General features: G+C 35.6%; 4 protein-coding genes across 6 annotated transcripts; 2 read left to right on the top strand and 2 right to left on the bottom strand.

Annotated features, from left to right (window-relative positions):
• The first annotated feature begins 19968 nt into the window (after positions 1-19968).
• On the top strand, positions 19969-65876 carry LOC128999712 (histone-lysine N-methyltransferase SETD2-like). Its single transcript, XM_054426354.1, has 18 exons — positions 19969-20078; positions 26312-28446; positions 29068-29187; positions 32676-32804; positions 34016-34217; positions 36182-36279; positions 40285-40462; positions 41789-42013; positions 42670-42791; positions 43444-43694; positions 53584-53638; positions 55692-55805; positions 56455-56557; positions 57228-57327; positions 59867-60705; positions 62259-62426; positions 64411-64716; positions 65199-65876. The coding sequence occupies exons 2-18, from the start codon at positions 26354-26356 to the stop codon at positions 65349-65351; spliced, it is 5256 nt and encodes a 1751-aa protein (XP_054282329.1). The 5' UTR covers positions 19969-20078; positions 26312-26353; the 3' UTR covers positions 65352-65876.
• Positions 44392-47656, bottom strand: LOC128999713 (uncharacterized). The gene is made up of 2 exons (XM_054426355.1): positions 47563-47656; positions 44392-45295 (listed from the first exon to the last, which is right to left on the bottom strand). Exons 1-2 carry the CDS (start codon positions 47602-47604, stop codon positions 44861-44863), a joined length of 477 nt encoding a protein of 158 aa, XP_054282330.1. The 5' UTR covers positions 47605-47656; the 3' UTR covers positions 44392-44860.
• A 1913-nt stretch (positions 65877-67789) lies between the features above and the next one.
• On the bottom strand, positions 67790-74630 carry LOC129000569 (outer dynein arm-docking complex subunit 4-like). The gene is made up of 5 exons (XM_054427531.1): positions 74058-74630; positions 72752-72884; positions 72432-72584; positions 70103-70342; positions 67790-68201 (listed from the first exon to the last, which is right to left on the bottom strand). The coding sequence occupies exons 1-5, from the start codon at positions 74628-74630 to the stop codon at positions 68020-68022; spliced, it is 1281 nt and encodes a 426-aa protein (XP_054283506.1). The 3' UTR covers positions 67790-68019.
• A 17490-nt stretch (positions 74631-92120) lies between these two features.
• On the top strand, positions 92121-109616 carry LOC129001603 (NADH dehydrogenase [ubiquinone] 1 alpha subcomplex assembly factor 3-like). Of its 3 annotated transcripts, none has more exons than XM_054428957.1 (3): positions 92121-92271; positions 103524-103680; positions 108772-109616. In XM_054428957.1, exon 3 carries the CDS (start codon positions 108859-108861, stop codon positions 109483-109485), a length of 627 nt encoding a protein of 208 aa, XP_054284932.1. In that variant the 5' UTR covers positions 92121-92271; positions 103524-103680; positions 108772-108858; the 3' UTR covers positions 109486-109616. The 3 variants fall into 3 exon arrangements, with proteins under 3 accessions (XP_054284932.1, XP_054284933.1, XP_054284934.1); XM_054428958.1 differs by lacking the exon at positions 92121-92271 and adding an exon at positions 98914-99007; XM_054428959.1 differs by lacking the exon at positions 92121-92271 and adding an exon at positions 99013-99124.
• The last annotated feature ends 3877 nt before the right edge of the window (positions 109617-113493 follow it).

Here is a 113493-nt window from a genome sequence, read left to right on the forward strand (position 1 = left end):
ATATTGGGGTATTTCTTTTGCATAGCTGGCTTTAAGTAACTATTTTTTGGAGTGTCTATGATAAAGACTTTAAGTAAGTTTACTTGTTACATTTAAGTTTATTTTGGTGCAACAACCTTATTTAAATGTACTTTTTATGGTTACATGTTAAAATAAAGTATTTTTTTTACCAAAAATAATTAATTTCAATCGTTTACATCACTTAACTCCTTCTTCCACAACGAAACAATTTTGTTTAAGTGGATAAGGAGGTAAGTAATAGAAAAGTAAAAATTTTAATAGTAAGGAACATTTAAATTTTTATTAAGTATTGCGCTACAAATTTTACTTCTCTGCCCCCAATAGCGTTTTAAGAATGAAAAATAAAAATAAAAAGTTATAACCTGCAAATTTTAGGTCCATTTATTTCAAAAGTAACAAAATGTTACTTACCCCCTTCATCCACTCACCCCTTCAATTAATAACTTCTCAAATAAATATGGAAAAGGTGTAGACGCCCCTAACTTATAGCATTTTTAGCAGCGCCAGCAAACATCATCAGTGGCACTCTATTTCAAAGGTTTTTAAAAGAAGGGATAAAGCAAGTTATACAAGTCAAATCATTTATTAAAATTCAATAACCATGTATACATTTATGAAAAATTATCCACACTTTTGATAACTGTTTAGGAGCCAAAGATAAATCATTTGAAGCTGCTCTAAGTAAGCCCATTGTGATTATAATTGAAAAAATAACAAAAGCCTAAAGTAAAACCTGTAGCACTAACTCAACAGTCTGTCTGTAGTAAACAGTGTGCAAAAAATTTGTTCAGAAAATTTAGTTATAATTGTTAAATATTCAATTTTTTTCAGATTGTTTAATCAATATGTAGAAATAATCATGTAAGTATTACATGAGTATTGCTTACTATATAAACACTATACTGTACAGTGTTTATACAGTCAATAGCATTACATTTATATGAAAAAAAATTTCTGTTATGTATTTTATTAACTTAAAGTAAACCCCATTACAAATTTAAATGTTCTAGATAACTCATCAACCTCTTGGTCACAAATTGTCAGTTGGTGAAAGTGAGGTTTTACCGTGTATAACATGTGGTTATCTATATCTTCTATACTAATACAATAGTTGTTCCAAAAATAAGTTACATTCTTTTAAATAGGTTTTAAAAAGGAAGAGGAGCGCGGAGGGCGGAGAGTTATGAACATGGTATTCCACTCCGCTTCTAGGAACATAGTAACATTAAATTACCTAAGACAAGGGGAGTCTGCTCTCCGCGTTCCTGCCCCGTTTCCATCAAACATTTTCTGCTCAAAACATTGTTGTCAGCTAAACTCACAACAAAGTTGGAGTAAAATGTTGAATGGAAACACTAGCATAATGTTTTGAGCAGTGTTGGCCAACAAAAAGTGTTGGCAGCCGTTGCAGCTGACAACATTGTTGTGAGCTGTGCTCAAAAGGTAATGGAAACGGTGTCCAGCTGCCAACATTGCTGTGAGCAGAACTCGCGCATGCGCACTTGCTCTGTGAGTAGTTCCAGCACATCCACCGCAGCACCATCGCACCTCTATAGCTATAGCCTAGCAGACGGGTTAAACACCAACAACATACGTGTTTTTGTTTATGGTGTAAACATTCTTGTGTAGTGTCGGTTAACTTGTTGTGTTGGGCTTTTGGACTAAATAGTGAGGCCATGGCGATGTCAAGTCAATATTGGGGAAAAGACGAAGTGTTAAAGTTGATATCTTTGTATATGTAACATTAACTAATCAAACAGGTTTTTAATTTTAATTTTGAGATTCGTGTATCAGGATTCGATCTTTGAAGCCAACTGTTGTTAATATGATCAAAATAAAACAGCGAAATCTGTTTACTTAGTTGAGATTACAAAATAAATAAATAAAGATAGGCTACTAAATAATGAAATGTTTACAGTTAATTAAAAACAGAAATAAGAAAATCAGTCGTTCAATTTCTAGAATCGGCCAGGGGGTAAAATTCCGGGGGGTAAAATTCCGGGGGTAAAAATCCGGCCCGTACATCTTCAGTTGTCTAAACGCTAGTTATATGGACAGGGGGTACAATTCCGGTTTTCATCGCTAATCTAATTAATTACGCTCTGACTATTTTCATTAGACTTCGAAATCCGCGGGGGTAAAATTCCGGCCGAGAACAAACTTTTGGCCACTCAGGTTACTTCGTCATAGTGACGTCAGCTTTGCCCAGGGGGTAAAATTCTAGAGGGATAAAATTCCGGCGACCCGTGGATGGTAGTGAAATGTGCTCGCAGTAGGAGTAGGGGTTGGCGGGAAATGTTGGCGCGTACTGCTGGAATGGAAACAGCCCGCCAACATTGTTGGGAGCTGTGCTCAAATCAACTTGAACTTAGCTCCCAACATTGTTGGTACAAAATGTTTGATGGAAACGGGGCTTCACTCAGCGCTCCGCTTCCATGCCTAGGAAAGCCCAGCTTTAGAGGTACAGGTTCTGTTCCCAAGATTCTAAATTTTTGTGATTATGAGAACAGTGAATAGTTTGATTAAAATATTTATGAAAATATACTTATTTTCATGGAAACAGAAGGATCATTACAATGTATGAATTTGTTGGAATAATTTTGATATATGGTAACTTTTTGTTTACAAATTTGAACTTATAAACAAATGATTGGATTAGGATTAATAGGTTTTAAATTATATCTAAGAGATACTGGTACAATTCTAAAAATTTAACTCACTCAATGTTTACACTTTTATTAGTGTTTAAATTCAATTTACAAATTAAATTTCAACTGTACCTACTTTTATTCTATCCGTAGCTACTGCTTATATTTTATCATCTATTTCACATTCACTTTTTTTAACATTTACAGAAATCTCCTTAGTAGTTCTGTTTTTACAACACTGCTTTAATTTGACTACCTATGTAAAATATCACAAAACTAAGCTGCACACAATTCACCTTTGTTTCTAAAATCAATTAAATATCTGTAACATAGCCTAACAATGTTTTAAATATTGATATAAATTAATGCAAATACATACGTTTTGAACTATGGAATGATTTAAAATAGGCAGAGGATACACGTCCGGTAACCAGACGTGGATTAGGCGTCCAGCAATTACTGTCATACATAACCTAACCAACCAAACTTGCTGATAATGAAAAAGTCGGATGAAGTTTAAATTCTGTTCATAAAATAAAATAATAAATGCTTCAAATTCTATTAAAGATGTACAGTTAAGAGGAAATTGCATTCTAAGCAAAATCTTTGACAAAAAGGTAGTGACACCGATGGAATTCACTCTAAGTACCTCTAGAACATCAGCCGAGTAGCCTACTCTATCCAATACACCATGAACATCGACGGCATTCCACTGTATCATTGTGTTAATGGTGTTCCGGGCCCCCACAACCCGGTGACGTCACTGCCGGACGCCTAATCCACGTTCGGTTACCGGACGTGTATCCTTTGCGTTTAAAATAATAACTGTTATGTATTATCATTGACTATATATACCTACAGTATATAGGTATATACAGGGTGTTTTTTTTTTAAACTTGCATCTTTATTTATGTAAAAACCGCAATAGATAGAAATATGCAGTTGGCGGGAATCATCTATTGACGTATGGGGGCACAATTTTTTTGAATTCAACGTTACATTCACATTCCCCCCCTTTCCCACCTGCCACCAACTTAATTTTTTTAAATAGCAAGGTACCCCTTGTGACATATCAAATAAAAGAGCATGAAAAAAGAAAATGTTCGATGAAAAAAATTGAAAATCGGTTCATAAATTTGTGAGACATTCCCACCCTCCCCCCGGAACTTAATTTTTTTTTAAAGCAAGGTACCCCTTGTGACATATCAAATGAAAGAGCATGAAAAAAGAACAGGCTGCACTTTACTTTAGTTCCTACACTCATTCGAACGAAAATATCGAACGATGTATCGATTGTTCGATATATTGTTTTGGTTAGTTAGGTAAGGTTAACTTAACTTAACTAACCAAACGATATAGCGAATGAAACAATCGAATAGTCGATATTTTCATTCGGTTGTTTGTGTAGGACCTAAAGTAAAGTGCAGCCGTACAACAGCTAGTGGTTTATAAAAAAACCAAGAGGTTTTATTGTTAAAACATTTAGGTCTATCTCTCAAGTTATGACAACTTTGCTTTCTGTAACAGGGTACCGGTACCTATAGTTTTTATTTAGGCCTACACAAAAGTAGGTCTAGCCTGTAGATTTCCTTAAATGGTAAAACCAAGCAAAACTACTTTCATACTTGCTAGTTATACTCTAATTTAGTTTACCTACTCTTCTCTTTTTCATGTGATTTTCGGAGTGCTTCTGGAATTGGAATTTGGTATAAAACTGTTTAGGACAGTCAGTACACTTGAACGGAAGTTCTGTAGCATGGACATAAGAGTGTACTTTTAGATGTGGTTTTGTTAAAAACCTTTTGTCACATATATCACATTTATAACGGCGCTCTCCACTATGCTTTCTTATGTGAGTCCGCATCGATGTAAGAGATTTAAAACTATTTCCACACAAATCACAGCGATAGAGTTTTTCATTACTATGAACACTCTTGTGTTTATGGAGGCTAGTTTTATGTCTAAAAGTCTTATCACAAATTTGGCACTGATATGGCCTTTCATCAGTGTGTATTAGGTAATGATGTTTCAGATTTCTGTGTTTGGCAAAAATCTTTCCACAAATACTGCACACTTTGGACTTGTCCTCGGACCTTGGTCTCTTTATTCTGTGCTTGACATCAGGATAGACAAGCTTCTTCTGATGTACCAGTATGGTAGGTTTTGTCTGTCCAGTTTGCATGATACCTAGGTTCACATTTGCATCTACATTAGACCCTTCTTTAGGTGTGTCAGGCATATGTGTAAGCTCATGTCTTTTAAGGGATGTCAGCGATTTCACTGACACGTTACATATAGCACAGTATAAATATTGTTTGGCATGTTTTTCAAAAAAATGCTTTTCTAAGGATTTGATTTTGTGAGGACCATAGTTGTTCCCACAGACACAACACTTGCAGCATCTGTCTGAGCATAAGAAGTTCATAATTATTTATTATTATAAGGTCTGATTAATTCACAATAGGTCTAAATGATTGATCAATAAGTCATTGGATTTCTTGGGTATGGGTAAATAAAGGCCTAATCGTTATCTTAACTTAACCTGTGTAGGCTAAGTTAATTACTTTCACTTTTATCAACTCAGCCTACTACTTATTAATTTAAATTAATTCATTCCAGGGGTCAAGACAGTCACTATCCAGGACTTCACAAAATATTTTGTAGCTAAACAATTTAAAATATATAAAAGGTTAAATTAAACTACAGTACAATGGTCAACTCAAAACAAAAATAAAAATTCACATAGGTTAGGTAAAGTCACTCACACCATCAATAACAAAACAACATAACCAAACAAAACAAACATGCTGACGCTGAACACGCAGCCATAACTCTTTTTGTCGTATTCTCGCTGATGCAGTGGTCTGGGTATTTTTGTCCATGAGACCACAGTGTTCTCAGAGTGTTTGCTATGCAGTTTCGTTGTTTATATGACTATGTTTGGCAGCTGATTACAAGATTCTGTGATGTTCAATAGCATTAAAAAGTTAATAAGTGTACCAACAGGGCGCAGCACTATTATTTTTTTAAATCTATATGACAACAGCAAATTTGCAACTAAAAGGTGAGGGGATCCCTTCAAGTAGGTAACCTTTCAAACTGGTGAAGGGACCTACCTGCCCGATATTGAAATCGGTCAGGTTGGTTACTTTTCAATTTGGTGAGGTAATGAACGCCCTCTTGCTCTTGTGGTGGGGGCATCGACTGCTCTCATTGGCTGCAAGGTTTCTGGGGGAGGGAGTAGTTGTTATGGGGTGAACAGTGCTGCCAACCCAAAAGTCTGGAGCAATAAACATTCCCATACAAGGGTAATGTGGGTAATTCCGATATTTACGGCTACAAAGTAGGCAGTATAAATGCCGAAGGAAATTATATGTATAAAATATCTAGTTAGAACTTTTCATAGGTGAAATACTGTAAATAACAAAATACGATATTAAGTCCATCATCTTGCGAACCTGTTTCTCTCCATGCCCCTGGGTCACTGCTAGGCTACTTTCTCTTGTAACTAAATCTACAGTATTAACGGGTCAGATTTTATTAATTAACTATCTGTTGCCGTTGGCATCGCCCGACATACTTTTTCGTCTTTTATTCTTTACTATAGCTTGCTGAAGTTGTCACTGACTTCGCTACGGAACGGAACTACCCTCTCTGGAACAACTGAATGATGTTTTTACCAAAAATACTAAAGTATTCATATCTCCTTTCATTCATAATCATACTCCAAGCCAAATTTTCCAATGGTACAGTTAGTTTTCTCTAACTTTATTGAAAAGTATTTCAGATAGTCTAAAGTAGGATTAAAAGTAACACAAAAACATTATTTTATTTAGTGATATACTGTATATATGATGTTCCCCGTTACTGTCTCGGCATGCTCTTGATTTGATATTATTCTTGAATTTTGTTGTCCCTTCTGTACATTTAATAATTACTAGAGGGCCCATGCTACTATACAACGTTGAAATGAAAATCATATTCGAGCAATAATCAAATTTATAAATTTTTATTGAGTATCTTGATCTTAACTGATTCAAACGATAAATAGCTCAAATTAAAACCTTTAATTAACTTACTATTTTGCGTCAAAAACATGAAAAAAACATAAACAATAGTGGACCTATTGATTTTTAATCATAGAAAACCCTTATAAAAAAAAATATTTATATGTTGGTTGTTCACATTGCAATTGCTTGTAGTCCGTCCGATTTGGATAACTAATTAATAGCTTAAATGAAAGCCGGCATTTCACTGAAGGTTCTTAGACCAAAATATCCCAGACAGCACACTTTATCCCAGGGACATCCCATAGTAGTCCCATATGTCCTGAGAATGTCTCGGGATATGTGCGCTATCCTCAGGATATCCCGCAAAATCCCGGGACGAGTACGAAATCCACAGGATATCCTACAATTACCGTAATGTCCCGGGATTTGTAAGTTAACCTCAGGATATCCTGTAAAGTCCCGGGATATGTACGAATGCCATAGGATATCCCAGAATGTCCCATGACATCCCGGGACATGTACAAAATCCACTGGATATCCTGTAATGTCCCGTAATGTCCCGGTAACAAACTGAAGAAAAAAAATACTACCACTGATGAAATGTACAGTATATCTAAATTTAAATGTTCAACAAGGCCAATATATAATAATTTGTTTTTTTCACTAGTGCTTTCAGAAACTTGGTTTCCATCTTCAGGCTGTGTTTACACTAGTACAAAAAGTAAATATTTACTTAATAAATTAATTTTAAACAAAGTTAAAACAGATGATTTAAAGGATATTGGAAAAATAAAAAATAATATTAGAAAAATTAATCTTTTGAATTTTGGATATGTTACAGTGTTGTTCTTGATGTAATTATTTTCAGTAATTCCGAATTTATAATTGGGCCATCTTCATTATTTAACAAATAATTTTGGTCTGTTTTTTTTTTCTAAAAATAAGATTCCCACGCATTAAGATGTTGAGGTTTTATAATTTATTTTAAAAGTTTAAGGTTTCCCAGATTGAAAATATGTCTTGTTAATACTATGGCATGGCTAGCAAGGGTTGACTTTACTTTACTGACATATTACTACCACTGAGTTCAGGAAAACTAGAGTTCTATCATAGTTGTGTGAAATGTGAATTTAATTCTAACTTTAAATTAATAAAACAACAAAAAACTAATTTTAATCATATAACAATCAATTATTACAGTGCTAATCTAATGGTGATTAAATAATCTATATTCAAATACCAGTATCCTCTCCAACTACCAGAAAAACAATTCAACTACTTGAGGTCTAAACAGATTAACAGAATCATATATAGCCTATACTGTAGTATCAAAAATATTTTAAGTATTGCGACCATTGCAACTGTCGGCTACTCTTTAACCACTTGAAAACACCCATAGTCAACAAGCGCAGATAGCTCCAGAGGTAAGGTAAGAGGCTCACAAGGCGAAGGTACCAGGTTCGAAACCCGTCTGGGCCAAAAACTTTTTTCTCGTTTTATTCTTCAAAATTTGTGTTTATTAACTATTTAATCAATTTACTAAACTTATAATTAAGCTTTTCATACTAAATCTATATTATTTTGTGTTTTTTATGTTCAGGCCCAGACCACACTTTATCCCAGGGACATCCCATAGTAGTCCCATATGTCCTGAGAATGTCCTGAGGACTACCCTGGGATGACCTCGGATGTCCCACGGATATGCGTGTGAGCTTATCCGTAGGACATCCCCGGGCGGGGACATTAGGCATTCCTGTGGATATCCTGTGATATCCCAAGTTGACCATAGGACCACTATGGGATATCTTGCATATCCTGTCGCAATATCCGTGGGATGTCCTGAGGAGAAAGTGTGCTGTCTGGGATGTAGGATTGAATAATTATAACTGGTGAAATGCATCTTAAATTGAAGTAAGAATTCGAAAAAGTGAAATATATGTTTTTTGGACGAGTAATACAGTAGATCAATATATATGCCGATGCTTAGAGTGAAATCTGTGCACACCTTCAATTTGAGACCTCAATCATGAAAATCGGTTACCTAAATTTATTTTTAAATATAAGAAGATTGACTCTATTATTAACGTTTAACGAAAACTATCACCGTTTTACAACAAATTGTGTAGCAGTTCCGGTTAATGACAACAACCTATACTGAATCGAAGCTTTAGAATAGAAGATTTCAAATGTTTACGGGAGCAAGCTCCTAAAATGTAATAATGTCGGTAGCTATACTTGCGATATTACACTTGATAGGTTTTTAACAGCTTTTATTGATTTATGCATTATTATTATATAATAAATAATGCTATTTAATAAAATAAAAGATTGGTAATCATATGATTAAACGTACGGACACTGACTAGTTTTTAGGTGGCGGAACAAGCAAATTTTCACAGTTTTGAATGTAAACCTATTTTACTCGAAATAAGTTTGAGATAGAAAAACACTCTTGAAATACAAAAGTTGTGGATAATTTAATTCTACACTACCGATCTTCCATAAGATTTAAGATCCAAGCATTGTAACTTATAAGTTACAGACCAAAATATAATATCTTGCATACTCGAATTTCTTCTGAAATAGATTTAATCCCCTAAACCACCCTTGAATTTAGAACTTTGCAAAACCCCCAACTTTGTACATCTACACCATATACATGGATTGTCGTCCCAATGCAAAATTTTATTATTCTAGGTCTTATATATGTTTTGAGATACCTTATAGTGATCATTTGTCAGTGATATGCCAATCAATATAAAGGTAGGTCAATGGAAAGCATTTATCTACGTGGTGATCGGATGCATAGCAGCTTCAAAACGGATACGTCACAAAATTCGTGTTTGCCTATTGAATATATTGGGTATCTATATTTAATATATATAGATACCCAATAATGCCTATAAACATTCAAACTTATGGGTCAATTTGCTGCACACAAAATCCAACAAAGTCTTTTAATAATATAGATACTTATAAGGTTAAGAAAACTCCAGAACCACTTAGGTGGAACCCAAAAGTCAGATCAGGATAAAAACTACTTAGTTTTCCTATTTAATGCCTGAAGAATCAGTACACCAAATTTCAACGTTCTAGCTAGTCTGGAAGTTGGATTAGTAATGAATCATTGAGTGAGGGCTTTTACTTTTATATGTTAAGATTATTAGCTAAATATAACACGAAAGGTACAAAATAAAATCCATAAGTTAAATACAGTAGTAGAATATATAAAAACGGAGCTCCAGACAAAGCTGTCTTTAACATTTGAAATAGGCGTTGCTGCAGACTTTTAATTTTATTCAGCGAGATTACGCCCCTGAATTTAGTGTTACTCCCTCAATATGACAACACTGTTGGATAAATCTAGCTCAGTGGGATAAATGCAGGGATGCAGCAGGCACTTGAAGAGCGAAATTTCCCACAATTTCCATGTAACCGTTTGACTGGTTTTCAGGTTATGTGACAAAATCCAAAACACAATTGAACATAGGATGCACAATAAATCGGATGTGTTTACTTTTGGGCTATTGACTTAATTATTACATCAAACAATTAAATGTATTCTGAACTTGTGTACCCGTTGCGAAATAGAGCGTACTATAGCTAGCCGCCATACCCGTGCTTCGCTAAAGGAGCGCTAAAGAGAATAATTTATTGTTTTATGTTCCATAGATCTGTTGTATGAAAAATTAAATAACTCATAAAATAAATGCCTAACATTTGCACTTAAAGCATCAATCAAATTATTTTCAAAAACGTGTTTTATATCAACTAGACAGCTAGCTGTTATATCCACGGGCTTCACCCCGTTCCGTGTTCCGTTTGACTTCATAAGTATTAACGAGTCTTGTTAACACTATTGATTGGATAAGTTAAGTTAACTGATAATCATTTAGCGTTGAACTTACTAAACAACATCACAGATGCAATTTACGGACTTGAGAGGCCATCAATTCTGGACCTGCCCTTCAGATTTTTGTAAAGAGTTTTATCGAAAAATTTGTTGTTAACAGCTATTTTTAATGTTCAAAAGTTACTTTGTTGTATTGCATTGCATATTTATCATGAAAACATCAAAAGAAATTTACAGATATTTTTAGTTGTACATATTCTTTAAAGACATCAAGAGAGTTATCAAGATCCCTTAGTTCGCTGACGATATAAATCTGTTTGAGGAAAGTTGCTTCCCTCTATGATTATGAGTCATTTTGCCTTAGGCTTAATACTTTAATTTGAAATGGCAACCATACAAAGCAGGTATTTTAAGCCAAGTACCAGTATGCATGGAGATGAGTGTAGGATGGACGAGTGGCACGATTTTGTATCCTTGTTAGTGACTAAGGCCGACATATTCCTTAGACACAGCTATCAATTAATAGCCCATACTTTGGGCTAATGGATAACTATAGGGACCTACAGTTTATAGTAGAATCCGAACCACATTTTTCCTTGGTATAAAAAAATTGGTCTAATTATCAGGATAGTATTATGCGGATAGTCGTAGTAAGGGCGTTAATTCAAACCACGAAGTATCACATCCACAGTACATGCCTATAAATATCCGCAACTCCTGACCTCCTAGTAGCTGAATTACAGGATGACACCACCGTCTCAGTCTCTTAATGATGTCTTAGCTAAGACTTGACCAAAGATAATGGTTGATCCCACCAAGAATAAGATAAAAATTGTTGGCATTAACAAAATTCTCTGGATATTGACTATTTCCCAGATTCTTATTGACTCACCATGTGGGTTTGGGCTTTGGGCCAGACATTCAGCACATCTGTGCCAAGACCTCATCTGGCATTCTCAAAATGATCTGCTGTGCAAGACACTGTTTGAGCATCCATGATTTTTGTCTCCATACCTGCTATATATCCAGTATAATTTTTATGTGCGGCAACAACTAGGGTCTTCGGTCTTAGTGTGTATTCTGGTCGCTTTTACCAGCACAGACTTTTTCAATGTCTTAGGCCCCCAATACGGGAAGAATGAGCATACGCATACGGCATACGCCTAGTATAAATTGTCCTTAAAGTAGTTCTCGTATGTCAAGAAGTTTACAACATAGATTTACATTGTAAGAAAGGGGATTAACCCTGTACCCACGGTGCTCATCTAAGCAGATACTCTGTTTACATTACACTTATAGTCCTCGCCACCCTAAGTTGAGGCAGCCCAAGGCCGCACGGCGTATATCTAGTGCGGCCTTTGGCTGCCTCAACTTAGGGTGGCGAGGACTATAGTCGACCAGTTGGTGTGAAGAGAGTTGAACAGTAGCATGAGTATCGATTTACAAATTCCTTTCCCAGCTGACGTGAGCTAGGCGATGACCGGTAGGGCTGACTTCCAAGAAACATCGTCAACCTATAAGTCAAACACCCAATCAGCCAATGAGAAGGGCTAATGAAGAAAATGGAGGGGTGAGGAGTCTCGGAGCTGGAGGACCTGAAGAAACAAATCGAGGAGTTCACCACGGGCCACTGGACCAAGATCGAGAGTTTCGGAGTGGGTGTATCGGTGCGTGTGCTTCTGGGACAATAAACAGTATGTAAAAAGAATAAAATATATAACTTAAGTTTTGTAAAACAAACAAGTCATATAGTTTGTCAGTAACTCATCCTTTTAAATTTTTAATTGATTTTCTTTTCTTGTAAATTATAACGTTGTAAATTTATTTATCTTATTATTGTTGATCTTTGCCTTTTCAAAGTTTTCTTTTGCTTTACTTTTGTTGTTTTTCTTAATTTAATTTTGTTCATTACACGTTGAGCAACACCCTTAAGCAGTCTTATGTCTCATTAACCTAACACCTCTAGACTATGAAGTTCAAACATTTATTCAGAGGAAAATTCTTGAGTGATTTTATTGGGTTGGCTAAATAGAGTTTTTGTTTCAACTTTTGAATTACTTATTTCATTTTTACAGTAAACTCATTAGTCATTAAACACCAACATTATTTTATTTTACTAGCTATATATTAACTTTGCTTCTTTAGATTGGCACTCGCATATATAATATAAATATAAATATCATTTTATCTTTATGTATAGTTATCTGAGACCTGTACGAAAAAGAGCAATAAAAAAATATATCTAAAAAAAGAATATTTTATCTATAAAACTGTCAAAATAGTTAGAAGATCAAAATAAAATATATAATCATTTTTACATGTTTTCTTTACAAATTACAGAGAAGTTTACTGGTAAGAATTTTAACAAAATTAACTGCTTAGATTAAATATAAGGTTTATTGGTAAAGTATAAAAACAGTACATAACAATTAAAGGCAACATATAATAATAACTATAGCTGCCCTGTACAGCGGCCAACCTTCTCCATAGTATTTTTGTCCAGAGCTGGGGCTACATCTTTCTTCCTGAAACAAACATTTTAATCTTGGTAAAGAAAGTCACAATTTTAAAATACTCAGGGGTACCAAATTATGCGGGTTGGTGTAGTTGGTAGTTTCAAATAAAAAGGTCTTATTTTACAATAAATTACCATAGGTACCCTTAACTAAAAGTTTTTAACTGGTTTATTCCGCCTACAAACGTGCGACACAAACTCGATCTTTGAGGGGCTTTCATTGCTTGTTAAAGACACATGTTAACCTCTTGCCACATTACCAAGAGTTATTCTTCTTGCTAGAAGAATAACTCTTGTTAATGTGGAAAGAAATAGATATCTTACTGAGGAGGATCTAATTGGGAAGCTACAGGCTTTTATCGGACACCTGAACTTGTAACTTCAAGAAAACAACTGTATGGGGTGCGCAATAATTTTATTTTTGGACGAAGTGCTTTATGGTCTTGGCCTGCCCCTGTTAACAGTTTTAACAGGATCAAAAACAGGTAAATTAAACCTTTTATATTTTGTCTAGGCCTATATTTCCCTGATCAAGTTAGTGGAAAGAAGTTTTTGTTGAATAATAGTTGTAAAGGCTTTAATTTCCTGAATTGAAATAAGTACCTGGGGAACGAGCCATGGCGTAGTTTATTTTGATTGTAAAAGCAATATACAGGAATGGATGCTTTAGAAGAATTTGAAATTTATAAAACAATCAAAATTCAAGCTAACACATTATTAAACGACAAAATCAGTTTACAGTCTAACGCTCTGTGTGATACTCTAATAAAAAAACAAGAACAGCTGATGAACAAGGAGCCGAGCTGTACACAGTCCACTGCCCAACCATCTTCCGCATCACAGTCATGACCCTCATCTGCAACTGTGCGCACGAGGTTGGGGTTGGACATTGTAAGTTTTTGTTAGTAAGCCTACTCGTTTTGTTCATAAAACGTCTATGACTGTAAATAGTATATGTCCGTGTTTCGCATTTAAACTCTTGATGACCCTTTTGAAGTTACAGTGTTAAATGTTCTTGTACAAGATCTCATGATGAGGACTTAAGTCCTTAAAACCCGTAATCTATAAGGACTAAACAGGATCAATCTGGCAGTACTGAGGTAATTTTATACCTTTTATAGTCGGTTCAATCAGGGCCGGATTTCCCAATAGGCCCGGGCCTATGGGCGCAAGGTCCCAGAGGGCGCACGGCCAAGAGTATTTTTTTTTTATACCTAGGCTATCTAAAAATTAAAAATAAATAGTCATAGTTAAAAAAAAAAACTCCAAAGCATTGTGATACTGAGGTTTATAAGAAGAAATAATTGTTAGGAAATTTAAACTATTTTTCAGAATTATGCATCAATTTCATTACAAAATTGGTAACGAACACCGGTTATACGGGAGTAGGCTGTAGGGATGTTGACGTTGACGAGCGCCCAAGGGGTACGCATCGTATTGCCACTATGCTGGCTTGGGCTCGGCACTACTGATCAGAGTGTTTAGGGGCGCATGCGTGCTGGACACTGTTACCACCCTCACCTCACAAAACAAAAGCTATCAACTAATATTTTGATTAGTTTACAACAATCTGCAAGATCAAGTTAAAATATATGATAAAATGTGTTGAATATTAAAACAATGATGGATTTACCTTTAAAATTAACGAAAAAATATTAATCTCAGTTTGCATTAGATTTAAGAAAAATTCAATACCCTCCAAAGCACCATTAATGCTGTCATTTTCTCCTCAGACCTAAGGATTGGTACGGTTGGCCGGAATATTGCTATGTTTTGCTTTGGAAATATAACCTAGATGCAGTAAGACCATAACTCAAGTCGACTTCTTATGACATTGTTAATTTAAACTTTTTCATGTCAAGTTCTTGTTGGTGACACTGGACGTTGGTTTTGACGTAATTTTGTTTTTATTATTTTAGGGTTAGTTCTATGATTTGTGTTTTAATTTCTTATAATATAAATAGGAGACGACCTATTGTTGATGATTAGATCGTTTTATTTTGGATAAACTAGGTTTAAACATGGATAAAACATGCTCCATAAATAACAAGAATTGTATTCAGCTAATCCAAAATGATGACAAATCTACTGAAGGAGTAGGTTTAATCTATGGTATCAGTACTGTATGGAGTTCATGTTTTTGGGCTTGGAATTGGAATCAATTGCCATGTTTTTTTTGTTTTCATTAATGCTCAGTGGGTTGAGTTGTTTCAGTCCCACGGCCACAAACGTGAGCATTATTTATTAAAAGCATACAATTGCTAATAAGTGTTTAAGACTGCATTTAGTTAAGGCTAAACAAGTTGATTCTAAAAAAAATTCAATGATTCTAACGAGGAGTGGTATTCAAGCAATTAATTTAGGCCTATAGGCATGATATAGTTTTTAATAAAGGTTTAAAGGAAAGTAACTGAGACCAGACTAGGGGGCGAAAAATTATTTGGGCCTAGGGGCGTAAAAACTCTAAATCCGGCCCTGGGTTCAATGTTTCATAGTTGGTTGAAAATGAATATTATGTTATTGATTTATTTAACGTAAACAGTAGGGCAATTACAATGTTGGTCATAATTGTTTTTATACAGTAGGCCAACATTTGGTGGCTTTTGTTCATTAATTCGGACTACTTAACAACTGTTTGGATTAGGCGGTATAGTTCATCTTCCCGTTGCGAAGCACGGGCACAGAAGCTAGTAAATTATTAAGTGATTTAATAAATAACTCTATATATAATATTTACAATAAACTATACCTTCAAAAACCTGGCTGTTTAACGGATGATATGGCAGACATACACTTATCTCACTAGGTGCTCTTCCTTAAGTTCTTTTACGGAGTAGGCCTACAGCGGCCTGTAATTAGTAGCCTATTCCTTTCAGCGCCTTCTGAAGGAGGGTGCATCCATCTCCTGCAAATGAGTAGGCAGTTATGAGTTGTAGTTAATAGTAGAACGAGGATAGCTATTCTAGGTCCGTTTGAGACAACAGCAGGAAAAGTCTATATTTTGTGCTCTTCTGGTATAGTACTCCTGCACCCCAGTGGCGGATCCAGAGGGGGGGGGGGGGCAGTCGCAGTTTGGAAATACATGTCATATATTTTTGACTGCATGTAATACAGTAGTGCATACAAATTGTGTAAAATAATTTGTCACACTAACTTAGGACAAAGAAATGGTATAAAACTGCCATTTTTGAAGACTTAGTTTAAACAAATTTTTGGGGAGGGAGGGGGTACGCCCGAACCTCTCAGACACCCTGGTCCCCCCCCCCCTTGTGACTGTTCTAGATCCACCACTGACTGCACGTCATCTTTTCTAGGGCCAGGATATCAAGCACTACGCCGTGAGTACCCTTAAGCTACATTTCCATTCCTACAAGTCGCAGGCACAAGTCGAGGCACATGTCGAGACTATGACGAGGCACATGTCGCACGTAGTTTGTTATGCCGTTTCCATTCCAGGCACAAGTCCCGCGACTACAACTGGCAGACAAGGCAGTGTTCTCTTTTATTGTGATGTGGTGAGGTTCGGTGGCTGATTTTGATTATATTGTGTTCTACAAATCACCATGGATGACATAACAGCCTCTGCTTTTTTATTTATGGCTGGTGCATACAATGAACTTAGAAGAACTACCTAGATAGTGGATAAGAAGTTTTTTGGCTAAAAGAGCATTGGAAGGTGCATTTAATCAATTGATGAGAGATTGGAGCAGACACGTTGGATGAGACACGGCTCGGGCACATGTTTTGTCGCGCAGTCGGCGGGCACAAATTTGTGTTGCGACTTGAGCCAGGATGTTTCCATTCCTACAAATTTGGAGATTTGTGCCGGCACAAATTTGCAGGAATGGAAACGTAGCTTAAGATCCTTTAAGATTGGCCAGCAATGATCCAAATGCCACACAACTGTAATAATCCTAAAGGTTCTGGACAGCATCGTTGTATCATCTGCAAATAATAATGTTTTCCCATTCAGATTAAGGCAGGATTTTGTATAGGTTAGGCCTAACTTATACCCTTAACCTCATTGACGGGTAGGGCAGTCAAAATCGAAGCAAAAATTAAAAGCCGAGTAGGCTAAGTTTATGGGAAGTTTTCATTAGCTTAGTGTAGCCTAATGTTTTTAATATCATAAAATAAAAATGTCTTAAAATATTATTAGACTAGCCTAGGCTATTCATGGGGTAACAGCTCTTTTGCTTGATGCATTGAAATGGATTTGATGAAGTAGAACTACATATTACAACATGTACTATTACCCCTGATCTATTTAACTGCACAACTATACTTATTATTTATTTTAACGTCTGTGATAGAGCCTATATATTTGATAGGCTATGCATAAAAAATGCGACTGTGATAATAGGCCTATATCACTATTGATCAAGTAGCCTATATACCGTGAGTTAATGTGTCTCAGACGAAGTCTATAGTAATCAGTGATTATTCAACGACCAATAAAATGGGCCTACTTAATTACTTGATGTCTTTAAGATGGCTAAGTTATTTTGTTAGTAGTATCAACTAAGTTTAGACTAACCTACAAGGTTTATTATCACACATAAAAATGTTTTGATGGCCGTTGCCCTGGCGGTAGGTTAGTTGCGCATTTGCTACCTACAAAATCCGGGCCCTGTAGGGTGGGTTATAATGCGGTAGAATGGTGATAAACTTAGGTTAGTTGCCCATTGACGCCTTGAACAATAGATCTCTTGAAAATGTAAAGAGAAATGAAGCGTAGGCCTACGAAAAAGCCAGTATACCGAAATAGGCAAATCATTATGAATTTAATGTGTACCATGTAACCTTGTAAGCTATAGCCATCCACCTCCACCTGTCACGTAAAGCCACAATAATCAAAGAAAAAATCACACTACTCCAGCTGCTGAGAGTATCAAATACGTATAGGCTATGCTAAAAACTCAAATGGTAAACTAAAACTGTCATACAAAAAACTTTATACTTTGTCAGCATCTTATAAAAAATAAAAATATAAAAAAAACTAGAGCACTTGTTGCTCGAAATCGATCAATAGTCTAGTACCGGAAGTTATATTAAAACTAATAGTCATAATTTTCTATGAGTATAAAAATCCAACTAAAAGCGCAGTATGCAACTAATGGATAGACTAGGCCTTTTGATGTATTGATTCATTCGGTTAGCTAAGTTAGGTTAGGTTAACTTTACTAACCAAACTTGATATATTGAATGAAATAATCGATTTATCGATCAATATGTTTATTCGAATTATAGTGTAGGACGTAAGGCATAAAGTGCAGTTTAATTTTAAAATAGATATATTTTAAATATCGCTTATTAATCAATATTTTCAATTTGATAGTTTCAATCGATATTAGCGAAGCCCAGGAAACTGTACCCCCAATTTATTTTATAGGCTAGGCCTACCAGAAACTAATTTGAATTTGCTTGAAACGTTAACATTCTAATGACCATGTCCATGTCAATAAGTTACACCTTTCAATTTTGTGATGACAAAAATGGTTCTTTAAACTGTAGTAGTTGTTGTAACTTAGGCCTAAATTGAAAATACACACCTAAAATACAAATTTGTATGACAATTTGACAATTATTGAAATTGACAAACAATAAATTCTCCAAAATCCAATCCAACCTCAAACTTAGACTAGAGCTAGAGCAGCAGCAGATCTAGAAGAGAAGAAGAAGAAGAAACGCGGAACAGAACAAGAAACGAGACGAAGGAAGGCTGAAATTTGGGTGGAGTAGGTAATTCAAAGAAGTCGCGGGAATTTTCAGAAGTGTAGAGGGTAAGCGACCGCATCGCGAAACACGTGACCACGGCGAAGCCACGCCCTTCCCCCAGAAGGGAGGGGCCGGGACCTAGCTGACCGATTTGAGTTGTCGGTACCAACTTGATATGTGATTTAAGTGAAATGGTACCTAGATGAAAGGTTGCCTAAAAGAAGGCCTCCCAAAGGTGAGTGAGCATAAGCCCCCCACAACCCACACACTACCAGACCAGACCACCAACCAGACCGTCTGGCTGCAACCAGACCGTTTTGGACGGCTCTACCACGGCCGCCTTTAACTACAGGCCGCGGCCTGTAGTTAAAGGCGGCCGTGGCTCTACACACTCCCAGACCAGACATTCCAACTTTCGAAATTGAAACACTGTGGTGAGAACTCCAACTAATGGATAATGACTGTCATGACGGTCTGCCGTCTGACAGACAGCGCCACACACTCACAGACCAGACAAAAATAGTGGTGGGGGAACCCAGGGCTAGAGATATACATGTATATATATGTATGTATATACATGTATGTATATCTCTAGCCCTGGGGGGAACCTCAGACCGTCTGTGGTCTGAGGGTTCAACCATCAGATCAGACACGCAGACAGTCTGGTCCGAGAAAATTGGTCTGCAGACAGCCCCACTCACGATAAGACAAGTGCCAGACGCCAGACCAGACGGTCTGGTCTGGTAGTGTGTGGGGGCTTTTAGCGAACGAACTTCAACCTGGAGGCGAGTTAGCGTAGGGAACGAGCTAACTGAAGGCAAGTGAGCGCAGCGAACGAGCTCCAACCCAAAGGTGAGTGAGCGTAGCGAACGAACTTCAACCAGGACGTAATTGAGCCATGCAAACGAGCTCATCTTGAAAATAAACGAGCATTGACAATATTGACATAAAACCACATTAGGACAGGACGACGTCTGTCGGGCCAGCTAGTACTGTATACAAATGGTGTTTGGGACATCAAAATTAAAAAGTAAATCGGTCCCGAGTCTTGTATAATTGTATGCCATTTTTCAGCACTATTTGTTTGAGCCTTTGACCAGCTTTGACCCTCTCTTCATCTTCATCTTCCTCCAATCCAATCCCTTCAATCTTCGTCTCCAATCCAATCCAATTCTTTACTTCAAATCAAACGATTAATGAAAACATGGCTGCTTCTACCAGAATTACACTGCACTTGATTCTACCTAAAAATGAAGAGAGAATGAACCAAACTTTATAATTTAATCGTTATTTTAGTTGTAATGAATTACAAGGTAAGCGAATACAATATTTATTTCACCTAAATTAATGAAGTTAGCCTAATAATAATGTTTTGTCAATGCATTCTTTGAGGTTGTTGAAAATGTTTTCTTTACTAGCACAAAAAGGGTTTTCATTCTATTCTTAGTAATAAGCATTCCATTGTTGAAAATATTTGTCTCCTTTCCACAAATATTGTTATTGTACAATAGTTAGTCCCCATAAAAGCTACCCTTTCCCTGTAACCTGGATGTGTGGAAGAAAGTTTTTCATGCAATAAGGAAATTAATGGTTTTCCAGCAAGTTCAAGGTGGTGAATAAGACTAAATTTCAATCTCTACTTAGGCTAGTTATTAGGTATTTTAGCTTATTTATTAGCTCTTGTAGGTCTACGTTAACAGGTGTAAATATGCCTTACAGCTTATGTGGTAGGCAGCCTCAATTAAGTTAGGTGTGTTTAAGTTGATTTAGGTCAAGATAGGCCTACTCTGAATCAGGGTTGCACACGTCCCAGTTCTGATGGGACAGTCCTGATTTTGGTTCTTTACGCCCGTATTTAAGCCTATGTTAACCCAGGAGCGAGGGGGCCAATGTCCCGATTTTTCCCTGACCTAAGGTGGCAAGCCCTGCCCTGAATAACTTAGTGATTCCACATGAAAAAAAAATCCAACTTACCGGGTCAAGAAAATCCAGTTTCATCCCACTTTTGAAATATGAAAAATCCCGTTTCACCTATCCCGTAAGATTTTTAAGTTCAATCTCGGTTGTTTATTTCATGTAAACATCATGTTTTTATAGGCCTGGTTTTCTAAATATTGCTTATCTTATTATTTGCAACAGCAATTTAATCGATTGGGGTTAGTTTTTCTCTTAAATTAAGTACAGTAGAATCTCTTGGCAAATATTTACTGTATTTACATTGGGATACGATGTTATTTTTATATGTCTACTTACAGTATTTTTAACGTTGAATCCAAAAATGCAATCAGTTTTTGTCGGAGAGATTCCTAAGTTGCCGTAGTGGCCGTAAAACGAAGGTTAGGATTACGAATCTAAGGATAATTGAGGAGCCGTATTGAAGGTAATGGTAATATGGCGTGGTCTGGACTGGACCGTACTGAGTGAGGAGTGAGGAGGACTGAGTGAGAAGAGCAAACAACTGTTTATACTTGGTCTTTAAGGGTGCGTTCACAAAGAAAGCTGGTTACAAGTAACTTAACTTACTTTCAGCGCTTGTTCCATGCTGTTGTGTGTTCACAACAAACGCTTGCATTTCAAGCTCAGTGTAGTCTCAGCTCAGCTCTGGTTGAGACAATATCTTCCTCAAGTGATGAAGAGTTATTTTTTATTGAAAATGTAGAATTAAAAGGGTGTAGAATTAGGAAGGTGTTCATGCAATTAACCGCGGAAGATAATCACGTTTAATTACATCCTCAAGAAAATTGAAAGTGTTTTAGTGAAGTTTTGGGGGGATTGGCATAAGCAACCTATCCATGCACCAGAACGAATTTTGGACCAATAATAAAACCTAAAAAATACTTGAAGGAAGTTTTAAACACCCTATGTAGCTGATTAATTATGATGCAAATAATATTGTGAGAAATGTTCAAATGTTTTGATTTTCTAGGTAGGCTAAATAAAGTAAAAGTATACAAGTTTCATCTATAAAAAATCCAACACAACGCTTAATTAATATTGAATGAAATGTGTTTGTCTATCATCTTAATACATATATGTTATATTTGTCCTATTGGTTACGTTATTGAACATTCTAGGGAAAAACCACAATATGTGGGTAATATATTTTTTTGGAAATTGAAAGCTCTAACTACTTGAGCTATCAACTCATCGACATCCACACTGCACTGTAGTTTGTAACTGACTGGTTCGCTCAATAAGCGCCGGAAAACAAGTACGAAACGTTCTTGCGTGCTTGTCAGAGCTTGTAACAAGCGCTTGCTTGCCGGCACAAGCTTTGTCTGTGAACACACACGCTTGATACTATGTTAACTTTTCTCACGCCGGTTCGAGCTTGTAAGCGCTTGCCAACAAGCGCTTGTAACCAGCTTTCTTTGTGAACGCACCCTAATGCGGAATGAAATCAAATCAATTCGTTTTGATTTTTGAAACGAAGTAATCAGTTCTTATTTAGGCATGTGAGGAAGGTAGGTCGGGGTTTATGCGGATTCAAGACTGTATTAAGTGTTTTGAAGTGAGGTTAAATTAGAAAGGTAAAGGTTAGGTTATAATGAACCGACTCATTAATTTATGCAACTTCCAGACTGTTTTTGCACAATTAAATAGCGCAAGCATTTTTGATATCGTTATTTCATTGTGTTTCACCCACTATTCCAATTGTGCAAAAACAGTCTGGAAGGTGCATAAATTAATGAGTCGGTTCATTATAACCCAACCTTTAACTTACCTAATCTAACCTCACTTCAAAGGACTTAATACAGTCATAAATCCGCATAAAGTCCGACCTATCTTCCTCACATGCCTTTTCTGACATAAACTGCGATTTAAACATTAATATTAAGGTTGGGTTGGGTTAAGTTAGATTAGATTAGATTATATTATGTAACATCATTTATTAGTTGCTGATACATTAAATTATGCACTGTGGCACGTTTTCACTTTTAGACACAATGGGATTATGTAGGTACTATGGGATTATGCACTATGGCACGTTCATTAACAGACGTTGAGGCATTAGCCAATGGTTGAAGATTGGAATAAGGACGATGATCATGTCGGCAGTGGCCTAGCTTCTATTACTGATATTTTACGTGAATAAATTCTATTTTGTTTTATATTTTATGTTCATGTGATAAATAGTTTATGTATCGTAGTTGATTTATTGTATTTTCTAAACAGCACCAAAGTCCATTTTCTTTGAAAAATCTAGTTATTGCATATTGTAACTCTGATTTTGCTCTCATGGCGTCGTGTGTGGTTTTGTCTGTTTAGTATTGAATGTAAAGAACTGACAGCTGTTTCCACTCCACAAACCTTCCACCCCTTTTAGTGTTAGTCGCCACTAGAACTTGGACTCGTCCATACCACAAATATGTTAATAAATCTACAAAACTGAAGCTTAATATTAATGATTTAACTATACGGCCACTTAGGAATCTCTCCGACCAAAACTAATTGCATTTTTGGATTCAGCGTTAAAAATACTGTAAGTAGACATATAAAAATTACATCATATCCCAATGTAAATACGGTTAGGCCTAATAATTACCAACCTCTTTAATCTGAACCTTGTTAATACCAACGTCCACTTATCCAAACGCTGTAAGCTCAGTTCAGAGTGTAGGTATCAGTTGTTCTTTATATTACTGTTTTTATTGATATACGCACGGTAATTGTTCCTTTCCCGTAACAATTACTATCCATCTTAGATACGTTCTAGCATTATGTAAAAACAAAATATGTTCTGTAATCTGGGGCCCTATTTTTGAAATGGTTGGCTGTTGAGTTGAGTGTTGAGTCACTCAATTTCCAATCGATTCGTATTTTTCAAACGGTTGACAGTTGACTTATCTAACCAAAACTACTCACCACGTATCAAGTTGTTGAGTGGACGGTTGACTGTTGTTTCTTCTTCCTCATTCGGCAAAAATTTCTCTTTTTGAGTTGACGCTATTTTGTAATTGTTTTGTTTACTACTTACTAATTGCAATTAGAGGTTAGGTATTTGTTGACATTGACATAGTAGAGCACCCAATACTTAATTACTACTAAATAACGGGTTGTATCCTTGTTGGGATGTATGCAATACTTTGAAATAGACTAGGACTAGGCTTACTAATTGAACTTATTATAAGACAATTTTTATTAAATGATTTAAAGATTTGTGGTGAAAAGAAACAATATCATAGTTAGGCCTAGATTGTTTCAATACCATAATTTGCCTAAGGGATCAAATCAATTTAAGTTACGGTATGCGTTTAGTGCAATGGCAAATATCCATTTAAGCTTTAACCTAAATAGGCCTACAAACACAATTAAAAATAACATGAAACAAAAACGATGAAGGGAATTAAAATAATAATATGTGTTCTGAAATAGAGACAAAAAAGGCAAACAATTTATTTCGGGTATACCTATAATGAGCTACAGCCTAAAACAAGCATCCATATCCATAGTAAATTTTATCCATAGTACTTTTGCAATCACCAAGAATAAGCAAGACATAACCTCAATCTCTCACGAACGGAGTTGACAGTTCACCTCAGTGTCTCGAAATATGGTAGATTGAGATTAGCTCATTATCCTGATTTTAGAGTAAGAGGTTAGATCGAAGATCGCAGGAACTCTGCATTGTGATTGGTTCAAAATGGCGTCATCTGAATTCCGTGCGGTCGTACGCCTACATTTCCCAAACGAGGCACTCAAAAAACTAGTGATTCCCAACTCACTTCCAAACTGTTGGATTTCAAAAATACCAAATCCTGTTGTTGGTTGAGTTGAGTGTTGACGATTGACTCAACTGTCAACCATTTCAAAAATAGGGCCCCTGAACTATTCAATAGCCCGAACTAACCCCGGTCCCAATTAGTTCGGATTGAGAGGTTCTACTGTAAAAAAAAAAAAAACAAACAGATACCAGAGCTGAAAATTCCGTTTAATCCTGCATCCCGTTTCTAACCACTCATAGTCTTAAAATCCCGTTTTCGGGATAAAAATCCCGCGTATGGAAACACTGGGATTATCGGGTGAGCATGGACAACTGCATAAGTTATTTCTATTGATTGCAAGTTGTCAATGTTTTTAGATGTGGTTTAAATCCCACATGCTGTATTTAACCATAGTATTAGGCTAGTTACATTTTATAATTAATTTGTTTTGCTTCAATGTTATTTTATTTTATGTCACTTTGTATCAATTCAATATGTCCTGTACGGTAATTTACAGTATTTTGTCCAAGAGATATGGGTTTGAATTACCGGACAGAATTCTGCTTAGCTTTTAAAAAATAAACTTGGACCTCTATAGTTCAAACTTTATTAATTCTGACCTCTATAATTCCAAACTTCCCACGGTTGGAAATACATTGTCTTTACTCTGAACTTCGAATTAGCGAGGTTCTACTGTATTAGTAATGTAGGCCTATATTGATGATTGATACCGATGTTACCATCTATCGTAAACATTGATGATTAATCTATTGATGCTCATCGCTTTTAGGATCAACTTAGGCCTACTTACTTACTCACTCCCTAGACGTCATTAACCAGCTCTTGCTGGATAGACTGAGCCAAAAAAAAAAAATAAAATAACTAGGCTATAGATTTATATAGAACTACATATTTACAAGTTTTGGCGGCAGGTTGGACACAAATTTTATAACAATTGCCTAGGGAGTGCAAGGGCCTTGCCAGTAGCCAATCTCTCAGTTTGTTTTCTAAATCTGAAGCCTCAAGTATTTAAAATACAGGGTCAGACGATTGTATATCTGAATTGCCAAAATAGCTTATTCCTAAAAAAAGTATACCCTACAGCCTGCTATGGTCCCAAACCTCCAACCCATAGCTAAGATGGGGGGGGGGGGGCTGCGGAACAAATCAAAATAAACAGTAAGTAAAAACTGCACTGTCAGCATAGGTTTGAGCCTCCTGAGGACTGAGGAGATGCAATGCCCTCGCTCATTTTCATTGTATGATTTTCCCAGGTGAGTTTGGGGTCGATTATGAGGCCTAAAACTTTACTTCAGGCAGGTTATTGAGAATTGAATTCGGTGCCAGACTGCAGGTTGTGTTGTGTTTTGCTTTAATTTAGGCAAAGCTTATTTGCTTTGGACCACGTCTTAGTTTTCTCGAAGGATTGTTCAGCCTTGACCCTGGTTTCCTCTGGAACTTGTGTTTGCATCCGCAAAGATAGTCGTATCGTCTGCAAAAAGCAAGACGTTTCCTAACTGCCCGAGGTTGCTCACCATTACACAAGAATAGCGCAGGGCCCAACACAGATCCCTGGGGAACGCCTTGTTTAACTGGCAATGGTTGCGAATTTGCCCCTTTTACTGCCATTATCTGTTTTCGGTATAGGAGGTAAGATTTAAAGGCATGCAGTGCTGGCCCCCCAACGCATTCTTTTTTAATAAAAAAAAATTTCTGAGCTGTTTCATAGATGGGATGTCTACTTCAGTATCCAATACCGGTAGTCATTGGTATAATATTACACATAATTGTATCTATGTAGCGTGTTGTAGGCCTAGCCTAACTAACATATTTTGTTCTAGGTATCAGATTGACAGAAAAACAAAACCACTAAACAAGGAGCAATGGCACGGAGGCGGAAAAGTACGGGAAATGCAAAACCGAAAACGGAATCCAGGAATTCCCCAGTTGAAGTTAATAATATAGAAGACGGGGAGAAAAATGCAATTAATAGCAATGTATCTCCTTGTTCTTCTAAGCTTAAACAAGAAAGTCATAATCAAATCTTATCTGATAAAAATAATGAAAACAGCACCAATAAAGATCAGAGCAAAAATAATTTAATGCCGTTAGATATTCAACAAATGATTTTAGGAGATCTTCAAAATGTGGGACGTGGGGATGAAATTATTGTAAGTAGAGAAGAAGCTGGTGACCTTTCCGAGGATACAGGTGAATTTGTTTGCGAAATGGAAGCAGAAGTGGAAACTACTAGGTTAGAAGAATATGAAATTCACACAGAAGAAGATGAAGAAGAAGAATTGGTTTTGATGAATGATGACGATGACGGTGAAGAAAATCAGTATGTAATTGTGATCAATAATACCGATGATGAAGGGTTTGAGGTGACCGACGAAACAAGCCAGGAAATCGTAAGCATCCACAATTTAGCCGATTTACAAGAAGGATCTTGTGAAATAATTACTGTTGTGAGAGAAAGTGATTACGACAGTAGTCAGGAGTCTGTAGACGGAGCCGAGGAGAGTTGTGGTGAACATAATATCAACGCAGTTATAGGTACTGTGGATGGAATACACTGTGTAAACTTTTCACAGTACCAGTCTGACGACGAGAACTCTAACCATGAAGAAAATTTAGAAAATCAAGATATTCAAATCATAGAACATGAATCAGAAGTTATTCATTTGAATAATGGAAGTGGCTTTGCTGAAGATCAAGAAATTAAAGTTATAGAAATATCTCGGCCAGATGTTGAATTGGCTTGTGTTCACGATAAAGAGCATACCAGTAAAAGCCCTGATGAAAGATCTAGCAATTTTCAAAAGTATGAAATTGATGAAGACAATTCAATTGCTGAATCTAAAATGCAAGTTGATGAAACATCTCACAAAATCGAAATAGATGATGTTAATTGTAATGAAGGTGTTCAATTAGAATTATCAAGTGAATGCAAAGATGAAAGTTTATCAAATAGTTTATCCCCAATAGTAAATAGGACTAAATTAGAATCCTTATCCGACAGTGAAAAAGATAAGTTCCTTAATAGTATCAACACCCCTTCAATTTCCGAGGTAAAAAATGAACAAATTGTTACTGTTGATAAGGAAAAAAAATCTAAAAGTAAGGACATCCAACCACCAGATAGTAGTAGGTCTAAGAGAATTAGAGAAACAAGAAGAGGAAGGGGTAAAGCAAAATCAAGTACAAATCAAAATTCTAATTCTATAAGATTAGATTCAGAAAATGAAATGTCATCCGTAAAAGTGGAATCTAGCGCCAACAGCAAAAGGTTTATTGGCAACATTCAAGAACACAAAGTTACTAGCAATTGCCTGACTTCTGAAATTGTATCTTGTGCAAATTCACCTGTGGACAATTTAGATTCTACAATTCCTAAAAAAGAAAATGTCTCCAGTTCTTCCAGTGAGTTTTTTGTAAGTCAAACACTTAACGATAGATCAGATTCAAAGCAAGATTCAATCAAAGAAGAACCTGTGTCAAGGGAAGAAGATGATAAACAAAATTCGTTCCGCAGTCGAAGTGGAAGCACAGACACAACAGGTTCGGAAAGTGGTTCTAACTCCAGTTCGAGTCGGAGGAGAAGTGGCCGAATTCGTTCAATCGGTATTTCAAAACATGAGCATTTAAAGCCTGCTGGTGTATCTTCAGTGCCTGTCGTAACGAGCACTACCACTCCTCCAGTCCCTGGGTATGAGCCAGATAAACCTGTGAAGGTGAAGTCACGCTGGAGGAGATCTAGTGAGTTGGAGATGGGCTCAAGCAACCGACGCCAACAGGAACCTGAGGTGATAAACTCCGTTTTCCGTCTAGCAGACATACCGGAGAATATCGCTACACCTCCTCATAGACCTTCTCAGCCCACAACTCCTCCCGATACTCCACCACCTGACAAAGATGTGGAAGATATCCTTGCTCAATTCCAACAATTGGATAGCAACGAATACCTCACTGAAAGGTAAGATTCATGTTATAAGTTTACACTTTTAGAAATATTATAAGTTATTTTTATTTCATACTCAATCAAGTAATTTGTTGGCCTGTCGTTTTATGCACTTACTGATAGCTTTAGGTACTGTTTTTAGCCTTGATTATAGCCGTGGTCATCAGCGTATAGTAAGAGGTTTGATGATGAGTTTTTTGGTACCGGTATGTCATTCATATCAACCAAGAATCAGAGTGGGCTTAAACTCGATCCTTGCGGGACCCCACAGTTTAATTTTTGCCATTCAGATTTAAATGTTATTGTCTTTCATTATAATTGTCCTCTGGTACCTGTTTTCTATGAATTTACAAGACAAGACCAAATCAAAAAATTGTTAATATTTTAGTTTTCTTATTAAAATTTGGTAATCAACACAATCAAAGGCCTTAGACACATCACAGAACAAACACTTATAGCTTGAACATTATGCCAATAACTAATAAGTTTTGTATCTCGTACACTCCTGTTGAATTTTGTTATGGATTTGACAATGAATGTATTAGCCATTAATACCACCGGTATAACTAAGTTAGACCACTTCTGTGTCTAATGACAACAGATTCTTATTCTCAAAAGTTTGTACTATGTTTTTAGGTTAAAGAGCAAAGAAGCCAAGAGGATGGTATGTGATTGCACGTTGACCAAAGAGGAAATAGCAAGAGGAGACATGGGATGTGGCGAAGACTGCCTCAACCGACTGCTAATGATCGAGTGGTGAGAGAAATTGCATGTATTGGTAATTAATAACATAGGCTTCTTTAGTAAATCTATAAAAATGAATGGAGCATACAAGTGGCCAATTTAATATTACAATTTAATATCTGTAAATTAAGGTTTCCGCCAAGCTTCCATAGTAGCCAAGTGAATTAGTTCAGATCTGACACGTTTTCCTCAATTCATCCACTAATATTCTAGCCAGTTTTTATCCCAATGGCACGAGTAGTCTCGTAATAGCATTCAAAAACGGGAATTTAGTGGCTTAGGAAGTTTGTAGAAGCCATTGTATATTTGGACAATAAGCTGGTAGCGGGTGTTCATCAGTTTCTATCGTAGCAGTCATTGAATTTGAGGTATTTTTGCTTGCTGATTGGCGTGTTAGGACTCACCGTAGTCCTTTAATAGTCTTACAAATACTCACCTATTAGTTCATTTATCTTCCTTGTTCAGTCACACCACGATCTGTATGTGGAATTCCTTTACTTTAATCACTACTACAAATAAGACTGCGAAACAACAGCTGGCTTGTTGCACCATGGAAAATATCATGCAAATGTTTAACACCACCTTCGATAACCCTCCACTTGTGCACATTTTCTACCTTCAAACACTTAACTCCGTTCTTGCACATTCAATAATCCTGTATTGAGTTTTTTTACTCTGATTAAGAGTTTACACACGTTAGGCAGAGTTTGAGGATATACACCTGAGGGCCGGTGCGCACCATGGTGGAAGTAAATAAGGTGTGCTACTGCGCATCGTAGCCGGCTGCAGGCGGGGGGGGGGAGGGGTATCGTGACGTCACCTTGGGGACAAACATGCATTGCGACCATATCGAGCAGTGACGCCGCTCTAATAAACTTGTAATTTTTAATAGTAAGAACCGATAAAAATTCCTGAAACTTTGCATAGTCTTGGACTATTAACATAGAATGCTTATGGTTTAAATTTTATTAATTTATTTGAATTAAAAACCATTCAACCACCGATCAAACTTCAAACTTTTTCATACTAACACAAAAAAGTTAGTCGGCTACCAAATCACGTATTATTTGGTCAGGTTTATGAGACCTGCGGGAAAGTTTTAGGGAAAGGTTCTAATTTAACTGTAGTATCGGTTGGATTTCGATAAAAGAATTACTTTTTTAGCTACGAAGAATTATATCAAGCGGCAACGGAGCGCGCGCTCAGCCGATGCCACCGTTTATTAGATAATAAGGCCACGCATTTATTATCCAAAACACTGTAGCTACATGTTATAATGATATACTTTGTATTCTACATTTTAAATTAAATATGTAATATTAACATGTGACGGATATAATAAGTTTTACATTAAAATACGTTGCAACATCTTCGTTTTTATACAAATTAACTCTCTTTGATAACAGTTGCCATAAAATTTGTAGCATCGGAAATGAATAACATTTCCTTTACCAAAAACATAGTTTATTACATTTTGCATTCTTATAAAAATATTTACGACCTGAAAGTAAACATCTAAAAAATTAAACATTTCATTACCTCTGGATTTTTCTAAACTTTTTTAAGTTTCTTTAGAAAATTTTTTTTTTTGCCACTAGCAAAATTGCATTGTCTTAGCCTCCTGTTGATTTGTTGAGGAAAACTAAAATATCGCACGTTTGGTTGCGTTTTCTTATTTTTCGAACTATTACAACAACCGTACACTGCATAATGGGGCATTTTTGTAGAAAGATGTGTGCCCTATGGAAAACTGACATCTACTGCAACTCGCGGTGAACACAGAAACGAAAACAAAACAAACAACACGTGATCATCCCCCGCACACACCCCCGCACCCAAGCCAAAGTTGCGACATAGATAACAACCCCAGTGAAATAGGATCCTAGCTGTCGAATTAAACTGGAATATCACATTTTATTATCATGGTATTGCAAGAGTGAAACAATTTTATATTTTAACCTGATTATAAATACAATGTTTAATCACCAACTTATTTTTTAACAGAGTACATTTTATTTTATATACTACGTTAAATACATTCCTTTGAGTTAAAGATCATTTATTATTTAAACCACTATTTGCAAACTTTGGTTTTAACTAATCAACAACGATTTGCAATACTTTAAATGCAATTTGGCAACGTTAACCCTATTCACCGAGGAGACAATATTATATATTCTCTGTGAACTATTACGAAATAACCCATATTCAAACGGGGAAAAACACACTGAAGTCAACAGAACAACAATTTTTCACATAAAAATATAAATACAGGAATAAAAATATCAATGATACTATATTCATGATACAACATTATTTGTTGAATGGCAATGTGTGTGATTAATACTTGGCAACTGACTCGACTCGCAGCACGCGCTCTGATCACGCGCTCATATAACTTAGCATATCTCAGGAAATAACGCCCCTATCGGTATATAGTTTGAAGGAAAGTTAAATTTGGATCTTTATCTAAAACTTTCCCGCTGGTCAAATGCTTCTAACCAAATAGTACGTGATTTGGTAGCAATTGATGTCCATGTCAAGTTTCATAATTTTCCCTCAATTCTAACAGTTCAAAATGTTGATGCTAATAGAGCAGTGTCACGATGAGCTATATACGCGCGCGAAGCGGTTTGCCCCCAAGGTGACGTCACGTCGCGATGCGCAGAACGGTCTCAAACTCGTCCGGCTGAGTAGCACACCTTATTTACTTCCACCATGGGTGCGCACTATCCCGACCATGACCAAGACCACGACTCCGGCTGGTCGGACACGGCCAGTTTTATAAGAGGCGTAAATGGAACAGCACCCACCGGTCAACTGGTCGGACCCTGGTCGCTCGACCAAAGTCATTGCAGTTTGTTCGGGCCCGACTCGCTGGCTGTAGCAGCCAAAAATAGCACACAATGCAATGGGACGACGCGCACTACCCCCGACTTGTCTCCGACCCGACCAGTACACCACTCAAGCCCAATATTCCTAAATCAATCAAACGATGAAAACTTGTTTTTTGTGTGGCTGTGTAATTAAAACCCTGCTTTCATATTGACGTAGCTCTTCATAAAATGTTGCAAACTGCCTTATTGTAGATCTGACAGTTAACATTGGATGTACCCAGTATCTCTGCTTCTTCCGCTTAACGTACCTACGATGCAATTACACCACAGCAGCTACTTCTTCAACATCCATCTTGACACTGAAGTTGGTAAAACATTCGTTGCCTTGGTCAGGTCATGCTCTGGTAGCATGGTGAACGACAACGACCGGTCGGGCGTTTTTGGTCGTGGTCAGGATAATGCGCGTCGGCCCTGAGGTTGGATATTCAAAGAAATTCACCTCATATCTTGTAATAAATAGCCTTTACTGTTTTAGGAATATTTTTAACCGCTGCAATGGCTTTTATCGGTGGTCTTTTTTCGGCTCACTGACATTACTGTCATCATTTCTGTATTATTTCTACTATACACTACTACTATACTATATTTTTTTTTATGTTTCAGTGGTGCTAGATGCATGCTTGGAGAACGTTGTGCCAACAAGAGGTTCCAAAATTTGGAATATGCTAAGTGTGAAGTGTTCAAAACAGAGCTTAAAGGATTTGGACTGAAAGCTCTAGAGGATATTCCTATGTAGGTGCTTTGGATATTTTATTAGAATGTGTGTTTGGTTGATTGTTATGTACAGGGTGTTTATAAAAGAATGCCAGGATTTTAAATGGTAATTGCTTGGATACTATTCAAGGTTACTAAACGTTTTATACGTCAAATTGAAGCTAAAACAACTAAGTTTTGTTTCCCGTGTAGCAAGGGAGGAAACCTTGGCATGCATAAAAAAGGTGCGGGGTTGTAGGCCGCTATTGCGTCTCACAAGCCTGACGTCAGTTGCTAGTACCATGTTTACGGCGCAACAGAATGTACAGAGTGTAATCTGTGGTTCACAGAGTTTATATAAGTTGAATTAAACTAAATTTAAAACTACTTTATGATAAAGGAATTTTGACGCTGGTTTAATGAGTTTTGTGGCACCATAGTGTTTTGAAAAGACATTCACCTTGCCGGCTAAAAACAAGCGATGACATAGTCGAAGAAATCCTACAATTCTGCATCAGAAGCCCCCCCTAAAAAATCGATTGAACCCCAGAAGTCTTGAGTTCAAGTTACCTAAATCAATACTGAACTTACTTAAATCAACACTTCATGATGTTATCTGTAAAAGATAGAATCTTTGTGCCTAAAAAGATTCAGTTAAGACATCACATAAACCTGCCGATTGCCCTAAGCTTACAGACTTAGCCAGTTTTACGTTCATATAAGATTGATGAAAATCTGAATTTTATTAATCAAAGTATGAAAATAACCTTTGTTCTTTTCCCTTCAATTTGAGTTTAAATCATTTATTCATCTTGTAGTCCCCGAACCGTTTAAAATCCCGGCATTCTTTTATTAACACCCTATATAGCTTACAAGTTGTGTCAAATGATACTACAAACACATTACTCAAACACGTTACTAGATTGTAGCGTCTCAAACAGATAATACTGTAAATAAAGCAAAAAGATGGTATTCTTTCAATTTAAGCTCAGAAGTGGAGACATCTAGAATATTTCATTATCAGTTGTCACTAAGTAGCACTGGTTTCTTGGTTAAATTACCAAGTTATAGAGGAAGTATTTTACTTTTCTTGTAATGTTTTTGTTTTGTATTTCTTGTGTCAGTTCTTTGTCCCATCCAGAAACAAAAATCTTTCCCTGGTATTCCAACAAAAATCCTTAAAAATCTAGACTCCTGTACCCTGTGTTCCATCATTATTCCAGTTTAGTAACCATTGCTTTTTATTCCAGAGATACTTTTTTGTTGGAATATGTTGGGGAAGTACTGGATCCTAAGGAGTTTCGGAGAAGGGCCAAAGACTACGCTAAAGACAAAAATCAACATTTCTACTTTATGGCTTTAAAATCGGACTCCATAATTGATGCTACTCAGAAGGGGAACATATCACGGTTCATCAACCACAGCTGTGATCCAAATGCGGAAACCCAGAAGGTTAGAATAAATTAGGTTTAAAATTACGCTTCAAGGCAGGCATTCCTTACAAATATGGGTTTTCACCAAAGTCGGCTGCCGAATACATCTGCATGTTTGGGCAATGACAAGTGTCAGGTATAGCTCTTTTCTGAATAGTGTGTTTAAGGCTACCTGTAGGCTACAGGGAGTAGGGGCCATCCCCCACGCCTCGTGGATCAAACTGGTTTCAAGCGACCCCATTTTCTACCTGGCAGATTTCTGGATCAGTTTGGTTGTTAAAGAACTACCTTCTGACCGCGGATCAGATCGACACACGTTGTGTGCGTGCGTTCATGACGCGTCAAACGGTTCCAATCGTGAATATCCAAAATCCGCTGACATGGCGACTTTAGAGGTTTGAGGAATTGCAGTGCACTGACGTTCTTCCAAACGACGAGCAGCAATACGTTGACACTCCACTCAAGATGATCGGCCTGTTGTTAATTATTTTGCACGGCCATAAGATCCTAAATTATTTATATCGTTTTTTTCTTTGATGCGAGACTTGGCCTAGGTTTCGAGACATTTCGTGAGATGTATAAGCTGGTTGGAACTGGCTCGGTTGTAGACAAGGAGGTGAATTTTGTTTCCTGAGGATTGATTGTAGCTTTTCTCCTTTTTGGATTTATATTTTCGGAGGTCTTCCGTGTTTCATTGTTATTCTTGTAAATTAACCTTGAAAACATTTAAAAGTAAAATGTAAACAGGGGGTATTTAACTATCTACCGCCTCTATCTAGGCAGGGAATAAGTTAGCCGCCCCGTCCCCCCACCATCGTCAGTGCGCTCACCGACCACAATAACATTACCCCAATACCATCAGCCCATGCCCGCGATCCACGACGTGTCCGCCAGACCGATAGGGCAGCACGGAAAAGACGGCAAAGCCATATAATAAATTATCAACTTTGACTTTAATGTGTTTATCACCTCCTTTTTGATAATTTATTTTTCAAAATTTTGCTGCCCCTAAAATTTGCCGCCCTAGGCGCGCGCCTAGTCCGCCTATTCGGAAATATGTCCCTGTATGTAAACCAAAAGTTAATATAACTATTCTATAATATGTTTAGTAAAAACTAACCAATAGTTATTTTTGTTTACACGTAAATCAAAATGATGACAGTAAAAATAATCTGCTTCAGCTGTTTTTTTACAAAAAGGAATTCACGATAACATGGGATGGGCACTTTCAAGGGCTGTAGGACGGAAACTAGATTTTTCCCAGCCTTTTGACCAACTCCAATCGATTTCTCGTGGACAATCACCCCGTATTAAAGAAAACAAAATCAAAAATCCTCGGACAGAAAAAAAGTTTGCCTCTGAATGCGCTTGTTTTAGATTATTGGATTTGTGTATTTTAATCTTTTTTTTCAATGTTAGCTGCCGTTAAACTTATTCATTACATAATTACTGTACTTTAGTTTAGTAACTGATATGAAGAGATATATTTGATATCATATAATCCTGCTGTTTCTTGCCTTTTAGTTATTTGTGTGTGGATTTTTATGATATTTTCCTTAAAGGGCCTAAACATTGTCTCCAAAATAAATTATCGAGAACAAATCATTCATGTATGTATATTTTCCTATTTATTGATACTGTCCTAATTTGATTAAATTATTTATTATTTATTATTATTTACAGGCCTAATTTGATTAAAATATTGTCCAACTTTTGTGAAAATAAAAGTTTTTTCTTTGTAGTATCAAATGAAAGTAGGCCTAGGCCTAAGTCAATTTTGTATAGGCCTACTGGTTTTTGATCCAAGTTAAAATTTATTCAACTTACCACGAATCCTTTTGAAACAATTCTCTAAATGAATCAGAAAAGCTGCTTAGCCTAAAAAATGTTAAACTTGTTATCCCTTTACTATGAGATTTGATTCAATAAGTGTGCTTATTATTTCCGACTTTTAAAAGAGTTGATTGTAGTGCTTTGTTGCAGTGGACCGTTAATGGGGAACTGAGAGTTGGATTTTTTAGTAAAAGGCAAATCTCTGCCGGTGAAGAAATCACGTTTGACTATCAGTTGCAGCGCTATGGGTAAGTTTTTTTTTTACTTTGTAATAAAAGCAAACCACTGTACCTCGGGGAGTATAATTTTGAGCTTAAAATCATTTTATGACGTTTTTCCCAAATGATATAATTGATGATATATGGGGCTCAATCTGTATATGCCTCGACCATTTTTAAGATGCAAAAGAAGTTTATAAGAATTGTATTACTGTATTAAAAGAAATCATGTAAACTGCTTTATGAAACGTGAAGTTTTACTTTCTATTTACTCATACACAATTCTGCTATTTTGTGTAGCATAAAGATTAATCAGGAATTATAAAAATAACATTTATAAATCAATCCCCAACTTGTCAAAAATATTATTTGCAGTCTTCAAGACATTGACCATGCCTTTATGAAAAGTCACTGTATAAGGCTTTAAGTTCCAACTGTTAACCTTCTTATTTTAAAAAGATTAATGATACTGCCAAGTTTAACAAGCAATAAAATACTAAATGTGTTCACCTAAATAAGTGAGGTTTCAAATTTTTAAATTTTAATTTTAAGAATTGACAATTTTCGGTTTCAACAGCTATGCTAGAAAAATGTGAAATGTATTATGAAAATAAGCTATAGGCTATCATCATATACTAATGGACAGCTACTGAGACTTGGGACAAATTATAGCAAATTGTTATCAGAAAAGATTGTAGTTAAATGAGTCTCTCACAGAGTATGCTGCAATCTAAAACCTGATTTTATCCCTTATAGTACGGCGCAATTAGACCTAGACCGGGACATAAAAAAAAAGTTTCAAACCAACGCAAAATTGTTGAATACACTTCCCTCAATATGTAAAAAAAAGTTACACTGATTTGAGTGTCGGGTTTGGGGGGGAGGGGGTGAAAATGGGGTGAAAATATGACTTTTTTTACTTTTTCGCAAATACCTCAAAAACGGTGCAAGTAATTCTTTTGGTGGCGTTTTTCTTTAAATACAATGAATTACAAAAAAATCTACATTAAATTTCAAACAAAATGATACCATACAATACCTATCTACTATAAACGGTTCAGGAGATATTGGGGGGTAAATGTGATTTTTCTTAAAATTCTAAAAAAAATTGTTTTTTAAATGGAGAAAACCCATGGACACACATGGAAAAAGTTTCTAATGAGTGCCAAATTGTTCAATAGATCTCCCTTAATATGTGTAAAAAAGTTACACTGATTTGAGTGTCGGATTTGGGAAATAGGTTTTAAAGAAAATTGGGTGAAAATAGGACTTTTTTACTTTTTCGCAAATACCTCAAAAACGGTGCGTTTTTCTTAAAATACAATGAATTACAAAAATAATCTACATTAAATTTTGAACAAATTGATACCTTACAATAGCCTACCTATCTAATATGAACGGTTCAGGAGATATTGAGGGGGGGGGCCACTTCGCCCACTACTTACACAAATATAATTTGATCTAACCTGATATTGTTGATTCATTCAAACTTACACGTACTCCTTTTAATTTTATGAAAAATGTCATGAACACTTTTATTTCGGTTTTAAAATTCCCTATCAAACGCACCAAGCTCAAAAAGATCGAATAAAAATAACTAAATTATAACGATTTTTAGTTGTAAAATTATTATCATCAAGGCTACGCTATTCAGGTTTGCCTCATTTTACAACTAAAAATCGTGATATTTAATTTATTTCTTTATTATTTTCATTATTTTAAAAGCTAAATAAAATTTTTATTGACATTTTTTCATAAAATTAGCCATTTTTTGCAATTTCAATTAAAAAAATTGAAATGGCCATCATTTTGAAATTTTTAATTGGATTAAGATAATTCTTTTTCTAGTCTATTTGACCTCAACATACATACCAAGTTACATAATGATCGGTTAAAAAATTCAAAGATAAAATAATGTTTATGTGTAAAAAAACAAAATAGCAAATATCTGGTTAACGAAGCGATTTTGGGAAATAATTTATTCTTGATTTTCTTTTTATTTTGACCCATAGAACCATTTCCTGGAGTTTGGCTGTTCGTACGGGACACCCTGTAGGATCTCACGTAAAGTGAACCTATAGCTAATTTTTTTAATTATGAGTTATAGAGTTGACTTCTTATGGAGCACTCCCCTTTACTTTTTAGATGTTTTTTGGGATGATTTCCAATTTTAAAAATATGTTTGCCATTTTCCAATATGGCCGACAACTTTGTTATTTCTTATGGAACACCATGGGTTTATGATTGTTTTAGAATTCAAATGCAATTTAAAAACATTTTAATTTTAACATTTTCTCTTAAAAACTACTCGTTTAGGAGTTACAACGTGTTACACTTATGGAAAAAAGGCTTGCTGTGTACATTCCACATCCTGTAGCTCATAATTCAATAAGTTTATAGAGAAAATCCAAAGAACAAAAAAATGTTAAATGGCATTTATATCTTAAACAGACCATGTTTACAGAATGTTCCAATATTAAAGTTAGCTGCCATTTTGGAAAATGGTGGCCAATTTTTTACAAGGAAATCAATATTTTTATCGTATTTTATTATTTTATTAGAATGTAGTTGAAATTTTTACAACCGTTCATAGTATAGGTATTGTATAGTAAGATTGTGTTTGAAATTCAATAAAGATTTTTTTTGTAATTCATTATATAAAAAAAAAACGCACCCTTTACGAGCCTCCCTTTTTGAAAAACCCTCCTACCAAATCAGAGACTCAAATCAGTGTAACTTTATTACACATATTAAGGGAGGTCTATTGAATAATTTAGCACTCAATAGGAACTTTTTTATGGGTATCCATAGTTTTCCTGCATTTAAAAAAACAACTTTTAGAATTAAAAGAAAAAAATCACATTTACCCCTCAATATCTCTTTACCCGTTAATGGTAGATAGGCTCGGTATTGAATGGTATCATCTTGTTTTAAGTTTAATGTAGATTATTTTTGTAGTTCGTTATATTTTAAGAAAAACGCACCGTTTTCGAGATATTTGTAAAATAGTAAAAAACGCCCCATTCCCCTCACTTTTCTCATAAACCCTCCTTCCCAAATCCGACACTCAAATCAGTGTAACTTTTTTGCACATATTAAGGGAGGATTATTGAACAATTTGGCACTCATTAGAAACTTTTTCTATGGGTGTCCATGATTTTTCTCCATTAAAAAACATTTTTTTTTTTAGAATTTTAAGAAAAAATCACATTTAGTAGATAGGTATTGTATGGTATCATTTTGTTCGAAATCTAATGTAGATTATTTTTGTAATTCATTGTATTTAAGAAAAACGCACCGTTTTTGAGGTATTTGCGAAAAAGTAAAAAAAAGTCATATTTTCACCCCATTTTCACCCCCTCCCCCCCAAACCCGACACTAAAATCAGTGTAACTTTTTTTTTCATATTGAGGGAAGTGTATTCAACAATTTTGCGCTGGTTTGAAACTTTTTTTTTGGATGTCCCGGTTTGCTTTTTTTTTAAGCTAATTGCACTGTACTATTAGTATACTTTTTAGTTTTATCCCTTAGGCCTACTGTGACAGTTTACGTGAAAAATAAGATACTAAAATTAACATTAAGTTGTCACATTTTGTTGTGGTGAAAAAGTTTATATGTATTCCATAGAAATCAGTTATTTAAATTAGCACACTCTTGTCAGTGGCTCAACTCCACTCCTCTCCACTCAGTTTTATTTAAAAACTGGTCACAACTTTATATGGGAATGGAATGTCCAGTTCTATTCTGTCCAAAGTCTTGCAATATAGTGAGAATTTTCTTTGATCAAGAAACATACTGTTTTTGTTTTCATATTTGTTTTCAGATGTGATTGGAAATTAACTAAATTCCAAGCAACACCTTGTGTGCTAGATATCAAATTTAAAAATGCTTGTTTTCTTCATTGGTCCACCCTTGTACTTCAATACAATCAGTCTTTTCATCATACTGTTGATCTTAGATCAATCTTTGATTTGTCAAATTTATAGAACACCTAATATATTTTATTTGTTTGAAATTACAAAATTTGTTTTACAGTAAAGAAGCGCAACGTTGCCACTGCCAGACAGCTCAGTGTCGAGGCTGGATTGGTGAAGACCCGGAGAAAGAAAACAAGTGGTCTGATATCACCGGGAAAAGCAAAGAACGGAAAGAAAAGGAGAGGAAGAAGAAAGAGGATAGGAGAAAAGAAAAAGACATGTTAAATGATATTGATGTAAGTTAGGCCTACTAAAATTTTAGTAAAAAAAAAATCCAGTAAGGGTTCTCCCTGATATGCAAAAGTTGGGCAAGGCAGTTTTGTTTAACCGTTCATAACGGCTTCAGTTCGCCCAAAATTCAACAAAATAATTTATTTTGTTGCATTTGAGTATTTAACATAAAATAAACATGTCTGTCACAGTTAATCAAATAGCAAAAAAAAAATCATAACCAGATCAACAAACAAACATGCCTATGCACTTTCCATTGTTGGAGTCTTCATCAGGTCATAAGGTGTCAATTTTAGATAATTTAGTAGAACACGTCTGTTTTTTTTAATAAAATAATAACACAAAAATACATAAAAGAACATGGAAAACACAGAAAAGCTGCCGAAAAAATATGTAGAGACGTATATGGCGCAACAGACTGGTCTAGACTAGCGTTTGTTACCACTTATAACATACCTTGTCCCCACACACTTCCTCACCTGTGAAAAGTTCTAGTTTCTTCCTAGAATCAAACTCTAGTATCTGAGGAGTCTTAACACCTTCGCTGCGGGCCATCAAATGGCAGGCGTAGCCCCAGTGCGGCGCAGCCTGCAGCGTCGAACAAACCCGATTGCTGGGTGATTGGCTCTCATATTTTGGTATTACGAATAGCAAATAACGAGCGGTGATGTCCTGCTTTATAACGAGAGTCTACGTAGTTTGCTAAACACTCACAGATAGCAGCACTGCTTGGAACGTAGCCGGTCCCATTGTATTGCCAATTGGAGGGAGAAAGACGGGACAAGTTGATTTTTAAGTTTGCCAGACGGGGATTTTATGGGGAAATTTTACTACCAACCTACAACACAACAAAAAGCAAGTCACCCACTACACGCTAATGTGGTATAGGTCCGCCTTCGACCGACGCTAGAGCAAAAACTAAGATATACGAAAGGCATTGCCGAGCGTATCCGATCGGTTACGGCAGCACCTGAACAGCGCGCGGCCCGTATCCGATCGGATACGCCCGCATTGAACGTGTTAAATGATGTTGGATTTAAATGCCCCCTGCTTGTAAAGACATTCTTTAGTTTTTCCATGACAGCTCTGTTTATCTCTGGTACTTGTGTATGGTGATTATTTTATGTGTCCAAACACAGCTCTGTCTGTGGCATGTGTGTAGTAATTCTAAATTGTGATTAATATTTGAATAGGTGTGATTACCGTTGATTAATTAGTAAGAAATACAATGTGAATAATCAGTATATAGGCTTAAACCTTAAAAAAGTGAAGTACAAGTACAAATATTATTGTTGTAAAGTGAAATGTTCTAACGTGGTTATGTTGCTCAGCTGGAAGAGGAGATAGAGAAGCTGGTGCTGAAAAACCGAGCCCAGACGTTGCTGCTGTGTCGGCTGATGGTCCGAGCCGAGGACCACGAACCGCGCGCTCAGCTGCTCAATATTCTGCGGCTCGGAGAGACTGCGTGTCTGAGACTGTTCCTGGACTACCACGGACTGAGGCTCATCTGGAGCTGGATGATGGATCCGGCCACCGACTCTCGACTCAAGATTGACGTTAGTGACTTTCCAATTTAATCAATTCAGTTATTATTTAGTTGGTAAATTAACATATCTTTCACAAAGGTGGGAAGTAAGTTAGACTTATTCTCGTGTTAATTTGTTGCCAGTTTTAGAATGAAAACCAATCTACAGTTAAACCAAAATATAGCAGATAAGGACATTTTGGATAACCTATTTTTTTTAGTTAATCAATTATATTTAAGGCTGTTTCGGTGAAAGCAAACCAGATTCATACAACATTTCAATTGTTTTCTGAACATTCTCTTCTCATTGGTTGCCACAACAATGACTCATACCATCCACCTGTGCCCCATTGGAAATATCCTTATTGTTTTTATTGTTTACAATTTTTTTGCGGTTTCGATTTAAACGGCAGAAAGTATTTTAAAGGGGTTTTACTGCATTTGAATTGAGGCACCAACTGAGTACTCCTCATGTAAATTATTAACTTCTGACATGAATATAAATTGCATTTATTAACATTTATTCAATTTAGTTTATTTAAACTGATAATGTCTTTTGTTTTAGTTACCTGCAAGCAATAATGATAAATTGTTAGTATACCTAGTAAAAAAGAAAGTTGATTGTTTTTTTTCCTAAATTAGTGACACTATTTGATGAGATAAACATTCTGTCTGATTATTATACAGATTTTGGAAACTCTGGCCAAACTACCCATACAAAACAAGACGATGCTGCAAGACAGCAAGGTTCTGAGTGTGGTGGAAAAATGGTCGACCAGCGGACAGGCTGTGACTGAAGCCAAAGACAGGTACTCAGCGAGGATTTATTTAAATAGGGCACCCATTGTCAAAACCTTGAACCCATGTATGTAAAAAGTACCGACATTTTCTTGGATCTGCCCATCACTACATTGTAGTTATTAAATTTTCCACAGTATTCCAAATATGTGGTGTTGTTGCTAAGTTTTACAGCTGATATTTCTTCTAGTTGAGCACAATGATCTGAAAGCTGAGTGTTTAATCCCGTTACATGAAAGAGTTGTTTTTCGATGTTTGTAAAAACATTATCTATTACTATTTCTGAAGTATTAGTAATTCTTGTCGGGAAATTTACTAAATATCTCATCCCATTTAATATCAACATGTTTTTTACATCCAAGACAATACTACTATTTTCTGTAACATCTATATTGTAATCTATATTGTTTTTTGTATGAATAGTTTGAATAAAACTTTAGATATTTTGAGTTTTTTAAACAATAATTTGTGATAACTAGGTTCCAACAAGATGAACTGTGTTGAAAAGTTGGGTTAATCATCAATTCATCATATTTGTTGGATATCCATGGAGAAGAAAAGTTTTAATCCCTGGCATGTCCATAAAATATTTGTTGGATTTGGACTAGTCTACCTTATCAGTTGATTTTTAAAATACTACCAACTTCATATATTTGTTCACAGAAGTTCAACGGAAGATGAATCGGACAAAGCAGATACGGAAAACCCAACCAAGGGGAGTGAACCGGAAAAGAATTCTGACGACTCCAATCAAATCAAATTGGAAGAAACAGAAGAGCAAAAAGAGAGTAACAGGAAGAAAATTGTTGAGCTTGCAAACTTTTTGTTACAAGAGTGGGCGTCCTTGAAAGAAGTGTTTAGGATACCAAAGAAGGAGCGCATCGAACAAATGAAGGAGCATGAGAGGGAAGCGGGTGAGTTTGTTGTTAGAGCTATGTTTCCCTGTACAATGCCTGTCATGGCTACCTTGCTGTAAAATTGTTAGATTGTGTTGTCTAGTTTGGATTTACATCACCTATCAGTAGTTAGAATACAGTATAGCTTTCTGAACTTTAACTATAGCAAGGTTGGTTAAGCGGAAAGGTCAGATAACTCTGAGGATAAAAATCATCTTAAACATAATATTTCAAACCATTAAATTATTAATTTTTGTATAAAATGTTTTTATATTCCGTCGCGTAGCTAAGTGCAGGTAAGACTTATCATCATAAGGTAAATTGTAAAGTTGTAGTAAATTTTGTGCTGATTCCAAAAATAGGTATATAGTTTATATAGCTTATTTTGTGTATTTTGTTTGATAGCCCTATTATTATGTTGATCGTATCCCCGCGCTAGTACCAAATAATCATCCAACCCAGGTCATGTACAAAACCGTACACCTTATATAATATTAATAAACTTAGTACCCAAGTAAAAATTATTTATTAAAATATTTACTGACTATAGTTTCGGCTCTAAGGCCATTTAAAAATATATATATATATATATATACCGTAACACCTGCATTGGCGCCGTATATCCGGCGTTTGCCGTTGCTAGGGTTAATTCTTTTTTGTCTATAGCAGTATTCTCATAAACAACTTAAGAATCTTGGGAGCAGAACCTGTACCTCTTAACCTCTGCTCTTTGAACTGTCAAATTAAAGTATTTACAGCTGGCTTCAATTAATATTTTTGTTTATTTACATTCTTCCAATAGCTCCATAAGCTTAACATACAAACTTTACAGGCCAGTGGGGCTTATCCCTAAGGTTAAATTCAAAACTGAATATGCCTATATGTTAATCGAGACAAAGACGAATCCAACAAATAAAAAATTATTAAAATCGGTCCATCTGTTTTTGAGTTATAAGTGGTGTGGCAACATGACTTTGTTTTAAATGTATAAGATGTACAAGTACAATGAATAGAGTCAGTGAGAAATGTAACGTATTGCCTATTCACAATATTTTAATATTATGGTTCAATATTATTTTCTGTACGTTTAACTTTTCAGATTCAAAATCAACATGTTCTCTACCATAAAAAATTTGGTAATCTTGGTTTTTAAAATTGTCCTTTAAATAGGTACGGTATCTCTGTTAATCATCAAACTTTGAATCTAAGTCTTCGCTCTCAATTGGTACCAATTCAACTTCTCCGTGGTTATTTATTTTTATTTGGTTCATTGTCATATTCGCCCAGTCATAAACCACTGGTTCACCAGTCGTGTCCAATATTTTCCTGTATATCTTGACACCTTTGGTGATTCGGCTGTGCTTCACAACGTAATCATGTCCAGTGACGGGGTCTTTAACGATAGGAACTCCACGATTATCTCTGTTCACATTGTAAACCTTGTATTCGTCTGTGACGCCATCGCGAGTTATCAGCTTCATTCTACCAGCCAGATCGTAAATGACATCGTCCGGTATTTCACGGTCCAATAGGCTTTTATCGCTCCTCGCTGGAGTTTTGTTGAAATATTGTAGTATTGGGGCTCGTGGTGGCATCGTTAATGCAGTTTTCATAAATATCTGCAACAGTAAAAGAATTGTAAAACTAGTACATCTTAAGCTACATCCGTGATTTTGGTGCACAGGTCCATCTTCAGGCCCATTCATGTGCTAGCATTCAAGACACTTTCACTCGTCTAGTTTTTAGTACCCTATGGTTCCTTAGGGATGGATGAGATTGGATTTTTAGTTTGAGACGAGACGAGATGGGATTTTTAATTTCTCATCAAATTTTGGGACAAGATTTTCCTTCTCATACCTTACGGGAAATGCACGTTCGACACAATTTTAACCTGATTTTGTAACATTAAACACCTACTGATTTATGACTGATTGGTTGAATACAAAAATAATAATAATAGGCCAGAATATTTAAGAAAAATATATTTAAAAACAATAATAATAAACATCAGTATAAAAAAATGTCGGTACCGGATCCGGATCCGGATCTTGAAGAAATCAGATCCAGATCTTCGGATCCGAATCCAGATACATTCTTTCGTTTGTTTTCAGGATGAATTTTTTAAATAACTCATATGGCTAGGCAATGTCAAATACTTACTGTGTCCATATACAAGACTGTCTGTGTCCATGAACAAGACTATCTTTGGACACAGATTGTCTTGTATATGGATACAGATAGTCGTGTACATGGACTCTGATGGTCTTGTACATTGACACAGATAGTCTTGTACATGGATACAGATAGTTTTGTATAATATGGACACAGATAGTCTTGTCCATGGACTCTGATGGTCTTGTACATTGACACAGATAGTCTTGTACATGGATACAGATAGTTTTGTATAATATGGACACAGATAGTCTTGTCCATGGACTCTGATGGTCTTGTACATTGACACAGATAGTCTTGTACATGGATACAGATAGTTTTGTATAATATGGACACAGATAGTCTTGTACATGGACTCTGATGGTCTTGTACATTGACACAGATAGTCTTGTACATGGATACAGATAGTTTTGTATATGGACACAGATAGTCTTATACATGGACTCTTATGGTCTTGTACATTGACACAGATAGTCTTGTACATGGATACAGATAGTTTTGTATAATATGGACACAGATAGTCTTGTACATTGACACAGATAGTCTTGTACATGGATACAGATAGTTTTGTATATGGACACAGATAGCCACTATTAATTTTATTTTAAAATACATCACTGACAAAACACTATGTCTTATGTATGAATTGTACTTTATAAAGGATTGTGTTACTGGTAATAGAAGAAAGAAAAAAAAAAAACTTGGATCCATTAAAACCGGATCCAGCCCAAGATCCGATTTTTTGTGGATTGGATCGGGCGTCAGTTCTAGCTCAGATCCGGCGGATCCGGTAGTCCGATATCTGCCTAGTGTAGTCCGGTTAAACGGTGTCCGGATAAGAGGGGTCTCTTGTAATTATGCCTATCTTATTAAAAATAACTCTTACGCATGCTCATCTTTGAAAAATACAAAATTTATCAGTCTGAAACATCAGTAAATGATAAAACAATTAAAGCAATATTTACATATAAAGAATGTATTAAATAAGAACGCCTTCGCAAAGGAATTGCAATAACGCACTCTTGTATTGCACCTGCAATACAATACCCATTGCATTGACTTTCTGCAGGCGTTTTTAAATTTTTTTTATCTCGTCTCAAAAAAATCTTGTCTTGTAGAACAAGATTTAAAATTTCCCGAAACTTTCCCAAAACTTCAAGACCCGTCCATCCCTATATAGAACTTAAAGGAGTAATTTAAAGTCAAGGACAAATTTCAAAATGAATAATCAATTTTGAAAAAAGATCTACGATAGGCCTACTGAATATTTACACATATTTTTGATTGCCTTAAATCATTATTTTACATGACATCCTAATTGTCAAATTATTAGTTTTGTTCTACCAAGTTAACCAAAGTGGTATGGTTGCCAACATTGCTCTTTTTAAACGTTAGAAACTAGGGATCTCAAATTTTGTCATAAATAATTGAAAATATCAATATCAACAGGAAAAATTGACTATCTTAAATCTAAATGGTAAAATACTAATTGTTCCCAGTTAAATTTCTTAAAGACTAAGGGTTTTAAATTTTTTTATGAAAGAAAACTAAATATAATTTTGTCCAACCCTCCAATGTATTGCCATTAAAAATTGCTACATCAAAGATGCGGCTCATCGTAAAATTATCTTCAATAATCTCAAAATTCCAGTTTAAAATAGGCCTGCAGTTTGCAATGAATACCTATTCTACCTACTTAATAAAAGAAACTTACTGATTGCATTACTAACAGTAAAATAGCCAAGTGAACCGGCATGATTGTTGGTGAAAGAAGTGAGATTGATTGTATGCACAATCAGTTTGTGTCAACCGTCTGCTTAGACAATGTTGTACGACACAAGTAAACACCAACATCTGCAATCTAAATGTCGTTTCTAGCAGAGTGTGAAATTGGATTTCTCTTTACAATTTTAAACCGTCAACTATAAATCCATCAGTTAGCTAGTTAATTTTTGTATACAAAATGCAGTTAAACTTTAAACTATTAAAGTTTTGTTTGTAGTTAATTAAAGAATTAACGTAAATAATGATAAAAAAATACTGACCTAGAGTCTTTTCTTCCTTATTTAACTTCCCCAATGCAATACAAAAATCAAAAATCATCAAATATTTCAAAATATAAACAATGTACCAGTGTTAGGGGTGTAATGGGTGAAATGAAAATAATTAATAACTCGAAGGACCAGAACTAATTAATAGTTCAAGAGAAAAATAATTAAATTAGAGAAAAATGGCGAATCTGCAATTAGAAGGGCACTGAGGTCCCGAGATGGAATAAAATGTCTTGTGAGAGGCAAATGAGATTAGTTTTAGAGTCTAATTAAAACACACACAAAACTTTAAGGTTGTACCTTGAGTCCAATTATCCAAAGGTGGAGAGTATGGCAGCGGCGTCGTCTATGGTGGAGCGATGGCGGATGGCGGAGTCCTTAGACCGAGTGCTTCTGTTTTGTAGAATTTTGGAGAACGCAACGCACCCAAGTTCATAATCACAAAGAGCTCACTAATACGCGGAAGTCGCGGTGAAAACGTACGAAAAGTCTAGAAGTAATACACGGACGCGCACACACTGTCTTGAGGTTTGAAGAGTCTGAAAGCACTAGATCACAATTTAAGTAATATAATCACAAACAAAAGGGGGAAATTAAAATGTATATATAGTTAAATGTACTATAGAGGAGAGAGAGGCCAGATATAATTAATCTATAGCCTAAAAATACGTTAAAGAGAGGTAAAAATGGGCAACTAATGTCCCGAGATACGAGAAACGGAATACACCGTGAGTTATGGACGCCGACCGTGGACAGACAGACGCCGATCACCGGCTTCACTTTGAAAAATGCAATTGCGGTTTAGAGGGGTCTAGGAATTCGATGGCCAATAGGAAATGCGATTGAAGCAAACACGGTGTCAGGTGATTCATGGGTATGTAGTACAGGAAAATAGGCCTTACTGTGGCGGGAAATTCGAGCGGGCTTAGCAATCTCATTTGAATATTGAAAGCGGGAGTCTATTTACAATAAATTGTTACTGAGACTAAATAATATTACAATAAATGTGGTGATTTATATACCCATTAGCATGATTAATTAACCAGTGACTTAATTAACATAATGATTAATTTCTAAATACTCTAAAAATATGAATACCGAACAACCAGTATACAGGGTGTTTCACGAGAGGTGTCTCAAATTGATTACGGAAAAACGGCTTAACGTACAAGGATGAAATAAAATTTTTTCCTGCTAAATCAACCCCAAGGAATAACGTAAAAATATTTTTAACCTTTTCCTAATACAGGGTGTGCCAAAAACTGAGGGTCACTAGTTCGAATCTCGGAATTTTCAAATGTAAACATATGTCATGTTATACATTGTTTTAAAGTCATTTGATAGACAAACATTTTGGCGAAAACAGAAATTAAATATCTTTTTCCGTTTCAAAATAGCGGCAGTTTTTATGAAAAAATCTATATTTTTGTAATACTTTGTGTTTCTTATACCAATGCATTTATGTCTTCTCCGGTTAGATTTTCTTACTCGTTATGAAATTAGCTTTACTTTGATATGCTACAAGCAACATTTATTTAAAATGATAAAAATTTAAAAAAAATATATTTTTGAAAATTTGCGAATGCTCATTGTTCAAAATTTTTAAATAGCAAAATATGTCAAGTGGCACATCATTTTATAGGTTTTTAAATTTCTAACAACTTTGTAATTTACACTTACTTCGTATCTCTTTTAGTATTTGCGTGAATAACAAAAAACCTAATTTTCCTATATCAAATGCATGTTATTTGGGTTTAACGGTTTAACACTAAAGGCTCCATTTCATAAAGTGTCAAACCACGTCAAACCCAAATAATAACATGCATTTGATATAGGAAAATTAGGTTTTTTGTTATTTACGCAAAAACTAAAAGAGATACGAAGTAAGTGTAAATTACAAAGTTGTTAGGAATTTAAAAACCTATAAAATGATGTGCCACTTGACATATGTTGCTATTTAAAAATTTTGAACAATGAGCATTCGCAAATTTTCAAAAATAAATTTTTTTGGAATTTTTATCATTTCAAATAACCGTTGCTTGTAGCATATCAAAGTAATGCTAATTTCATAACGAGTAAGAAAATCCAACCGGAGAAGCACTAAATGCATTGGTATAGGTAACTCAGAGTATTAAAAAAATATATAGAATTTTTCAAAAAACTGCCATCATTTTTAAACGGAAAAAGATATTTAATTTCTGTTTTCGCCAAAATGTTTGTCTATCAAATACCTTCAAAACGATGTATAACATGACATATGTTTACATTTGAAAATTCCGAGATTCGAACTAGTGACCCTCAGTTTTTGGCACACCCTGTATTAGGAAAAAGTTAAAAATATTTTTACGTTATTCCTTGGGGTCGATTTAGCGGGAAATAATTTTATTTCATCCTTGTACGTTAAGCCGTTTTTCCGTAATCAATTTGAGACACCTCTCGTGAAACACCCTGTATACTCTATATATTACTTAAAGAACAGCTTTTAGCACCAACACACATATGGACAACACTGGCTAATACCACTAAAATAATACATTCCTGATTCCTGCATTTATAGGAAAAGAAATGCACATTAGAGATGTTTTATGGATTAAAAAATCCATACATGATTACAATCAATACACGAATGAAAATAGCAGGTAGCCACTAGGAAAATAAGGGTTTCCATCCAATAATTATTACTTACAATTTCTTTTGTTTTATTTTTTAGACTATTAAAACTATTTTGTAACACTTTATGTAACATTTGTTTATTTTGTAACGATCTTTTAAAAATGCACAATTTTAATGCTTAAATTTACGGATTAAATTGAATCCGTAACTCTTCTGTGAACTGAGCTGAAAAGTAGCAAAACATTAAACACTTGGGACCAAAGAGGATCGTCTTCCTTTTAGTTAATGAGAGTGTATGTATGATATTTTTAATTTTGATTTTATATCATAGATGAGGCATACTTTTTACTTTGTATAGGGTGTTTTATTTTTGTTGTGTCGTTTTTTAAATAAGTCAAACCAAAGGATATTTTGAAACCAAATGTAATGGACTGGTTTAGTTTAAATTAAAATATAGCCATTAGTAGTTTGCATTTTTTTGGACACATGGGCACTTTAGGTTATTTTTTTGGACATATGGGCAAATTTAGGTTATTTTTTTGGACATATGGGCACTTCAGGTTATTCTAATGAAACACAGTCTGGAATTACGAGTTTTAACCCATTTTGTGTTAAAATTAAAATGTTCAGCTCTAGGTTCGCACAACATTGCGCAAGACAAATCTCAAATATTCGGTCGTATTGATAATTGATAATTGTCTTTTGTAGTTGGATGAGGTTGATGAAAGAGTTGTAGTTGCAGAAAGATAAGATAACATTCACAGTTTGGGTTTACCACCAGTCTATTACTTTAATGAGTTTTTAACAGTCACAACATTTTTTAAATGACTTTTGAACTATTCCTTATACATCACACGTTAATAAATTATTTTTTTGTGGAAACAAGTCTTTTATTTATGCTGGTGAATCATAGACGTTGAGTTACAAAATGGATTTTCATCTGGTTATTTTCAAAATAAAGTTCTTGTCCTTTTTACACCTGTTGGGTTAAAGTTGTAAAAAATTAAATTTCCAGATTGCACATCATTCCAACTATGTCTGTCACCCATGCCCAAAATTCCTTATATTAGTGGTATAAAGTTAACATTCCAGGAAAACCTATACCATGTTTTAACGTTTTTAGGTGTTGTATTTTATTTTTAAAATTACTCAAGCAATAAAAACACTTCATACAACTGAATTGATTTTTTTAATTAATTGTGATCACACGTGAAATTACTTTGCTGTGGGGTTTCTTTAGATCAGGATGTCTTGGCGGTTACAATTTAGAAGAAGAAACTGTCAGAAGATTCCGAGCAATTCACAGTAACGGATTTGGCAGAGTATGGAGATCTTAACTTAGAACGGTCTACAGCGGTCTCTTTGTTAGTCGGTAATGAGAAATTATGAAGTAAAATCTTGGTTTATAATTTAATCACTTACTACAGCTGGACAGCTGAATTACCATATCTGAAACTAAAATATCGTTTGCAAATAAAAATATTACGTACCACACAATATTTTCTTCTTAATGTTGTCTTGTGAAATTGTAATATTTATTCTTCTAGACAACTGAAATAGGCTTTTATAGTTAACTCTTTTTTTTATATTTAATAAATCCTAATTTCTGTCGCACTCAAAAAATGTTTTAGAATATTTTGTTCTTACCATATAAAAGAATTATGCATCATTACTCATTAATGAAAATACAATTATTAGAATTCTCTTGAATTTGATGCACAATTTTGTCTAGTCTTGATAAGAGAACATATTAAATATACAGTCAAACATTGTAAAGCAAAGGGCTTGTCAGTATGTTAGCCTAAGATACCGAGCAAAAACCAGCCTTCTTGTACAATTTTTAATAGATGCAAGTAACAACTTCCCAACAAGTAAAAAATATGATTATTCAATGGTGTTTATGACCAATGCACTCATAGACACAAGAGTGACAAATTTAAACACAAATTTTAACCATACAAACCTCCAGTTTAATTAGATTTTCTGCTTGGCACACTAGCATAAGCAATAAAAGGCTTGCTTTGATATACAATGTTCAAGAAGTCTAGTTGATCTGAAGCAAAACCAAATCAATTCAATAATTTCTGAAGTGTGTCTCAATTGGCTAAAATCGTGTCCATTTGTGGTTAAGAAAGAGCTAGTTTAGCTTTGCTCATTTTAGACATCGTTTGTCTTCTCAAAGGGCAATATAATATAACTAAATTGAAATTTACAAAATGTAAGATAATCCACTACATGCATGGATCTAAAATTAATTGTGTCAGTAATATTTTTTAGTTTGTTTTGCATATGCTGTTGGGAATTATAATGCACTGTTAAAAACAACTCCTATAAATTGCAGATGAGTCAAACTGTTATACACATGAAAAATACTGTAATATTTGACTAAGAAAATTATAGCACCAGTTCTTTTTTCTTAAAATTATTAAGTTGAAATTATTTTTCCTACAAAACAATTTGAAGAAGATGCCTTTGTTTGGCATTTATCTCTTTTATCCCTGCATAAAACAGTTTGAAAAAAAACAAAACAGTTTTATTAAACGCAAGTAAATTAAATAAATTATGAAATAAACAATTAAATAGGTATTATGACACATTTACAGTTAGTGTGTAAGGCTCTTAGAACTGTATTTTAATGTATAAAATCCCAAATATAAATTAGTCTTAAATTCGCCAATGTTAAGAATGTTAAGAAATGTTAAGAAAAAGTCTTGAATTCTATTGTAAAAAGAAGTCATAATCCTTAACAACAATGCACACAAATTTTCCTTAGTTTGTGTCTGATACCTAATAAAACTGTCGCCTAGAGAAACAAAGATCCAAGTTTTAGCCGAACAAAACTAAATTTTTGAGTTCTTGATTGTAATTCACTCAACAACTGTTCTGTTTGACAAAAGTTTTGACTGTGGTGAAATCAAATTTAGCCACATTTGCAAGAGGTCAGTAGGCAGGCAGGTTACCCGCCTCGTGTAAATGAGGCTTAAGAGACAATTACATTACTCTAACTTGTTCATTAGTTTAAAAAGGGTTTTTAATTGTTTTGACATTTAAATACCAATGTTTTGTTGCAGATCGAATAGTATGCAGAGATAGCTCCGTTGAAAGTAAAGACAAATCATATGAGAGGTAGGTAAATCTCAGTTAAACATTTTCATAAAGTTAAAATGTTATATCTCTTAGAAAACAATTTTCAGAAGAATACCTTAAAAACAAACTAATTTTAAAATACAAATCAAATTTCAATACGATAGCATGTGTAGAATTTTAATTATATCCAATAAAGTTAACGTCTGCAATTTCCAGGTTTGAAGGGGGTGGGGGGAAAATTTAAGGCGGAGATTAGGGGACTTTTCTAAAATACACGTCTTAAGTGGTTCTTTCACAGATAACGAATACAGCTTTCCACTATTTAGCTACTAAAAAGGTAGTTTGTGCGTTTATTGACTGGGCTAATTGCGACGACGCAGCGCAGAGGTGTTCAACTAGCGCTCACACTCTCTCTTTGCTGGCGCCCAGTTCTTCACCATTTCACCTAGATGACTAACCAATAATATATTTGTAAACCTTGAAAAACTTAGTAAAACTTTTGTTTGTATCATATTTGCGTACTATTTCTATTTAAAAATATATATATAGAGAAAAACAAAATTGTGTACTCTGAAACCAGGTTTTTAATGAAGTTTAAATTTTTTGCCAAATCCTACAGTTTTTTTAGAAGTACAAACAGGCGTGAGGTTAGTATCTGATGCACTATGGGCACAAGAGGTATTTGCCCCCCCCCCCTTCCCACTTTGACAAGCAATAAGGCTCACTGTGTTTACTCTTAATTGTGAATAAAATTACCCACATAGTAAAGTAAAAACGTAAACCATCAACTAAAAATACAATAAGTTTAACTTTTACTTACCTCACACTTATATTTCCAAGAGTGCTTTCTTAAAAGTAAAGGGTTTAGTTGTAAAAAAGTTTGAATAAAAAAACATGTTTTATTTTATTAAAGATGTTATTGCAAACATTAAAATCTCTAAACAGTCAACATCCCAATTCCCGTAAGTGTAAGACGTCAGGGTGACGTTGTGACATTAATGATATACCAGTGAGTAAAGATATCTCACATTCAGTATTCAGCTTGCTCAGAGATTTAATGATATTGTAGCTGAAAGCTATTTCAATATGTAAAGTTGTCCTTGGATAACACAGATAAGCTGATCTACTTTTCTGTATTTGTATTAAAAAAAATTAAACATTCCTACATACAGTAGAACCCCTCATATCCGGCCTTGGTTTTACCGGTCCTCTGTTTATCCGGCCCCTTCCAGGAAGCCAATATCAAATTTTTTTTTCTCACAGCTTACAGACATTTAGATGCAGCCACTAGTCTTTGTGACTGCTCAAGTCATAAAATAAATTGTTCTCATTATTTTTCTGTTTGTTTATACATTTATTTGCTGAGTCACTATACTCAGTTGAGCTAGTAGGCCTAACCTCTGATCAGTTGGTTGATTATTTCCAAAGTGGGGTTAGTACAGTACAGTACGAGTACATTAATTTTTGTATTTCACAAAATGGTTAAGAATGTTGAGTAGAAATGCATTTACCATTTAAGTCCTAATGATCTTTAAGTACAATTTATCGTCATTTTTATCTCCATTTAATAGGTTTTGTTACCTGGAATCATAATATTTGTACATTCATTACTTAATGACTATATCCTACAAATATTTTTTTTCTTTTTACAAACATGTTTATTTTTCTAAAAATGATCCCAGAGCAGAATTAAATTATACCTTTGATTGCATATATTGATTACCTATTATTATTAGGTATGAATTATCATTTTCATAGTAGTTTGGTTTATCCGGCCAAATCGTTATCCGGTCAGGGGCTTGGTCCCGTGGTGGCCGGATATGAGGGGTTCTACTGTATTACCAATATAAAGTTCCTAGGTTGTAAAGAATTGTTTTGAACCATCAAATCAAACTAGGCTATTAATTGTATTTTAATTTTTTTATACCTAAAATACGTGGAGAAAATTACTTTTATAATAGTGTCTGACTAGGTGAACATATTAAGTGTTGACCCCAATGTTCAGTACATTTGTTTGTGTACAGATTATGATATTAAACTGTTTAAGGTTTAACAGATTACAATCTGAAACCAAAACGTAATATTTTTACAGACATTGGAGCCGAAATGATTACGACAGGCGAGAGAAGGACAAAGATCGTAAACGGGGAAGAGGAGATTCCCCCGACTCTGATAAATCAAGAAAAGCTGCCAAAACCGACGACAGGTAATTGAGCTTAAAATTTTTTTATTGCTACCTGATCAGGAGTTACTTTATGAAGTGTAAAGATGAAACCAAAAACTCCAAGTAGCTAAAGCAAGATCCAGTCTTTTTTGCATGTATCATCTAGAATTCATACGGCAATTTAGTGATCCGATAATAAATAATAAATTTAAAATCAATTTAGACTAAACCCGTATCAGATTATAATTTTTTTTAATATCATAGTTTGACCATGTCATACATTCAGCTTGTTGTGTCAAAAATTGAGTAAGAAACTACATAATTTGTGTTGGGCTACAATTCAAACTGTACTGTAGTTTGACTGTGACCAGAGGTCGTGCTGCACAATAGCAGAAGCGCAATGCCCGACGATTTGAGTGAAAATCTCCCACAATTATTTTTTATAATACCCAGTAAGTTATTAGAATCCTCCTCAAAACAAAAATACTGAAATATAAATCTTAAATACTTTTTGAGATTAGATGGGTTGGGATTTGGCTTGAACTTTAAAACATCACTATTAATAAAAACATTTATTTACTGACTCCTAGATCAAGTGTAAATAATGTAATTTTCAATAAGCTTTCAAGACTATCGCAGTTTTTTTATAGATATAAACTTAGCCTATCCTTAACGCATAAATATATTGCAGACAATCTCACCTGAGCAAATTGGAGAGAAGACAGCTGTTTGCCATCAAAGCTGCTCAGGAAGAGGAAGAAAGGCTGAGACGGCAACAGGAGAATATGTGGCAGGCAAGTTGAGCGTTTGCCTTAGTTTGAATATTAATTTATAACACTTTCAAATTTGTTTTGATACTTTTAACTAATTCGAGACAGTGTAATTTGTTCAAATAAGAACTAAACCTATTTCTGTGTATTGGATCATCCCTTGCTACTTAAGGGCTAATAGTTAAATACTGTGCTCCTCAAAACCACAGCATAGATTTGACCCAGCATTTCACAGTAGTGAGCCTCTTCCTACTCAAGCTCCTACTCCTAATCCTGTTCCTGTTTTCCAGGCGTCACTCCCTGCGCAGTTCCCCACCACGGCCGTTGTGCCGGTCACCACTGCCGCAGCCTCTCCCGTTCCTTTGTACCTTCCTGTCAAATTGCCTCCTAAGTGGAAGAGTGCGAAGGTACCAGAATGGTACCAGAATGTACCAGGATGTCATATTAGTTTTGAATGGGTAAATAGACTACATTTACCACCTGACTAAATTAGCACAATGTTCAGTCATGCCCTGGTCGAAGCTAGCCTGAAATTAAACATTTTTTAAATAACCTAAAAGTTCTTTTTGTATTGGGCCAAAATGTTGACAAAGTTTAAAGCAAGTAGCACTGTCCTACTTTTAGAGGTTACAGTCATTGTACATTGCTGCACTAGACACTTGGGTCTTTTATCATCAGTTTGATCTGTCAACAGGAGCAAGTTCAACTGGCGGCCCAGGAGTTGGCAGCTCAACAAGCTAACAACTTTGCTCCTCCAGGCTTTCCTCAGCATCAGTGGATGCCTTATCCACCTGGTATGTCACTTGATGTATTCTATACTCATACTGGTGTACTAACCAATTATCAAACCAGTATGTATAAACTAGGGATGGACGGGATTGAATTTTGAGTTCGGGACGGGACGGGATGGGATTTTTATTTCCTTCCCGATTTTCGGGACGGGACGGGATTTTTTTCTGTGCATAAAAAGAAAGTACTGTTTTGCAGTTACCAAAAAAGACATACGAAATCAATTTTTACCATTTGTGGCAATGATCTATAAAAGCCAAAAAATGGGTAACAATTTACAGGTACCTATAGTAACTTGTGACTCGCGGGTCACGGGGTGATCGTCTGTATGACTCACGGTCACGGCGCGATCGTCGTCATGACTCGCGATCACGGCGCGATCTTCGGTATGACTCGAGGTCACGGCGCGATCGTCGGTATGACTCGCGGTCACGGCGCAATCGTCGGTAGGACTCCGCGGTCACGGCGCGATCGTCGGTATGACACTGCGGTCACGGCGCGATCGTCGGTATGACCTGCGTTCGCGGACCTATCACTCGCAATAACGGCGTTACCGACGATCGGACCAAATCCCGTCCCGAAAAATTCCCGAGTCAAATGTAATCCCGTCCCAATAATCGGGAATATTTTTTTCCCGAAAAATTCCCGAAATTTCGGGACCCGTCCATCCCTAGTATAAACAATGGTTAACATTTCTGTTGAAGTTTTTATATGTTTTGTGCTCTACCTGGTGGTTAGTATTTCTTTTGGAATACAAATTTCTTAAGGTCTAGTAATTTTGTAAATGGTTTTTTAAAGCTTCTGCGGTTACATTAGTTTTGAAAGTGGTTTCAGATCAGCTATTTTATTATTTTTCCATCACACCGTGGCAAAAAAATCACTTTATGTCTTAGTGATGAAGCATACTATTTTATTTTAAGATATGAATATTTCACAGTAGGCCTATGTAGAAGCTACATTGCTTTTCTTGATGTCTTATTTTGTAGCAAAGACTCATTTTGGATTAAGGAAATACACAACAACTTATACAAATAAAGTTCCAGGCAGTTGATGGCACGCAAAAGATTCACAACATAATTATTAAGTCATTGGGCTGGACATTTAGACTATTATAGTTTATTAATAGGGGTTTTAGAATTGCAAGTGTTGTAGCCCTAAAATTTCCCTACCCCAAGCCATGTAGACTCTCACCAGGGGCCCTATTTTTGAAATGGTTGATTGTTGAGTTGAGTGTTGAGTCACTCTATTTCCAATTGTTTCATATTTTTCAAACAATTGACGGTGGACTTATCCAACCAAAACTACTCACCACCTATCGAGCTGTTGAGTGGACGGTTGACTGCACTTTCTTCTTCCTCTTTCGGTAAAAAAATGCTCTTTTTGAGTCGACGCCATATTGTTATTGCTTTAATTTATTAATTGCGATTTAGAGGTTATGTATTTGTTGTCAATGTCTTAGCATCCAATACTTTATGCGATTGTTTTCTGTAGAATAATTGCATTTTAATTTTATTTACTGTGTCAATACTAGACTATTTAATCAAGGGTTTTATCCTTGTTGGCATGTTTGAAATAGACTAGGCATACTAATTGAACTTATTATAAGATAATTATTGTTATTAGACCTATGGTTTAAGATATTAAAGATTGTGGTAGAGAGAAACAATATCATAGTTTGTTTCAATACCTTTCACCTAATAAAGGAATCAAATTAATTTAAGTTACGATAAGCTTTCAGTGCAATGGCTAATGGATGAAGGAAACTAAAATAAGGCGATGTGTTCTGAAATAGAGACGAAGAAAGCAAATAATAATGTATTTAGGATATGCCTAAACTTATAATTAGCTACACCCTAAAACAAACATCCATAGTAAATTTTATTTTTAATTAAGTTTATATAAGTTAAGGTACTTTTGCAATCACTAAGATTAAGCAAAACATAACCTCAATCTCTCAAGAACGGAGTTGACAGTTTACCTCAGTCAGTGTCTCCAAATATGGTAGATTGAGATTAGCTGATCCAGATTTTAGAGTAAGAAGACGTTAAATTGAAGATCGCAAGAACTCTGCATTGTGATTGGTTCAAAATGACGTCATCTGAATTTTGTGCGGTCGTATGCCCTACATTTCCAACACGAGTCACTCAACTAGTGATTCCTAACTCACTTCTCAACTGTTGGGTTTCAAAAATACCAAATCATGTTGTTGGTTGAGTTGAGTGTTGACGATTGACTCAACTGTCAACTATTTCAAAAATAGGGCCCCAGGTCCTACCACAAAAACGAGAAAACATCCATTGTGATGAGATGTGTGTGTGTGCTATTACTTGCCTGGAATGGTTTTCTTGGGGAAGTTAGTTGTGTCCAGCCCCTCTTCCTGTATTCCTAAACTAAATGCCGTTTCCCTCCAAAGCTTACCTAATAGCAGTGCCAGCAACTTTCACTACCTGAACAGTTTGTATTTAGCTAAATAGAAGAACTAAATTATTTAAAAATGTTAGCTTTGTTCATGTTTTACTATAATGTGTAATGTTATCGGTACAGATGGGAACATGCTACCTCAGCAGCATATGGAAGGACAGCCCATGTTTGGCCCAGGTCAACCTCCGCCTTTCTTCAACCAGAATGGACCTCATCCTCCGTTCTTGGATCCCAACCACAACTCCTTCCACAACATGTTCGCTCACCCTCCTCCGCTGCCTAAACAACCCCTGTTGCCCACTCCCAACCATCAATCTTTATTAAGTAATCCTCCTTTGCCTAATCAACCTCTCATCCCTAATCAACCTCTAATCCCTAATCAACCGATGTTGAACAATCCTCCTCTGCCGAGTCAGCCATTTATACAAAATCAGATTATGACGCCTCCGCTTCCGAATCAACCTCACCCAATGAATATTCCTTTCCAACCTCCATTACCCAACCAACCGCCTCCGTCCCAACCAGTCACGTATCCTGTACACGAGGTTAGTGCTCCTCAGCAATTCCAGAATGTACCTCAACCGCAGTTTTCCCAGCCCCCGCCTTTCACCTCCCAACCGCCTCTTCCTACTCAAGCTCCTACTCCTAATCCTGTTCCTGTTTTCCAGGCGTCACTCCCTGCGCAGTTCCCCACCACGGCCGTTGTGCCGGTCACCACTGCTGCAGCCTCTCCCGTTCCTTTGTACCTTCCTGTCAAATTGCCTCCTAAGTGGAAGAGTGCGAAGGACGCGGAGGGTCGCACATACTACTATCATGTCAAGACAAGGGTGTCTCAGTGGGAACCGCCGTTGTGGGACTACCAGCAACAGACGGTCGTTCAAGAGTCTGAGTCGGAGAGCGACTCGTCGGACAGCGAAGATGAAGATTCATCGTCGGCTGATGAGAAGGAAGACGAGGATAAGGTAAATAATACTAATGATGGAAGATAACTATTAAAAACATTCTCAGTTGTGTGCAATATCAAGGATTGTGTATTCCGTTCAAAATGGTAATTATGAAATTTTGAATCAAAAGGTTATGACATTTTTGTCAAAATGTGATCTTTACTTGTTAATACTAGCTAGACAGTGTAATGAACTACAGAAAAATAGCTGACCAGATGCCCAAGTTCATTAAAACTTTAAAACTTAGGCTTAGGTTAGTTAGCTTATTAACGAATTTCCCTATAGGGAAATAGCTATTACCGACTCTTAGTAAGACTTGAGCCCGGGACCGAATTACTTTTTCATTTTAATATCCTCATAGGCCAAAAATCTATTCCTTAAAATTTATTTATATATTGTGTATCATTTTTGACCATCAAAACACAAAATTCCCAATTTCTCTCTGGACAATTTTTAAGAGCTTAAAAGACAAATAATTTAGCATATTGAAGTGTTTTTGTGCAGTTATTGGTTACAAAGAAAATTCAAAACGTTGTAAATTTAAAATTCCCATGTTATTCTTATGGGGAATATTGTAAAATGTTGTAGTTTGCTTGTTAATGGATATATTTTGATCAAACTTGGCAAACTTATTTATTTTATTCTAAAATCTATTTGACTAAAAACATACTTCATTAGCCTTCCTATAGCAGCAAACCTAGTTACACGTTAAACCTAATTTTATTTAAATAGATTTAATTGTAGGCCTATATCAATTCAGGCAAATAGAAATTTACTTAGTCTGCAGGTTTGCTGTGGCGGGGTTACTTGAGTTAAATATTATTATTGTGTCAAAACAAATACATTATAAAAGACATAAACAGGCATAGATAACCGAAATAAAAATTTTCTGAGTGTTCAGTTTTCTTAAATATTTTATTTTATACTCTTTTTTTTATTAAAACTCTTCCTAATAACATGTGTTTATGTTAAAATTAAATTATTTCTCAATTTGTCTTGCTTGAACATATGTTGTTTTTAAAAGGTAAATATAAACAGTTTGTTCTCTTGTAACCATTATAAAAGTGTGTTAGTTTTATTTATCTCTCACATATTCTTATAATTTCACCGTGTCCTTTTTTCTGGTACTTGGAACTATTTCACATTACCTTTATCCATTTTATTCTGGTATGTATTAATAATTAACCTTATTTTCTTTTGTTCTCTTACCAATTAATTATCAGCCTTTTCTCTGAATACATCCATTGGTACTTTGAGCCTGGATAGTGTACAGCAGTCCTTGCTCTACAATTCATCCACAGAGAAATATGAAATAATTGGCTAAGGACTTTAAGTGTTAAAAGGGCAAATATATTAAGCATTTATGCACTATTAGGAATTTTATAACCATTTGTATAGTCCAAGAATTGAGAATGTAATATAAGCACAAGGCAAAGATTCTGAGGATGCTGAAAAGCCAAATGGCTTTTCTCATTTGAATAGAGTCTTCTCTGGCACAAAATTTTTTTTTTTTTAAACTTTAAAGGTAAAATTTCTTCTAGTAAAGTTTACCATTTTAAATATTTTTCTAGATGGAGGAGGAGGTAGAACAAACTGAAGTTATGAACGACGATGACCTCGGCTGTGAAGAGTTAGCCGATTCTCCGTATGAACCTGAGACCATGGAGTTACTAGAAGACATCGAGGAGGATCCTAAGAAGAAGCGGAAAGATGTTTTAGTTCAAGAAAGAATCATCAGTGTAAGTTTCAAATGTTTGTCGATCTTGTAATTGTGTTGCTATTTTGTGAGAAAGGTCTTACCTGATTTGAAAAGAGACTATCCAGTCCTAATAAATACACAACTACACTATGGGCAACAATTGAAAAGTAAAGGCTTATTATTTATTGAAGGCCATAAAAAACACATTTCAGTAAAATCGCTTGGAAATGTACTTTTTCATTTTGATGTCCCCAAAGGCCAAAAACACCATCCACTCAAATTCATGTGTGTTTACACTGTATATATACAAGGTGAAAATTAAGTGTGGAACCTCTTTTAGCGAATTTCCCATATAGGGAATAAGCTATTACTCTCATGGTAAGACCTAGACCTGGGACCGATTTACTTTTTCGTTTTGAGGTCCCCAGAGACCAAAAACACCATCCGTTCAAATTTATATATAGTATGTGTCCGTTAGCGTGATAACTCGAGCAAAAATTATCCGATTTTGATGAAATTTGGTACAAACGTGTAGGCCTAAACCTACGTTTATTCGAACGAGTTCGCGAACCAGCATAATCGGACCATGGGAACAGGGGTTTATGGGGGGTTTTATGGGGTAAAAATGGGTTTTCCCATTTTTTACCCTAAAAACAAAAAAATTTGCAATTTCTTTCTCAATCATTTTGTAGAGCTTAAAAAAAGAAATAATTTAGTATATTGAAGCGCTGTGGTATGCCTAACGGTCACGGAGAAAATAAAAAAAAGTGTAATTTAAAATTCCCATGTTATTCTTATGGAGAAGATGAAAACTGTTGGAGTTTACTTGTTTATGGATATATATTGATAAAATTTGGCAAATTTATTTATTTTATCCTATACTATTGACATATGGTCAAAAAACACTTTTTACCTTCCCTGTAGCAGCAAACCTAAGCACTTGTTAAATCTAATGTTATTTAAATTGGGAATAAATATGTCTTTTTTATGGAAGTATTTTAGTAAAAATTTAATCATACAAATTGAAATTCGCTTAGTCTGCAGGTTTGCTGCGGCGGGGTATTTTAATTTTTAAACCACAATAAAAAAATACTAAAGTTCACACCTGCTTACTGGTGATAGTAACGCACACATCTACCCTATTACCGACCGGATAACCCCTTTGGAGGACGGTCCACAAGGAGTCTGGCAAAATTCTTAAATAGCAGCATAGGTCGAGCTTGATATCAAATTAAAGATCTCCGTTAGTAAAATACAATGCCACAAACCCACTAAAACAAACAATAGAGTAAAAAATGACAGCTGTTCAAATATTCCATGAATTTGCAATGCTTATTATACTGTGAGGCGCCCACCGCCCGCTAGAAGCCGCATAACAATCATAAACGTAAGCATAGGTTTATATGCACATCACATTAAAGGTCTTTATTAGTAGAATCCAATGCCACAAATTTGAGCTCAAAATATCAGCTGGGTAAAAAATGGCAGCCGTTCAAAGATTCAAAAGGGCAGATTAAAGAAATATTTGATCGGCTGCCATTTTTGACTTGGTTGTCCATTTGAGTTGGATTTGTGGCATTGTATTCTACTAAGGAGACCTTTAATTTGACACCGTACCATAATCAACCTATGCTGTTATTTAAAAATTTTGACTGACTCCTTGTGGACCGTCCCTCAAAGGGGTCAGGCGGTCGGCAATTGGGCAGATGTGTGTGCCATCACCAGTAAGCACGTTTGAACTTTGGTATTTTTTTCTTTTGTGGTTTAAAAATTGAAAAAAGATATTCCAGAAAGTTCAAGAACCAGCATAATCAGACCGTGGGAATGGGGTTTTCTTGGGTAAAAGTTTTTTTTTTCTCATTACAGGTAAAAAAAAAGATATATAGGCTAGCCTAGTAGCTTTACTCCTTTCAATATCGCTATGGCCCTCTTTTCCCTCCAAAAAGTAATGTTGACTGCTAGCAATTGCAATAAAATAGAGTCAATCTTTACAAAATATCACATTTAGATTTTTCTGTTCACAGCCAAGAACTGCTGATGAAATCCCCGACAAAATTGATAAGAAGAAAATCCGTGAACTTAAGGAAAAGTTACGCCGTCAAAAAGCCAAAGAAAAACTACGTCAAAAGCAAAAGAACAAATCTAAAAACCGAAGTGGAACTAGTAAGTGTGAAGCGGACACTTCCAGTGAGCCGGGGAGGAAGATCAAAGATGCATTCAGACTGAATATGGCCGGAGTGATTGTGCATTATCTCAATGCATACAGGAAGCCTGACTGCAAGATGGGTAAAATATCCAACACGGAGGACTTTAAACACCTGGCAAGGAAGGTTAGTCCGAGTGAAGGGTCTAAAGTTTTAGTGTCTACTGCAGTTTAGTTGTACACAATTATTCTTTTCTACTTTATTGGCCTTTTTTACGACCAATCTCAGGAACGCCAATCCTAGGATGCTAGATTATAGCCTGCAACTATTTTACGTTCAGGCTAGGACTAGTGAATCACAGCATTATCACTTAGATAAAATTCATTGGTGATTGGTGGGATTTGAACACAGGACCTCGGGGACCAAAGTCTTTCATTCTACTACTAGATCAGCTTTCTCCCAGGACTTCTTCTATGCAGATGCTGGGTATTGAACCGGGTTATTTTGCATTGAAGTCTGAAAAGGTTCATGATAGTCATGAGTTAGTTATATTTGTAACAGGAAGTGTTGATGGAAAACTAGTAGTTGTGCTTGAATTTTATTTTCATGGTTTGCTGAACACACTGGACTGTCCAGCCAAGCGCTACATGGTTTTTGTTTTGTTTCAGCTGACACATTTTGTGATGCTCAAAGAGCTGAAACACTGTCGCAGCGTAGACGAGTTGGAATGTAATGATAATGTTAAACACAAAGCTAGAGACTTCATCAAGAAGTACATGTCTAAGTTCGGGACAACGTATTCACGACCCGATGACGATTGACCTTCAATACTAGACTTAGTTCCTTCTGCCCCTTGTACAAACTTGTAATATATTGTGTTCATTTTTTTATCAGACGCTTATACCACTTTGTAATTTACATCGATGCATGGCAATTTTATCATGAAACCAATATACTGTTTCTGTTCAGCATGGCATTTTTACCAGACGTTGTTTTATAAATTGTTTTTTGATCAATGTTATTTATTAAGTATTTATAAATTATTAGGACGATCATTTTGTTACAGTTATCAATTAAGAATAAGGTTTTTGTTGTTTGTAATATTTGTAAATATGTGCATGTGTGAACTGAAGACTCGTCATCATGTTTTTATAATATAATTAAAAATTCATCTGTGTAATTAACACTTTATTTGTATTAAATACATTTTTATAATGTTTACGGTATTTCTTTCAATGAAAATGTTATGTATATTTTTCCACTAGGCACAGTAGGTCGTTGTGAATTGATTGACTATACAGTATCTATTAAGTCATATTTCATGAGAAATATATATTTTAATCAAATTGGAATCAACTTACCTTTTACCTTTACTTACCTTTTTTCTCTGTTTAGTTTGCTCTTAGTTTATTTATATTGTTTTATAAATCTCAGTGATATGCCTATAGCAAATTGGCTGCAATCTGGAACGATTCAACTACTGTATTATTTTTTTTATCTAAGCCCCAGTCGTGTTACTTGTCTCTATATACGTACTGGTCTGCAAGGTGAGTAAGCCAACGTTTTGGTCAACGGATAAGCTAGGGACTGCAACAGTATTGAGATAGTGCAGGCTTTGCTTGTCTCACCAGCAATGTATAAGGCTTACCAGATGTTTGAAGAAAGAATTATGCATATTCAGACAATGCAACGATAACTATATTTTCCTACAGTCCCCCGATGAATTGGGCTTTCTTGCAATCATATAGTACAGAAAGCTGCTAATTGATACTTTTACTTATTTTGGACTTTTTACTTCATTTTGTCGCACACTAGTAATGCAACCAAACAACACAAAACAGTGTGCTTTTATTATGCACGTAATCCGTGTACGCTTGGAAATAGGTCGGTAACACTTACTATAATGATACTACGACTACAATCAGCTGGTGCAGTGGTCCCGATGTTGCATTCAATGTTTGGATTTAGCCTAATCTAAAAACTTATAGTACAGTGTTTGAAATACTAATCATTCATATGCTTTATAGTAACTGTAGGAAAAAATATAATGTGTAACGGGAGTGAAAACTGCCGTGTGTTCCGTTCACTTATCCGAGACAAAATAATTCAGTTAAAATTTGCCTTGCTGAGTGCAGCCAACCGAAATACAAATGTGATTGTCTACCTGACTGCAATTCCATAACTTACGATGTGGAATCCCAATCAGGGGCTTACAGGGATTCCAGTACTGCAGTAGAAGCTGTTTTTGGGGTGAAATTGAAGGGCAATTCATATTACACTACCATTCGCTATAACATTACTACCTACACTGTAGCGTACAGTTTGGGAATTTTAGGTATGTGTTTAGGATTCAGTTTAACATGTGTTTGGGAACTGTTGTTCTTTGGACTTAAGAACATTTGGATCAAAGTGAAACTTTTGTGCGATCAGCCAATATTACCACAACATTAGAAGCTCCTGCAAACGTTCTGTACATAACATTACTCTTTGTTATGTTAATCAAGCAAACATTAAGAAGGTTTTAATATCTGAAAATATATATTTTAACTCAGTATCTAAAACCACTAAATAATTGTTCCTTGATGATATTAAAAATATACACACTTGGTGAAAGTTGTAAATATTAGATTTAGATACATTAAAAATACTTTTGTCCCACTTATCCTTGTGAGTTTGCTATGCAAAATTACTTACACCTTCTCCACCATCCATTACACCTTTATATTTCTTCTATTCTCATACACAGAAATGAGAATCAAATACCGGTACTTAGGCCCCGTCCTAGCTGGACGGCAAGAGCGGCGCGACCGACAACAGCGACAGATACAAACACATGTTAAGTACATTACATTACATAAATCTCTGTAATGTTTGACGCCTATTCCGTACTCTATGTTCAAGTATAAAGTATTCTGATTCTGAATGGGAGTGTCCTAGCTGAGCAGCAACAGCGGTGCCGCTCCTGTCGGTCGCGCTACAAGCGCTTCAAGATCCAAACATGTTTGTATTTGGTAGCGCTACACCAGCAACGCGACGGATCTGCACCCAAAACAGATGCCTCATTCCATGATGCGCCGCTCAGTGTGCGCCAATGGTCGCGTCGCTCTTGCCGTCCAGCTAGGATGGGGCCTTACATGTTAAAATTTTGTTGTGCTCTGTTTTAGAAACACTCTGTTTTTGCTGTGCTGTATTACTGTCACACTTCATAGTTGATGTATATTTATTCTTAGAGGTTGATTAAAAAAAAAACACATCAGTCTACTTGTGTAATATAATCTTTAATTAAAATTGAGCAATTATTACACCAAGCAAAACATGTTTTATAACTACTTATTATTTAAACTTAAACCGAATTTTGACCAAAATGGTTTCACCACAGAACAGTACTTAACTTACTACTTTTTCCTATTTTAATGATATTCAATCATCATTGATGCTACTTACTATGTTAGCTATGAACTAATGGACGATACAAGGTTTACATCAGAATTAAGATTGTTTGTTTGTGCTCGGTTGTTTCTTTGAAGGACGTTTTCGCTTGGTTGCTCCACCAGAGTTGTCGCATCGTTGTTGCCGCCAAAACTCTTGGCGGTTTTTGATGAACGCTACTCCCTCCTCAGCGTACTTCTGTATTGGGTTGTTGGCCATCTCTTTGTGTAAACATTTTATATCTGGCAACATGAAAGTAATTAGTGTGATTAGATACTCTTTTCTCAATGACATGTGCAGTACAACTATAACGGAGAGCTGATAGGTAATTTTATATTTGAAAAAAAAATGTAAAACATAATTTTACTTTTGTCCTTTTTTAAGATTGCAAACAATAAAAGTATAAAAAGAAATCGACAATGTCACCCACAATATTTTATAATCACTATTGATATTTTCTTGTATTTAAAACATCAAAATTGAACCACACCCTCGCACCTGCACCCAGGCAAACGAACTGGGAAGCGTGATCCCATGTGCAGGGACAAGGAGCGGCTCGCAGCTCTACCTAACAACAAGAAAATCCGTGGAGGAAAGGTTCAAGAACAATTCGGCGTTTGAGAGGAACAAGCTGCAATGAACAAAAAAAAAACAGTTAACAGATCATCAACAATAATACGAGGGCTATCCAGAAAGTAGATTACGTTTTTGTCTGTATCCGCAAAAGGGTGAGGATAGTGCGGCCATCTTGGTGTCGGTTCGTTTTGCAGCTCAGTTGGCATCTAACCGTGCTAGTGAGAGGTTTCTGATGTACAGTTTAAAATGTTTGTGTTAATTGAAAATGCCGCGAACTGTGAAGTGTAGTTATAAGATTTTGGCTGCAAAAAACTGCAAACCGATAGAAATCTATGGGCAACTTTGTGAAGTTTATGGGGAAACCCTGATTACTGAAGGTGGAGTGCATCAGTGGGTCATAAAATCTAAAAATGGCTTAACAAACGTTCACGACGAAGAGCGAAGTGGAAGACCCAGCATTGTGACTCCTGAACTTGTTGAAAAAGTCGAAGAAAGTCACAAAAATCAGTGTATGACTGCAGCACTACCGTTTCTGGACGCTTACGTTAAAGATGGTCACTCTCTACTCGATTGCATTGTTACTGGTGACGAAACATGGGTCAAACATGTGAACTGCGAGACGAAATTACAGTCATTGCAGTGGGGGCACACAAATCCCCCCCAACCCAAGAAATGCATACAAACGACGTCGGCTAGGAAGGTGATGGCGACTGTGTTTGGGATAGGGTAGATGTAATTTTTGTGGACTTCCTGGAAAGAGGCACTACAATAAACTGTCAAATGTATTGCAAAACTTCAGAAGAGCGATACAAAACAAGCGCAGGAGAAAGTTAAGCTCAAAGATCCTGTTGATTCACGACAACGCCCGGCCCCACACGGCAAATGACACTTGCGAAGTTCTTTAATCTTTTAGGTGCGAGTTGTTTCCCCATCCCCCGTACAGTCCTGACCTGGCACTGAGTGACTTTCAATTATTCCCAGCAATGAAGAAGTGGCTGGTTATGCAGCGTTTTGATGACGACGCACAGCTACAAGAGGTAACCAAGTGGTTGAAGACTCAGGCAGATCCAAAAGTAGCCAGGGTGGTAAATTCCTCTCCGCCGAGGCTCAAGGTGGTCAAGTAGTTCTCCCCCAGGGCCTCATCAGGCACTGACAGGGAATTTAATTACTCCATGAAAAAAAAATTAGGGCACACGAGACAACGGAAAACCCACATAAAGAGCATTAATAGTGAAAACTAAAAAGGATGCCAAATGATGTAGATGTTGACAGGAGTGACGCTGTAAAACCTATGAAATTGCACATTTACAGGTAGGAAGAAGATGTGTGTAGCAAACAGTTGACGTGGGACGTCAGAACATTGACACTGGCAAAACGCGTACTATACAAAATCTCATTTGAAACACTTTAAACACAAAATGAGTTGTAACATTCGACGGTGGAATGTAGTCAGGGCTCACAATGAAAGGGTAAGCTCAAGAAGTATTTTCTTTTCTCATAAAACTTATGCTTAAATTACAGTACATTTTCAGGAAAAATTTAATTCTAAAAAAAATAAGTTCTGTACCTGGGTGTTTAAGGAGTTCCTCCAAGTATTCTTTATCCACGTTGAGTTCACCCAGTAGCATTTTTTCCGCTTTCTTGCTGCTGGCAGTGTTTTTGATAAGCTCGTCAACACAGATGGCGCTCTTACCACGCTCGGAACTCGCAACACTCGGTCTACCGCCCGGTCCTGCGCTTGACACTTTGCTGTTGGGACGGGACTGCTCCAGGTAAGGTGGTAAAGTCAACTTAGACCCTACCTTATCTGTAACAGTAAAGAATCACTTTAACAGAGAGTTTTTTTATACAATCCAATTGTTAGGGACAAAAAAATCTCATAAGCTGGCAGCACTGCTTCCTAAACTCCATTTCAGATCGGATGATATTCATTGTTCATTGTTGTCTGGATGGATTTAGTTTTGTAAGAAAATGTATTGTAAATAAGCTCAACATTGTCTTTTCGTAAACGTAAATATTATGAAGACTACTGTAGAATAGTACTTGAGTGAAAATTTAAAAACGTACGTTTTCAGGAAACACACTTTGCAAATTTTTTTCCCCTTTTTTCAAAACTTTTATTATTTTTTTGATTTCATTAACATTTGAAGTTTCATAAAATGTCCATGGTAACGCAATATCTTTGGTAGTTTTTTTTTAAAAGAGCATCTTTAGTGAAAAAACACAAAATCCTGTCACGACCATAACAGACGTTTAAATGAATATTAAAAATAGTTAAAATTATTTTTATAACTATGTTTTGCTATAAAATAATTTACTTTTATGACCATTATACATTAAAAAGGTCACTGAGCTTTTAGTATATTTGGTCTTTCTAGAAAAAAATAAAAAACTCAAAAAAATTGAAAAAAAGCCAATAATATCTTTTTAAGTTTGTATAACTCCGAAAAAACTTACCTGAGACCCGAAAAATCGTTATGTTAGCATAGAGGCGTGCTTCTTTTGTGTATAAAACATTGAAATATGACGATATTTTAATTTTTGAAATTTTTATGACAGAAATCATGAACGTGATGGTCAGGGACAAGCGGTACGGTCGTGAATTTTATAAAAAAATCTATATCTTTCTAAACAATCCTTTAATTATACTATTAGTTATAATAAAAATATGTGTTTCAATTGAACTAAACTGTTCAAATTACAATTATATTAAAGTTATTGTCACGACCAAACACACTATAATCCATAAGGCTGGATAGGTCGTGAAAAAACCCGCGATGGTCGTGAAACTTTGGTCGTGAAATTACGTGTTATTTGGCTCTGTTCTGGCGGTAGCTCTGCACCTCATGTTCGAGGATACAAAGTGGACTTCTAGGTTAATCTAGCAATTGAAATATCTTATAAACAAAAATTAACACCATGTCTACTTCATCGAATGACTATGTACGGTCATGGACACACCAAAATTACAAAAAACACAACCTTTCCTGTATTAATCTTGTAATTCCTCCTTTCAACTCGAAACGACCGGCACTACAATCCTGACGTACACCCCGAACTAGTCTCTAAAACCAACTGACTCCATCAACGCGAGGCTTGCCACTGTCGTGCTCCAAAGTTGAAAAATTTTCCCAAATGGTCGTGACGCCAAATCGAGGGACAGACTTATTATGTCATGGTAGTCAGTTTGCAATGACAATAAAATTATAATATGCTCCTTTTTTGTAAGTTTAATAACCATTGATGACATAAAAATATGGCTTTATATATTGCTGCATGAATAATTAGTCTAAAAACAGCGTGAAAGTTGGAAAATGTACCCTAGGGACACGTCATGGTCGTGAATTTCGAGACTTTAAAAATACGAAAAAAATACCTAGAACCTATTTAAAACCAAATAAATGTGTGTAACATGTTGCCCCCATCCCAAAAAATATTAAAACACATAATAATAAACTACAAATCCAGTAGCTACGAAGTAAAATGCCAGGGACATGAAAACGTACGTTTTTAAATTTTCACTCACTTATAAAAAAGTAATTTTTTTAAGTCAATACAAAAATTTGAAGTTGAGTAATACAATACATATTTTTTAATAAATTGCAATAAATCTTAAATATGGGTTGTGTTTTAGAGTTTAGAAAACAGCATTGAGTCTTTTTTTACAATAAATTCCCAATAACAATACTAAGCCAACAATGCATTTAAGCTCAGACAATAATGTTGGGCACATTACTTCAGGCTAGTCTTCGAAGGTTGCAGCATTATTACTTACTGTAGTTAAAATCCATTTTAGTGATTGATCCAGATCCTGCACTCTACCACCAGACCAGCTCACTCCCCGAGGGACACAACTATTGGAACATTCTGTTATCTACCTAATTATCAGCTCTTACTTCCAATGGTGTTCTCGATGGCTTCCTGTGACTTCTGCACTCCGAGTCTAAACTCCTGCATTTCCGGTCGGATACGGAGACCTCTGTGGTAGTACATGAGGGCGTGCTCAAAGTCACCCAAATGGTAGAGGGCTTCAGCCTTTTGAAGAATTCCTGTCAAACGAATTTTGAATGAGATGCGTATAAGCAATAATTTTCCTAAGGTAGGTTAGGCAAAAGCGGAAGGTTACGTGAGGTGACTCTATCACATGTTAAGTCACAGCCTTTGTCTATTAGCCATTTTCCATTATTACAGTAATATTTTATAAAATATTACAAACCCTTAACGAAGCTCTTATCACTGGCGAGCGCAGTCTCCGCATCTTTGAGGGCCAAGTTTGGTTCTCCCAGGAGAAGATAGCATTTACTCCGGGCAACAAGGGCATTCTTATCAGTGGAACATAGCTCAAGGGCCTAGAACATACAAATCATATCAACATACACACAAAACATGGAACAAACATATCAATAGCGATATAACAACTGCTCTGTAAGCCAACTTTGACTCCTCTGACATTGTAAAAAAAACTATTGATTCCTGAAAAGTAACAGGTGGTCAGCAGTTTTTTCAGGTTTGTATAGAATTGGCTTGATACTACCTTTGAAGATTCACAGGTAGACTCCATTATACCATGATATGGTTGTGAAATTAAATGAAATATTACTTTATTATCACAAAAAATTTCACAAATCCAGCGTTAGCTGGTGAAACAGGTGATATTGTCAGGGATAAAAAAACACTACAAATTAAAACTAAAATATACATAGCTTAAAATAAAATACATTTACTTACCATTTAAAATCGGAAATCGAATAATAATTTTTCTCTGAAAGGTATTGTTTGAAATCATTTTTAAATTTTGAAATGGTTTGAATTGGTTTTAAAAGGTTGTAGCCAGATCAAAAATCAATGTAGTTGAATCGAGTCATAAACAGAGATATGTCTATTACTGAGTTTAGCTGAATTTGTTAACTGTTTGACAAAGCCAAACTGAAAGGACAATTTATTAAGGTATTTCATCTGCTATATGTCACATGAACCAGAATAGTATAGCCTGCAAATCAAATATTAGGGAGAAAATATAATACTGACAGTAACACGCTCTACAAGTGGCTCATTCAACTATGTTCTACTACTGAATACATGATATTCAAGTAGACATAACTTCTATCCATGGCCCATATGTAGTTTAGAGTTGTAGGTAGTTGTTCTTATTGAAAAAGAACGTAATTGAATGAGCCACTGTCAGAGCGTTTTACTGTCAGTATTATATTTTCTCCCTCAGTTTTTATCGCTATGATAGATGATGTGACATAAAATATACTGCAGCTTACAATGAGAGTTGTTCCTTTTAGTTTGGATTAGTTACAAAGTTCCTGTATTTTAAAGATATCATTAAAATTGACTTCAACAATCTGCTGTTGATACTATGAATCTGGTCAATACAACCAGATTCAAACAGTTCAACAGTTGGTCAATACAAGATGTTTACTTCAGTAACCAAAAATCAATCCTCTATTTGTTTGCAAAGTATTAAAACTCACCTTAATGGAAGAAACCTTTACCTACCTTTACATTTATCTCACCTTGTTGACAAACCCGATGGCGATGTCGACGTCTCCAGACCTCAACTCATGACTACCCAGAGCAAGTAGGGTACTCGGCTCAGCCTCCTCAGGTATCTGCAATGCCTTACTCCTATCCTGACGTCTCTTCATCTTCAGCGAATGTTTGATATCCCGACTGCCCATGTTGACCGCTGCAGCTCTATCCTTATCGGTGTATATCTCCTCCATCCTCACTCTATCTTTCTTTGACCTCTTCCCTGCCTTCAAGAGTTTTTGGCGCTCCGCCTTTGCCTTTGCGATGATCTCACGTTTGATCTGCTGGAAGCTGGTGGGTCCTGCTGGAGGAGGCGTGCTCGGACTTCTCGGTCGATCTCTCTCTCGTCTCCTCTCAGTCCTGACTTCTCCCTCGGTTGGTTTCTTCTTGAGTGGTTTCTTCCCCTTGTTTGCGTCACCGGCCTCTGATCCAGTCTCTTCTCCATGGTCCACCCGGAGGAAGCTGTGAAGGTACTCGGTGTTGGCGGAGATCTTGAGGATGTCCACCGAGGTGTGCCCTCCAGATGAGATTTGGATGTCTCCTGACATATCTCCCATGGTTATTTGATTTTAAACTTGTTTACAGTGTAAACTCTGATTTTTCTTCAATTTTTTTGTGAGAAAGACACCAAAAAGATTTATGATTATGTGTTTGTGTATTAGTATTTTAGGTACCTTGGTAGTATTGCAAGTACCTAGGTGTATAATGATGATTGAGTAGTAGTTGTAACTAACTTATGCTATAAATTTCAACTTTATGATTGTCGAACTAGTGAATTTTAAGTGTTAGTGATTTTCTGTGTTTCAAAGTATAGCAAACAAAATGTAGATTTATTGCAATTCACATCTATTATTAAGCTATTAATATATGTAATAATTAATAGGTAGTGCAGCAGAACCACTATATAACTGTGTGCATCTAAAATAGAACACTACCCGTTTATATCCAGTTACTTCACTCCGCACTCAACTTTCCCTACAATATCTTTGACGTTTTCTTCAGTAGAATAAATCCCTAATTGCAACAATATTGATTTACACACCCTCTAGTAGCTTTCATACACTTTTAAACTGTATATGCTCCCTTTCCACCCTTACAACAACTATTTTCAACTCGCAAAACTAGAGTTTGGCTGTAGGTTGGAGGTGAGAATGTGAGTTATAGGTTGACGCCTGCAGTGGCGTCGTCAAGGCAACGATGGAATCAATGCCTAGGTAGGTGAGAGATATCTCGGCTTAGTTGTTGACTTACGAAAATAGCCCAGAGAGATAAAATGTGGAAGACCACTATTGATTTAACCTATTTTGTTTATCCCAACAATAAGATAATCTAGGTTTAGTAAAAAGGAGGAAATACCATTGGCACAAGTTTGCCACAGATTCAATTTAAAACTGCAATCATAATTAAAATTCAATAAATTGTGCTTCAATATTTTTGTTTCTTATGTGTTTTTTCTGTAATAGCTGCAAGAAGATTTCCAATGAAAAACATCAATCTTGCAACTACCCACACCATAAACAAGTCGTACTGTTTTGCACTTTGCAACTATGTTATGGTTCCAAAGTTTTGCCGGCCCAAGCATGTACGAGACGCAGTGTTGCCAGGTGTACGATAATTATCGTATTTGTACGATATTTTTGCCCCTTCCCCATAAAAAATAATTTTTAAAAATTGTACGATAATTTTGACGATGTGTACGATTATTTGTCATAAAATACGATAATTTTTTGGTACCAAGTAGAAAAAAAATATTTTACATTGATTAGTTTATATTTATACACGTTTGGAACTTGCAATGTAAAGAAAACGGCAACATCGCTTTCTTGCTGTGACTGTTCAATCTGACAACGTTGACGAGACGTGATAGTCATCTTCTACTCGCTGGAAATCGTCACACAAAAGAAATAACGAAAAGTAAATCGATGTACACACTAGATTAGGGAACACGAAACATACAATCAATCAGCTGATTTTACTAGGTGCGAGCGAAATAGGGGGAGATTTAGTTAAATGTTTGACGTCACACTACGCTATTTTGACGAACTTTATTTTATTTACACACTCACAATTATTTAGTCCAGAAAACAGCTGTTTGCCGTCAGCACATCTAATGTGCACATCATCTAATGTGGTTTCATTACTTACTACTGTACTGTAGAGTTTACCGGACACCAACCAGCTGATTATACTGTATAATATGGGTGAGAGTGGTTAGTTTATAAACAAAAACATAACCTCTCTTAGAGGATATGACTAGTGATTGTTAGTCCTTAGTCGGTGATAATACGGATTTGTACGGATTTAGTAGTATGGCGTAAAATATCGTAGTCACTCGTCCAAAATGTGTTTACTGGACTTGTATGGTAATCCCGTACTCGACTTCGTCTCGCACGGGAACAACCACACTCGTCCGGTAAATAAAAATAACTATTTTCAGGACTAGTAAGTAACGTTATTACAATTTACCGGTAAAGACGGCAATGCAGGGGTTCCTAGATGCCGTTTGCGGATGCGTTTTCTGTATCAATTGAACACATGGTGGTTAAATGTAGACAGAATAAATATTCTATGGTATAGACGTTTTGTAGCGGCGGAATTGAGTAAGGAACTCAGTTCGTTCATTCGTTGTGAAGTTTCAAAGAGCTGAAAACTTACTACTGCTGTTGTAACACTAACACAGTGCCTTATACCATTCCTGAAGACTCGTACGCCATTTACAATTTCACACCGTATTCGGCAGCTAAACCCGCGGAAGCTACAATCAAAGAATAAATAAACACTATGAAATATGTCTTTATCGTACAGTGGTAAAAGAAATACCCCCGCCGCAGCAAACCTGCCGACTAAGCGAATTGCCATTATCTGAATTGATTTTCAATTAAATATATTTTAATAACATTAGGTTTAACGAGTACCTAGGCTTGCTGCTACAAGGAAACTAATAAAGTGTGTTTTTTTTAGTAAAATATTGATAGCTTAGAACAAAATAAATTAATTTGCCAAGTTTGATCAAATTATATCCATAAGCAAACTACAACATTTGACGATATTCTCCATATGAATAACATTAAAATTTTAAATTTAAGATTTTTTTTTTATTTTCTCCGTTACTAATAACCGAACAAAAACACTTCAATATACTGAATTATTTGTTTTTTTAAGCTCTTCAAATTGGTCTAGAAGAAATTTGGGAAATTTTATGTTTTGAGGGTCAAAAATGAGAAAAACCCATTTTTACCCCATAAATCCCCCCATAAACCCCCGTTCCCATGGTCCGATCATGCTGGTTCGCGAACTCGTTCGAATAAACGTAGGTTTACACGTTTGTACCAAATTTCATCGAAATCGGATCATTTTTGCTCGAGTTATTTTTGACGGACATATATATATATAGGCCTATATATATGAATTTGAACGGATGGTGTTTTTGGCCTCTGGGGACATCAAAATGAAAAAGTAAATCGGTCCCGGGCTTAGGTCTTAACCATGCGACCTACGGTAATAGCTACTTCCCTATAGGGAAATTCGTTAAAAACCAGATAATGAACATTATTGAGACGTATTAAAATAATCAATGAAATAATATCAGTGTGTCTAATTACACCCGTTTCATAGATCCTAGCATTTAGATTATTTGCAGTATCCTACCCAACGTGACTTAGGCACACCTCAATAAACTGATAGCTCATAGTTTTTTGACGTTTTGAATATAATGGAGTTTTGATGTTGAAGAAATACCCTCTGACCGCGGATCAGTTCGGACACACGTCGTGTGTATTCATGACACGTCAAACGGTTCCAATCGTGAATATCCAAAATCCGCTGACATGGCGACTAACTGCAGTGCGCTGACGTTCTTCCAAACGTCGAGCAGCGATTCGTCGACACTGCTGCTCAACAAGATGATCGGCCTGCTGTTAAATTATTTTGCACGGCCATAAGATCTTAAATCATTTCTCTCCTTTTATTCTTTGATGTGCGACTTGGCCTATATTTCAAAGACATTTGGTGAGATGTATGAGCTGGTTGGAACTGGCTTGGTTGTAGACGAAGAAGTGAAATTTATTTCCTGACGATCGTTTGTAGCTTCTCCCTTTCGGATTATGTATATTTGCTTCTGAGGTCTTCCGCGTTTCATTCTTAATCTTGTAAATTAACCTTGAAAACATATAACAGTAATATGTATATAAGCCAAACTGAATATAACTATTCTTTAAAATGGTTAGTCCAATCTAACCAATACAGTTACCGTATTTTTGTTTACACGCAAATCAAAATTATGACAGTAAAAATAATTGTAGCAGCTGTTTTTTTTTAACTTCAGCTACAAAATGGTATTGGCGAGAACATGGACACTTTCAAGGGCTGTAGGACGGAAACTGGATTTTCCCAGCCTTGTGACCAACTCCAATCGATTTAATTTATCGTGGCCAAATACTCCATATTAAAGAAACCAAAAAAAAATCCTCGGACAGAAAAAAGTTTGCCCGTACATGCGCTTGTTTTATATTATAGGATAGGATAGGATTGACAATGTGATTAAAATTCAACAACACTTTTAATATGGCCTAAAGTACCAAGCTATTTGACAGTAACATCTGTTCGAGTTTTTGTGTACCAGTGAACGATAGCAAATATAACGACTACATCTAAAAGCAATATTGATGATATTATGGATAGTTTTAGCAGTTTATAGTTGATTTAAATACAGTATACACGTTTGAGTTGTTTATATCGTTGGTTAACAATGCTATTTAATTGTTACGAAATGCAACAATGTACCACTGGCAAGTGGCGCACCTAACGGGCTTATAGTAAACTACAGACTGCTTTACCGACTTAACACTAGCGGCCGCGATATTACCTGCATACTGCACAGTAAAGTACAGTAGCTGCCAGCTGATTTTAAAAACGTGTTGTATAGTATTTGAAAGACTAATTATTTATATGCTTATATTGACTGTAGGAAAAATATAATGTGTAACACGAGTGCAAAAGGCCTTTGCTGCACTCGAGATCATTCCGCACTCGCCTGCGGCTCGTGTGTAAACATTGCCCTCGTGTGCAGCAAAGTGCGACTTTGCCCACTAGTTACACAAATATTATATTTAATTTCTTTGAATCAGCTGTCTGAAATTGTGAAATATGCAGTTTAGCAGTTCTTCTTGCTTACATTTAAATGTCAAAGCAAATGTAAACAAACATTGTTAGTGTTCTCATCGCAGCCATGGAGATCAATCAATATTTACTTTTAAAATGTTCACCTCAGAACTTTTAAAGTCAAAGGGGCAAAGCCTACGGTCAGTATCGAAATGTGAATAGTCCTATAATGGTCCTTGGTATGGTAACTATATTTTTGTAAAATTTAAGCCCAGTTAGTTCAGTAGTTTTTGCACCTATTAGTAACACACATACAGACAGACACCATGATAATAGTAGGGTTTAATGACCATTCATCAGTTTTCAAATTTGACATGTCTTTAAGTTACCTTGACTCACACATTGTGGTTTACATATTACAGAAATATTTCTAACCTCAATAAACATTTTCGTGTCACAACCAAGGAAGAATACGTGTCCTAGTTGTATGCAGTTGTTGTTGTTGCACATTATTTTGCAGTAAAACGTTTGCGTGTTTGACTTTAGTTCACTTCTGTATTCAAGCGACTCTGCGACCATACTAATGTCCGTGTTACGTTTCAGTTTTGCAACTGTTGAAGTCGTGCATTTAAGTTCACAAGGCGAAGGTTAAGATTATGGTAAAAGGATTGATGCGGACATTTTCTATTACTGACAGTGAAATAAATACCATTACGATAACTGATCATAACCACTGAAACTTAATATAGTCTTAGGATTTTATACTTGTCAATATTTTTAGACAGACTTCTCATTTTACTCAAATCTCTTCGTAAATATATGTACAGTACAATGAACATTGTCAGGATTCTTAACCTAACTTTATTGTTGCCAATTATTACCAATAATTGAGACGAGGAGAGGATTAATAATAGAGATCGATGCGGAGGACGTATGTGCGTATTTTACTCCAAATACGAATGAAAAATGAGTGTCAGTGTAGAATGAAGTGAGATGCCTTTGTGTAGTTTTTTTGCTGACTAACAGCTGTTCCACTATCCACTATCATTCAACCATAGAGTTAAAACAAACTAAAAGTATAGAAAGTTGTATACTATAAGGTTTCTCTGAAGCACAGGGACGATTGGTAATAAAAAAAACTAATTTCCTTTATAGCTTAGCCTCCAATCCTTTGGTTTATTTCTAGACTGCGCTTTCAAATGTCCCGGTGCTGCTGGCCATCTCTAGACTGCGCTTTCAAATGTCCCGGTGCTGCTGGCCATCTCTAGACTGCGCTTTCAAATGTCCCGGTGCTACTGGCCATCTCTAGACTGCGCTATCAAATGTCCTGGTGCTGCTGGCCATCTCTAGACTGCGCTTTCAAATGTCCTGGTGCTACTGGCCATCTCTAGACTGCGCTTTCAAATGTCCCGGTGCTACTGGCCATCTCTAGACTGCGCTATCAAATGTACCGGTGCTCCCATGCTGGCCATCTTGCTTCATGACAATTGTAAACTCGAATAGTTATTCAGCAGATAATTACCTTGAGTTGATTTTGTTACCATCGTTGAATTTTATAAACTATAAATAAAACGGTTTGTGAAAATGGATTCTAATAGGTGCTTGCAGAATTGTAGCCTGTTTGAGTTAGGCAAATTACTCTCAATGGTGTGATGTGCATCTACTGTAGAATCGAAATGTATAAATATTATTTTATCAGAAGTTTTGTAAATATAATAGCTAAGCGCTCATTCATAAGTTATTTTTATTGTGATATGACGAAGCTGTTCTTGAATGTTAAATCTTTTTCAGCTACAAAGAAATCTTTGAAAGGTGACCGGGAATTGCACTACATTATTTGTACTACTACGCAATTTGCACAAGGGCCCCCTCGTTAAAGCCAATTTAGGAAACACCTCATCAATCGAGTAAGTATCAATTGATAAAATTGTCATTTTGAATTAAGGAACCTTGGAAGCAAACATAGGCCTTCTTCTGTCACGATGGGACAGAATATTTATATTTTCCTTTTTTATTTGAAAATAAATTATAAACGTGGCTATTTCACTTTGGTCTTTTCCTCTCGTGTTGTATTAGAACTCTGGGTCATTCAGAATCCTTTTCATGGCAATTAGAGTGGTTAAAAAATGTATACCACGAAGAATCTTAGGGTTAAAAATAAATCCCTACTCTTCCATGATTAATTAGTCTCATTGTTCTTAATAGCTTAGATATTTCAATGCTACCTTGTATGATGCACTATAATATCAGCTGTTAGCCAGAACCATCCTCGGATTTGCGTGCCGAGGTGAAGCAGATTCGCAGTTAACTAATTACATGGCGTGTTCATCAATAAAGAAGATAGCGCAATAAAGCATCCTACACGCATGCAAACCGAAACCTACGTCATAACTCATAGCAGCAACCGTTGACTTTAGAATCTGCATTGTAGCTCATGAACCTGCTGTAGTGGTAGTCTTTATATTTTACAAAGAACTTGTTTGAATGAGCCACTCACAGTGTGTGCTTACAGTTTAGAATTATATTTCACGTTTTTTTTTTTTAAGAGGTTGGTGGCCTCTTAACCTTGCATTTGCCCGTCCTCATAAGACTACAGATCTGTGTGTGAAACGTATCCAGCAAAGCAAGGGGTGAGCCGGTACAGTACAAAGATGAACTGTACTGATAAATGTTTGTGGCATTGACCAGGATTCGAACCCACGACATCACTGCTTTGGACCCGGAGCCCGTGACGCTACCACCTGAGCCACCGACTCAGGACTCACGTTGATGTGGCTCTGGCTCTGGCGTAAAGTGGTTTAGTTTACAATAAGTAGTAGTTTTGGATACAAAGTTAGCATACTCGTGCGAGAAGTCACCAGAATGTCTCTTGTCTGGTTAAGTTTGATTGTGATGATGTCGAATACATATTTTTCTCTTTTTATTGAGTAAATTAACAGTATCCACTTTGCTCTTCGATTATAAAATCAGAGAACTAACAGTATGTCGCGTTTAGTTTACATATTCTATTTTGTCGTAATAATAACAACATTAAAAACAATATTAACAACTGTAAAGGTTGTGTATATTATTGTATAGTTTTGATTAAAATGGATTACAAATTTCATTTTTGTGTAGGCTCGAATCAATTAAACATATAAAAATGTTAATTTACCTTAATTTCGTCTAGTAATTCCTAACACCTCGTCTAAGAGTGTACAACGATCGTTTCGGTGACTATGTGTCCTTCGTCGGACCCTTGGCAAGAATGTTCTTACGTTGATATTCTTTAAGATCAGAAGAAGGTGACAGTCACCGAAACAATCGTTGTCCACTCTTAGAGGAGCATTAAACATAAAATTTCGAAATTTATTTCCAAACCATTTTGTAGAGAAAGAAGTAATAGTATATTGAAGAGTTTTTGTACGCCTAATGGTATGGAGAAAATTCAAAAAAGGTGTTGATTACAAATTCCAATGACTATGCTTCAAACCGAAAACGCTGTGGCTTGGCAATTGTTGTTTAACCACAAATAGTTTTTTGGGATACTTTGGTAAAATTGCTCAAAAGAACCAATTTCCTTCGCGTGAAACAACTAACAAGCTGTAACTTTTATGCGGTGCAATCTTCGAAACTATTCTTTATTAGAAAGTCAGTGTAAGAAACAAAGGAAACTAATTTCCTCTAAGGTTTTTGCTCTGTGGCCAAACCGGGCGGTTTGGCCACAAGTAAGACGCAAGAAATAAAATGTTGCTTGAAGATCCAAGAAATTTCCAAAATGAATGTAATGCTATTTTTAATAGACATTCCACCAAAAATTGGAACACCACTTCACCTTTATTTATATTGCATAGGGATAAATTCTCTGAACTCTAGTAAATAGATACAACTCACCTTATTGTACGCGACCAGCGCCTTGTTGTAGTTGCCTCCTTTGAGATGTCCAAGAGCTTCATCGCAATAAACCTTCCTTGTGGCCTCTGACGAGCTGCTGTGGTCCTTCCTGTCATCCTTGCTTCTCTGAGATGGCATGCCCTATCCTGAAACTGACCGTTACCTCTTTAAAAATACTGTATGTGAAAACGTGTTCACACGTTTGTTGTGAGGATGGCTTGGCAATTATTGCTCAGCGATTTATTAGAAAGTTTAGTAGAACGATAGACGCAGCTGATTTAATCGGTCGTGTGACCTCAGAAAACGTGTGACCTGCGTTGCCATTATTATTGTATCAGCCTGTTATGGTTTTATGTAAATTTATTTTTTAATCATACGTGTGTTATGTTACGTGTTTTGTGAGATATTGACGCTGATCTATGCTGCACTTTACAGTCAAAACAGCTGATTGTGACCCGTTTCTGAAGAAACATGCCCTAACCTCCTAGTCATGAGCTCGACAGTTTGAGTAGAGAATCTATAACGACCGATTAAATCAGCTGCGTCTATCGTTCTACTAAACTTTCTAATAAATCGCTGAGCAATAATTGCCAAGCCATCCTCACAAACTAAGTAGTAAAACCATTAATGTTGGACACTGAAGTTTTGGACCAAGTGTTTTCATCTGGCTGTGGAAGAATCTTTTGTTTAAAAGACTTTCACTGTATCGGTGACTCAATTCAACTAGCCTAAGTCCAATTTTACTCCAAAATTGTCTACAACCAAAAATAGTGTAAAAATCTCTACTCCTCTCAATCATCAAATGTTCTACCAAACTTTCTGGCAAAACATTTTCAAATTCAAACAATTTCCACAAAACACTCCTACCTAAACGTGTCCACGAGCCACAGATCAAGCCAGACAAAACACAGCATAAAACTGCAAACGGCAAACACCAGTTCAAAAGCCAGGACAGGATCGATACGGCAAAACGGTCCTCAACCGACAGACAACAATTCCTGTTCTTTACGATCTCCAAATCAGTAAACAAAGAGGAGCGGCTGCGGTCGTGCTGGGGCCCCATCAAGCGGGGATCGATCATGGGGTCCGCCAAGACTGTACCAGAACCAGGCACCGCCATGATTAATTCTCCTAATTTATCGCTCGGTTATGTGACGTCACGCGCATGTGGTTTGTAGGTTTGTACTGTCGGCGGTCCGTGTGTCGTGACTCGAAGCAGTCTGTCTTGTACATCTGTCTTCACCTTACAGTAGTCCTCTACTGGCTGTCTTTGTTCCAGAGTAGATAGAGATGGTTGGCCGTGAAAAGTATAGTTGATTCGATACTGTATCAATTGTTAAAGGTAAAACTCAGAAGCTTTTACCACTAAAATTAAACACAACTGTTCCAGATCAATGGTGCGCCAAATCGTGGCAAAAGAAACAGCTGATCTTAGTAACAAGACTCCACAGATCAACCCGCGTCATTCTACACCACCCTGCATTCATATTCAGCAATACACACAAAAGTGATTCGTGATTTATGACGATTCTAACAGACAACAGTTGTATGAATGGTTAAGTATGCGATACCCCATTTATATCACCAACACTTGTCGAAATGTGATCACAATACAGTTTTCAAAACACAGAGCATCAAGATTTCGCCAACTCTACTTTGTGTAAGATAAGAGGAAGAAAAGTGTTCCTAAAGTGAAAACTGTTGCCGTGAGGCGAGGGCGAGTTTTAATCAGATAAAGCGAAATTGAGAAACTGCTTTCACCTAACTCTTGAAGCTAGTTTAAGAAACTTGCTAAGACTAATGCGGGTGGGTGAATATAATAATAATACAAAATATTTATCATTCTTTCTAAACCGTTAGTTTATGGTTTTAAGTTTACTTAACTTATAATCTGTATATTTCGTTTATAGTGCTCATTTGACAATCTAAATCACATTTTACCATACAATCATGAGAAAAGTCATGGGCTTTTTGATAGTTTGAAACCAGACCCAGCTGTCATTGACCACTGGGCTTCTTATTGAATTATACCTTACTGACTAAATAAACAGCAGATCAGTCGATACAAATTTACTTAAGGCAACAACTGCCTCATCCAACAGTCACTATCCACATTTGAGTTTAAATTCATCGGCTTAGTCGTGCCCCCATGTCGAAGCAGGGATAACGTGACGTTAAGACGTATTCCATCGTTGTCACTTAATGCATGTTAAGACCTGGACAACATTTTCGAAGCGTGATAAAAGGGCCAAGCATAACAGACAGGCCCTTTTGAGTTTTTGAGTTGAACATTTGAGTTCTGGCTCCTTTTATAACCTTAAGAACATGTAATGTTCCGGCTGGGCTCTAGCATCAGGTTGGGTCAACGATGTAAAGAACTACGGCCGGGGATAGCAGCTAGTAAAAAATAATAAATAAAAAATAAAAAAAATAAAATATAACTAAAAATCTATCTTCTTCTCTCTATAAATAAAATTAGAGTTTTGTCTGTACATTGCTCAGAATCATAGATTTTTAGGTTATTTTTTCGTTTTATACATTAAAGAAGCCGAAACAAGTCTCATCTAAATTTCTGTCTGTCTTTCTGTCTGTCTGTAACACTCAAGGTGGCATTTTACGCAATCTTCTCCAGGAAAACGAGAGTACCTATCAAGATCCAAGTCATATTCACTGGATTGGCGAGAGTGTCTTTAGCCATTAAAATATGGCCTCACTACTTAGTAAATAAAATTACGGACGTTCAAAAATGCAGTTTTGTGCGATTTTTGTCAAGTTTTCGTCCAATTTTTATCACATAATGATCTATGAAATAACGAACAGCTGTTCGGATCAAGATTATTTTTTCTAGATGTCACTGATATGTTTACAAATGTTGTTTACAAATACCACAACCATTTCCGATCACGTTTTGAAGGCAAATTCCATCCAAGTGAGATAAAAACGGATTTAATTAATCGCAAGTGGAATAATATATGTAGTGTAACCGTAAATGAAATTGTATAGAATAAAATATAAAAAAAATAAAATTATCACCGTAACTATAAATTATAAATAAAAAGGTGTGTCCTCTGATTGGCCTTAAATGTGGGTACAACTTTGTAACTACAAAACATCGACGTAGCAGTAGAGGTTCTAAAGGCGTGTTAAGGTAGTTAGTGAGTTTGAACGATGCGATTTGCACGAATGAAAATTGAGTTAATTTAACAGCAATTGCTAACTACATAGGGCATGTACGATTTATTCACCTTTATTTTTAAAACATCAAACTCAGAAACTCAATGATTTGTTGAATGGACCTAAACTTTCCGTGCAGTGGTTAAGACAGCGATGGTGTAAGCATTGACTTTTAGATATTAGAGTAGACAAGACAATCCAACTGAATTGGCCAGCTGTAGCCAATTTGTTCTTATAGAACGCTTAGTAATTAATGATATTGAATTTTAGCCTGCTGATCGCTTTTTTATAGTATCATTGACTATGGATAGGCCTAAGGCAAAAATGTGGCTCAGATTCCATTATAAACTGTATACTGTTAGTAGGTCCCTTAGTTGCCATTAGCTGTATGGGCTATTAATTAACAGCTGTGTCTAAGGAATGTCGGCCTTAGTCACTAACAGGACTACAAGATCGCGCCACTCATCTCCATTCATACTTGGCTTTAAATACATACTTTGTATAAGAATAACATGGGAATTTGAAATTGCACTGTTTTTGAATTTTATCCGTGACCGTTAGTCATACAACAGCGCTTCAATATACTAAATCATTTCTTTTTTAAGCTCTACAAAACGGTTTAGAAAGAAATTGAAATTGTTTTTGTTTTTAGGGTCAAAAATGGGAAAAACCTATTTTTACCCCATAAAACCCCCCATAAACCCCCGTTCCCATGGTCCAATTATGCTTGTTCGCGAAGTCGTTCGAATAAACGTAGGTTTACACGTTTGTACCAAATTTCATCAAAATCGGATCATTTTTGCTCGAGTTATCGTGCTGACGGACACACACACACACACACATATATATATATATACAGTATATGAATTTGAACGGATGGTGTTTTTGGTTTCTAGGGACATCAAAATGAAAAAGTAAATCGGTCCCGGTAATAAGTATTGCCATGAGACCTACGGTAATAGCTTATTCCCTATAGGAAAATTCGCTAAAAACAAGACAATCCAAAAAAACAATTCATGCATGTCGGCTTTCACTAGCGTTGACAGAGTCAACGTTTAGCATGCAGAGCAGATCACGTCACTATCCATTATCTTGTCACTGAGTCATATTTCAATTTCTGCCCGGCATTTAACAAAGTTTTACTATAAACAGTGAAGGACAAATAGGATTATTTAATATTTGTTTTTACAAACAATTCCTATTATTCGAAATATCCGCTTAATTCTTCTGCAATTTATTGTTTACATTTAGGGGATTTGATTTGATGAAACTTGTGTAACTGTCAGATAGAGTGTACAAATTAGAGTCTGTTGTTTTGTCCACATCTTAAAAAGTTCAATAGTAACGTTAACAAAATAATTACAAATTAATTACATTAATTTACGATTACTAACAGTAAGCGTAAATGTATGTAATTAATATGTTGAAATTGTGGGCCTTTACAGGTATTTTTATTTATTTATGTATCGTGAATATTCAAGTCTAGTAACTACAATGCTGGACTTATAAGAGGCCTGCGTTCTTATCCATATCCCGCCATTCACTAAGGAAGCCCAAATAGCCACATTACATGACAGTTAAACTGTATGGATTTTAACGAATTTCATATCTCCGGCTTGTTTCTTAACTCCAAACTTCTACTCCAGAGGGGTGGATATGGCTAAAGTTTTGTTGAGTCGATGTGTTGCCACGCTCTCTCTACCCCAGTTACAACTATATATTACGCAACCCTCCCAGTGACAACACCCTTTCGTCATGAGGAGAGCCTACAGGGTGGAAGTGTTTTCATCCAATTCATCAATGGGTTTATTAAGTCGAGTTAATCAAGAAAATGTACACACCGAACTTTTACCCCTGGAATTTTGTTGGAATTTACAATTTAACTCTGGTGTCATTGTTCATTGTTATTTTCAATTTTATTGCATAGTCCATTGACTATATCAACATTAGTGTTTATATAGTTAATGGTTATACTGAACAAAATTTGTAGTCGACTTGACTGACTTGAGTTTAAATTGAAATTATTTCATAGTCAAAACCTTTGACGTTTGCCTACTGTAAAAATATACTGTATTATTATTTCATGAGATTATTATAGTTTGGGAATTTAGGATTGATTTCTTTTGAGCTTGACCTGTTTGCTATTTTTTTTTTAAATACTGACTGGCGTAGGCCTACGTTCTGAAGCCTGAATGGTAAAATCCATTTAGAAAAATTATAAAAACAATAACAATCAAATGAAAACAAGTATATACTTATATGGCAATACATCAGCTGACTTTTTGTTTGCAATCTGGATGACGTCAGCAAATGACGGGAATAGCACACCTATGTTTTTCCTTCCACCATGGTAGTAAATATTTCAGTAAATTTTTGTAGCACACGTTTCCTTAAATTGCAACTAAAATATTAACAGCAATTTAATTATCCAGGTTTGTGTAAAGTTTGGTGCAGATCCGTAAAAGGGCTCCGCCGCAGAGGGTTTTAAGTGGGCCAATGTTAGACTTTTTGAACTGCAATGTTTACAAATAAATATAATTTATAATTTATTTTTGTAAAAAAAACAACCGACTTCAAACGCTCTAAAAAATATTAAATAATTTTAATAAAATAAACATTAGTAATATTCAAGCTAACGTATTTCAAGCCTCTATGATGATTTTTGGCACAACATACTCAAAATTTAAATAGGAGGCCCATATTGCAGGCGATTATCTACAACTAAAGGTATCTTCGTCGTTTTTTTATAATTATGCGTTGGGTATTATTTTACCATTGTAACTCATCATTGGTAGACACCTTCATAAAGTTTTATTTTTATTTTTTTTTTAGATTAATTTTAATTTTATAGTGGTACTGTACTAGCAACGATGTAAAGAACAGTGTTGTTTATATCGTTGGGTACTAGCTGTTGCACCCGTGCTTTGCAACGGGGAGAGGCCAAAAAATAGAAACATTTTAATCTTTTAATCTGTTGCATATAATAGTTACATATCCACCAACGCTTTTAGAAACAAAATTCAACTTGTATGACCTTTAGTTATTACTTTTAAGTCTGGTAAGTAGTGTAGTAAATAAGTAAATAGGACCGTGGGCGATACCACGAATATTTATAAATAATCTGAAGGACACAATGCCAGCATGAAATAACCAGCACAAATGAAATAAATTTCAACGAGATATATATTCTAAATAAGTTTACGATGCATACCTCCTCATGTATTGACGGGGGCGGTGGTGCTGTACCGGAGGCGGCACCACGACTGACTACTGACTCGCCGCCGCCGTCCGCCCTCGTCCGCCCCCAGTTGTCACCAACCGCACGCTGCCGGAAAAAGTTTAAAAAGCAAGCAGCTGTTAACAAACTACGAGCACGAGGCTCACGTGACCAAGAAATATTATAGTTGGAGGTGTTAATGTTGTTGATAAAAGTCGCTCCAGACTCCGACACGCCAGGGTGATTTATGGTGCATTTGTCGCCGGTTTAAACATATTTCGTTAGATTTATAATAATTTCGGATCAGTTGCAGATAGTTTTAGGGGTTGTTTCTGTCTGGTTAGTACAGAAAGTGTTTTATTGTTTACAATAGTATAAGGTTATTTTACCTTAATCTGTTTGTAAAATATAGCTTTTCTTCTAGTAGGCTATTAAAGTTAGAGAATAAAGTATGTCGTAAAATATACAATTGTTTAAGAAAGACACATTTATAACCAGCGCACTCAAAGTACGTTCAGCGGGAAACACACTTCGTGTTTTGCATAATATTTATGAAATTAAACTCTAGTTAACGAGTATTTTCAAATTCAAATAATAATGTTTTTCTTGTACTTTATATCATATCATTGTCATATCACGTCCGTTACCCGCAATCCACCTGATTCAGCTAAATTGTCATTCTGTTCCTCCAATATCCCGTTTCCAAATGCTACGGAAGTACCGGTATTCGATATTTGATACTATCGAAACCCCCTTGACCAGCGAGCACAAAATAATAAGTTTCGCTAAATCACTAATCCTATATTTCTATGCAAAATCTTTTTTGAATTCATTTAGTTCAAACTCATTGACACCTTTAAGTCACAGCAAATAGTTTGTAAGCCATGATTTCATTTTGTCCTATATAACATTTGACAAACCTTTACTGATATTTTGTATATAGTTTAGGAAAATAATCGCAAAAGTCTGTACAAAGACACATAATTTTAAAGTGAATGCATAGTATTAATTGTGTCTGTAATGTACAAATCAAAAAGTACATTTCGCCATTTCACAAGGTGCTATAGACGGTCAATCTATACAAATAATTTTGCCTATTAATTCAAGAGGAGATTCAAGTAGAAATTATCAGCTGTTAAGAATAAATCCCAAGCAGGTGCCTGCGCGCGGGCTCGGCTTCCGGCGGACACTATGGACACTTCCGTAATGTATGTCCCATTCGTGCCGCCGAAATCTAAATTTGAATCCGAATCAGCGTGCACTCAGAACGTACCGTTACATTCGTATTTTTTACAAAGATACGTATATATATCTATATACCTATCTATACTTATTTAATACGCAAGCAGGTTTTTTGTGACAATTACTCATACGAAACTACTAAACCTATTGACATGTTTTGGTGTCATTGGAAAGAGCGTAAAATGAAAATGTGCAAGAAACTTTCTTTTTAGGGAAATAATTAGAGAGTGAGGCGCTGGGGCCCTTTAAGTTTCGAATTTCTCCATAAGATTAACATGGGGAAAAATTGTTATGAAACTCCAGCTGTTGTCAGAAATTAAAAGTGAGAAGAAAAACATATGATAATTGTAAACGGTCAATAAGTTTGCTAATTTAACAGTTGCTACTGTACAAACATTTATTGACTTGGTCGAAAAGAAATATTTACTTTTTGAATTTGGGTTTTTAGTGTGGCCTTGGTTGGCGTAAATATTACAATGGAAAAAGCGAGAGAGCATGGATAATTTGATATACTAAAAAGAAAACTGAATTAACACTATGCTGCACATTAACACATTTCTTAGTAATCATTGAAAGAGCCGATTTGCAAACTATGGAAACATAGGAAAGTCATAGAACACCACCAAAGAGAAAAAAATAATATAAATATATTTTTTTTATTTATAAACGTTATTATGGACAACCTAATGCGGCTATGAGTAAGGCTATTTGTAGAAAACACAAAAAAACTAGACCAGCTTTTAAAAAATTATAAGATATCTATTATGTACATCTTGAGTATTTCCATAATCTTTGAGTCGAATCTTTTAAAGTCATCAGAAATTATGACTGTTATTCGTTTTAAAATAACGCCTGTAATATACGGATCAATTGCACGAATTAGAGCAACAGGTACACTAGGTTTTTTTTAAATCACTTTCCTTTAGGTCTAACTATTGTAAAAGAATTATTTTGGAAGTTGTGTGGCATGTAGTTGTGTAAAATAACTCGGAAACTGCTTAGTAGTTTATAAAGAAACTCTAAACTTAAATTACGGTACATGTAAAATATTATATAACGTCCAAGCAAAAAACCATTTTATATTCTTAGACCTTTACAATTCGATCTGTGTAACACAATATCACCTAAAACCCTAGAGAATTTTCAATAAACTCTTTCAAAAGAACATTTCCTAATCGTTATAAATACAAAACATTATCTCAAATCACTTGAGCAATTCCCCAGTCTACGTCATCACAGCCCTCAGGTCACGTCACGTTTGATCTGCACCAGACTGCTAAAAGAAACAACTAAATTTGCAATCGAAGTTTGGCAGATAACAGTGTTTACTGTTTATAAATGTTACTCTGTGGGCATGAAATTATCACGAGTTTTTTGTCCTCTATGCGCACGCGCTTGCAACCAGCGACGTCAATGTCAATAGAGAGAGTGAGAACGAGAAGTGAGAAGTGAGACTCCTACTGCGCAGTTCAAGATTAGGATTAGGTTAGACTAAAAATGGTGTTGGTTATCAACAATAGTGTTCTTCAAGAAAAGAAAATCGTTAAGTCTAAGTCCCCACGGATCGTAGGCTCAGCTGTAGTGTTGTTAGCGTAAGTACCTCCGTATTGTAACTATAACTGTTTACAAATAACTTAACACACCTTGTAGACATTCCATTTGTAAAACTTTCACTTTGACGTTTCGTTCATGTTTACAGATTATTACACAACGTAACGTAGTTAAGGATGGCAATCTTGTGTGTAAATATGTAAAAACAAGGGGTGGTTCTATTACATTTGTTTTGGCTGATTGTGTTGTATTGAGCTAAGTTATGTTCATTCCATACCGTGTCTGACCCTGGCCTTGACCATAAATAATTATCACCTATAGTTCCTCTTCCGTTCAGTTCCGTTCCGTTACCGGCTTTGGTTGAGTCACAGATAAGAGACGCCTGCATCTAAAGATAATATTTATAGATATACAGTATAGAATTCTATACTTAAGATGCACGCATACGCTCGGTTCTCAATAATTTTACTCTGGCCAAGTATTTTTACTTTTCACGATTACGGATTAAATGTGGATGTTATACATTATCTTATATTAAAAAACGTGTTTAGAAAATTTAACAGTCGTGAAATCAACAACCCGCTTTCAAATTCATCCAATAAATATGAATTTACTAAATGGATCCCTACCAGGATTTGTTAAAGTTAGTTAATCTTTATGGACTACATATAAAGATTACATTTCGTCTAAAGGACACCACCAAAGAAGGGAGAGGTTAACACTATCAAACACAAATTACATTATTGTTTGTTCGTGTTACTACTGTAATGTCAAGACAATAAAGTATTTATTTATTTATAATGCAATTTACAGTAATTCGATAAAATGAGTCTATTGAAGTGGAAGTAAAGAGCTAAACTGCATAAACAACAAGAGGCTGGCCTCTGGTGTCTGACCTTTGCGGGAGAGTCTAATAATATCTTACTAATGAAGACTTGAATCTGAATGTCTGTATCTCAACTCAATGTAAACTTAATATAGTACAGATACGTCATGTGACGACACACCGGTATCTGAAGGCCGCTATATGAATTAAGTTATCTGTTTGAAACGGAACAAATACGAAATACATAGTTCATGATGATTATTTGAGTTAGGCTATTGTGTGTATCTCAGTACATTGCAGCAAGAGCAAACTATTAAATGTACAACCATTACTAAAGTCAGTTCGTGACTCATCTGAGCTTTAAATGATTTTTTTTTCAAAATGTCCAAAGTTTTGATTTAAGTTGTTACTGTATGCATATACGACTAATTTGCAATGCCATTTTTGGAAATGGCCCCAAAATGTATGACTTATTTTATATATATGCAAGTAAAACGAATAAGTCACAATAATCATTTTCATTTGTGGTTTAGAACATGACAAACTACACTACATACTTATTTTAAAGGCTCAAAGGTGTATTGAACTAATATGTTTCTGTCATATCACACTATTTTTAGACTGTAAAACTTTGTTGAAATAAAATGGACCGTAACATTATTTGTAATACAGACATTTATTTATTCCAACGGATACCATTTACAAAATAATGTATATTTAAGCACATGAGTAGAATGGAAAGACAAAAATTGCATTTAAAATAATAAGAGAAGCTGCATATACTATTGAACAAAACATCAAATTGCAACAAAAAGTAATAACAACAAGATAGCAACGTAACAACAATAACAGATGATAACATTAACAAAGTAGGCTATAATAACAACAAACAGACAGCATAACAGATAATAACAAAAAAATATTTAATATTAATTTGGATTTCAGAAAATGCATGTAGACTTTGAAAGTATAGTAATAACAGATATCTACTGAAGATTTAACAATGTATTATAAACTATGATGACAATAGCTTCTACGTGAAACATTAACAACAATAAATCTATGAATGAATAACAAGAAATAACAGATTTTGGGACAAAACAAACATACATAATCTACAAAACAGGCATAGCAAAGATAATTTTAGAGGTTTTTCTTCTGAAGCTAGGAGGACAACTGTTCATTGAAGAAGTCAACTTGTGATCCGACTTCGTTTCCATGACGCTGCAATCTGGCCAATCCACAATTGAGCACGACATATAGTCGTTAAATATTTTTTTATCTAATTTGATGACCTACTACTGTACAACCGGTAATACAACTAGTTTCTAATTTTTCATAACATTTTGGTTCATAGGAATGATACTTTTACCCCCCATAGATGGCATATTGGTAATTATGTCGACCTCCAGTCAAGGCTCTAAAAAATGGTTTGTTTACTGTTCCTTTTTATTTAGCGCTGTTTCCAAAAATAATAGTCATTTTTTGCGGAAAAGCAGAAAAACCGAAAACACTGTTTTTTTGCAGAAAAGTGTCGTTGGTTCATACTCAAAATTTTCGGAATTTGACGACGAATTCAACGGTGTATTCTTCATTACGATCAAACGTCTATCTAATAACCTCGCAAAAGCCCGCCTAAACCGTCCGTGTTCCGTTAGTTTGTAACGCGGAAACGGAAAAACACTTTTTTGCCCAAAAGTCATGTTGTGTAGTGATCATGTTGGTTAGATTAGTTTTGGTTAGATAAGGTTAGCCACACAACTTTGAGTACCCACAACATGGATTTAGGGGGAAAATGTGTTTTTGTTTTTCAGCTTTTCCGGGAAAACGATACTTTTCCAAAAAAATTACTGTCATTTTTGTAATCAGCGGTAAAAAACGAACAGATAAAAAAATGAGTTTTTAGAGCGTTGACTGGAGGTTGACATAATTACCAATATCTCATCTATAGGGGTTAAAAGTAGCTAACTCTTATGAACCAGAAATTCTATGAAAAGCTAGAAACTATTCTAGTATTAGTAATTGTAGGGTTATGAAATTAGATTAAAAAAAAGATCTTCAAGGACTATATGTCTGTATTACAAATGATACGTTACATTTTATTTTAACAAATTTGTACAGTCTAAAAAACTGTATTTCATGACAGAGACAAATTCGTTCAATATTGCCAATTTTGAGCCTTTTAAAAGAAGTATGTAGTGTAGTTTGTTATGTTATAAACCACAACTGAAAATTATTATTTTGTGCCAAATTAGTTTTTCTTGCATTCTTGCATATATTTGTAATCAATATAAATGCAAATAATATAATACCATAGACTAACCAACACAAGTAGACTTCTCATCCCATTTTAAATTTTGAAGCTCGTTTTTCATGTCTAGTTCATGTACGCCACACTGGGCGCTAGTGTCGACGAAATTTTGTTTCTATTATTTTAGGGTTAATTTCTTGATTTGTGCTTTACTGTTTGGTTAAATAACTAGGGGACAATTTATTGTTTATGATTAGATCGTATTATTTGGTTAAACGAGGTTTTAAATGACTGTATTAACGGGAAACAAATTGTAAACAAAACACGACCTCTAACATAAACCGTACAGAACTAACAATAAAATTGTCTTCAGCTGTTCCATTAGGATGAGAAATCTACTAAGGGAGTATGTTTTATCCATGATAATACTATCAGTTTTGGAATCAGCGCTAGAAAACGAATAATTAAGAAATAGTTATTTGTGTAACATATTCTTTAGAGCCATAACGCTCTCTAGTCAACACACTAGAGGTCGACAAACCGAAATACTTTTGTAAAAGTAAGGTTATTGAGACCTTACTCCTATTGAGACTTTATTGTAGAGGCGAAAGAATAAGCATTATTCTCAACAGGTATAGTATGTCTTGAAATGTACTGTTCTCAACAAACACCATTTTACTAGCTTTTAAATGTTTTCTCAGCAATAATTTGGGTCCTATTTAATATATTAAATACGTAATTTAGAATTAAGGGTTTGCCGATTAAGAGAGATAAAATATCAGTGTTGGGGAAGCTACTTTTAAAATGTAGCTAGCTACAACTACTGCTACATTTCCAAAAAAGTAGCTTAGCTACAGCTACAGCTACAGTTCCGAAAAAGTAGCTAGCTACAACTACAGCTACAATGAAATGTAGCTACAGCTACAATTTTAGCTACTTTCCCAAATATGTTACTTTTTATTCCATGCACATTAGGTAAATGTAAAATTAATTGCAACAACATTTTTATTGAACAAACATTTAAACAAGAAATGTCAGTATTGTATCTAACATTACTTGGAAAACAAATTATTCCTAGATTTTATTTAATTTGTTGGCATTATAAACCTAACATTAACAACACAGCATCAAATAGTTGGGTGTCCCATCATATTTAGTACTTATTTTGAAATATTGCATTATTTTTAAGCATCTTATATGTAAATTTCATTAAGTTTAAAGGACATAAACCAAACTATATTTTAAAAACTCATTTTATTTCTTTAATATAGATGTCTTATATCAACAATTAAGACCACTTAAACTGTAAAACGATTATTTAAAAATACTTTTTTGTGTTACAGAGCCTAGCCTATTGAAATTGGAGTTTATTGCCTTTCTTTACTTTTAATGTTAAAAACAACATTGCTATAACTTTTAACCATAGTGATAAGTTACTTGTTCTATGAATAACACTTTTTAATGTCAAGAAATCGTCCTTTATTGTCATTATGCATAGGGCAAATTGAGCTTCAACCTAGTTGGTACAGAAAACAGTATTCAGCAACTTATCCTGAAATCGGCTTTTAATTTAAACATGTTGAAATTTGTAAAGTAAAAATAACATGTAGGCCTATTTGGCTATGTAACAAGTTGGCTATAGTAGCTTTGTTCTTGTAAGGACTAAACAGATATATTCCTAATAATTGAACTTGGTATTCGTCTTAAACCATAGCATAGCCTAGGAATAGTCCAATACAAGAGCTGTTAGCAGGAGCAAACTATGCTATTTTTTTATTTAAGTTTCATGTTACATGGAGATTTTTTCGTTACAATTATCATGTAGTCTAGGCATATCTTAAATCCCATCAGGTAATTTCCTCTTTGTTAATTTAGTAAACCTTTGAAAAATCTTTGTAATCTAACCAAGGAAGGGCTTGTGACGATGAACCACGATCAACAGCTGAAGCAAAGGTTGATAGACCAGCTTTCTCATTATTTTAAGGTTTAGAGTTGGTTTCCATTAAAACCCTAGTTAAAACACTATCAATATAACAAAGAAACTACATTGATTACTAGTTTCCCTGTCAATCACTTGCAAGCATTCAATAGCTTGTCTTGTCCTTGTCACTGGTACCGGTAAGCACGATTTTTATTTCAGCTGCAGTTTTTTAATACGGACAAAATGAGAGTTTAAAAATTAGAAATTAAAAAAAATATTATTGTAGGCCTAAAACTAAAAAAAATATATAATTATTTTTTTAATTAAACTGTCATAACCTAACCTAACTAACCAAACTTGCTGATAATGACAAAATTGAATGAAGGTTTACTAATAGAAAAAATAGTTCTGTTCATAAAATAAAACTATAAATGTCTCAAATTAAATTTTATATTTTTTAATTATAAAATTAAACTGTCATAACCTAACTAAACTAACCAAACTTGCTGATAATGAAAAAATCGAATGAAGGTTTACTAATCGAAAAAATAGTTCTGTTCATAAAATAAAACTATAAATAGCTCAAATTCAATTTTATAAGGTTTTAATTATAAAAATCAACTGTTATAACCTAACAAAACTAACCAAACTTGCTGATAATGCAAAAATCTTAAACAAAAAGTTTGTGCCCCCGATGGGTTTCAAACCTGGTGCCATTAATTTAGAAGCCCGGTACGCTATCCACTAGACCACCGAGGCCGATGGCTTCTCACCGTTTCATTGCGCTAATGGTGTTCCCTCAGCCAATAGAATGCTCTCATTTTGTTCTTATTAAAATAACTGCAGCTGAAATAAAAATTGTGCTACCGGTAAAGGTAACGTTTAAACGTCGTCTGCATCTAGCGATTTTATTTTATCTGACAGTAATCATAGAGTAGTAAATTAAGGAGATGAGAGCTAAAAATGTGGATAACACTCATTTAATGGCCTCCATGTCCACACAACGTTGTAATAGGGAATGAAACGGCTGCAACCAGCTGTATGAAGCCAAGAAAGTAGGCCTAATTGTTTTGAAAATCTCAGTTTGAAAGATGTTGTTTCACGTAAGGTTGAGGTTATGGTAAAAATCAACATCTCAAACAATGTTAATGTAGCGAGAAAAGTAGCTAAAATTCCGCTACAACTACTTTAAAAATATAGCCAGCTACAGCTAAAGCTACAAAATCTTAAAAGTAGCGACGCTACAGCTAACGCTACAAAAAAAGTAGCGCGCTACTGTAGCGTCGCTACTTGTAGCGCGCTACTTCCCAACACTGTAAAATATAAATGTAAACTTATTGTAGAAGAACTAGCATAGCATGGCGTTTATTAGGTCTACTTGATATTACTACAGTACAGAAGTCCAATTCCTTGTTCGATCAAATCTTAGAATGCTTCTGCATTGTAGGTAGGCTTATCTACATTCATCTTGACTATGTACAATATTTACATATATACATGACATTCTAAATGCCAGCCAACCACTATCAGAGTTAGTTTAGTTCATTCATACCCTTTTAGTGCTTTTGGTGCCCAATGGGATCAATTTCATCGTTAAGAATAAACGATGAGTTGCATGATTAAAGCTCAAACTTGCCTGTGGCAAACATAACCTAAAATGCGTTCACGATCGTCTGCTGTGCTGGTTTGTCTGTTTATCGTCGTCTGTCTGCTGTCGCTGTCTTACATTTAGCATTTACATTTAACACATTTTGATTTTTGCTGCCCATTATAGGGGAGGTAGGCCTATATCTAATTTATAGTTTTCAGATTTTAGTTTTACCTTATTTAAAATACAATGTACGTCTAATAGGATTGCAAAAACAGAGAACAAGGTTTACCTAAGTTCATGACAAGGTATTAATTTACTTAACATAGGTACCAAGATTGGATAAACCCTCATTTATTAGCTTGTGCATAATATATATTATCAATACATTATTTTGTTATATAATTTCTATATTATGTTTTTAGTTAATTGTTGTTCTTCAATTTTGTGAAATTTATCTTCAAACTGTCGTGGTTCTTTATAATAGAAGAAGGCATAACTTAGTTTAGGCCTATTTATTTTTATGAGACCATAGCCTAATTGTTACTTTTCATTCATTCAGTTTAAGGTACAGGGCTGCACTTTACTTTACGTCCTACACTAATTCGAATTAAAATAAGTTATTGATTATTCGATTGTTTCATTCGATATACCTATTGTTTGGTTAGTTAGGTTAGGTTGACCTCACCTAACTAACCAAATGATATAAGTAACTTATCAAACAATCTGATCGATCGATATTTTCATTTGAATGAGTGTAGGACGTAAAGATAAAAGTGCAGCCGGGTACAGTTCTGCGGACAACCTGCGATATTTTATTGGATGAAATATTAGTTTGGCTGATAGGGTACATTTTCTTAACTGGGCTAAGTTATGCTAATATCGATTGAAACTATCGAATTGAAAATATTAATTAGTAAACCGCTGAAACCGCCTAGATATTTCAAGGGTACTTGAGTATTAAACGGAGGCCACCTAACCTACAGTTTCTTAACTTAGCTATGATAATACTGATTATCATTAGTGACTAGTCACTGATTAGTGACTGCCACCACTAAAACTGCCATTGATAACGTCGTCACCAACGTGCCCAATAGTCATGTTACTGTAATTGAAACTGCTATATCTGACCACTTTGCTCAGGAGACAATTATCGGAGAATGTTTACCGGAACTTGACCCCCCTTTTATTAGTATGAAACGTGACATGTCCCCAAGTCATATATCTCTTTTAAATGAAAATCTCACTAAAGAGACATGGACATTTATAGATAGTTTTCTATCAACAGAAGAAGCTTTTAATGCATTTAATAAAGTTTTAATTTATAATCTTGATGTAGCCTGTCCATTAAAAAAGTGTAGAAAGAAAATAAAGAATACAAAGAATTCCTGGATCACCCAAGGAATTCTGATTTCACGACAAAATATAAAATCTTATTCTCTGATATATAAAACAACCAGCGATGAGCAATTCAAAATATTTTTTAAAAGATACAAACGAATTTATAGGAAGGTTATTAAAGCAGCAAAGGCTTATGCTATCAATAAGAAAATAAAAAATTCAGAGAACGTTTCAAAAACAATATGGAGTATTATCAACAATATAAAAAACGATAAAAAAGTCAATCCAATTGCACTAAACGTCAATGGAAACCTTGTGAATAACCCAGAGGATGTTGCCAATGCTTTCAATATTTTTTTCCAGTCAGTTGGCGAATGTAACTTAAAACAAAACCCAACACCTCTTAACAGTCATTTCTGGCCCAATCCGGTATCATCAATGATTTTAGCTCCAGTCAGTGAGATTGAGGTTGCACGGGTCATTCATGATCTTCCATCAAAAAAATCTGACGATATTAATGGCATGTCAATGTGGACAGTTAAGCAAATTTATCTGCCAATACTGATCCCATTGACAAAACTCATCAATCTGTCACTTCAGTCAGGAACTTTCCCATCTGCATTGAAAATTGCAAAAGTCATTCCAATATATAAAAAAGATGATCCACAAATTTTAAATAATTACCGCCCAATCTCAATCTTACCAGTTATGAGTAAAATATTTGAGAGGATCTTTCTCACTAGGCTTCAAAACTTTTTGGAAAAACATAATATTATCTCAGAAAATCAATATGGATTTAGACAAGGAAAATCCACGATAGACGCTGTAAATAAATTTATTGAAGATGTAATTGAAGGACTAGAGAATCGAAAAAAGACACTTGGTGTCTTCATCGATCTTTCAAAGGCGTTTGATTGTGTTGATCACGACATACTGTTAAGGAAACTGGAGCTCTGCGGCATCCGTGGAGTCCCACTTATGTGGCTTAGATCTTACCTCGAGGGTAGGACCCAGTACGTACAGGTGTCGACTTGCAGATCAAAGACCTTAAGGGTCTGTCAAGGGGTCCCACAGGGTTCAATCCTTGGTCCAGTTTTGTTCTTAATTTATGTTAATGACCTCCGCTCCTCTATGGTCGGCGGAAAAGTCATACAGTATGCAGATGACACGACTCTCTATTTTCAATCAGAATCCCAAAAAAGTCTTGAAATTGAAAGTTTTATCAATTTGAACGCATGCATCCAAAAGTTTCAGTCTGAAAATTTAAACACGAATCAGTCAAAAACGACGTACATAAATTTTTCCCTTCGTCACCGTAACGACGAGACAACGCCAACTGTAATGATGGATGAAACCTGCCTGAAAGAGGTTGATTCCACAAAGTTCTTAGGGATGCACTTGGATAGAGTGCTGAACTGGCAAAATCATGTAGATAGCATCTGTCCAAAAATTGCAAAAGGGGTTTTTGCCTTGCGTAATCTCAAGCCTTTATGTTCAACACAAGTTTTGGTCATGGCCTATTATGGCCTCATTCATCCCCATCTTTCCTACGGATTAAGATTGTGGGGGGGTTGTGCCAGACAAAATTTTAACAGGGCATTTAGGCTTCAAAAAAGAGCCATCAGATTAATTGCAAATCTGAGGCGGAGAGAGTCGTGTAGACAAGCATTCAGGGAGCTTGGAATTTTGACCCTACCTTCCCTGTATATGTTGGAAACGGCTGTATACTGCCGGTTTCAACATAAGCCTATCCAAGGCACTGCTGTGCACAGCCACGGGACTAGAGCAAGGGAAAGTTTTCGCACTGTCCAACACCGAACAGCTGCATTTGAGAAACTTCCTTCTCAAGTAGGTGTCAGACTCCTCAACTGTCTTCCTGAAAGGCTTAAAAGTCTGGAAAGTTCCCTTCTATTCAAAACGAAACTGAAGCGTGACTTAATAAATCAGGCATTCTATTCGGTGGATGAGTTCACTGCACACCGTTGGAGTTAAGGGCCACAGTATTATATTCCCCAGGGGTTATGAGTTAAATATTTTAAGGTTTTCTTGATAAATGTATAATGTTTTTTTAGTTTTCCTCCATTTCTTAATGTATTGATTAATTTGTTTCAAGTTAAATTTAATAAAGTGTAATTTTATAAAATAACCCCTATGTAATTATGTAATTATAAATAATAGAATCACACAATGTAAAAATGCTACACAATGTAAAAATTGTAAAGAGCAATAAATAAATAAATATGTTTGGGCAGTGTTAGTAAACCTTCATTTGATGTTTTCACTATCAGCAAGTTTGGTTGGTTAGGTTAGGTTATGATAGTTTAATTTTATAACTGATATAGCTGACCAGACGCAGTGACAGGCGATGACAGGTAATGGCACGCGCTCCGGTCAACGACCCTGACCTTGGCCTACTTGGAGGGGATTCTGCGAGTAGACACATGACTCATCTGATAACGCTCGACTCACAACAATACTAGAATAGTTCTACTACAACATCTATAACAATTTAACCCTCTATAAGTGCCGCGGCGCGTTTCGTAATGGTGGCCTCCGTTTAATACTCAAGTACCATTTCAAGACTTCCGAGATCACAGGAGGTAGTGGTGATGCCTTTGCGACCACGGAGAAAGTGGGTATGTCAAGATATTGTCGCGATTACAGGAGGTGAAGACTACGATGTCTTCCTGTCAGCTTGACACTGTCAATGTACAGTATATTACTGAAATCACGGGAATGGATGGCTATGTCTTTGCAACCGCGGGCGAATGACAATTATTGTCCTGGTCACGGATTATTGTCATGACGACTTTATGATGCAGGCAGTCAGAACACCGCATTCTCGGAGAGAAATAGAAATAGTTCTACGTTAAGCATACTTTCTTCATTCCTGTAATTATGTGGTTTGGCATTTGTCCATTAATAATGTCAAAATGTATTTGTTATAACAATTTAATTTTTTCTGTGTTAGATGAAGAACCCTCCAGAATTAACTGTAATGAGCATGGCCATTTCATCCTTTCAAAATGACCCAACTAACTATCGTGACTACTTCATCATCCTCATAACTTTTGTATGGAAAATTAATGTTCCTATTAAACTTTCTGTATTTACAAATACCTGGAGTTTTTATTAACTTTTGTAAATTCTTGTTTCAGTGTGGGAAGGTGGCAGAAGGCAATTTATTTTGTAGGGTAAATAAAATAGCAGTATTAAATGGAGGGGACTTTGCTCTCCCCCCCCACCCCGGATGGGCACTTCTGCTCGACCTCTATTATTGCAATGTCACCGGAACAGTTAGGCAAACCTCGCCTCCTCCATGTAGCCATAGTTGGTCCGATGATTAATGATTGACATCTTTTCCAGGGCCAAGTATTGGTTTTGGTGGAGATTTTTCTCATCGTCTAATGGAAGTTCAAATAAGAATTCATAACTGACCACATCTTATGGAAAAGTTTAGTGGACATTGAATACCTACGTGAGTCACAAGGTGCGTGTTTGAAGAGGAGCGGATTTATAAAAGGTGAGATTCAATAACAAAGTATACATATCAGAGGAGGATTGAAAAATATTTGAAACATATAAAAAAATTCATTGAATTTTGAAATGATTTATGCAAGAAACATTAAACAATAAAAGTCATAAATGGTACCTGTAGACTGCAACCTGAGTCTTTTATAAATGTTTAGAGATAAAAACATTTAGTAATAAAAAATAAAAAACTTAGTAGTTATATTATGATTGAACATTTGTTGACGAGTGTTGTTCTGAGTGTGGCCTGATAAATGGCCGAGTGGTCTAATACCCTGTTTCCCTGGCCTGGGTATCTTAGATCTTGGGTTCAAATCCTGTATCTATCAGGTCTGGTGTGAAGATCATGAGGAGTTCACCAGTCTATGCTAGAGCTTGGAGGGAGACTCGCCTAAAACATATGCAGATGGCTTGGGTGAAAATTAACGAGATGTGCAGACTATTTGTGGTATAGGCTACCAATGAGTTTATAAGTTTCATTTTGTGTGATTTAATTTTTGTCATTACTCGGGCCTTACTTAGGCTCTCAATATAATTTGTTTTGTCTAGATATTAGTGGGTGAAACAAAGTAAAAAGGTAACTATTATATATGTATATTAATTACTTTACATGCATTTTAGTTTAGGTTTGCACTATTCACAACCACTCAGCCACTAATTATACAGTGTGTTTTTTTCTACGCAACGCAAGTTACAGTACCGTAAGACACTTTTTAACGTCAAAACAAGCTGATGTGTCGGTATCCCTGTGTTCTTTACTTGATTTCTAATCAGCTGATGTATTGTTGCATAGCTATCTATGAGGTTTAGTTTTATTGGGATTTTATTATGTGAATAAGACTCAACAAGGTGTTTTCCCAAGCTCAACAAGTATTGTAGGCTATCGTAGAAGAATACAGTAGAACCTCTTTAATCCGAACCCCTGTAATCCGAACATCCACTAATCCGAACGCCTGATTGCTGTACTCCACACACAGTACAGTAGTTATTTATTGTATACTATATTTATTGATATACGCATCGTAATTATTTCAATTGTAATTTACAGTACTGTTTCTTCTCTATGTTTACTACTGGATTAAATAAACACTGTATTTTACTTTACAAATCATTTTTCACTTTTCTCTAGCTATTGTTATGTAAAAACAACAATATCTATCTATATATATAATACGTGAAGCCGTATTTTGTTAACGCAACTCCTCCCTTATTTGTGGACCAATTTCAACGTTTAAGGTGTCAAAAGATTCGTCTCAATATGTAGTTTTGCAATAAGGTTTTAGAATTTAAAAATTCTTACTCTTAAGGGCGTGAGACCCTCTCAAAGGTCGGGCTATCCCCATAAGAAATACACAGAACAAATTTAAAAACAAAAAAACAGTTGTTTATGAAAAGAAACTCATTAGCTTTTTGGGAGTAAATATTAATGTTTTAGTATTCAGTAGGTTAAGACCAACAGTTAATCAGTTTTGTTGGTAGAACGGAAAATGTCTGAAGTTCAAAGAAGAAATTTTGAAAACGGGAGGAGGAGACCATGTAGAACCTCGGTTAACCGAGGTAATTGGGACCGAGGGTACCTCGGATACGGCGAACCTCGGATAACACGGAACGTAACCTAAAAATCGTTACCGGGGCTAAAAATAGCTCAAGATATACTAAAACATGAACAAAAGTTATTAACTGAACTGTTGTTTAGTTTATTAGTACAAGAAATGTTATTAGTACGCAATAAAACGTGAGAGGAAACGGTAACACTCACAATACTAAACACTGTTTTAATATAACACTCAATTTATTGCACAACTGAATACGTATGATATAGGCTACACAATGTACAGAAGTTTAGTTACAGTACAGTATTCCTGTTTACAAAATAAAATCAAAGAAATGAAAATTAATTTACTGTACATTGTACAAAAATAAACAAAGTAAGCTAACCTTTTTTCCCAAAGAAATCAGTTATTGTTTTTTGACTTAGATTAGAGGATTTAGGCTAGCCGCCCTGTTGCGCCAGCGTCGCAGCCAAACTAAATCGTTTGTTGTTGCGGTTTCTTGTTGTTCAATGTATGCCAGTCACTGAGCTAAAATTATAACTGGAGGTAGCACTGCCATTGCAGAAGTCTGTCAAAAGCGTGTCGCTGATTTTGTTAGGTTGGTATAGCAGCAGGTTTTTTCATCCATAACATGGCTTCTATAACTAGGTTTGCATAGCAGTGAGTTTTTTCATCCAATAACATGGCTTCATTTTAACTCACACCTCACGCAAACATGGCGGCTGGCGACACGCATCTTTGACATTCAGTGCTACCTCCAGTTAGAATTATAGCTCAGTGATGCCAGTGCTCCCTCGATCATTCTTAGACCTTCTGTATGTGATATTTTCTCAGTCGAAACCATCAGATTCATCGCTGTAAAAAAAAACTTTTGTCGAATCGGGGTGGTGGGGAGAGCGAGTGGCTCAGTTGCGTCTCGGCATTGAAACAGTTCGCATTGGTCCGGCGGCGAGCGGTGTCGGGTTACAACACCTGCAGCTGCTCTGGCGAGCGGTGTCGGGTGACAGTGCCGTATGCATTCGGCAAAGATAAGCGCTAAGCTACGCAAATATTTGGCCGAGGAAACACAACAGTTGCCAACATTTTACTGTACAGTAGTTTTAACGCATTGCAGGCTAGCGTGCGTATTGCGATAAAAGGAGCACCCAAACGCTCATTACTGTACGTAGTTTGTGCGTGTTTCTTTTGCTTTTTAAATAAAAAAAATCGTTCGAGGACGGCCTCGGTTAACCCGGAGTCTCGGTTAAGCGAGGCTCGGTTAACCGAGGTTCTACTGTAATAAGGAGAGTAGAGAAAGGGAGGCCTGGTCTAACAGATACACATTCACTTGGTGAGATGAATAATATTTGCCAGTTCCGCTATGCAACTTACTTTGGAAGTGGGAAAATATACGAAGCACATAGTGTTGTCACAGTGGCAAAATAAACTTGCCTAATGTCAGATCATATGGATGTATGCAAGAAATTTTTACTTATGACACTGACAGATCGAGATATTTCAAAACATTTAGTAGAAACCATAATAATGCCATGAGTTGATAAGTTCAAGTAGTAAGATTATACCACATCTTGGCGGACCTTATGTTTTTATTGTAAACTTTTGTATTACTCGCTCTACTTTAATTGAGGAAAAACACAAATGGATTGTTTACTTCTAGGTTATGTTGCCAGTTCCTCGGACGAACTGATACAAAGTTTCTTTTACTGAATTTTAGTGGCATTATTAGACATAAGTGAAGGAATTAGTGTTCATGTATTCAACGATCGAGTAGTTGCAGTCAAGTTTATTTTTATGATTCAGAAGAGGCAAATAATATACGCTGTTCAAAAAGAGAAAATTAAAATTGCTATCCAAATCTTATAGCTACAAGAGTTATCCAACCTATTTCGAAAAATGAATCCATACTTTCAAAAAAACTTTGGGACAGGTATTAAGAGAAACCCCACGGAACAACGTGAGAACGTTCTGATGCGGGGCATATACTGTGACTAACACACAACACGTTAACAAACTATCAATGGTGTTGCTGCTTTAGCCTATTCAAAGCAGATTATGGCTTTCCAGTTGATAACCCAGAGTTTGTGGGTAAAAAATTGACCACATTAAATGGTTAATAACTCCACTTTTCAGGATTCTCTATGGAGAAATTCGTTTGATTTGGGGGATGCCTAGGCAACAGTTTTCTTCAATTCTCAACGCTGGAAAAACTTTGTTGCAACATGTTTGCTCGAATTGAAGTAGATCGATTAGCATTCATTAGAAGTTATCAGTTAAAACTGAGAGCAGAAATAATGTAGGTGAACCTTGACGACACAAATATAGATATTTAAAATTAGTTTCTAACATGTGTTTAAACAACTCTAAGCTGTAACTAGAATTACTCGAATTTAAGCATAACGTTTTCCTCGGCGTTGTGTTTCATACTATGCGGCTCATTGAGCCGCACGGGTTCTCTAGTGTTCTGTAATCCGAACTATTCAATAGTCCGAACTATCTCCGGTCCCATTTAGTTCGGATTAAAGAGGCTCTACTGTACATTCAAAGTAATAAGTAATTGGTTTCATGTCAGGAAAGGTTTGATGTTTCCAGTTGTAATTATAATTCGATCTTAAAAAAAATTAAGGAAACCGGACCTGTAGTAAAAACTCGTAGACCAACAATACTTAATTTAAATATTATCTTGCAAAAACCTCTAAATAAATTCCCAATGCCAATAACCCTCGTAGATAACTGTGCGACCATGCATATTAGTTGATTGGCAATGAAGTAAAGAAAACAGGGATGCCAACATATGAGCTTATTTCTCGTGTCTAAAGCTCAACTTCACTTGGTCGGGATATCGAACTCTGATTTTTAATTTCTGGTAACATTAGTAGGTCATAAATGCGTTTTGTTGTAAACCAATTACCCTAGTGTGAAAGATATTGCTAATCTACCTTGAGTATGTTGGTTAGTGGGGATTCTTATCATTCTCTAATGTTTGTTTAAAATATCCCTGCAATGCATATTAAATATTTTTCCGGCAATAATTTGTGCATTATCTAGCAATGTAAAGACGTTTTCTGCTAAAGAATGTGTTACAGTTGCCGATGAATATCATAGTAAGTGGCAATTCGACCACTGTCTAGGTGCTATTGACGGTAAAGACGTATTGCACTCACCATCGTATAGTGGATACACGTTTAACACAAAGACATACTGTAAGGGGTTGCAACACAATGGGCTGCTCTCTCCGAACTGGACAAAGGTTTGCTCCTAGAGCAAACGTTTTGGCTGAACAAAAATTGCGACACGCTACCCCCACTCTCACTCTCCAAACGGTCGCTCAACGTTTATCGATGCGTTTACACTTAACGAATACCGAACGTTCGCTTGTTCAGCAAACATTGTTCGTCAAGTGTGGACGCACCTTTACAGTACTTGTAATTTGGGTTGCGCTTAAAAAACACCCCGGAGGCCTATATATCTAATCATACCATTGCCAGTGTCTTATCTCAAATGCTGACTAAACAAATAATGTTCTGTTCCAGTCCTGCTTGCTTTATACTTACCATCAACTTGGACATTCAGAAAGCGGTTGGAGAAGTAAGAAAATTGTTTTACTAACAAGTCCTGAAATGGCAGCGTTGCGACAATTCTTAAAGTTGCCTGTGAGGAATCCAAGCACTTTAAAGACAACGTTTACCAATGTAAGAAACCTATCAGTCAACACTACATGCAAAAGTGCTTACGACTCTGACGGGAAAACTGTTGTAAGTGTTATGAACAATGAAGAGGATGCCCCATTGATGATAAACTCATACAGCATTTTAGGATTCCGTCTCAACAACGGTTGCTTCGTTATCGGGCCCGTAGCTATCTTCCCACACTCGGTTTTGAGCTGGGACATCAAAGATGATCGTGACATCAATGAGAAAAGTCTTTCGTTGTTTCTCCGTCTCTTTCCAAAATTGGATGTATTATTGATTGGTATTAGTGATGCAAGAGACGCAAAACTGCTCTTGGAGACAAGAAATAACGTCAGGAACATATTGGGAAACTTGAAGAAAGGTGATAAGATGAACATTGAGGTGCTTCCGACAGAAAAGGCTGTGACGACTTTTAATTTTTTGAATGCAGAGAAGCGTTTTGTAGCTGCTGCTTTGGTTCCCCCAACTACCTACTCTCCCACGTTAGACGACGAGTTCAGAGTCGACTATTTAAATAAGAAGGCAGAAGAGGAATATCTCTTACCTACTATATAAGTGATTACAATGAAAGTGCTTTGTTAACTTATGCTGTGTTTAGGCCGTGTATATTTTAGAAGAAAAATTCTATTTATAATATTTAGGATTTTCTTTGTAAATAATTAAATATTAGATTGTTTTACGATGTTTACTTGACCTGCCAATGCTGCCCTTTAGGCTATATTCATTTGGAATCTTAGTAAGAAATGTTTGTTATCTACCAATTAAGTTGTGCTAGCTCGAAATTGTGCTTACAGTTTGGGGAATATTCGAATGCTGTTATAAATAAGACGGGTTTCTACAACACTTATAACAACCACTAATCTAAGATGAGTTGTGAAAATTGTGTGAAGATCGTAACTAGACAAACTACTTGATTTTACTTGTTTAACTTTAGTACAACCGTACAAGCTGACCCAGCAAACGTTATTTGGCCAACCACCAATTCTAAACACACAGAAGAACTTATCAATTCCAATGTATATTTTGATAGACTAAATTAAAATTAACTAGGTAACTTATTATAAGTGTACATATGGTAGCCTACATAACTGGAATAGGAATGGAGTGCTGTGAATGACAGCCTGCAGCTTCTGTTAAATAGATTGTAAATATCATAGTCCATCACCTCTATCATCATGTACTTGTCTACGGCGAATTGTAGGAAAAGATCACAGCACAGTGGGGGACGCTATCCTGATTGCGTCTAATCATCAGACGATAAGCTTTAAACTTTTGCGATGACGTTCTTGTTTGTTTTGGTTAGTACTACAGGATCCCGTTGGTTAATATTTATGCAATATCCGTCTTTTCACTACCAGAACATTTGCTGATATTGGAGAGATCCATTGGCCGGTGTTTAATGACAATGAACTTAAGATTATTATTACAGTACTTCACAATTTATCATGTAGTTGTATGGCCGCCAACTGTGACTCTAGTAACATAGTCAAAAACAGATGTATTGGATCTAAGAGTGTCCTCTCCGAAGGATGAATTGAATTTAAGGATGGTGATTTGGGTCATTGGAAGTCTATCCCCGGAAATTTATCCTGATGAAAAAATGTTTACGTCATTTTGAGGTTGCTGGTCTGGGGTAGATTTCCGGCCACGAACTTTTAGGACAGAAAAATTATTTTTTATTTCAATCAACTCGCCTTTAACGGTTTTTCTTAACAATTGTAACTAATCAAAATTCCAATAAACCTCACACCTGCATTTTACCCCCCGAAATCTACCCCAGTGGTCAAATCAGAAATGTCTGACCCCGGAATTCTACCCCCGGAAAGTTACCCTGTGGTAAAGTTAGACAAGTCTGACACCAAAATTCTACACCCGGAAATCTACACCCCCTGGTCGGCGTAGCTACCTATCGGTCAAGGTTCATTGTTGTAGGTAGTTGATTTAATGCTAACCTGACCTAACCTAGTCAGAAGGTAATAATTAACAGAAGAGCCGTTGACTTACATAAGCCAATTAAATAAAATCAACTACAACAATGAATCTTGACTGATACGTTGCGTAGCCAATAGTCCAGTCAAGGAATGAGGTGTAGAGTGCGTGAGCAGGTAACTAAGCGATTCCTTCAGAAACTTGTTCAGGGGGCTTAGGGTGTTAACATACCAAAAGTCCTGACTCCTAGGTGGTGAGCCAGGGGGTGGAGGGGGAAAAAGGGGGGGGGAGAAAGGTACGCATTTTGGGTTTTTTGATTATATCTCGAAAACTATCAACTTTTTGTATACTATAGTAAATTATAAAATTGAAGAAGATAAAATTTTCTACAAGAAAAGTATATAATGTGTTTATTTTGGTTCAACAGATTACGAGTTATAACCTATTTAATTGACATCTTATTAAAATCTCCTTCCATAAGAAATACATGTAAATTAGTATGCGAAATGGGGCGAATCCTATCCGCCCAAAGGAAATATAAATGATATTCTGGAAATCTTGACAACATTTCTAGTAATTTGACACTTTAATCATTAAAATTGATCCAAAATTAAGGCGAGGGCGAGGTAACAAAATGTCGAGTTTTGGTGTTTTTTTAATTGGAAATATAAAAAAAAAACCTTAAATCATCCCATTTTTAAACGCTCACCCTCGCTTTAATTTTTGACAAAATTTCATGATTAAAGTGTCAAATTACTGGAAATTTTGTCAAGATTTCCAGAATATCAGTTATATTTCCTTTGGGCGGAAAGGATTCGCCCCATTTCGCATACTAATTTACATGTATTTCTTATGGAAGGAGTATTTTAATAAGATATCAATAAAATAAGTTATAACTCGTAATCTGTTGAACCAAAATAAACACATTATATACTTTTCTTGTAGAAAATTTAATCTTCTTCAATTTTATAATTTACTATAGTATACAAAAAGTTGATAGTTTTCGATATATAATCAAAAAACCCAAAATGCGTACCTTTCTCCCCCCCCCTTTTTCCCCCCTCCACCCCCTGGCTCACCACCTAGGAGTCAGGACTTTTGGTATGTTAACACCCTAAGCCCCCTGAACAAGTTTCTGAAGGAATCGCTTAGTTACCTGCTCATGCACTCTACACCTACTTTTGGATCATTCATTGACTGGACTACAACCACAAGGGTGGAATTCCAGGGTCAGACATTTCTGAGACACTGGGGGTACATTTCAGTGGGTAGATTTCCAGGGGCAAAATTCCGTGGTATGGCAAATCACTTTATAAGCAAACAACTACATATGTTAAACCATATGCATATGTTGATTAATATATTGAATAGGGGTAAATTTTCGGGGGTAGAATAAACCCTGGTGTTTTTTGCCTCTGAGGACCTAAACAAATAAATGAATAAATCGGTCCTGGGTCCAGGTCTTACCATGAGACCTACTACAGTGTAATGGCTTATTCCCTACATGGAGTATTTGCTTAAACAGATTCTGAAGTTACTACTTTCTCCCCTTATATGGAGAAAGTATTGGTTTTGTCAAAATTTTCTGTTTTGGGTGGAGGTATCCTTTTTTTGAGTCCCATGAACCCTGGTTTTCTAAGTGATGTATGTTTGTGTTGATGTATACAAAGGTACAAACCACACCTGTGGTCCAACTTTAATGAAATTTGGTATGTGGTTAAACTTAAAGTGCCTCCAGGAGTTTTTGTAGTTTTTGCTCTTTATTGGTGATTTTCCACAAAAGCCTATAAAATAACCCGAAAAAATCTCATTTAAAAAAATTTGATTAAAATTTAATATATTATAGTCCTTTTAGCTCTTAACATAACAGTACGACCCCTATTGCTGTAAAAATTGAGGTTCTTAAGTTTTTGTAACTTTTGTGATTTCCCCCATCAAATATCATATAGTTACTACCAACGCTTACCCAAAAGTACTACTTGCAAGAAGTACTAATAAAGCTTGTAACCCATAAGAGGGTTGTTGTTAGCTTCTCTAATGGGAAAAGTACTGCTATATGTGTCAGATTGATGATACCTTTAATTTTCTTATAATTTAAAACTTCTTTAAAGTAATGCTGCTAATTTATGTGTTTCCAAATCAGTAATAATATGCTACTGACCATCATGCAACACAAATATATTTCTAACAGTATGCGAAGATTTTCTCTGCGATGCACAGGAGCTGAGAAAAAAGGTTTTCAAAAAAACATGCTGGTCTATTAATATATAGAATTAGCCCTATGTCAAATCTCCATAAGAAAAGTTTAATATTCATTTTTGACCCAATTAACATAAATATTTTCAAAATAAAAATAAAACCTGCACATTTAGGACCGATAACTTTTCTTTTGGTACAACCCGCGTGTAATTCGGTCCAGGAGCATGGCCAGGCTAGCTGGCTAGCTGTCATAAATTTTGCAAAAGTGTTTTATTATATAAGATTTAGTATTTAAGATAATGACCCATGACCACTCTCAACACCATGAGTGAAGAGTAAACTGTCGTATGTCAATTACCATAGCTAGGCCTATATACAAAATTGTTTGTTGCACGATGTACTTTGAAGTCACAATCGGGATGCAAATGATTAAAA

The sequence above is a fragment of the Macrosteles quadrilineatus genome, unplaced genomic scaffold, assembly GCF_028750875.1.
Source record: "Macrosteles quadrilineatus isolate MER2022 unplaced genomic scaffold, UCM_ALF_1.0 Scaffold_8__2_contigs__length_117827958, whole genome shotgun sequence".
Taxonomy (NCBI): domain Eukaryota; kingdom Metazoa; phylum Arthropoda; class Insecta; order Hemiptera; family Cicadellidae; genus Macrosteles; species Macrosteles quadrilineatus.

Coding starts and splice junctions, on each gene's coding strand:
- LOC128999712 (XM_054426354.1), top strand. CDS start 26,354: ATGGCACGGAGGCGGAAAAGTACGGGAAATGCAAAACCGAAAACGGAA. Junction 34,218..36,181: donor CAAATGCGGAAACCCAGAAG/GTTAGAATAAAT, acceptor GCTTTGTTGCAG/TGGACCGTTAATGGGGAACT. Junction 42,014..42,669: donor ACTCTCGACTCAAGATTGAC/GTTAGTGACTTT, acceptor ATTATTATACAG/ATTTTGGAAACTCTGGCCAA.
- LOC129001603 (XM_054428957.1), top strand. CDS start 108,859: ATGGCAGCGTTGCGACAATTCTTAAAGTTGCCTGTGAGGAATCCAAGC.
- LOC128999713 (XM_054426355.1), bottom strand. CDS start 47,604: ATGCCGGTTCACTTGGCTATTTTACTGTTAGTAATGCAATCA. Junction 45,296..47,562: donor TACTGTTAGTAATGCAATCA/GTAAGTTTCTTT, acceptor TTACTGTTGCAG/ATATTTATGAAAACTGCATT.
- LOC129000569 (XM_054427531.1), bottom strand. CDS start 74,630: ATGGGAGATATGTCAGGAGACATCCAAATCTCATCTGGAGGGCACACC. Junction 70,343..72,431: donor CATCGAGAACACCATTGGAA/GTAAGAGCTGAT, acceptor TTACTGTTACAG/ATAAGGTAGGGTCTAAGTTG. Junction 68,202..70,102: donor GGAACTCCTTAAACACCCAG/GTACAGAACTTA, acceptor TCATGTTGCCAG/ATATAAAATGTTTACACAAA.